The 111,889-nt window shown below is 38.8% G+C and overlaps 3 protein-coding genes across 7 annotated transcripts; all 3 read left to right on the forward strand.

Moving 5' to 3' along the window:
- Window positions 1-16,450: 16,450 nt before the first annotated feature.
- Window positions 16,451-65,767, forward strand: LOC129246334 (coiled-coil domain-containing protein 96-like). 2 transcript variants are annotated; one of them, XM_054885059.1, is made up of 4 exons: window positions 16,451-17,798; window positions 20,295-20,399; window positions 20,470-20,566; window positions 65,590-65,767. In XM_054885059.1, exons 1-4 carry the CDS (start codon window positions 16,575-16,577, stop codon window positions 65,664-65,666), a joined length of 1,503 nt encoding a protein of 500 aa, XP_054741034.1. In that variant the 5' UTR covers window positions 16,451-16,574; the 3' UTR covers window positions 65,667-65,767. The 2 variants fall into 2 exon arrangements, with proteins under 2 accessions (XP_054741034.1, XP_054741033.1); XM_054885058.1 differs by lacking the exon at window positions 65,590-65,767 and adding an exon at window positions 22,599-23,008.
- On the forward strand, window positions 48,405-50,779 carry LOC129246333 (dentin matrix acidic phosphoprotein 1). The gene has a single exon (XM_054885057.1). The coding sequence runs from the start codon at window positions 48,582-48,584 to the stop codon at window positions 50,589-50,591; it is 2,010 nt and encodes a 669-aa protein (XP_054741032.1). The 5' UTR covers window positions 48,405-48,581; the 3' UTR covers window positions 50,592-50,779.
- Window positions 65,768-65,887: 120 nt separating the features above from the next.
- LOC129246335 (clumping factor A) lies at window positions 65,888-99,621 on the forward strand. Of its 4 annotated transcripts, none has more exons than XM_054885060.1 (7): window positions 78,782-78,955; window positions 79,093-79,244; window positions 79,335-79,417; window positions 93,159-93,584; window positions 93,666-94,309; window positions 96,166-96,224; window positions 99,275-99,621. In XM_054885060.1, the coding sequence occupies exons 3-7, from the start codon at window positions 79,336-79,338 to the stop codon at window positions 99,384-99,386; spliced, it is 1,323 nt and encodes a 440-aa protein (XP_054741035.1). In that variant the 5' UTR covers window positions 78,782-78,955; window positions 79,093-79,244; window position 79,335; the 3' UTR covers window positions 99,387-99,621. The 4 variants fall into 4 exon arrangements, with proteins under 4 accessions (XP_054741038.1, XP_054741035.1, XP_054741037.1 ...); XM_054885061.1 differs by having other exon boundaries at window positions 78,900-78,959; XM_054885063.1 differs by lacking the exons at window positions 78,782-78,955; window positions 93,159-93,584; window positions 93,666-94,309; window positions 96,166-96,224; window positions 99,275-99,621 and adding exons at window positions 65,888-66,194; window positions 79,742-79,917; window positions 87,208-87,587.
- The last annotated feature ends 12,268 nt before the right edge of the window (window positions 99,622-111,889 follow it).

The raw sequence follows: 111,889 nt of genomic DNA on the forward strand, positions 1-111,889 counted from the left end.
AATTCGGGGACATCAGAATTCGTTTTAGAGGTATGGTTTCTTCGGCAAAGTTTCTTATTTTGATCCCTAGAATATGATTTTCACAGAGCAATGGGCGATTTATTTGCCTCCTCACAAATCGACCCGGCCTAATGTATATATATTTAAGAATACACATAGAAAATGTAATATCGTTCCGGTGAATATTTTCGAAGTTACACGCAAATTTGGAAAGCGCTTTTCAACCTTTAAGCGCATTTTTCTCAAAATGTTGTTTTCAACATTAATACAACGTTTTAAGCATTTTCGTTCCGCGAGAGAGAAAAAAGATATAACGTAGAGGAAAAGGAGAGAGAGAGCTATACCTTGTATATAACTTAGATGCACTTTAGGCTATTTTTCCTGAGTTTTTCCTTGTGGTTGCTAATTTCTAGTGAGAAATAACACTGCCTACTTTTTGGCGCTTGTTTGTTGGTGCAAACTTGTACGAAATATAGTTTTGGTGTCTAATTTTTGGCGTTATATTTCTTTGGTGCCTACTGTTTGGTTCGTTTTTTCGGTCCCAATTATTTTAGACTTTTTTTGGTGCCTATTTTTGGGCGCTTGTTTGTTGTTGGAAACTTTTAGGAAATATATTTTTGGTGCCTACTGTTTGGGTCGGTTTTTGGTCCCAATTTTTATGTTTTTTTTTGTGCCTACTTTTCGGCGCTTATCTCCGTTTATTGGCTAGTGCTTATGCGTACTATAAAGTGCTATCCATTCCGGCGTCGGATTTATTGGTATTGCCTTGCGGTAATTTGTGCCGTTGCTGCGGCCCTCGAATTGCTGTGTTTGTGTGGGTAATAAACGCTCGGAGTAGTGCGCGTTGTTGCCACGGTTTGTGTCCAGCGTTTACCTACACTTTTGCTTAGTGTGAAATGTCACCTTGACAACGAGCATAAAATTTAAATTGCTTGATTGATGACTTACGAAATATCGATCACTGCAGCCATCTAGGGAGAAAATAATAGAGTTCTTTACTCAAAAGACTTTTTCGAAGATTTTTGGAACAAGTCTATTCTGCTGCACTGAGCCTCTACTGAATATAAAAGCGAATTATGTATACATAATTGGGTATTTGGTCGAGTTCCTGCTGCTTCAACAAATGGGGGGACCTACAGTTTCAAGCCGATTCCAAACGGCAGATATTTTATATGAGGAACTTTTTCATGGCAGAAATACACTGGGAGGTTTGCCATTGCCTGCCTGAATTGCGTATCATAAAATTATGCCCCTTTTATGTAGAGAATAAACTTTTGAGCAATCTATATTAGTAAATCACATAAATTGATTCCTATACTTAATTTCCACGTGCGGAAATTTCAAGGCTTACTTTAATGTTATTATTTTTTCTTTGCAGTAGCATCTTAATATACAAAAGCAAACATCCGCCAACAACAACGACCAATAAATAATTCATTATTCGCAAAATGACTTTTTTCATTTTATCCAAATTTCAGGCATTCATCATTGCCTATGCAAATAAAGGTAAGTGCTTACTTAGAGTTGTTTAGTAGGTATTAAATTTGCGACCTACTCCCAGGCTTCTACGCCTGCCGCCAATGAAATATTATCCCTTTTAATTTTCTCACAAAATATGATGAATTATTGTCAAACAGTGTGAAATAATTTATTGGAAAATGCGAATTTATGTATTATCACTTGTGGCTTTGATACCTATGAATTTAACAGCATAATTATTGGGCTAAAGCCCCAGTGGGAATATTTAGCAAGCAATTGGAAAAATTCACATAACTCATTTCTAACTCAAAATTTAGTTTTAAGTTTAAGAATAGCTTGTTTTTTTATTTATTTTTTTTGTCGGTACGACTTGCAGTACAACCCTCAGACAATATTAAGTCCATTGCTCTGCACTTGGATTTCCTTTTACTTTCCTTTAAATCTACCCGACCTCTGAAGAAATCTGAAATCTTGTGGTGTCAAGGAGCCAAAGTGGTCGCTTCTTACCTCAAGCCTGAATCGAGCGAAGACTGGGCAGTCACGCAGAAAGTGGTCCCCCGTCTCATCTCCCTCTCCACATGCTGGGCAGAGTGCACTGTCTGAGATGCCTACCTTTTCCATGTGCTTCGCCCACAGAAAGTGGCCCATCATCAATAAAAAGGCACTGCAGGCAGCGTGTTGCTTAATGACAGGAAGATTTGCGACAGTTGGTCGGACATGACAGTTAGCATCAGTTTAGTCCATCTGCAGCTTTTCTTAGCATGCCAAGCTCGCTTGTGGGTTATAGGAACTCAAAAGCTTACCGTGGATTTGATGGCTGCATAAGGGAGTGGCAGAACGGGCTCCGGGGCCAACGATGTTGGTCTCAGAATCCATCCTAGCTTAGCAGTCAAAAGTCTCGTTACCAACGATACCCACGTGCGACATAATTCAGTCTGGATTTAGAGGGCTCCATTACCCTTGAAGTGGTTGGGGGGCTGTTTAAAGCTGTGAGTGTAGCTTGGCTGTCACTGCAGACACATACAGATCTGCTTCTCCATCCTTATTTCTGCAACAAATTTCATCGCTTCTTGAACAGCATACACCTCCACTTGAAACACAGATGCATGCATTCCAAGACCAACGTGCAGTTATGTCCAGCAGGATTCTACGTATACCCCAGAGCCGGAGCCGTGCTCGGTGCTGGAGTCATCCGTGAAAATGCGAAAACAGTATTTGACGGGCTCATTTCCAGAGTTTGACCACAATTGAGTCTCTGGCAGCACCACACTCTATCTCTTTGCAAGTACGACTCATGACGGCATGGGGAGAATCGTTCGCTCGAAGTCCATGCCTTCTCTGTTTTCCAATGCCGGATAGGGGCCGTACCAGTTCCCATTGTTTTTCAGCCTGCAGATGGCCTTCAACGCCTCTCCTTGAATGAAAGCGTCAAGTGGCGGTAGACCATTCGGAGCATCTAATGCCGGGTCTGAAGTAGTTGGAAAAGCTCCGGTGCAACAGGTGGCCACAGTACGTTGTAGTCTCAACAAAGTCCTTCTGACTCTCACAAGAGAGAGTCTACTCATGCAGACCACTGATGCATAGGTTGTAATAGGTCTTATCATAGCCGTGTAGATCCATACGATCTTGCTGGGAGAAAGGCCCCACGTGCTTTGGATGTGTTTGTTTGAACGTGTGACTTCCAAAAAAGTTTACTATCGAGGATTACTCCAAGATATTGTATTTGGTTCCTTTGGATAGCTAGATTTTGACTCCTTTTATCTTAGGCAGAACGAGTCCATCAAGCTTCTTCCTTCTGGGGAAGAGGACTATACCAGTTTTGGTGGGGTTTGCCGATAGCCCATTCGCACAGCACCAAATGTCAATCATATCCAAAGTTTTCTGCACTTTTCTAACTATGTTCATAAGCGAAGGGCACGTGCACAAACCTAAACCCGGATAATTGTTTTGCATAAAAAATAAATCGGCAGACGGCTCATGCCATTGCATTATTTTAAATATTGTTTTCTTAATCCTAAAGGATGGTTAAATTTCAAAGGCCGGTGTTGAATGTAAACCACACCTAAACGCCAAGCTTTTTTTGCATTTCATTTGACATTTTTCAATTTCAGGCTAATTCAAATTGAACTGTGGAAAGATACAAACGTCGTCAATGGTTAGAATGGTGGCAGGAAATGGCAACAGTGAATGGCCAATGGCCAAGAAAATCATCTTCAGTTATGAGGCACATTTTCACCTCAGTGGATTCGTCAGTAAGCAGAATTGCCGCATTTGGGCGAATGATAATCCAAGATTGAATGCCGAAAAACCAATGCACCCACAAAGAGTGACTGTTTGGTGCAGTTTATGGGACGGCGGCATCATTGAGCCGCATTTTTTCCAAAATGAGACCAGTCAGGCAGTTACTGTGAATAGTGTTCGCTATCGTGAGATGATAACGAACTTTTTGTGGCCCGAATTGGAAGATATGGATGTGGACGATATGTGATTTCAACAGGACGGTTTCACTTGTCACACAGCTAACGAATCTTTTGGGTGAAAAATTTGATGGCCGAATAATCTCACGTTGCGGCGATGTGAATTGGTCGCCAAGATCATGAGATTTGACACCGTTGAACTCCTTTCTTTGGGGTTATTACGTCGATAAGCCAGCAACAATTCAAGAGCTAAAGGATGAGATAATTCGGCACATTAACGGAACCTCAATTATGCCTCAGCGTCATCGAAAATTTAAACCATCGGATGGAGGCGCGCCGCCGAGGACGCGGCTGCCATTTGGCCGATATTTTGTTCCACACGTAATTGAGCCATACCAATATTATTACAATAAAGAAAAATGACAATAATTTCCTAAAAAAAATTGTATTTTATTCAAAATCAACACCGGCCCTTAAAACTTAACCAGCCTTTAGAATAAATAATTATTAAATTTGCATATTTTACTTTTACTTGCAGTAAATACTACTACATACTACTACTACTAAAATACAACCTTCGTCTTACTAAAAATAGTTATATAATATTTTTTGTGTATCCCTGCGGCTAAATATCTATTGAGGTGATGCATTTTGTACTTAAAAAGAATATGAAGTAAAAAATGTATTATCTCACTTACATTTCCTACAAACCACAATTTCAAACTGCCACTGCACTGGGACGCTCTCCAATCACCAGTTTTATTGCGTAGGTGTAAAATTATTGGCTTCCTGTAGTCAAACAAAAATTTTTTAAGAAGAGAATATCAACTGTTTGCTGTTAGAGCGAACCAATTTCTTAGTAATCCAAATATACGGATCAAACTCTGCCTGCCTGCACTAAAACCAGCCCCAACTTCTCGCTTCGGTATGCATACTTAGAACCCCCAAATTGTTTGCGAAGCGTGTAAATTAGGTTCATGGCAAGATAAATTTCTTTATTATGAATGATGGCCAATGCTTCGCGCAGAGCAAAGAGTAGGAATATTAAACGTTTGACTACATTCTTCTAGGATAAGTAATTAATTATTTTTATGTTCATAGCAGCGGAGCGCATCAAGGCCATAAGGAGCAGATAAAGTTTTGTGGTTTTGACGTGTGATTGGCTAAGTATTCGTTTTATTGCGCAGATTATTGCAGATGCATACACTTTTTATGAGTTGATTAATATTCAATATTTCAAAGGCAATTAAGATTACTTTGCACTGAGGCTGGCAAATGTTGATTTATGAAATCAAGTGAGATTTCTAGCGCGGAGGTTGTAGATATTTTGGCAGCTAATTTATGAAATATGAAAGTACTGTGAAATCATTTTTGAAGGGAGAGAATTTGGTGTTGTTTTTGTGGGAAAAATATAGGGAATTTTGTGGTCGCAGCAAGAATATATGTAGATACATTTTGCCTTATATCTATGTATGTATATGTACGAGTATATCATTCTGGCTATCGCGTGCAGCCATGCAATTATTATACTTGCACATAACTGCTGGCACTTCGCTCAAAACCAAAATGCCCTATTTTGTATAATAACATACAACAATTTTCTAAATAAATTGTAAACAAGAAAAACGTGCCATTTTATAGTAAAAATGATTTCATGCATAATTCAACAATCCCAAGCACACCAGCGCCACCGCTGCCAGAGTAGCGTCGTCGTCGTCGCCTATTGCATCCACATGGCTTTGTAGCCTTCAGCCGTCACGCTTCCACTTGAACGACTATAATCTGCTTTAGGCATTTGACTTGCGTTTGGGTGTTTGAAAATCAAACAAAATGACTTGTGGGTTTCATGGTTTCCAGCACAATTTAAGGTGCTCGAAGCAGTAGGAGGACACATGTGCGCTACAGATTATTGATTGGCAGCAGCAGATTTTTTCGGTATTTTGCCAACATCCTTTCGGATTTGTGGTGTTAGCCTATTTTGGGAGTGTAAGCACTTCGACAACGCTGATTAATGTTTTTGTGATGTACATATGTACATATAAATCAGTAACAAAATATTGTCTACTTATGCTTCTATGCTTATGTGTGTGTGTGTGTGTACGAGGGACGGCTGATAATACTACAACTGAAAGTAATCATCTCGTGACTAGTAAAATTAATTGAGTGGCTCATTGGCAGTATTAATATGAGCCACTTCTTTCATTTGGTGCATTAACAGTTAGTCTCGGGACAAGCAACAACACCGCGTCTAGTTATGTGGATCACCGAAATAGAAGGCGTCGAAATAAATTTCTGATACAATTTCATCAATTCATGTGGATTGTGCACGAGAGGTTAAGGCGTCCCGGTGGTTGAGAGCTCGAGAAATTAGGGTATTGTCAGGAATTTTTTTTTACAAAAATGTTTTTCGAATTTTTTAGGCTTTTTATTTAACTTTTTTTACATACAAAAATGAAAAAAAAAATTTTATAATTTAAAAAATGGCGCTGAAGTTGTCCCTCCCGAAAAATTGTACCTGGACGGTGTTGTCCATTCTGGCTTTTCTAATTATCTGAAATACAAAAACAAAAAAAACTATTAATCAGTATGACTACAGGTATATCTATATCCCGCTACTAGTATAGGGTGATCAATCATGAGGTGCTTTTTTCAATAGTTAAAAAAAAACAAAAATGTAAATTATGTTCAAAACCTTTATTTATCATTTGAAAGGACATTCTTTGACATTTACTTTTTAATATGATTTCATTCAAATGTTGGCCGCATCTACGCTTAAGGTGGTCCATTCTGAAAGTCCAATTTTCAATCACTCGTTCGAGCATTTCGACTGGTATGTCGTAATGTTGGCTTCTAGAGCTTCAATCGTAGCTGGTTTATCAGCATAGACCTTGGACTTCACGAATCCCCAAAGAAAAAAGTCCAAAGGTGTGATATCACAAGATCTTGGTGGCCAACTCACAGGTCCTAAACGTGAAATCAGCTGCTCTCCGAAATGACTTCTCAATAAAGTCATTGTTTCACGAGCTGTATGGCAACAGAACGCTGATTTTCATAATACAGTTGAACAATTTGTAGACGTTGTTGCGGTGTGAGTCTTTCCATGATGAAATGCCAAACGCTGTTCAACAAATCCACGATGACAGTTTGCCACAACTCGCGCGCGATTTGTACAAAAAACGCAAATGAAAAAAACTCCTCTTAATTGATCACCCTATATAAAAAACGAAAAAAAAAAAATTCGACAAAATGGCGCGGTTTTAAATTTGGCTCTTTAAAAATCGGTTTTATTTTAGTTTTTCAATTTAAATATGAAAATAATAATATGATTCTAGTACGGACGATAGCCATTGATGCTGTGAACAACATTTAAAAATTAGAATAGTTTTTTTTTGACAACACCAGGCTGAAAAAGTCGCTTCGAGAAAAACGAGTTGAAAAGTTTGAGGTACAGGAGCGCGCGGACCGCTCTCTACCTAGTTTATGGGCTGTAGAAGTTTTAATATTGGGAATTTCCGCATGAAAATTTCACCGTATATTCTTAAGATGCCATACTTTCGAAATACTGAAAAAACAAAAAAATCGATTTTTTGAAATTTCTAGACCACTCGGTCCCCTTAAGAAATAAAACGTATTCAGGTTATCAAAATATTAAAAAAACAAGAAAAAGTTGTATTAACCCATTTTTCTCGCCGATTACATATTTTTATAAAACTTAATATTAGTAAAAATGTTTAGCTAGTTGGATTGGCTGTTTAGTCTATCTCCAGCCAGAGTGCATGAGTGGTTTACACGTTTCACAGATGGTTGTGAGGGTCACCCAAAACCAGTAATCACCGAAAACTTCATCGAATATGTTCGCAAATTTAGCAAAAATGAACCGAAATCATCGTTAAAATTCATGAAATCGGAGTTAAATATCTCCAAAACATCGATTTATCGCATTTTAACTGATCATTGGGTTTACAAATAGTCTGTGCATGTTTCATTCCGCACCAGTTAACTGAGGACCAAAAATTTCTCAGAATTCAACATTCGAAAGACCTTATTAAAGAGGCGCGAAAAGACGAGAACTTCCTTTACAACATTTTTGATGAAACGTGGTGTTTCCAGGTTAGGTTATGGTGGTAGTCAGTCCGTATGACCAACTCACTTAGACCTTACAGGTCCGTTGTGATACCACTGTGCGACACGGAAACCTAAGCAATTTATTTGTCCTTTTCTTGTTTATTTGCGGCCATAGTGGCATAGCTGTTACGCATGTATCTTCATCTTCCCATGACCTATTGACCTCTTGTGTAATGTTGTTTTTTATTATTAATTTACTTGTGGCCAAAGGTAATCCAATGGTACTTCGGAACAGTTGAACAGTTCGAACTCACGGAACAGTTGAAGAGCAGTACCTTTTTTGGCTAGCTCATCAGCTCTACAGTTTTTCTCAATATCTCTGTGCCCCGGAACCCAAATAAGCAAGTGCCGACCCCCGTCCCCTGAAAGAGGTTGAGGTAAAATGGGGATTGCTCGCCTTAAGCGGAGTTGATCCCGAAACTCCTGGTGTTGATCGCTTGGATATCGGTTTTCCCAAGCCTCGTCCCCCGCTGCCTCTTGCAATACTCGTGCTGGTACCAGACCTATTGCTCAAGCCCCCTCTATCGCCTATTAACGGCTCGCAGCTGTAGAGGCAGTCGGGTTCACCTTCGTTGGTTTTTTGGGAGGACCGTCCTCCTTGTTAGATATACATTTCTTTGAATTCATCTCCATTTTGGTCCCGCGAGTGTCGGACAAGGGAAGTCCGAGTGCCCAGCTGTCCATGTGCACAGGTAAGGCTAGATAGAACCGGAGGTCGCCAGGTATCCGGAGCACTCCGTTTACGACTGGGCTATTATTGATGTGGGTCCCCAGCGTTTTTTCAAGAGGTTTGCTCTTCCGGTTGGCAGAACTTGGTCATTGTTTAAAAAGGCAGTCCGAACCATAGGAATGGAGTGAGATCACTCAATACTGGAATGATAAGGCCTGATTAATGATTCGACTAAGCCCCCGCACCACGGCAAGGTGCCTACCTCGCGAAGGGTGTTTCCAACATGAATTTGAAACTAAACGTCAAAGTGCCGAATAGAAGACCCCAGACGAGCCAATACACAAAAATTCGCCTTTGGAAAAGTCAGAAGTCAAGTCGACGGTCATTTGTTTTTACGATTCCAAGGGAATTGTCCGCTAGGAGTTCGTGCCAATCGGAAAATTGCATTTGGCCATGAAAGGAAAACGTTTTGCGCTTGTAGAGGCCATCCAAAAGACTTGTATCGACATCCTGAAGGGCTTTCCGGATTCCGGTCAATGACCTGAAACACTCTTTCAAAATGCTTTCAGATCGCGCAAAACAGTGGATCGAGGCCAGAGGAGACTATTTTGAATAAATAAACTCAAAGTTATCAGAACAAAGCTCATGTCGTTTCTATTTTAGCTCAGTCTTGTTTATTTTGAACTTCACTGTTTGTTTATCTTGAACTTGTATAACGGACTTAACTTGTAACAGAACTTATGGCAGGATTAAGTACGAGTATAACCATTATTTTCATTCATTCATCCAATGCCGCGAACTTATCAGCTGCCCCTTGTACCTATGTATAATACATAAAATGCTTTTTAACATTGCGCCATAAAAAATTATCCACTTTCACTAGACTTTTTTTATTTCGCTAGGCTTCATAGCTACTTCGATATACCTAAATCTAATCTCACGCCTACAGAACTGTGCCTAAATTGTTTAATTTTTTAAATGAGAATCCACTTTCTGTAATGACTTTCATGCGAGAGAAACGTGTGCTTAGTGTTTTTAAATTTTCAAAGCATGAATTACGGTAAGTAATGACTTTATACAATGGTTGCCTTTCATATTTTGCGCCTTTGCAACACTGGCTAGGATGAGCTGTAATTCGATATTTGTATAGAAAAATTTGGTATTTTTTTTGTCTAAACTTTCATATAACGTTTTCACTTACCAGCTTTATTTGTTTTCTTTTCAGTGAGTTGAAAATTCGTCTCACCCGAAAGATGGAATGGACTCGTGAAAATTTTCGTGCGTTGATTTGTTACGATTTTCGACGTGGATTATCGAGACAGGAATGCATTGATCGACTTAGTTCGACTTTTGGCACTACATTGAGCCACTAAGAAACACTGCCACAACGAGTTCCAACATGACCGTCGATCCTTAGAGAATTAATTTCGTGAATAACGTCCAAAAATGGTTGTGGTGCCAAAATAATCGATGCTGTGTGTCAATTGACAATTGAAGATCTTAATGTGACATATTGGGATAAAGGCATTCTTGGCCATTGGTGACCCACAGGCAGGGATTCAATATCACAATTGCCAAAAAAGGGTGTAAAGAAATATTGAAGAAATTCAGCCTCGGTGATACAAAGCACGTCTATGGCATTGTAACAAGGGGTGACTCTTGGAACTATGCATATGAGTCGGATGCCCCTAGGCGAGCTTTTTTTTTTGACGTGATAACGTCTTATAATTCGATTTAGCCGGCTGCACGCACGAAAAAATTTGTCGTTATCTTGCTCAATCGTCGTTACCTTGCTTGAACTGCAAGCGAGAGCGCGGAACGAACGACAAAGAGCACAATCGGCCCCCGCGTTCGGCAACGTTCGACATCTGGCTCTCTCCTACTTGAGTGAGCATATATATGTATGTATATGCGCATTTGTATATATATAAATTCACATATTGGTATTTGCATATGCCTTCTTCCTGTGTGCATGGTAATGAACCATTTCTCTGTTGAGAATAGGACGATGATAGAAAAAGTAGGAAATGAAAGGGAGTGTTTCGAGTGTAAAGTGTCTTGAAAAAGGCAAATCGATGATGTTGCCTCTTAATGTTATTGACTTATTAACGTCTGATGCACAATCGAAATTGAGCATATCTTTCATGTCTTTCATTTCAATTTGATAAATGTTTCGTCATTTTTCACGTTTGTGTAAATGTAACTTGACGTATTCCATTGTGATTCCATTTACCCCCTTCTCTATATCCATACAAAATATCTATCAAACAAATAAAATTAAAATTTTGTTTTGAAAATTGCAACGTTAAACTATCGTCAGTAAACCGACTTTACAGACAACCTCTTTTTTTCTTGTTCACTCCTCTTGGAAGCATAGAGCCTCGACAAGAGTCAGTTTTGCGTTGGTTTCGTTAACCAATTTTGATTTCTGACAGGGTAGGTGATTAGCCTGCCGCTATCAGTCCTAAGTAGTGAGAATGCCCACCTGTCGCTGCTTAGAAACAACACCCTTTTACTGCTTGGAGCGCCATCTGTGTTTCATATTTTTCTGCCAGAAGGATCGCACAGTTAGTTGAGGACTTCGCTAAATTTCGTGTGTCTGCGCTATTACTGCGATTACCCGCTTCCTCTTGCTGGCGCCACTGATGTGTAACTGTTTGTTTTTACTTGTTTTAGCAGCCACAATGCAAATAATGCGCACTATTTTGCGGGAGTAAGGATGGAAGGGATAAGTTTTTGGGGTTGAGGAATGAGATTTTTTGTTTTTTTAGAAACAGGGGAACCTACAACCTCTGGGATGGCAGGCTAGGGTACTTACGCTAGACTACCGAGGCCACCGCCGACGAGCTTAGTTCAATAAAAGGTGCTCATGGAAGAAGCACTTCCAAGCAAATGGTCGCCTGTTTTTTCGGAAAATCTGATCATATCGCAACTGCACCGCTAGAGAAACTTAAAATAGTCAATTCAAGCGAACCGACGAAAACGAACCATTCTGCACAAATACAATGTGAGCTCTCACGTTTGGGCTCACACAAGAGAGTTTTTGAACAGTCAAGAGATCGAATTAATGGGTCATCCATATTACATTCGGATTTGGCACCGAATGATTTCTAATATATTTTTATTCCGGAACATCAAAACCCACTGCCAGGTTAAAGTTTTTCAACGTCTGACGGAACTGCTGAAGCTTTTAAATGGCTCGATTTAAAGGTATTCACTTCAGAGTGGGAAAATTACTTTGAAAACTGATTCAACCGAAGGCCGAAGAGTACTGACTTCCAAGGAAAATATTTAAAAAAACAATGAAAAAATTTTGATTTTTATTTTAGTGGGCGCAAACTATAAAAGGTAACCCTCGTACTATAACCGTCATGCAAGTCAAGGTAAAAAAGTTCTTAGTGAAACATTAAAGCTTATCCGCTCAAGTAGATCTGGACGGTCAATGATCCATTAAAAATACTGAGAACAAACGAAAGCGAAAGGACTGCCCTTCTCTTTTCTAGAGATTCGAAATTAATGAGTTTTAGCCGAAAATTATAGAAGGGCACATGGGCCTCAAATCGTAAAGAACGTAAAACCAGCTTGATTAATATTTTTTGAATACGCTCTAAGGCATCAACATATTTTTGTTAATTTTTGGCCTTTTCATATTTGGTGGTTTTAAAATGGTTTTCGAATCATCCTTCTACTGGGAAATCTGGTTATTTTATTAATAATGTTAGAGCTTTAAAACGTTAATATCGTACATTTGGCACCTTTCCTTTATTGGATGAGCTCCTCCTACTATTTGTGGTGTGCGTCTTGATGTTGTTCATAAATGGTGGGGTCTACAGCTTTTAACAAGTCAGATGGTTTTCTATAAGAAGCTTTTTCAAGGCGAAAACACACTTCGGAGGTTGTCAAGGAGCGATCGCCAATAGAAAAAACTTTTTCTACCAATGAGTGTTGCGTGCCCGAGACTTTTGAATAGTAGCTACGTACCAACCCATTCGGCTACAGCGGCAGCCCTTTTAAGCTGACGAAAATTGTTGCAAGCTATCCTAGCCTATAATCGAGCAATAAAAGTATTCGACTTTGCAAAATGGAAAACTCACAAAACAATCGACAATTGAAGCACAAATCACACGCATGGGAAGAAACTAGAGAAATGCTGAAAACAACAAGAAAAACGTAAAGCTTCAAATTGAAACAAACCATAAAAATGTTCAACAAAAATTTATTCAAAATTTTCAAAACAACTCAAAATTACAGGACACGAAAGCAAAATGTCTCAATCGAGTGCTAACAAAAAAGCGAAAAGAAGATACAGTCGAAACCGGAACGAAAATAAGTCAACACAAACTGAGCGAGTGCGACCGGCAACTCCAACAGCAACAATAAATGGTTCGGTTATTCTGAAAATAACCGATTTTACGAAAGTCGAACATGATGGTCGGAGTAGTGTTGATGAGGCATCTATGAGCGATCAGTCATCCATTTGTTCGGCGAATTCTGCAATGCGGCGTCGTAGCAAACCGCTTGTGAGCGTTACAAACTGTGCGAGCCAAACCAGCAAAGAGCGGCGCAACTCTATTTTGGATGCTTCTGAAGCGGCTTCAGCTTCGGATGAGGCAGAAAATATAACTACTTCAAATATTGTATCGTACGACTACTTGGAGGGGCAGCCGTTGGTAACTTCGTTGGTTGAGATGCCACTCAGCGATAGCGAAAGCGATCAGCCACAGAGTTTAAAGGAGATCATAAGCAAAACGAGAAATTGACGAAATTTGTACAGGGTTATACACGTGAACATAATTTCATGTTTCTTTTTGAGAGACAGTTTTATTAATTTACTTTTTAGAATTCATCGATTAAGGTCAGTAAATCAAAGAAATATGAAAAACAATTCTTTGTGTTTTTTAATCGAAAGTAAATAAGAAACACAGCCGGGTTGTTGAAAAAGTTGTGTAATTATTTGACTTTTTAATATTTTTTCCAAATACATGGCAAGTGCCTCCTTATATCCCTTTCATCGCGAATATGTTCGCGCTAGATAGAGAGGAGCCTGTGCTGGATCTTGTAGCACGACAATGCTGCCGGATCCACTTTATACCGCAGATATTACGCTCTAGGACTTTTTCGTATTTCCGAGGACGAAATCGCTCTTAAAAGGAACTCATTCTTTTTGTCCGAGTCTAACAAAGCGTGCCAGTCGTTTCTTTCTTGTGCTAACCGGCGGCAGTTGGACAAACCAAGTGAAGCCAAGTTCCTGATATTTTCAACACAGAGGAGACCTTCCTCTGCTATCACCAACTGGTACCGCATCGAATACTTCCAGAGCCGTAGCATTTGTATCCATTCGGACGACATGACCCAACCAGCGTAGCCGCTGGATCTTTATTCGCTGCGCAATGTCTACGAGTATGCCGTCGAAAAGCTTACACAGCTCATTGTTCCGTCACCTACAATACTCGCCGTCACCAATGTGCAAAGGTTCAAAAATCTTCCGCAGAATCTTTATCAGAATTCTTTCTCAAGCCCTCCAAGCGACGCTTTATCGGATATTGTCATCGTCCACGCTTCTGCGCCATACGTTGGGACGGACATGATAAGAGCCTTGTAGAGTGTTAGTTTTGTTCCACGAGAGGGGACTGAACTATTCAATTGCCTACTTAGTCCAAAGTAGCACTTGTTGGCAAGGGCGATTTTGCGTTGGATTTCAAGGCTGGCATTGTTATCGGTGTTAATGCTGGTTCCTAAATAAACGAAGCCTTTTACATTATCGAAATCATAACTGTTAACAGTGATGTGAGTGCCGATACGCGAGTGCGCCGACTATTTGTTTGGACAGGAGGTACTTTGTTTTGTCCTCGTTCACCACCAGACCCATTCGCTTTGCCTCTCTATCCAGTTCGGAAAAGGCAGAACTAATAGCACGGCTGTTAAGGCTGATGATGTCAATATCATCGGCATACGCCAACAATTGTACGCTCTTATAAAATATTGTGCCTGAGCGATTAAGTTCTGCGACTCGTACGATCCTCTCCAACGTCAAGTTAAAGAAGTCACACGACAGAGAGTCACCCTGTCTGAAACTTCATTTGGTATCAAACGGCTCGGAGAGGTCCTTCCCAATTCTGACGGCGCTGCTGGTGTTGAGCAACGTCATCTTGCACAGCCGTATTAGTTTTGCGGGGATACCAAATTCAGACATCGCTGCATGCAGGAAACTCCTCTTCGTACAGTCGAGTGCAGCTTTGAAATCGACGAAAAGATGGTGTGTGTCGATTCTCCTTTCATGTGTCTTTTCCAAGATTTGGCGTATTGAGAATATTTGGTCGATGGTAGACTTTCCAGGTCTAAAGCCACACTGATAAGGTCCAATCAGTTGGTTGACGGTGGGCTTCAGCCTTTCACACAATACGCTCGCTAGAACCTTATAGGCGATATTTAGAGGACTAATCCCGCGGTAATTGGCACAGATTGCAGGATCCCCCTTCTTATGGATTGGGCAGAGCACACTTAAATTCCAATCGGTAGGCATGCTTTCATCCGACCATATTTTGCATAGGAGCTGATGCATGCACCTTACCAGCTCCTCGCCGCCATGTTTGAGTAGCTCAGCGGAACGACAGTTCCGTCGTCAACAATTGGGCTATCGGAATCTTCACATTCTCTGTGACATGCGCAGCTATCACTGTTTAATAGGTTTGAGAAGTGTTCCCTCCATAGAATTTTCAGGCGATGTTCCGGTTGGCCAGCATCTCAAGCTCCTCGCACTCACGTATTTCGGCTGCTCGTTTCTTCTTTCGGATAATACGTCTCTCTTCCTTTCTTAGCTCTCGGTAGCGGTCCCACATGGTTTGCGTTGCGCCCAATCTCGGCGTGGCTGTGTAGGCAGCATCTTCTCTTTCTGCGGCAGCTTGGCATTCCGCGTCGTACCAACTGCTTTTTCGGGCTTACGGGAATCCGATTTCTTCTTCGGCGGAGGTACGTAGAGAACGAGAAATGTTGCTCCATTGCTCGTGCATGCCGGAGTGGCGAATCTTCACTCTGTCTATTGTGATTGCCGCTTTTCGATGTCGAACATTCTTTGCGTAGGTCAGATTCTGGCGGTCGATAGTCAAATTTTCTTCATAACTTAAATTGATTGTGTGTGTTATTGACAGACAGAAACATATCGATGTTGAAAGGATATCCACGCCTGAGAGTTTCAGATATCTTGGCTCCACTGTAAGCGATGATTGCTCACTAGACCACGAAGCGAGGAACCGCATACAAGCCAGCTGTCTTGAGTGTTCGACCAGATATTGAACAAGGAATGTGTGCACCTTTCTTGTTTAATTGCTCATCTGGCACACTTAATAAGCTGCAGCTCAAAATAATAACTGAATGATAACCAATAAGGGTTCATATTCTAATGCCTGTATTCAGAAGACTCTTCGTTACTTTTTTTGAAGAAAGAAAAACCCATTTTGTTCCTCGCTCATATTCCGGTATACGGTTCTATTGCATCATGCATATAAAAGGCGGCATTGGCTATGAACTTTGTGAAGTATTTCATAAGAACTTATCAAGATACGTTGCGATTTTCTGATTAATAAATAAATGATAAATCAAATTTGGGACTAAATCTCTTCCTTATCTGCGCTGAAGCTGATCTTGGAAACTTGGTGATTGTTCTACTGGCAGAAAAATATTTTTATATTCAACTATTCCCAAGTAGTTTGCACAGTTTCTCAAATCAAAGTTTCGTTGACATATAATTTAGTTCTTCAAAGGCAGTCATTTGTTACAGTCTTGAGTTTTTGTATTTTTTCACATTTTTTTAAAGATTCTTTATTTTCTTACAATTTTGTATATTTTTTGTTTTTTGTGTATCATTTTGTAAACATTTCGGCCAGATGGAACCGGAAGAAGCCGCAGATGAGCCGGATGGCTTTGGCGAGTTGACGTCATCGAAGCTTTTGTCTGCTACTACAACTAAAACGGAAAAATCTTTAGATTCCGATATCCCTGTTGACGCAATAGGAACTAAAAAGGAAAAACATGTACATACTTCAAAGTATAGGTACTGTAGTGGATTGGAAGAGGATGATGAAATTTTGTTGGAGATTAAGGCATTTGAAGAGGAACAGTCGTCAGAATCAATCGTAGAAGAAGAAGTTGGCTTGGTACATCGCTTAAGGCTTAGCGCACTGGAACAACTTGCGGCAGTGCCAGATATAGAAAGTATCTCATCATCTTCCACATTTGTATATGAAGATTTCTACAAGCCTCGTGAAACCCAAAGTATCGATTCGAAATTAAAAGGGAAATTTGTGGATCCACTTACAGGCCTAGATATAGAAGAACAAGTTAGTTCAGATAAAACTGAAGATTTGGAATATGATTTTGTTGATATGGATGAATTTGCCGGAGAAGAAACGGAAGAACCCGCACTTACAGATATCACTGAAGATAGTGAACTATTAGAGCTCGAAAAATGGGATGCTGATAGGGAAAAAATCGAGGAGACAAAATTGGTGCAGCCAGATTATGAAATTATTGATTTCGGCTTCGACAAACAAACACCTTCAGCTTCAGAATTGGACTTCGAGCAGGCATTGCGGGAAGAAACACAGCGGCAAAATGAGGCAATCGTAAATTTATTTGTCGAAAACTTAATTGATTTAGTTGTTGACACAGTTCAATATAAGGATCCCCGAGAAATACTACGTAAGTCCATTGATAAACGAAAATTGATGGATGAGATTAATGAAAAGCTCGGCGAACTCGAATCGGAACAGATGGTGCGCGCGTGCCTCCATCAAGGTGTAGTTAAATATCATAAACGTAAAGGACTTTTTCGCGCAATTATGAGTGATACACCGAAAAGTATTGAATATTTCATGGGAAAATTTCAAGAGCAATTGCAGAAATACGATGAAGTGATGGGAAAAGAGGAAGAATTGATGATGTCAACCAAAGTAGAGAAAGAGCATTTAAAAGAGGTAGTGGCTGAGAAAGAGCGTACAGTTGAGGCAAAGGTTAAGGAATTTGAAGATCTTGTACGGAAAGTGCTCTTACCGTTTGAAGGCGCAGCGAAGAAGTCACAGAAGGCCGATAAAAATTTTAATTATTGCCAAGTAAGCTGAAAGTGAACAATTTTTTGCGATAAAAAAAGCTTTTAATGCACACAGAGGTAATAAGAAGAGACGAAGTCAAATGCGTAAAATATTTTTTATTTAATTTTTCAAACTTGGTACAAAATACAAAAGAAAAAAAAGAAAAACGTAATCAGTTTCCTTCAAAGTTGTAAAATTTGCAAAAGATTTTCTTGAAAAATTCCAGGTATGCAGTTTTATAGCCCATTAAATGTTGGGTGAGATATGTGCCTGTTTAAAGTGGCTTAAAATTTGCGTTGAATTTTCATTTTTTTTTTTTTTTTTGTTGACGGTGTAATACGTTTGCCTTCATAAAACTAAAGCTCGATTTTTTTAAATCATATAAAATATATAAAAAATTACAAAAATTAGACATTTTTATGAGGGTAATTTGTTGAAGTTTTTTGAATTTTGTACAAAGTTTGAAATGTTAAATTTTTTGTGGGGAATAAACTATATTTTTATGAAAAGAAAAAAAATGAGCGCGTGAAAATTAAGTGATTTTCATGAATTTTTTTTATAAGTAGGGATGATTATTTGAGGATCGGACAAACTATAATTTATTTAACATACAGGGTGAACGATAAAAAGTGTTACCTATTCAAAACACCATAACTTTTTTGTGTGAAATTAGTTTTTATTGATTTCAAAGACAAAATTGTTCAAAAATGATTACAATTTTAACATATATTTACTTTAACTCGATATGACAACCTTTTGCCTTGACTATAGCCTTTAAACGGTAAAGAAATGAGTTGCATGCTGCACGAATGTGATCTTGAGATATTTTGGCCCATTCTCGTATAATCGCTTTTTCAGCGCGTCCATACTAGCATTTTTTTTTAGTCCTCACTTTGCTCTCCAAAATGGACCAGATGGAATAGTCCATCGGATTTGCGTCTGGCGAATTCGAAAGCCATTGTGTGGACGGAATGAAGTGTGGAACATGGTTTTTTAACCATTCTTGGTTCACACGAGCTTTATGAGACGGTGCCGAGTCCTGTTGGAACGTCCACGACCGAAATGTTTGCATGCCCACGGCTCTAAAGCAGCTTCTAAAGCATTTTCCCGATAATAAGTCGCATTCACTTTGACACCAGGCTCCATAAAAGCGATTGGAGAGCATCCATCAGGGGTCACTGCGGCCCAAACCATTACTTGCGATGGGAAACTGCTTCGAGTGGCCGTACGTAGGGTCAAATTCTCGTATGAGCTTTCGGTCAAGTAAACACGATCATTTTGAGTGTTTATGAACTGCTCAATTGGGACATTTTTTTCATCAGAAAACACAATGTCAGGAAATTCGTCCGCCACGTTTGTGCAAGCGCAACAACTCCTTTGCTCTTTCGCACCGAACTTTTTTTTTGCTGTGGTGAAAGATCGTGTGCTTTTTGGAACTTGTAAGCCTTGACCTTGAGCTCATTTCTCAATATGCGTCGAATGCTGTCTTGCGATATTTTCAGTTCTTTGGCCATTTTTCTTCCACTTAGATGTGGATTTCGTTCAAGTCGAGACTTCACTTTCGGAACCATTTCTGGCGTTGTTGCGGTTTTTTTTGGTCTACCTCCATAGCGTTTTGCGATGCTACCAGTATCATTGTCCAACGTTTTATAGTGCGATACACAAACATTTTATTCACTTTGAGGTGACTGAGCTCACGAACCATGGCTGGTTGTGACTTTCCAGCCAAATGTAATGCAATCACACTATTACGTTTGAATTCCATTACAGAAAAAAAAAATTCAACAAAACTGAGACGCAAATGCTTTTGATGGCTTATAAACAATATATTGAACTGTCATTAGAACAATTTTGACGTTGATGTCATGAGCTGTTTTACAGATACAAGCAGTGTGAAGTTGGTAACACTTCATATCGTTCACCCAGTATATTCGACTATACTGACACAAAGTTTTATTAAAAAATATTAAAAATTACAATTGTTGCATAATTAATGCAATGACGTCATAAAAAACGGATGCACCCTGGTGGCCACGATACAACGGTGAAAAATCATCTGAAAGCAAAAAATTTTAAAAATTCTTAATCTATACATCAATGGCTATCGTCGTACGTGGCGGTTTTTTTTGGTTTTGTTTTTTTTTTTTTGAGAAAATGGTGGCGGTTTGAAAAATGAGTTTGTGTTTTTAAACACACTCGAGCTTGACTTGTTTACAGTAGCACAGAAAACAAACTATGTGACATATCACGCTGAAATTTGCCATGTAAGCTTATAACAGTCCTACCAAAAAACAACAAAATTTTTTTTGCCATATGTCATCCGCGGACCGTTTTATTGATAACGTCTCATTCATATTTGAGCAGAAGCTATGTCTTAAAATATAATAAGTTTTATAAATTACGTTGAAAAATCAATACCGATTTTTTGTATAGAAAGAGATGCACCCTAAAATACATACACAAATATGTTGTATAATTTTTTGTTTTTGTTTACTAGTGTGAAATTTATTCTTGCAGGACATAAATGCCCTTTTGAACCAGATTAACACGGCACGCATGGAAATATCCAATGTTCGATTTAAACTAATCAAAAAGCAACATTTATATGCTGAATTGAAAGAAGTAAAATATAAACTGAAAATATTATTTGGAGATATTTCTACAAATATTGCACCTTTAATATTTTTTATAGAAACTAAGCCAAATGCAAAAAATTGGCGACGGATTATGTTTGTCTCAGTTCGAAAATTTGCAAAATGAAGTCAAACAATTGGGCAAGAAAACTGATGGTAAGTTGGCAAATACGAGGGTGACTATTTATATTGTGAGTGTAACAAAAATGAAATAGTTTAAGGATGCGAAAATCCACGATGTAGCGCTAGTCATGATTTTGCTGACTTCTGTGGACTGACTTCAAAGTTTTGGGATGTAAAGATATGACCATTTTCTTAACCTTTGATAAATTATGTGGGGATGAAAGAGAAAAAATCCGTTACACTACTAAATGAGCGTGCGATATTTTACTTTTCGCACAGCGTACATGTTTTTGAAATAGGACCCTTGAATGAGGGATGCCACATTTTTGGCAAGCATTGATTTCATATATTCTACTTTTTGATTTGAGTCCCATGCGTAATAAATATCATAATCTTACGAAAACCCCCGAATAAATGTGGGAACTACAAATCGATCACTAACGCCAGCATTAGTTGAATAAAGCGGGTCTCAGATGATGCGATATGTTGCACAATTTCAATAGGTTTTACCAAAAGTCGGCAACACAAGTTGAATTAAGGGGCCCACAGACGATGCGATTTGTTGCACAACTTGAATAGAATGTGCTAAAAGTCGTAATGTATTAATGTTGGTTGTATCAAATGGCCGCACTAGTTGAATTAAGCGGCCCTCAGACGATGCGATTGGTTGTATAATTTGAGTAGATTGTACCAAAAGTCGTAAGTTGTATCAACTGGCAGCCGAACTGGCAGTTGAATAAAGTGGCCCTCAGACGATGCGATTTTTTTTACAATTTGAGTAGATTGTATATTACCAAAAGTCGTAATGTGTTAATCTAAGTTGTATCAAATGACAGCACTATTTGAATAAAGTTACCCTCTGACGATGCGATTTGTTGTACCACTTCAGTAGATTGTACCAAAAGTCGTAATGTATAAATCTAAGTTGTATCAAATAGCAACACTATTTGAATAAAGTGGCCCTCAGACGATGCGATTTGTTGTACAATTTGAGTAAATTTTACAAAAAGTCGTAACGTGTTAACCAAGTTGTATCTGTAGCACCACCCGTTGCATGAAATTAACAATTTCTTTATTATGGTCGTGTGAACGTCCGCAACGCATGAGCGCATGTTGTAAAATTTTATAACATTTTTTGTTTTCATTCTTCTGATACATGGACCACCTATGGAAGCACGTTTCAAGTAGCAGACTATGATAGCTGGATAGATTGCATTAAGAAATTTGGTAATGCGCCAAAAGCCTGAATCATTAAAAGTAAAAAATACAAAACGAGATCTATCAATAGGATGGCGGATTTTCTTAAAAATAAAATAGTAAAATTCGGAATGAACACATTTTTTAATATTCACATTCTTGCCATCGAGCGCTGCAACACTTTGCCGATATTTTAAAAAATTGTTCGGTGACTTCTTAGTAATTTCTGAGAAGTTTCTGGCCTCTAAAAGTAGATAACACTACGTACTTTTCGTATTTGTAGTAAGTTAGTTTTCCCAGTACCTGAATGCACTACGTGCAATGCTGCTGATTGCTTGTGGGCTGTCGAAAAGTTAAGGCGTAATGCTTATTGCCTTTCGGTTATCGCCTCTAAGACTCAATGGCTTCTTTTTGGAAGGCCACTTTTTTCAAAAGATGTTAAAATCTGTAGATAATTTTACAATCTATGGGCTCTGTTTTGTAGTCATCTTAAAAGTTTAACATTTAATAACTCATTTTTCTCTTTTAACCACATTTTCGGTAATTTACCATTTATCTTCCTTCTCTGCAACTCCGTTTATAATCAAAAGCTGAATATTTCTGTTGCTCATTTCGTCTGCACTCACCTGTATTGAAAATATAAACGTGTGAGAGGCTAACGACCAACATATCGCACGACCGGTCGCATAACCTGCTTACAACGTGTGGGCACTCTATAAGGTTGCATTATAAAATTTAAAAGTTTCATTGAAAATGTCAGCTACATAGAATCCTAGATTCACAATAAAAATAGTGTCTTTCTTAATATATGTAGTTTTACGCTTGCTATTAATATTTACTCACAGTTTATATTTGTTTTAAATATTAGAACGCAATACAGAACTTTCGAGAGCGCAAATTCGTCGTCAATTCGATGTGCATATCAGCACGCACTTGAAAGAACGCACACTAATGATGCGCAGTACGCTCTCAGTGCAGAAGCTTTACTATCAGACTTTGCTGGAAGACCTTGAAGAAACTCGACGTCAACTTAACAAAGAAAGGCTGCTGCGTGACCGAATGCGTAAAGAAACCAGGGAATGCTACTTCCAAGGCGGCTTACTATTAAAGCCCGCCCTAATGCTTGACTACGACAACACTGTCGAGGAGGTGAACCAAAAGTCTATTACTATTTATTTGCTGCACAATCAATATAAAAAGATAAACGCGAAAGTTGCGCAATATGAGAAATTGCTTCAATCTGGTTTCACAAATAAATTAAAGGTGAACGATTGAAAATTGTGCATATTTATTTTAAAGAAGATTTGAGTTGTATACAAGTTTAAAAATCGATCTGCCTTAATCCTCATAGGTGTAAGTATTCGTAATCTGTCTATGCTAGAAATGCAAACATTAGCGTGAACTAAGCTTGCTTATGCAGAGTATACACGCTCCAACCATTGTAACAACACGTTGTACAATGAGTTGGACGCTTGCTTAGTATACACGTTCCAACATGATATTCAATGCGTGGTTAACTGCACACTCTGGGAACTATGCAGGCTGCAAAGAATGTGTATGTTTAAGCATTACGGGTGCCATGAGTAGAACCTCCCCTTGGATCTTAAGATACAACAGGAAGCAATAAAAGCAATGTGTAGACTCCATAAATATGGTTTCTGGTACGAAAACGGAACTTCGAGATACAGAGATATGTTTGAGTTGCTATCTGCGCAGCATCTTGTCTTGTATTTGATGTCAGATTTCCATTGCGTGAGCAATGGAGCAATCCAGAATGCATTCAGGGAGGTTTGACGGATATTTTCTTTACTGATGGGGCAAAGAATGAAATAGGATCTGGAGCCGGATGGTACTTTAATGATAATAATAAGTATCACTATGCTATGGGAGAAATGGTAACTGTTTTCCAAACGGAAATTTTTGCCATCGTGAAAGTAGCCGAATGGATAATCAAGAGGAGATGGAGCGGGAAACAGATTGGAGTTTTCAGTGACAGTCAAGCTGCACTGAAGGCCCTAGAGAACGTGAAGCAAACATCAAAGATTATTCAAGAATGTAAGAAGAAGCTTAATTCTGTCGCAAGACAGAACAGGCTTTTACTTATATGGGTTCCAGGACACTCCGGTGTTCAAGGAAAGGAAACTGCCGATGAATTGGCCAACCATGGATCAGCGGTTCCCCCATAAGGGAGAACCAATAATCAGAATCAGTTCCGCAGGAATCATGAATTGGATCAGCGATTATGTAGGCAATCTACATAAAGATTCTGGTCTAGAACGCTGCTGATCTGCAAAGTGTTTCGTGACAAGTGCGAAACAGGTGTTTTACTCAAAAATTCATTACTCAAAAACAATTCATTTTAGCTACTGGGCATTCAGCTCAATTGAAGTTTGAGGTGTCCTCTTGATTTGGAAAAAATTAAAAAAAAAAAATACACTTTTTGAAATACACTTTTTGAAATATTGAAATATTTAACTACTTTTTTGCAATTGTTTCTACATGAAGTCGCTCGTGCAACTAATTACGATCATTTTGAACCCAGAATCATGAAAATCGGTTCTTTTACGACTAGTTTATGAGCATTTAAAAAAAAAATCTTATATAAATAAAAAAAATCGATTTTGAGCCGAAAAATAAAATTGCTGATAAATCTTGAAACAATTTTTTTTCGGGCGAACAAAAAAATAAGTGTGTTATTATTTTGACCAGAGAGCAACATATTTGAGTTAAATCGAAATCGAAGAACATGACCTGAATAGCCCGGTTGAATTGAAGACGGAAAACATCAACTATAATTTTTGTATGGAATTTTGATTTTGTTTGAATACTTCTACTTCATGACTTTTATATTATTTCGAAATTTTCATGATTATTTATGAAAAAATCTTAACTTATGGCAAAATTTACCAAAGCTAGTCACTGGCTACCATTCATTTTTATTTTATTTTAATACGAATATTTGATTTTAAAAAGACAATTTAGGAGTTCAATGATCACAAAAATTGATAGATGTGGGAGTCGATCAAATTACACAATATAATAACAAAAAAATATAAAATAATAAGCAAAATCGCCTATACTCCAAGTGGCATTTAGTATGAGGTACACCTAGTAAACAACAGATAACAAATTTATATTTAGACATCACGTCCCAAAAGGTAGCTAACGGAAATCTGGTTTTGTTTACTTTTCGAAACATTTGTTTCGCAGCGATCATAAAAATATGATATGTCAAGTCTGTGTACAAAAGTTATCCAAAGAATGAGTCTATTCATAAATCTAGAAAATCCCGTGTATTTGTGTTAATTCTTCTAAGCTATTTGGTTGTGTTCTTTGGTAAATTCACTCCTAAAAGTGAAAGGGTATATATGAGTAAGCAGTATCTCCCTTGTTGGAGAAGTGTCATGAAGTTTATTTTAAGCTTGAAATTAAAATTAAAGTAAATAAGCGGTGCTTAAAATGTTTTGTTTAAGGTGTTATAAATATTTTACGGCTTGGTACAAGGTTAAAAAACGGGTACTTTGCGTGTGCCAGTGCATCCAAAAATCACGTAGACGACTCGTATTACTACTTGACGACGAAGGGTAAAAAATATGGAAAAGTATAACACTCAATGAGAATGAGTCATCAGTGCCAAAGCAGTTACCATAACTCTCGGGCATTCTTGTATGGTTGAATACAGCGAAGTAGGTGCTTTTTCGGTTGTAGAGGTATTTTGGCTGCAAAAATTACAGAGCCACATACATATGTGATTAGTAGTCAAGTTTAGGTTTGACGAAACTAAAAAAACCCGATTATAAAAAAAATAAAAAATAGAGATCTTACACATTCCAGATTATTAAATTTATTTAAAATTTTTTGTGTACTAACTTTACAATTAAAATTGTCAGGAATACACTCGAAGGTTTGCCATTGCCTGCCGCGAGGTGACCTACCTACGTTTTCTCTGAATTACTGAATGTTCAGTCTCGCACCAACTCATCCGGCTACGGCGGCCGGCATAATAGGTGCATATTAAGGACGCTAAACGAGGTTAGTAAGAAAATAGCACTGACAGTAATCGGCAGCACTCCCTATGTAAATGCCCTAAATGCAAAAAACCGGCCTATGTGATTGTAATAGGAACTGAAGTAGACTGGCGTTGCCGGCCGTAATTTTTTGAACTGATACTCGTACAAAAAAAATAAAAAACTCTACTGTGATATATGATAGAAAAGCCTACCGCTCACTTCCTCGTTCAAAATTAGTGATATTTAAGACTATCCTTTTGAGGGTGTCAAGTCACAAATTTGAGGGCATAGTGTGACGTTGGAGAAGTGCGTAAGAGAGAGACTGAATTGGAGGAGGATTGTTGCTGAAGCTATGGCCCACCACAGACTGTGAAGCTAAGAGAGAGAGAGAGAGAGAGAGTGAGTGTGACCTTGTAAAGTTATTGTTATTACAATCATATTCAGCATCATTATAATAGGTCCGTTCATGAAGCAAATGATTTTTAACAATAACAAATAATTTGTAACAATTGTTACAAATTACCAGGTTTTGGAGTTTCTGTATCCAAAAAACTTGCAAAGTAGGGGAAAGTGTGAGATCAAAATGACATTTCATTTAAGACATTTCAAGGGTAAGTTGCAAGTTTTTACTGCATAATTTTTTACTTGGAAGAATTTGCAAGTGAGAAAAACAGCTGATCGTAAAGTAAAAATAAACACGAATTAAAATTTCGGAATTCAGTCAAAGTTCTAAATTTAAATAAAAAGACGATTAAAATGGAGAATATAGGTAAATATATTTGAGTTAAAATTTATAAAGTTTATTTGAAGTCATACATTAAATATGAATCGGACAATGATATAGAGGTATGCACGATACACAAACCGGAAGCATTGAAGGTATCTTTTGTGCTTCATGCTTTTACTTCTTGGACTTCTCTACTTCTACTTATATATGTATGTACATACATGATAAGACGGAAGCAAATAAAATATGAAGAACTCTATGATTGCTACAACAATAAATTTGCTAATGGAATGTTCTCCATCTGACAGCGATGATGAAATGGAACGAATTATTGTGGAAAAAATAAAATCTTCTCATGCTAAGCTCCATTATTTTGCATTTTTTTGCTTAATATTTTTTTAATTTAATACAAAAAAATGTTTACTTTTTGTGATTATCCTCGCCAACAATTTAATCAACTGTGTATAAAATATTCAAATTTTTACTAGTTTCGCGTTGACTCTTTTTTAATATTTCTCTCTTTGAGAGCGAATTCTCGGGAATTAAGTTACTTGCAAGTCATTGGATATTTTTTTACATTAACATAAGAAGATAATGATCGAGCTTTGTTATGAAGTATTTGTAATGTTCATTATTCTAGAAAGGGGCACATATTATTTCGACTATAAGGAAGTTGGCGCAGAAAAATTATGGTGACAGTTGATAGAAAAACTGTTTAGCTTAGAGAGGAATAAGTCAATATAGATAGAATATAAGATTGCGTTTAGCAGAAGCTGTCTTTAATTAATATTTATAAATAAGTTGAGGTTTCCTCCATTTGTGAAACAACATTAAGACGCACGCCCCAAATAGGAGGAGGAGCTCGGCCAAACACCCAAAAAGGGTGTACGCGTCATACATATAACGATATGAAGTGTTACCAACTTCACACTGCTTGTATCTGTAAAACAGCTCATGACACCAACATCAAGATGACAGTTCAATACATTGTTTATAAGCCATAAAAAGCATTTGCGTCTCAGTTTTGTTGAATTTTTTTTTCTGTAATGGAATTCAAACGTAATAGTGTTATTGCATTATATTTGGCTGGAAAATCACAACCAGCCATGGTTCGTGAGCTCAGTCACCTCAAAGTGAATAAAAAGTTTGTGTATCGCACTATTAAACGTTGCAATGATACTGGTAGCATTGCAAAACGCTATGGAGGTGGACCAAAAAAACCGCAACAACGCCAGAAATGGTTCGGAAAGTGAAGGCTCGACTTGAACGAAATCCACGTCGAAGTTGAAGAAAATTGGCCAAAGAACTGAAAATATCGGAAGACAGCATTCGACGCATATTGAAAAAGGAGCTCAAGGTCAAGGCTTACAAGTTCCAAAAAGCACACGATCTTTCACCTTAGTAAAAAAAAGTACGGTGCGAAAGAGCAAAGGAGTTGTTGCACTTGCACGAACGTGGCGAATTTCCTAACATTGTGTTTTCTGATGAAAAAAATTTCCCAATTGAGCAGTTCATAAACACTCAAAACGATCGTGTTTACTTAACCGAACGCTCATACGAGAATTTGAGCCTACGTATGGCCACTCGAAGCAATTTCCCATCGCAAGTAATGGTTTGGGCCGCAGTGACCGCTGATGGAGGCTCTCCAATCATTTTTATCGAGCCTGGTGTCAAAGTGAATGCGACTTATTATATTACTCGTCTTCCATCTGGTCCATTTTGGAGAGCAAGGTGAGGACTAAAAAATATGCCAGTATGGATGCGCTAAAAAAAGCGATTATACGAGAATGGGCCAAAATATCTCAAGATTACATTCGTGCAGCATGCAACTCATTTTTTGACCGTTTGAAGGCTATAGTCAAGGCAAAAGGTGGTCATATCGAGCTAAAGTAAATAAATGTTAAAATTGTAATCATATATGAACAATTTTGTCTTTGAAATCAATAAAAACTAATTTCACACAAAAAAGTTATGGTGTTTTGAATAGGTAACACTTCATATCGTTCACCCTGTATATAAATTAGTTGGGAGTGAGTTATGGTAATGAAGGTAGAAAGAAAATACACCTCCTGCTTAAAGTAAAAAGGATCTAAAACCATAATAATCGTGAATTCGTTGTTAATTGTAATATAATTGTCAGTTTTCTTATTAAAATATTAAAAAATTACACATAAATTTCTTTATATAATTTTCTTTCCATCTAGCGGTTCTTGAAATAGATATCAAAAATAAATTATACGAAATAATACGAAAAACTCCTCAAGTGAAAGTTTGTATTAAAACACAAAAAAAAAAAAATAAAACAAAAACATTCATATTACTTTGGCCAATATTAAGTTTCATAGTAAATTCGTATTTATTAAAGAAAACTTTTTCACAATTTGGGGGCTCAAAATTAACTTAGCGCTAGACCCGCTCCAAAATTTAAGGTATTTTCAGGACTTTTTTATACTAAAAAACGATACTTAGTTCTTTTAGGCTTTCTAGTTAACTTCTTTTACATCTTCTTCTTAATTGGCGCTATAACCGCTTACGCGATTTTGGCCGAGATTAACAAAGCGCGCCAGTCGTTTCTTTCTCGTGCTAACCGGCGCCAATTGGACACACCAAGTGAAGCCAAGTCCTTCTCCACCTGATCTTTCCAACGCAGAGGAGGCCTTCCTCTTCCTCTGCTACCACCAGCTGGTACCGCATCGAATACTTTCAAAGCCGGAGCGTTTGTATCCATTCGGACGACATGACCCAGCCAACGTAGCCGCTGGATCTTTATTCGATGCGCTGTGTCTATATCGTCGTAAAGCTCATACAGCTCATCGTTCCATCGTCTGCGATATTCGCCGTTGCCAACGTGCAAAGGTCCAAAAATCTTACGCAGAATCTTTCTCTCGAACACTCCAAGCGTCGCTTCATCGGATGTTGTCATCGTCCAAGCTTCTGCGCCATACGTCAGGACGGGCATGATGAGAGTCTTGTAGAGTGTTAGTTTTGTTCGTCGAGAGAGGACTTTACTGCTCAATTGCCTACTTAGTCCAAAGTAGCACTTGTTGGCAAGAGAGATTCTACGTTGGATTTCAAGGCTGACATTGTTATCGGTGTTAATGCTGGTTCCTAAATAAACGAAGTCCTTTACAACCTCGAATTTATAACTGTCTACAGTGACGTGGGTGCCGATACGCGAGTGCGCCGACTGTTTGTTTGAAGACAGGAGGTACTTCGTTTTGTCCTCGATCACCACCAGACCTATTCGCTTTGCCTCTTTATCCAGTTTGGAGAAGGCAGAACTAACAGCGCGGTTGTTAAGGCTGATGATGTCAATATCATCGGCATACGCCAGCAATTGTACGCTCTTATAAAAAATTGTGCCCGAGCGATTAAGTTCTGCGGCTCGTACGATGCTCTCCAACATCAGGTTAAAGAAGTCACACGACAGCGAGTCACCCTGTCTGAAACCTCGTTTGGTATCAAACGGCTCGGAAAGGTCCTTCCCAATTCTGACGGCGCTGCTGGTGTTGAGCAACGTCATCTTACATAGCCGTATTAGTTTTGCGGGGATACCAAATTCAGACATCGCGGCATACAGGTAACTCCTTTCCGTACTGTCGAATGCAGCTTTGAAGTCGACGAAAAGGTGGTGTGTGTCGATTCTTCTTTCATGGGTCTTTTCCAAGATTTGGCGTATTGTGAATAGTTGGTCGATGGTAGACTTTCCAGGTCTGAAGCCACACTGATAAGGTCCAATCAGTTGGTTGACGGTGGGCTTCAGCCTTTCACACAATACGCTCGCTAGAACCTTATAGGCGATATTTAGAAGACTAATCCCGCGGTAATTGGCACAGATTGCAGGATCACCCTTCTTATGGATTGGGCAGAGCACACTTAAATTCCAATCGGCAGGCATGCTTTCATCCGACCATATTCTGCATAGGAGCTGATGCATGCACCTTACCAGCTCCTCGCCGCCATGTTTGAATAGCTCAGCCGGCAGTCCGTCGGCGCCCGCGGCTTTGTTGTTCTTTAGCCGTGATATTGCTATTCTCACCTCGTCATGGTCGGGTAACGGAACGACAACTCCGTCGTCAACGATTGGGGTATCGGGATCTTCACATTCTCTATGACATGCGCAGCTGTCACCGTTTAACAGGTTCGAGAAGTGTTCCCTCCATAATTTAAGATTGCGCTGTACGTCAGTCACCAGATCGTCGTCTTTGTTCTTACAGGACAACGCCCCGGTCTTAAAACCTTCTGTAAGCCGCCGAACTTTCTGGTAAAATTTTCGGGCGTTGTTCCTATTGGCCAGCATCTCAAGCTCCTCGCACTCACGTATTTCGGCCTCTCGTTTCTTCTGTCGGATAATACGTCTCTCTTCCTTTTTTAGCTCTCTGTAGCGATCCCACATGGCTCGCGTTGCGCCCGATCGCAGCGTGGCTCTATAGGCGGCATCTTTTCTTTCGGCGGCAGCATGACATTCCTCGTCGTACCAATTGTTTTTTCGGGCTCGCCGGAATCCGATTTCTTCTTCGGCGGCGGTACGTAGGGAACGAGAAATGTTGCTCCATTGCTCGCGCATGCCGGTGTGTTGGGCAGTGCTCTCCGAGAGCAGGAGTGAGAGTCGAGTGGCGAATCTTCTGGCTGTCTGTTGTGATTGCAGCTTTTCGATGTCGAACATTCTTTGCGTAGGTAGATGTACGTTTTTTGCTGCACAGAGGCGTGTGCGCAGTTTGGCTGCAACAAGGTAATGATCCGAGTCGATATTGGGTCCTCGGATCGTACGTACATCTAATACACTAGAAGCGTGTCTTCCATCTATCACAACATGATCGATCTGGTTTCGCGTTTTTCGATCTGGAGACAGCCAGGTAGCTTGGTGAATCTTCTTATGCTGGAATCTGGTGCTACAGACTACCATGTTTCGGGCCCCGGCGAAGTCGATCAGCCTCTGTCCGTTACCGGATGTTTCGTTGTGCAGGCTGAATTTTCCGACTGTGGGACCAAAAATTCCCTCCTTGCCCACCCTGGCGTTGAAGTCGCCAAGCACGATTTTTATGTCGTGGCGGGGGCAGCGCTCATAGGCACGTTCCAAGAGCTCATAGAAAGAATCCTTGGTCGCATCGTCCTTCTCTTCCGTTGGGGCGTGGGCGCAAATTAGCGAGATGTTGAAAAATCGCGCTTTGATGCGGATTGTTGCGAGACGCTCGTCCACCGGAGTGAACGACAGTACTTGGCGACGAAGTCTCTCTCCCACAACAAATCCGACACCGAATTTGCGCTCCTTTACATGGCAGCTGTAGTAGACGTCGCAAGGTCCTATGTTTTTCTTACCTTGCCCCGTCCATCGCATCTCTTGGATGGCAGTGATGTCAGCCTTTACTCTCACGAGGACATCAACCAGCCGGGCAGAGGCACCTTCCCCATTAAGGGACCGGACATTCCAGGTGCATGCCCTCAAATCGTATTCCTTATTCTTCTTTTACATACAAAAATGAAAAAAAAAATTGTTTTAATTTTAATATAATAATTAAAAAAAATAGCGCTGAAGTTGACCCTCCCGAAAAATTGGAGCTGGACGGTCTTGTCCATTCTGGCTCTTCTACATACTTATCTGAAACATTAAAACCACTAAACTTATTAATCTGTATGGCTGTAGACTATGTTCCGCTACTAGAATAAAAAATAAGTTGCCAAAATGGCCCATTTTTGAATTTCACACTCAGAAAATCGGTTATTTTCGGTTTTTAAATAAAAATTTAGACGATTCGGTTAAATAGTTTTTTTTTTTTTGACAACACCAGGCCGAAAAAAGTCGTTTCGGGATAAATTTGTTTAAAATTTGAAGTTACAGGAGCGCGTGGGCCGCTCTCTACCTAGTTAATTGACTGTAGAAGCTATAATATTGGGAATTTCCACATAAAAAATTCACAATATATTTTTAAGATGCCATACTTTCGAAATATCGAAAAAACAATGATTCGATTTTTTGAAATTTTTAAACCACCGGGTCCACTTAAGAGCTGTGTTTTACTGAAATTCTTTCTTGGAATTATATATAGAATTTGAATCTGCTAGGAACGATGTCTTGAAAGAATGATAACATATTTTAAATTTTTAATTTTCTTTTTGCATACTTTCTAGAAATAATAGTTCGAACAAAGCAGAAATTAATACAAAAATGAGAGAAACTACAATATTTAAATCCATGTAGTTTTTAAGTAACCCCTTCATTTTTTTTGGTAGTGGAAAGTAGAGGCCGAAAAGCAATATTAAATTTTGTTTACCCAATCGTATCCAGTAAAAATATGTATATACAAACATAGAGCAGAACAGTACGAAACCTTTTTCTTAACGGGTATTCGCTTTTGGAGGTAAAGCAATGCCCAACTCTGTGCATAGTATTCACGTTCTTAGGTCAACTCTACTGCATATTGTATATATTTACATGTATATGGCTCTCTCGACTCTGAGCGCTGTACACCTTGACAATCAGTGAAATTTCCCCTTAGGCTGTTTTACTCGCACCAAGTGAGCTGTTGTGTTTCTCGCAATATGTTTGCCTCACTGGATGATTGTGTGCGAAGAAACGGAACAGATTTCATTTTCTTGTTTGCCCGTTGAGTTTTACTTTTTGTTACACATCTACATATGTATGTGTGTATGCACATTCCTAAATGAACAAATGCAGCGAAAAATATGTAGCTCAACTAGATTCCAGATGGCCAGAGGTTAAGTGTTTGAACTTTTGCGCTTCTATTGTATAGTTAGGTCAGGATGGGTTAAGTTAGATGGTTGCCACCAATGGTAATGGGATTCACTTGGAGCAGCGTGTATAGTTGAGTGTTTTATTTTTATTTATTTATTTATTGTTTTAATCTCACCGGTGCACTTTTATGCAGATTTATTTCTTCTAACTTTCATTTGGATATGGCCATTAAAATAGGTACGCTGCCTTTATTTATCGATTTCTTTTTACCGCTCGGAAAAATTTAAAGCCATTATTGAAATTTCGATTTTTTTACCAATGGCAACACTGCTTCGTTGTGATTTTAAAATACCCGTTACATTGAGATTAATAGATTCGATTATTTTCATAAAGTACCGTACCCCCTTACAAGAAAAAAAAGTTCGTCATACACCCCTGAGTCTAAAATATTTTTGCAGGGTAATTTCAAACTTTGGTAATCGGAAGGTGCAATGTCTGGGGAATACGGCGTGTGGGGCCGGATTTCCCAATTCAGTTCCCCTAAATATTTCTGGACCGATTTAGCAACGTGTGACCTAACGTTGTCATGCAGCAAAATCCTTTTGTCCTGTCGACTGTCCCATTCTGGCCACTTTGCTTTGAGAGCTCTATTCAAACGCATTAGCTGCAGTCGGTAACGATCGCCAGTGATGGTTTCAGATGGTTTAAGGAGTTCATAATAGACGACACCCTTCTGATCCCACCAGATGCACAACATAACCTTTGAAGCATTAATATTTTTTTCGCTATCGATTTACATGGTTCTCCTGGCACGCTCCAATATTTTCGACGCTTAGGGTTATCAAATGTATCCATTTTTCATCGCCAGTGATGATATAATGCAGAAAACCTTTCTTTCTGCCGTTCAAGAAGCATCTCACACGTCACCAAAAGTCTCTCGATATCCCTCTCCTTCAATTGATGTCGCACCCAGTTAGCTGCTTTCTCGACTATTCCCATCGCGTGCAAACGTTTACCGACGGTTGACCTGTCAAGATCCAACTCTTTAGACATTTAATCAAGGGTTCGACCTGCGTATTCATCCAATAATTGTTGTAGTTGAGTATCTTCGATTTTTTTCGGTGCCCCTTCGCGATCTTTATCAACCACGTCGAAATTGCCATTTTTGAAGCGTTGAAACCACTTTTTACAAGTTGTATTTGATGAAGCCTGATTACCGTAAATCTTCTTCTTCTTAATTGGCGCGATAACCACTTACGCGATTTTGGCCGAGTTTAACAAAGCGCGCCAGTCGTTTCTTTCTCGTGCTAACCGGCGCCAATTGGACACACCAAGTGAAGCCAAGTCCTTCTCCACCTGATCTTTCCAACGCAGAGGAGGCCTTCCTCTTCCTCTGCTACCACCAGCTGGTACCGCATCGAATACTTTCAAAGCCGGAGCGTTTGTATCCATTCGGACGACATGACCCAGCCAACGTAGCCGCTGGATCTTTATTCGCTGCGCTATGTCTATGTCGTCGTAAAGCTCATACAGCTCATCGTTACCGTAAATATTGATCAATATACGACACGTTTCAGCTGCACTTTTCTTTCTTTCTTCTGTTATTCGGGACGGACGTCAGATAAAAAATTATCTTTTCGCTTCAAACGAATGCCAACTACTGCGATCGAGTCCTCCCATATTCACTTTCAAATCACCTGTATATTACTAGAGCGAACACAAAAATAGTATCAGCAGCGACACATCTTTTAAGAGGGCGGAAACTTATTCCCATACCCAAATAAAAGTTTTAAACGCTTTATAGCTTCATTTCTACGACAACATAAACACATAGATATATATTTATATATGCACATAAGCACATTAAAACTCTAGTAAAATAAAAAACTAATTTATCCTAAAAGTAGGCGCCGTGGTTCTGCAGTGGTGAGCTATTAGAATAAGTTTTCATTTTATTGCTTCCTATGCAGTCTATATTTAGGCTATCGCAGTATTTTCACATGCCTCTGGTACATCTAAAACTTGCCTGCATACTTGATGGGTACTTATATACATAAGAGTATATCGCCAACCTACCCAGTAAACATAAGGCAAATAATTGCAGAACTAATCTCATTTTCAAGTCTCACTCTCTATAGTGAATGTGGAAATATGAGTAAAAATGTGGGTTGGTTTTCGAAAAACGGAATATTCCTTTACTCCAAGAGCGGGAACTGTTCATGAATGAATTACATCAGCAGCTGTCACTAAAATTCGAATTTGTGAATTTATTGGTAAAGGAATACGATTGCCTAATAATAGGAGTATATCTGTTCTTAATTCGTTTGTTCAGATTATCTGTGAATCAAACTCAACATTATAAAATTTGAATGTTCATAACTTCAATAACATTGAAATCAAATTGTTCTTAAAATTACTGAAGGCTTACTAGTTTCGTCAGTTAAATAAAGGGTTTTTCAATAAGAGCGGGTAGATGTGCAGAATGTCAATCGTGGCGTTTGCTGTGTGGCACGTAGCGCCGTCCTGCTGGAACCACATGTCGTCTAGGTCCATATGGTTCAATATGGGCCATAAGAAATTAGTTATCATCGTTGTGTAGCGCTCGCTGTTGACGGTGACCGCCTCACCAACGTCCTTTTCAAAAAAGTACGGACCAATGATGCCGTCGGCCCAAAATCCACACCAAACGGTAACTTTTTGAGGATGCATTATCACCTGGTGAACCTCGTGTGGATTGGTGTCGTCCCATATACGGCAATTTTGTTTGTTAATACAGCCATTCATCCAAAAATGCGCTTCGTCACTAAAGATGATTTTTCGCCCAAAACTGGGGTTCTCTTCCAAACGATTCGAAGCCCAGTCAGCGAACAAACGGCGTTATCTATGGTCATCAATTTTGAGCTCCTGGGTCAGTTGGATCTTGTACGGGGGTAGGCCCAAGTCCCGACGCAAAATTCGCCAAGTTGAAGTCTGTGAAAGGCCAAGTTCTTGTGCACGGCGAGGAATAGACTGCCTCGGGTTCTGCTGTACACTTTCACGGACCGCGGCAATGTTCTCGGCGGATCTTGTGTTCCTTGAACGTACGGGTGTTGGCTGATTGTTTACTGACCCGGTCGTCTCAAATTTGGCCACCAAACGTTGAAGAGTCGACTTTGAAGGGCCACCACGTCTACCGAAAAATGGGCGCAATGCGCGCAACGTTTGCGTTAAAGAACACTCATTTTGATAATAAAGTTTTATCATTTGAATGTGCTGTTCAATCGTGTAACTTGCCATGATGATTTGGCATAAACAACTAAATAATAAACAAAAGATTTGACAGATGTCACCGAAGCAAAATAGCTGCCACAGGGCGCCAAAATCGACCCGCGGCAATTGAAAAACCCTTTATAAAAGTCGAAGAGAGAGATATGCTGTGAATTCATTGTTGAAGAGAAATATATGGCAATTACTGCATTTCTTTAAAATTTCTTAACATATAAAGACAACTAAGTTCTCGCTGTTTTTTTGATGAAAATACAACCTTATTCGGAAAAAATGGTTACAGTTGAAAGTATTGCCCATCGCTGGCTACTACTTTTTCCCGTCTTTCTGGCAGGTATCATATACCGTCGCGATAAAACCGTTCATCTTTTGAGGTTACCCACGGATCAAGCCATTTTTTGATGTCTTCATATGAATAGAACTGCTGGTCAGCTAGACTATGCGCCATCGATCGGAACAGATGATAATCGGACGGCGCAATATCTAGAGAATACGGCGGGTGGGAAAGGATTTTCCATTTCAGTGTTTCCAGGTAGGATTGAACGGGTTTGGCAACGTGAGTCCGAACGCTGTCATGCTGTAGAATCACTTTTTCATGCTTCTCCGCATATTGCGGCCGCTTCTCGTGCAGTGCTCGGCTCAATCGCATCAATTGAAGTCGATACCGATCCCCAGTGATGGATTCGCTTGGTTTTAACAGTTCATAATAAATAACACCAATTTGGTCCCACCAAATACATAGCACCATCTTTGGAGCGTGAATATTCGGCCGAGGCGACGACGTAGAAGCAGGACTGCGTAGTCCCCATGACTTTCCTTTCCTTGAATTGCTGTAATGAATTCATTTTTCATCACCCGTCACGATGCGATGAGGAAAACCCTTCCTTTTTTGCCGCTGGAGCAGTTGTTCACAGGCGAAAAAACGACGTTCAACATCTCTTGGTTTTAATTCATAAGAAACTCAAGTCCCCTGTTTCTGAATTATTCCCAAAGCATGCAATTGCTTGGCAATGGATAGGCGGGTAACTCCTAATGCTGAAACAAGCTCTTCTTGTGATTGACACGGATCCTCATTGAGCAATGCCTCGAATTAAGCCTTTTTGGTTTTTGGCTTTCCTTCACGCGGACGGTCGTCAACATTAAAATCACCGTCTTTGAAGCGACGGAACCAATCTCGGCACGTTGTTTCACTTAAAGCAGCATCTCCATAATCTTTTTGTAACCCTCGATGCGCTTCAGCAGCCGTTTTTTCGAATGAAAGAGGAAAATCAACACTTCCCACGATTATTCGGCACAAAATCAGACATTTTCACAAAACCAAAAGTATATGATACCAAAACAAAATCACTAATGTGTCGAAGCAGCGGGAACTTAGTTACGCATCTATCGTTTTGTTTGGTAAGATTTCGTAGTAATTTTTTTTTGAAGACCTTCTGTGCTTTGGCGTGTAGCAGAAGAGAGATACCTGAAGTCTGAGATTTAAATTAATTAAAAAGGAAATGTCACATCAGTCACGTTGAAGAGAATATAGAAGGCATGGCTAACATCAGACCATTAACCGACTCTCATCGAATTTGAACGCTGATTTGCTGAGGTAACAGTGGAATGACAGCGGTCAGCAAAAACTGAGATTGTGGTGGTGATAAATGAAAAAATGAACGCCACCATTACTCATATTACACTCTACAAGGCTAGCTGAGCACTAGCTGAGCACCAGCTGATTGGATGAGCATAAGAAAACGTGTGAAATGAGTGGGCACAATTCGGCTCGCAAAATCCCTGTGAGCCAAAGTTACTCCCACTAGTTTGCTTCGGATGGCTAAACCCTGTAGTCTACCATCACTGGGACCAGTGATTGTAAAACGAATGTTTTCGAATAGGTAACACCAATCGTCTTGTAAGTGGAAAATCAGCAGAACGGGACTTACTTGACAAGTAAAGTTTAAGATATTAGTATGGTATCAAGCGACGCGTTTATATGACGAAGATAATCTGATATGAAATCGATAGTTTAATTGAAAAAAAGACGCGAAATCCCAAGAAACAACAAGTAACACAATACTGCCGTTCAAATAAAGCGACAGTGAAATTTTTGCGTTTCGCTAAGTGATAGGAAAAACTATATTCACCCCATTCAAACTAGTCTATATCTGCATAAAGAGCTACCTGTGCGAGCGCGAACCAAGGATCTATTCTCGGTCGCGATCTTTGGAACCTGAGCTACGACGGATGCAGGATACGTATAGAAATGCCAGAAAATACATACCTCGTTGGATACGGGAGCGATATAAAGGCGATGATATCAGCGCGAGATACTGAGGATGCCTGGAGGAAACTGAACGAAGTCATGATAATGATCCAATTTTGGCTTGAGGAATATGGCCTGGAACTAGTCAAAAGTAAGACCGAAGTCATCCTGATGAGACGAGCTCATATGTCACTCGGGGTAAGCATGCAACTAGGCGATAGGCGACTAATGACTCAATAAGCAGTGAAATACCTAGGCTTTCAACTAGATTGTAGGTTTACGTTCTGGACCCAGATAAGGCACGCGGCTACTAAAGCAGCGATGATCACAGGAATGCTAAGCAAACTAATGGTGAACATCGGTGGATCAACAGAGCGCAAAAGAAGACCGATAGTGGCTACCACAAATTCAACACTCTTGTACGATAGCGAGGTATGTGGAACTGCGCTAAACTGTGAAGTCAAGCGCAAGGCACTAAAAGCTGTACAACGAAAAGCGGCACTCAGAGTTGCTTCAGCCTACCGCACTGTTTCAAGCGCAGCAGTTTTTGTGATCAGCGGGGTGATACTTATTGAATTCATGGCCAAAGAACGAGTAGATGCGTGGAATTCTAGGAAAAAACACGCCACGACGAATGCCGCGGAACGGAGATGCCAACCCACGCAGCGGTGCCAAAGTAGATGGGACACTGAATCGAGTGGCAAATGGACGGCAAGGCGCATTCCCAGAATAGATAAATGGGTTCAAAGAAACTTCGGGGAAGTGGGCTATTTCATGACTCAGTTCCTTTTGGGCCACGGATACTTCCGGAAATACCCATACCGCATACGTAAGGTAAATGAGTCCAGGTGTATGTATATACTGCGAAGCACCGAGCGATGATGCCGAACACACGTTCTTTAATTGCAATAGATGGCTCGTGGAAAGAAGTGCTTTGAGGGAGTAGACTGGCGACATCACGCCAACCAATGTGATCGGAAAGATGCTTGAGCGCGAGGATAACTGGAATGTGGTTAAAACATGCCTTGAAGGCGTATAAGATATACCTCGACGCAGTACAACAAAGCGTAGCCTCGCAGACAGAGACATAAGAAGACGAGCCTGTAGCACGAAGTTGGCTAAAAGCGTGGCGGACTCAGACGTGGTGAATAGAATTGGTTCATTTTATGGACGTCGTTCTGGGCCCTCCCGAAGTAATGCAGAAAGTAGTTTCCGGAAGGGAGTCTTTGCAGAAGAGGAGGCGGGATTGTTTTGGTGGCCAAACCACACGACGCAGTAGACGACGGTTGCTGAAAGTACGAAGATTTTTGACCCACCAAACAAAAAAACAAAAAAAAAAAATCAAAACTAGTCAACTAAATATTTACGTACTTTTTGGTATTTTAACGCTAACACCCATTAACACGTCAACGAAAAATGCTTTGTAGCTAACTAAATTTTCGGAAATCGCTTGCCAGATTGCGCAGATTGTTTTCGAAGAACAGCATAACGCAATTGCAATAGGTGCGTGAGAGACCCAAGAGGAAAGTGCCGAAAGGTCGAAGATTCGTAAGCAAAATATAGAAGCTAGGTTAGTTTAATGTATAGAAAAAAATCAATAGAAGACTGAATGTAAAGAAAAAAGTTGTATGTAAATCTCATTCACTGAGAGCCACGCCGCCGGCATTGCGATATGCGCAACCTTCTGCATCCAGGCTCAACTTTGCTGAGCGGGTCTTCAATTACCAAGCAACCTTCCAAGTGCTCGCTGGGATGTACGAGTATGCGAAAGCTACTGTTAAGACCAATTCAGTTTCTGACAACTGACAATAGAAAAATCACAATACCAAAGGAAAGGTGAAATTCGCTGTCTACTGTGAATTTTTTTTTTGTTTGTGTTTTTTTTTTTGTTTTGTTTTTATAAACGAAAACAGTGTACGAAAACTTTCAACAAAACTGTGAATGGCAATGAATGAAGGTATCGATTTGCAAATAGCCTCCGATTGGAACGAAAAATGTGCATTGAAATGTCGATGCTGTCGGCTCACTTACAACAGTTAGCTATGGCTTGGCTGACATAAGCAAATCATGCCTTTTAAACTTTTGCACACTCAGGTGGTTTAAAATGCAATTTGAGAGAAGTTGCTGAATATATAAGTAATGTTAGACGCTTTGTTGGCAGATTGGTTTTTTAATCGAATTCAGCAGCTGGCATACCAGCGCTTATGCTTACCGCTATACCAGTTGCCAATATATGTACGAGTAACTACAGGTGGCGCAAAAGTAACCTTGCGATGTTTTTTGGCTGTAATTAAAAAAAAAAAATTAAAAACTTTGATTCTTCTTCTGGATTATTTTTATTTGCCGCCACAATTGATTGGCATTTGAGCCCTTTTTATGGCATTTTCCATCACTTTGGCCAAAACTTCCGGCGATAGGTCCTCACATTCTTGACGGATATTGTCTTTAAGAGCTACAAGAGTTTGAGGCTTGTTGACATAAACCCGCGACTTCAAAAAGCCCCACAAAAAGAAGTCTGGAGCGGTCAAATCAGGCGATTTTGCTGGCCAGTGCAAACCGCCAAAACGGGAGATTAGGCGCCCGGGAAATGCATCCTTCAGCATATCGGTTGTGGCACGTGCAGTGTGTGCCGTTGCACCGTCTTGTTGGAACCACATGTTTTCCAATCCCAATTCATCAAGTTGCGGCAAAAAGAACTCATTGATCATTGCTCTGTAGCGCTCACCATTCACAGTAACCGTTTGGCCCGCGACGTCTGCGAAGGTCCAATGACTCCTCCAGCGAAAACAGCACACCATACAGTGACTTTGAGCGGTTGTAATGGCTCTACGTGGGTTGCACGCGGATTTTCAGTGCCCCAGAAGCGTAAATTTTGCTTATTTACGTACCCGCTAAGATGGAAATGGGCCTCATCACTCATGATTATTTTTGATGAAAAATCTTCTTCCTCTTGGTGGTGTTTAAGGATGGCTTGAGCGTATGTTAGACGCGATTGGCGGTCAGCAGCTAACAGCTGATGCACCGTCTAGACTTTGTACGGAAACATCTTCAAATCTTGTACCAAAATTCGCTGTAAAGACCGTCGACTGATACCCATTTGCGTGGCACGTCGTCTAGTCGATGTCGACGGCGCTTCCATGACATCCTCGGCTACAGCAGCAATATTCTCTGCAGAACGGCTACTCCGGGGTCTGCCACGCCTGGCAGCATCTCGTGTTGTGCCAGTCTCTTCGAGGCGAGCGGCTAAACGTCGCAGTGTTTCACCAGTAGGCGTTGGACGGCGAGGAAATCTGCGAAGAAAATCACGTTGTGCCAAAGTCACCGACCGATTATTGGTCAAATAAATAGTCAGCAATATTCCGCGTTCTGGAGCAGTGTAGCGTAACATTGTTTATTAACGTGTATTTTTCATGTGTTTACTACACAAATGTCAAAACAGAACAGACATTAGGGGCCAATCACAAAACTTATAGCATTTTCTGATAGGAGGATTGCTTTAGCGCCACCTGTTATTAATGCTCTTCTTTTGCCTTATTCTAGCTAAAAACTGATTTTACTACATCTATTATGAACTAAAATGTCAAACCTGCTACTAAGTTATGGTTTGGTTTTAACTAAAATGTCTTTTAACTTACGATTACGATTACAGGTCCCAACATACAACTTCTCGACCACTTTCTGTGTGGTTTTATTTTTTATGCAATCTTCCCCTTTAGTCTTTTCGCATTATTATGTTCGATGAACTGTGTAATTCTAACACTTTCGAGAAAAACAAAAATTATATCCCTGCAAAAATTGTATAAACGTAGCCCGACTTTTATGTGAAGCACTGTACCAGCATATGCAAATACTCAGTAGAGCAGCCCCAACGAAATTGTGCCAGAGTCGAGATACAGCTACATACATATGCGCTAGGTACTATGTATTTGAAAATCAAGCAAATTATGTCCTCCGTAACCTCTTTATTGTTGTGTGAGTATTGGCTTGAGCAAGAACTGAATACGACTGGCGCACTTTCACACTTATTTCTTTACGCTTACTTTGTCAACTATGCACTGAATATCCTTCCATAATTTCCTTCCTATTGAGTTGTGCCATCTGCTGTATCTCAAATTTCAAATTCGATGCACAATATGCACTGATGATATATATATATATATTTCTATGATTTGTGCTTGTCTGCATATGTAGATGTGTATGGACATTTTCATCAGATTGGACCGATACTTCACTTGCCTTATTTATAGGACGTAAATCCAGTTGATAGTTCTTAATCTGATTTCAACATTAATTTAAATTAGAAAATGAAGTGAAACAAGCCAGCAACTACATACTTTCTACTCAAATATGAACGAGACGTTATCAATAAAACGGTCGGCGGATGACATATGGCAAAAATAAATTTTTTGTTTTTTGGTAGGATTGTTATAAGCTTACATGGCAAATTTCAGCGTGATATGTCACATAGTTTGTTTTCTGTGCTACTGTAAACAAGTCAAGCTCGAGTGTGTTCTTCGAATTCTCTTTTATGGCTTCAATTGTCTCAAAATGTTTTCCACGGAGCGGCAACTTGAGCTTGGGAAACAGGAAAAAGTCACATGGAGCCATATCAGGCGAATACGGTGCTTGCGGAACGATATTAACATTATTTTTGTTCAAATAATCGCGAACAAGACGTGATGTGTGAGCTGGTGCATTATCGTGATGCAAGAACCATGACTTGTTGTCCCACAATTCCTTCCTTTTAAGACGAATGTTCTCGCGCAAACGCTTTAAAACGTCTAAATAATATTCAGCGTTAACCGATCGGCCTTGCGGAGGGAACTCCGAGTGCACCACACCTTCGTAATCGAAAAAAACAGTCAGCATAACCTTAATTTTTGAGCGACTTTGGCGTGGTTTTTTGGGTTGATGTACGGCCCTCTTTGAACGATTTGTACTACTGGAAAACACGTGCACGCGATAGAGCAGAGTCCCCATAGGTTGTCTGCAACATTTTTAAGGCGTCTGAAGCCGAAATTTTGTTGGAATAACAAAATTTCAAACAAATTCTTTCTTCAACTTGAATTTCCATCGTTAGATTCGAAGAACACACTCGAGCTTGACTTGTTTACAGTAGCACAGAAAACAAACTATGTGACATATCACGCTGAAATTTGCCATGTAAGCTTATAACAGTCCTACCAAAAAACAAAAAATTTATTTTTGCCATATGTCATCCGCCGACCGTTTTATTGATAACGTCTCGTTCATATTTGAGTAGAAGATACATACATAATTATTTATTAGAATGGTAGTTATACACATTTTTATAGCTTACTGTCACTTCAAGTCCACTTTGGTGAAGTTTCGCTAGCGCTGGCAAAGGCTTTGTAAATTTTATTTTTTCAGTAATTTCAGTTCGCAAAGAATGAATCTTGTCGAGGCCTTATGCTCCCAAGAGGAGTGAACAAGGAAACAAAATTGATATGCAGAACTCATTGCGAAAAATGTATGCTCCGCAATTTAGGTGCTACATGTTGTCCAAGCTTCGGGCATCAGCTTTTGCAAGATTACAAGCAATTGATTTCGTTATTTTTTCGAATTTTTTTTTTTCATTTTTTACGTTTTATTTTGTCATATTTTGGTCTTTTCTTCTGAACATATTCCCCAAAGTGTAGATTTTCTGCAAAATATTACCCACATACTATATGCAAATCAGTTATGCTTTTTAAAAATCATTACATAAATTTCCCATTTGTAAATGGCTGTACAATGCAGGAATGTATGCGCTGTGTCATAAATCATTTAATTGCGTTTTACTATTTTACAGCTTTTAAATTTTCTTATCTGAAAAAATTTGCAATCAGTTCGTTTAGTGTTGTTGTATTCAGTTATTTCATACAGTTATTCGACAATCTATTGATCTCTTCACCCAGTTTTATAAGTTCTGTAATCGCTGTAAATAAATATTGACATCAGCTTTTTAGACGAGGGCTGCCTGTATTATTTCCGTTATGAATAAAAAAAAATCAAATTATTAAAATTGACTATAAAAATGGCGAACATTTGGCAGAGACGGTTCGTAAAACTCGAACATTTTTGGGTCATCGTGAAGCACCTTGTCAGACGGCAATACAGAAATTGGTGAAAAAATTCGAGCTGTTGGGACAAGTTAGTGATGTGGAGAATAAAACCCATGAACGTCACTGAAGAACAGCCGAAAATATTGCTGTTGTAACCGAAAGTGTTGAAGAAAACCCAGGTTTGTCCATTCCTCGTCGTTCTTTGGAATTAGGCATTCCGCAAACGTCGTTACACCGTATTTTCCATAAAGATTTGGCTCTTAAGGCTTATAAAGTCCAGTTAACACAAGAACTCAAGCCGGCCGATCATCAAAAACGTCGTGTCTTTGCTGATTGGGTCGTTGAAATGCATGAAAATGATCCGGAATTGGAATACCATCGAAAAATCATCTTGAGTGATGAGGCCCATCTCCACCTCGGTGGCATCGTCAATAAGCAAAATTGTCGGATCTGGGGCTCAGAAAATCGAAGAGTTATTGTTGAAAAGCTTCTCCATCCTCAACGTGTGACTGTTTGGTGCGGTTTATGGTCCGGCGGAGTCATTGGATTTTACTTTTTCGAAAATGAAGCTGGAGCAACAGTTACAGCGAATGGATTGCGCTTTCGGGAGATGATTAACGATTTTTTATGGTCGGAATTGGATGATATTGATCTGGACACCGTTTATTTTCAAGAAGACGGCGCTTCGTGCCACACAAGCAACGAAACCATTGATCTTTTACGGGAATAACACCTCTTATTGGAAAATCCTTTACAGTTAGCCTTCAAGCTAGCCAATTAGAAGAAAGTTGCGGGATTTTCCGGTAGGTATCGCTGGGTATCGCTGTAGCAGAGATGTCTTTAAAATACTCTTCCGCTGTCCGATTTAGCTCAAATTCAAAACACAGGAGGAGAAATATTTTTGCCCAAAATTTATTAAGCCGCAGAAAAGCATGCCCGAGTTTAGTAGTAAAGATATAAAAATATATTTATAAAAAATGGAACACAATGAAGATGTACCTTCGTATTATAAACGCCACTGCGTTAAGGGTACTGGATTAGGATAGGTTAAATTTTCATCTGTCCAGAACTATCCCGCTTAAGCCCACTCATATAACACCCCTTTTACTTTGGATCCACTCCATCGAAGCAGCATGTTTCTTGGGCTTCCTGTTAGATAAGATTAAAGACGACGAACTGATAAGCTGCAATAACAACTTCCGGCACTCCTTTATTCTTCACGAAAAACGCTTCAAATTCTAGTATCTATAGTCTGCCTAATGTTGGGCGTATTCGCATATCCATATTTGCATACTTATATCGAGTGCCGGAAAATTCCACCAGTATAAATCCATTAAAGAAAATTTCGTTGTAGAAAGCTTAGGCACTATTAAGCTGCTGAAGAAAAAATGTCTTCTTTGTCTAAAAATGTGTAAAAAGCGCCGATCATATACAAGCAGCAAAGCTTAGCACTTCTTTTTCCAGGGCGTCTTAACACAACTGCCAAGGAGTTCACGGTCGTTGACAAACTCTTTGCGATATACTGCAAAGAGCTTTAAACCTAACAAAGTGACGGTGCGTTAAGGTGGGCCTGGATATAAACATGTCCAAAGCAGCCATCATTCATTTCACAAGGAAAAGAGTTTTACCAGGAATGAAAGAGATCTGTATAGATGAGGTTGCTATTGGTTTTGGCCAGCGAAGTCTAGTATCTTGGCCTTGTCCTGGATGCCAAGTTTAGTTGGAAGAGGTACGCTAATGCAACCTTGTCCAAAGCAACAAAGGTTCTCATGATCTGTAAGCCTCTAGCAGGAACATCCTGGAGCTGTAGCCCAAGAATCCAAAGATGAATGTACATTGTGATAATAAGATCAATGGTGGCATATGCAGTGGTCACTTGGATATGCAGTGGTCACTTGGGCATCGAGAGTCACTCTCTCGACGGTACGGGCAGCGCTACCTAAGTTTCAGTGCTTAGCATGCGTGTGCGTCACGGGGCGTTGCGGACCTGCCCTACAGCTGCAATAGAAGTGATGCTTGAGCTGACACCGCTTCATGTAGTTATTCAGCAATCAGCCAAGCGTATTCTGTTGAATATTACCAGGGAATGCTTCGAGAGAAGAAAAGTGATGTAATCTAAAAACATGGAAGTGCTGAGGGTGCAGCTCTCATTTACCTAGCTACCCAGAGATGATATCACTAAAGTAATCAAATTCGAAAAGAACTTCAGAATTGAACTGAACAATAAGTTAAACTGGAATAGACTCGCACTAGAAAAGAAACTCCAGGAGTGTATCCTGCACTGGTACACAGATGGCTCGAAGACCCCAGAAGCCAAAACCAAGCGTTCTGTGCCGATGGGTAGTTTTCCATGTATCTTCCAAGCGGGGGTGTATGCCATCTGTCTATGTGCAGAGATAAACTAGACAGAAATTTCCGGAATGAGCGAGTAGCCATTTTGAGTGACAGTCAGGATGGCCTATCGTTCTGTGAGTTCAAACCCTCACTGATCTTTGAGTGTACCCATAAACTTAATCTACTAGGAACGTACAACTGCATGCGGTTAATTTAGACACAGAGGTATAACTGGGTATGAAATAGCGGACACATTGGCGAGAGAGGCCGCGGCCTCGCCTTAAATAGGGCCCGAGCCCCTTCTTGCTGTGAGTTAACACACCATCAAGGAGAAGCTTAGGAGAGAAGAGTAGCCGTTTGTTGGTACCAAACGATGGGGCTATGCCAGGCGAAATTCCTACTGGGAAGGTACAACCAAATGAGATTTAGGGCATTCTCATAGGTCACTGCAGACTGCGAAGTCATCTGCACATGATCGAGATTTGGTCTACGGCCTCTTGTCGTTTCTGCGATCCATCTCAGTAGACTCCAATGCGACTTGTGCTGAAATGCAGCGCTATAGTGCGGAGAAGGTTGAGACGTCTTGGTCAACTGCAGCAAGGAGAAAAGCACATACGCTCAATCCAAGCCAGCTCCATCCTGAGTTCAATAAGGGAACTGGGTATGGAGGAGATACTGGGATGAGGAGAGAGCAACGAAAGATCATGGGGTCGAAGCGCAAATCCCATAAAAAATCTAATCTAATCTAAGTCACAGGCAATCACTTGCGGGAGGTAGCTTTCCCTTTATATCGTTGAGCGTAGCGTCACTTTTCGTTTTAGGTATACAAAACTGCTTAAATATGAGGCGAAAAGTTCAATGAAACTAATTGAATGTGGACTAACCAATTTATGGTATTCAATTTTGACCTTATTCTTGATCTTATCAAATGATTTCAATATGTAATTGCTATGAGCAGCCCATCATCGAGTTCCTCTGTAAAATGTGTATGCATGTATGTGTGCGTGCATAGGGTCATGCACATACATAGACTTATTGCCTTACACTGACAGCGAGCAAATGTATCGTCCGTTAAACAGTTTATCTTCATTTCACCCACAACGCAAAGGCAAAACAAAAGAAGGCTCTTATCGCTACGCCCAATGTGCGAATTAAATCATCAAAAAGCTACTAAACGCTGTCATGAGGATGACAGGCTTGACGTAGCAGCAAGAACTGTGTAGAAAGCTTTTTATTGGCGGGACTGCAAAATTAAAGCACAACCACTGATTAAGTCACCATTACTGATTGCTGCACTATCTGACAACTGAGTGAGTAGCCTTAATGAGACCGACATGTGAATTGTGCATTCAGTGCGAAACCGCGCTTGCAACGAAACGGTCGGACTAAAGCCAAGCAGTAATACGACAACTAAACGCTGGTCGATATACGAAAGCAATTCAATTATTCTCTAAAGTTTGAGTCTTCAATAAAATTACTTATCAACGTAGACTGACGCTAATTGCCGAGATGCGGTTGCTTCCGTTGGCAGCGCTGCTGTTATTGTGTTTCACGCTAACTTCTGCAGTGCCACTGCCTGCGCAAGATGAGTCCTCATCGGGGGCAAGCGAGGAGAGTGCGGAGCAGAAGCATTTCAACTTGGAGTCTAACGCTGATTCAGTTGAAGAAATAGGCGCTGTTGACAGAGAGTCAGATGAAAGTCAATTTGGTGATAAACTATTAAAAAAACGGTCACCGGATGCAATTCCTGATGTAGACCTGTGTAACCACTACCAACATGGCAAAGATAGTTACGAAGTTAAAAGTGAAGATGCATATGAACGTTATTACCACATCGAGAAGCCACTAGACAGTGAAATTCGTAGAAAGCGGCAGCCTGTTGATGACAACAGTTCGTCACAGGAAAATTCTTCAGAAGAAAAAGGCAAACTAGGCGCTGCAGGAGCGAGCGAGGGAGAAGGTGCTAAAGGAGCCGACGCAGAGCGTAGAAAACGCAAAGTCGACGACAGTTCATCAGAGGAAGATTCTTCAGAGGAAAAAGGTAAATCAGGCGCTGCTGGAGCGAGCGAGGGAGAAGGTGCTAAGGGAGCAAATGGAGCGCGTAGAAAGCGCAAAGCTGATGACAGCTCATCTGAGGAGAATTCCTCGGAAGAGAAAAGCAAACTAGCCGCAGCAGGAGCGAGCGAGGGAGAAGGTGCTAAGGGAGCCGACGGAGCGCGTAGAAAACGAAAAGCCGACGACAGCTCCTCAGAGGAGAATTCCTCAGAAGAGAAAGGCAAGCCAGGCGCAGCTGGAGCGAGCGAAGGGGAAGGTGCAAAAGGAGCAGATGGAGCGCGTAGGAAACGAAAAGCCGACGACAGCTCCTCAGAGGAGAATTCCTCAGAAGAGAAAGGCAAGCCAGGCGCAGCTGGAGCGAGCGAAGGGGAAGGTGCAAAAGGAGCAGATGGAGCGCGTAGGAAACGAAAAGCCGACGACAGCTCCTCAGAGGAGAATTCCTCAGAAGAGAAAGGCCACAAGCCAGGCGCAGCTGGAGCGAGCGAGGGCGAAGGTGCTAAGGGAGCCGACGGAGCGCGTAGAAAACGCAAAGCCGACGACAGCTCCTCAGAGGAGAATTCCTCAGAAGAGAAAGGCAAGCCAGGCGCAGCTGGAGCGAGCGAAGGGGAAGGTGCAAAAGGAGCAGATGGAGCGCGTAGGAAACGAAAAGCCGACGACAGCTCCTCAGAGGAGAATTCCTCAGAAGAGAAAGGCAACAAGCCAGGCGCAGCTGGAGCGAGCGAGGGCGAAGGTGCAAAAGGAGCCGACGGAGCGCGTAGAAAACGCAAAGCCGACGACAGCTCCTCAGAGGAGAATTCCTCAGAAGAGAAAGGCAACAAGCCAGGCGCAGCTGGAGCGAGCGAGGGGGAAGGTGCAAAAGGAGCCGACGGAGCGCGTAGAAAACGCAAAGTCGACAAAAATACAGTTTCAGTAGAAACAGATAGTGTCGTCTATGGCTTAGACTCTGAGGAAAACAGGGAGTACAATGAAGTGAGTGGATTAAAAAAGGATTCATCTTTAGAGGATTACGTACAGGGTTGTGAGGTGATGGACGTGGACTCCGATGAAGCTAACGAGACGACCTACTTCGAAGATAGACGAAAACGTTCAGTGGAGAGCAAAGAAAGTGCCGAATTAGTTAAAAGTGCTGCAATTGATTCTGAACAAAGTAATAAAGATGACACAAGCGAAGCAAGCGATGAGAAACGAGAAGACGGAAGCGAGTCCTCTGAAGTATCAGATATAAATGCTTTAATTCTAGAAAGACGACGACGTGCGGTTATATCTAGTGAAGAGGCTGTGAAAGTAAGCGCTAAAAAAGGCGAGAATGATGCTGAGAAATCCGAAAGCTGCGGCTGCGGCAAATCCAAACGTGCCATCGAAAACTCAAACGAGTCGAAAAGTAACGAAGACAACAAGCAAAGTGACAAAAAGTCAGCCGGCTGTGGTTGCAGTGCAAAACCTAAAAACTCTGAAGAAGCATAAGGCAGAAACTATAAGCGAGACGTTAAGGCCCGACAAAATGTGTGAAAAACGAAAGAAACTATGAGCAGGCCACCATTTGGGGCCGAAACGATTTGCTGCGTTTTAAATTCAGTTGATTCTCTATGTCTTAAATTCTTTGTAGTTCTTTGTAGTTTTTTGTAAAATAATAAATTATGTGTCTTAACTAATTTGTTGTATAAAAGAAAAAAAAACAAAAAAAAAAAAGATTTAACAAAATATAAAAATTAAAAATAACAACACAGATAAGACGCATTTTGTTTATATTAACCCCTGCCTTGTGTTGGCAAAAATTATTTCGATGCGCGTCAAGACTTCTTATCAGCGTTGCCTGCGTTCGTCGACATTACTCTACGCGCCTCAGTAATCATTCTGGGGTTCGCCTAGCTACAAATATTCATACATACATACATACGTGTACATATTTACACCGTAGGGTTATCTTTGCTGGCTTGTGTTGGCTGTTCCTTTTCTTATTGGATTTTAGCAAAACCAAAGTTTCTGCTGTCGCTGATATGTCCAGCGCTCTGGCGCAAGCCCGTTTGTCACGTCAGCTGATAAGCGCTGAATATTTAACCCAAGTGCCAGCGTGTTGTGTATTTGAAGAGCACGGCTTTTGGCCAATAAATAAATAGTCATAAACAAAGTAACTAATTACTTGGTGGCACATGTGCGACAGGCTTTCTCAGCGCTCATTAGTAGGTGCCAAACGCTTGAATGTCTTGTGACTCAGAAGGGAGCATCTCCGGCATTTGCCTTAGTTGATTTGAGTCGTTTTGCGATATTGAGATTGTGAAGAATGGCTGATATATGATGAATGGCAAGTAGCAAGCGTGTACCTGATGCAAATAATTGATTTGTGGCGTTTCAGACTGTAATGGCATCAACATTTCGAGCGAATTTCGTGGGAAAATGTATTAGATTTTGAGGCGAATAATTTGAAATTTATTAAAAAACATGCGACTGAAAAAGTTACAGTTCGTTCGATGCTGGCCCAAAGAATCGTTTCGGTGCGAGCAGAGGAAGATCTGCTGGTGTCATCTGGGGTTAATAGAGGCTGCCCCCAAGGCGGTGTGCTGTCTCCATTGCTCTGGTGCATGGTAATCGATCCTCTACTCACCACCTTAAACGATTCGGGAGTCTACGCACAAGCATATGCGGACGAATGCTTATGCTTATGAACATCTGCTTATGAAAGTGCAGAAAACTCTGGATCGTATTGACACTTGGTGCTGTGCGAATGGGCTATCGGAAAATCCCGCCAAGACTGGTATTGTCCTCTTTACCAGAAGGAGGAAGCTTGATGGACTCGTTCTGCCAAAGCTAAAAGGAGTCACAATCGAGCTATCCAAGGAAATTAAATATCTTGGAGTAATCCTCGATAGTAAGATCCTATGGAAATCACACGTTGAATCAAAGGCATCCAAAGCACTGACAGCTTACTGGCAGTGCAAAGGTGTCTTTGGGAAAACGTGGGGTATTTCTCCTAGCAAGGTCCTATGGATCTACACGGCTATGATAAGACCCATTATCACCTATGCATCAGTGGTCTGGATGAGTAGACTCTCTCTAGTGGGAGTCAGGAGGACCTTATCGAGACTACAACGCACTGTGACCATCTGTTGCACCGGAGCTTTTCCGACTACTTCAGGCCCGGGACTAGATGCTCTGATTGGTTTACCACCACTTGATGCTTTCATCCAAGGAGAGGCCTTTAAGGCCATCTGCAGACTGAAACACAGTGGGAACTGGTACGGCCATTGTCCGGCATTGGAACACAGAGAAGGCATGGACATCGATTCAACGATTCTCTCCATGCCCCTTGACTCCATGCCATCAAGAGTCGTACTTAAAAAGAGATACAGTGTTGTGCTAGCAGAGGCTCAGTTGTGGGAAGACTCAGAAAATGAGCCCGGTAAACACTGTTTTTGCATTTTTACGGATGGCTCCAGGACCGAGCATGGCTCTGGCTCTGGGGTTTACGTGGAATCCAGCGGGACAAAACTGCACTTTGCTCTTGGAATGCATGCATCTGTGTTTCAAGCGGAGGTGTATGCAGTTCAAGAAGCGATGAACTTTGTTGTGGAAAAACGATGGAGAGGCAGATCTATATGTGTCTGCAGCGACAGCCAAGCTGCGCTTATGGCCTTAGACAGCCCTCCAACCACATCAGGGATAGTGAAGTCCTGTAAATCCAGGCTGAACTATGTCGGTAGACATAATAGCCTAATGCTAACATGGGTCTCGGGACACGTGGGTATCGTGGGTAACGAGACCTCTGACTGCTTAGCTAAGATAGGCTCTGAGGCTAACTTCTTTGGCCCAGAGCCCGTTTTGCCACTCCCCTTTGCGGCCATCACAGCCACGGTTAGCAAATGGGTAACTACCACCCACAAGCGAGCTTGGTAGGTGAGAAAAGCTGCAGATGGACAAAACTGATGTTACCTGTCATGGTCGATCGACTGTCGCAAACCCTTCTGTCATTAGGCAGAGGGGAGTGTAGACGGCTGGTTGGACTAATGACGGGCCACTTTCTGTGGGCAAAGCACATGGAAAGGTTGGGCATCTTAGACAGTGTACTCTGCCCAGTACTGAATATTTGCCCTTTGCGAAACAGCAAACAAATCGTTGTAAAATAAAAGAAAATATAAAAGCGCTATGAACTTATTTCCCGACCTAATAAATATTTTTATATATAGTTTCAATACCACTTTCGTGTCTAGAAATTTTATAAGAAGGTGTATACCAAGTCCACTTCATAATTTTTTAACAATCACATTTTATGCACTTTTTCAAGGGGATTTTCTGGCTCTGGGGTCTGCCATTCTGCTATTGGCTTAAGAGAAGCGGCATGACTCTGAATATTTGAAAAGTAACCGCTTTTTTTACATAATTTGCATGGCTTACTTAGTAATAGAAATGTAGGTGGGCTGGTTGGCTGTTGGGCATATTATTGCATGAACATTTTTTGATTTCAATATGAAATAAAATTATAAATAATTCCATTACAGTAGAAAGGCAACTAGAACCTGAGGCTATCGGCTTATAAGTAATTGAAATAAGACCGGTTACTTGCATCATTGCAAGACTTTCGTAATTTTTTATTTTTGTAAAGTTTGAATTTCCTCCAGCACAGCTTATTTTATTTCTTGGAAGTTCGAAAGCGCACTGATATTTGCTTGCGTGAACTCGTGAAGAGATAAAGATTTGCTTGGGTTACAATTTGAACTTATCAATATTAACACGTAATTGGGACGCGTGCAGAAATCAATAAATCTTTATTTCACAAAATCAAAAAAAATTAATTAATGCCGATAACAGCGGTGTAAAACAGTTCATTTTACTATCTGTACGAAAAATTATGCTATGCAGTGTACTAAAATAAAAATAAAATAAATGACCGCGTTCATTCACCGCAGGCTGTATAAAAATCTACGCAGCAATGTGCTTGGAATCTAACAAAAATAAGCAACTACGTGGGAAATATGCGCCAACAAGCACGCATACATACATACATGCACGCATACATGCACACATACATACATACATATGTATGCTATTTGAAACTGCCAGAAGCGGCAATTTTTACGGACGGCATTCGCAAGTAAACAAAGCATGGACCTATCCCAAAAGTCAAACTATTGGCCCTTGCGTGTTGTGTTTGGCGGAATTGGCTACGAGGAAGAAAAAGAATAACTCGAAGCTAGCGTAATAATGGAGCAGAGAAATTGAGTTTGAGGAGAGAGGTGAGAGAATGGTAATTTTTCAAGAATACAAAAGCGTTGATGGTGGATTGGGAAATTGCATTGCATAAAAAAGGGAGGAAAGAAAAAACAAAACAAAATTTAAAAAAGTTGTTGCGGAAGACGATGTTTTTACATTTAGTACAATACATACGCGTGTACTTGTATGTATGTAGGTGTGTAAGTGTATTTACGCCCGGGAACATTACTAGCGGCGCATTACGAAAAATTTCGTTCGGAATTTATTTTTTTTTCTCGCAAAAATATTTGTTGAGTACCAATTTTTGTTAAAATAAAGACACCACAGATAAAGACATTCCAATTTCAAGTAAAGGGGAGTGTCCAGGCAGAAGCCACAAAATTATAAATTGAAATGAAAAAGAAAATGAAATAATTAATTAAGTTGAACTGAATTAAAAAAAAAAAAGAAACGAATAAAGCTAGTGATTTAAGTACCATAAAATTAAATAAAAAATAAAATTTTTCGGAAAATCTGCACATGTCGCAACTGTTCCAATAGAGAAACTTAAAACAGTGAATTCTGGGTGGTTGACAACCATTTGCTTGTCAGAAATTTTTGGAGAAGACGAATCATACTCCACCAATACAATGCGAGCACTCACTTATCGGCTCACATAGGAGAGTTTTTAAGTACACAAAAGATCGAATTAGTGGGCTATCTACCTTAAAGCTCTGACTTGGCATGATTTCTGTTTGTTCCCGAACATAAAAAATAAAATGCGAGGTCAACGTTTTTCAACGCCTGAAGGAACTGTTAAAGCCTAAAAGTGCTTGTTTTGGAGGCATCCATTTCTGAGTGGCAAATGTGTTTTGAAAATTGGTTCAATCGAATGCAGAAGTGTACTGATTTTCAAGGAGAATATTTTGAAAAACGTGAAACTCATTTTCATTAAAATGAAAAAAAAACATGCTTCTACTTCTCGTTAGTTTTTTTCCAATTCAACCTACCTAAAAAAACAAAACAAAAATGTAAAAAACAGAAGCACTGAAAATGAATTTTAATTACTGTGCTTTCTTCATTGGGCGCACAATATAAAAGGCAACGCTCGTACTTTTATTTCGCTACAAAATCGCAATGCATTTTTCCGGGAGATTTACGACTATTTTCAGATATATTTTAAAACTTAAAACGCGCTTCGATTTCCTTATGTTTCATGTCTTTTGCAGTTTTTTTTATTGTATGTTTTAGTCACATCAGGATAATTCTGGCGTGCCTTATAACGTTGATGGTTGCTTCCAAAAGAAGTGCAATCCAACAATGTCTCAGACCGTCCCTTTAACTTTACTAATAAATGGGTTGTTTTTCTTTGCTGAGTGAGGGTGGCACGATACTAAAATTTTTTCAGCGTTGACATTTTCTTCCGATTGACTTATTTATCTGGTACGGTCTCAGAGCTCAATGAGATGATTTGATTGAAACTAAGAGAGCTACGTAATTAATTCCTCTCATCTTTACAACCTTTCTATTCCACGAATTCTATTCTATTTCTTCTCTTCTATTCTCTCAAACTATTTGCGAAAAGCAGTTTGAAGGCGACTTTCTTTGTGTTTTTCGTTGAGGTCGTGAGGCACCCAGGCTGTCAGGTTCCCAATTTTTCGGTGCATCCCATTGAATGAAGGTGGTTGAGAATCGTTTTATGATCACAGTTCTTTTTGACGTGATAACGTCTTATATTGTAATTCGATTTAGCCGGCTGCACGAGCGAAAAAATGTGTCGTTACCTTGCTCATTCGTCTTTACCTTGCTCATTTGTCGTTACCATGCTCATTCGTCGTTACCTTGCTTATTCGTCGTTACCTTGAATGAACTGCAAGCGAAAGCGCGGAACGAACGACAAAGCAAACGAACGGCAACGTTCGACATCTTGCTCTCTCCTACTTAAGTGAGCGTATATATGTATGTATATGCGCATATGTACATATATAAATACACGTATGTGTACTTGCATATGCCTTCTTATTGATTATTATTAATTTGATTTACTTGAAGAATTTAAAATAAAACCAAGTTTGTTAATAATACCTTTTGTTTTAATGTTATTATTATTAATTTTTTTATTATATATGAAGGAAAAAATGTATGTTAATATTTACCATATACCTTATAAGATATGTTGTAAACTAATATATGTATATAAACATGCATATACATATACAATTTCGCGCAATTTTCAAAAAGAACAAATCTATATGTAAAGATGCATACAAGTCATATGGACATATCAGATATACGAATCTATTCCGTACGCAAGCAAATGTAAGCTAATGCGCTTGAACTGCAAGCGAAAGCGCGGAACGAACGACAAAGAGCACAATCGGTCCTCGCGTTCGGCAACGTTCGACATCTGGCTCTGTCCTACTTGAGTGAGCATATATATGTATGTATACGTATGTATATGCGCATTTGTATATAAATTCACATACTTGTATTTGCATATGCCTTCTTCCTGTGTGCATGGTAATGAACCATTTCTCTGTTGAGAATAGGAAGATGATGGAACAGTAGGAAATGAAAGGGAGTGTTTCGAGTGTAAAGTGTCTTGAAAAAGGCAAATCGATGATGGTGCCTCTTAGTGCTGTTGACTTATTAACGTCTGATGCACAATCGAAATTGAAGATATCTTTCATGAATTTGATAAATGTTTCGTCATTTTTCACGTTTGTGTAAATGTAACTTCACCTATTCCATTGCAATTCCATTTACCTCCTCCTCTATATCCATACAAAATATCTATTAAACAAATAAAATTAAAATTTTGTTTTGAAAATTGCAACCCTTACATCAGTATTTTCTTATGACGTTGTCACGTTAAACTATCGTCAGTAAACCGACTTTACAGACAACCTTTTCTTTTCGCCAATTCACGACTGGTTTGTCGACCGTTCGCCTTCAAAAGTGAATTGAGATGCTCTTCATCTTCAGAAGGCCTTTCCTTGCGGGTCGTGCCATCGACATCAAAGTCACCGCTTTGGAACTTTGGAAACCATTTCCGTGTTGTAGATTTGCCTCTGACAACTTCTCCATACACGTTGCAAATGTCTCGGTCTTCTTCGGCAGCTTTTTGACCTCGATGAAAAGCAAAGAGAAGAGCAGGTGTCGAAAATGTTGATTTATGCCTCCTGGGTATTCCATTTCTAAGCCCCAAAGCTAATAAAAAATTAAATAACTCAAAAATAGAATTAACATAGTTTTGTAGAGCAGAAAGAGCTCTATCTAGTGAATGCTTACCCTTTGCCAAATAGCGAAGAAATCGTTGTAAAATAAAATATAAAAACGCTATGAACTTATTCCCCAACCCAGTAAATGTTTTTCCTGCTTTAATATTTGTGTAGAGACGTTTTTTAAGGCATTTAGGCGTCTCTTAAGGGGACAGATACCTGTAGACGGCCATATTTTCCCTGATTTTCATTAAAATTATTTAAAATGGAGAAGTCAATATATTTTTTTTCAAAATTAGCATACAGTTTATTTATACATTAAAATAATATAAAACATGTTTTTTTTTATTTTAATCATTTAAAATGGCGGATGTACGTTCAATTCTAGCGTCAGCGTCAGTGACCTGAATACAAAAAACCAAAATTTTTTTTGCTTACTAATGTCATAATTTCTATATGAATTCAAAAATATATATGTATAAAAAAATTCAAAAAAAAAGATAAATTTTGGCGCGAAGTTTCTAAAAATTTTTGCTTCGAAAAAATTATTTTTTCGAAAAATTTTCGAATGGTAAATTGACATAGAAAGTAATATCATAAAAAAGATGTGTGCAAAATTTCAGGGAGAGCGGACAATAACTTTCCGAGTTATCGTGTACGCCAGTTCGAAAAATATAGTTTTGAGAAAAACGCGTCTAAAGTTTGAATACAACGTAAAACTGTACCTCTCTCAGCGCTCGAACGCAAAGAATAGAGTCGTCACGGATGACGATCTATAATATAAGAAATACTTAAATTTATGTTCTAAAAATTTTCTGACATTTCTTAAATTATTATATTAACATTTTATGAAAAAAAAAAAATATTTTTTTTTCGAAATTTTACAGGGATCTGTCTCCTTAAGGAAATAATGAATTTTTTTTTTTAATTTTTGAAAGGCTTGAAATAAGCTTGAATTTGTTTACTCAATACGGTTAGCGGGTATGCCTATCTCTTTTTTGGTTTCAGTTTTCTGTTAAGTAGTTAAAATTTGACTTATTGGTGAGTCGTTGTATATATATTAAATACATCAAATTTACTCGCACTTGTTTTTCACCTTTTCAATGTGATTGTGAATGCATTGCAAAAACAACTTGAACTAGGTGCATATAAAAAGAAGTAGGCAAGCAGCCTCTCATAGGAAAGAGAACAAAAGTTACATTTTCTAGATATTTCATTACAGTTCATCAAAAGCTCGAGGAGAATTTAAAAAATCGAGATGCGAGTCGCCGTTAATGTCGCAGAGTGTTTGTCTGGTGTTTATATGCAGGAATCAGTCTACTTCTAATACACGCAGTACATGGCTAATGAAGGCGGCGAAAATGGCGCAAAGCTATTTGGTAACACGGACGCAAAACGTAACAAACACATGCACACACACACACACTCCCATTGGAACCGCTGAAGTAATACAACGACATTCTACATATGTAAATAAAATAGCCAACAGCCAACATCGAAAAAAAGAGCAAATAATTTTCTGATTTACTGACTGCTCGTCTATTTATCTATTGCGGCAACAGCTACCCGCGTGTATGTGTGTGTGTGTCTGTGTGTAGCATGTGGTGGAGCAGCTGCAAATTGGTGAAGTGAGTAATTTTCAGTTGGCGAATTGCAGTCGCGTGTGGCAGTAAAGTGGCAGTGAAGAACAACAACGGCAACAGCAACAAATCGAGTCGCATTTGTCAAATAAATTTGTGGAAGAATGTAATTTTTTTCTATTTTAAAAATCAAAATAATATGAGTACATGGGCACATGGAGTGGCTCCTGTTGCAAAAATAAATTTTTCATACAAATTACCGTTAAGCAATCATAGCAACTTTAGTACTAAAGCATTGTGCAACACAAGTGATTGAAAAAAATGTGTTATATAACCGAGTACGTTGCAACTCACTTCCAAAGAATCTGTGAACATCAAAGTGCTGGCATATAAATCAAAGGAAATGCAAATAATTAGTCGCGCATAAAAGCCGGTTGCACGTGAAAATCACTCAAAATTCATTTTCTCATATGAGGAGTGCTGCTCTTATTCTTTTTGTTACTTTTTTAATTTTGCTCATTTGCTTATGCAAAAATCGTGCTCAGTCATATTCATGCCAGCAGCATTGCTGTACACTTGACTGTGCAACGTCATTTGCATGGTTGCATGTTCTGGTGCGATTTGTTGCCATGTTGCAACATTATTACTTACGAGAAAACAAACACAGTTACACTCATCTATTTGGCGTTTTGTTGGTGCTTAGTAATTTTAAAAGTGTTTAGAAATTTGTGGCGTTTAGCGGCAAGAGTGCGAGCACTGCAAATGAGGGCAAATAAATATAAGCACACATACACACGCGTCTGTATGTATTTAAGTATATACCTATTCATTTGGGTATGGAGAGCCACTTTTCGCAATTGTAAAACGTAAAAAAAAATGTTTATTGTTTTGTTTTTGTAATACTGCGTGGAATAAATATAGCCGAGGAGCTGATTGACAAATTCAGATAATGTATTTGTTTCTTACTAAATTTTAGTAACTTTTTATGAAAATATTAGAGACCGACTGAACTTCGGCTTCGATCACAAAGGTTCAGTTCGTTGCCGGCTCAGATTCGGACAAAAAGACGTGAAAATTGGCCGAGCATTTTTTTATATTTTTTGCTCAAAATTATATCAACTTTTGGAATCAGTGCCTATACTAATGGTTCTAACCTAAAAGAACAAGTAGGCGGAGGCTTTCACTCTGAGGAATGAGTGCCAACATTTCATTCCGGCGATCGGGTCTGTAGTGTATTTCAAGCTGAAATTCTGGCTATCAGGGAAGGCCTTTTAGCTCTAAAGAAAAGTGTTCTCACCACAAGAGAAATAAATATAAATTCAGTTAGCCAATCGGCCCTGAAAGCATTACAATCACCTAATATTAATTGGAAGACAGTAAAAGAATGTATCGAAGTTTTGACAGAAGTGTCACAGTGCTTCGTAATAAACCTGATCTGGGTGCAGGGTCGCTGCGACATAGCAGGCAACTGCAAAGCAGATGAACTAGCGAGATTGGGTATCACGTTACCCATCCAACCAGACAAAGTGAACATACACCTATGCTTTTAGCAACTTGTAAGATGCTTATATACTGTGGGCAAAAAGTAAGGTGAATTTGGTTGTAAAATGAAAAATCTTTATTTATTCTTGTAAATCAATTTCATCCCCTTCAAAACAATCCCCTCTCGATGAAATACACTTATGCCAACGATTTTTCCAATCCCCGAAACATGTCAAATAGTCCTTTTCCGGTATAGCTATCAGAACCTTCTTCGATTCAGCTTTTATCTCGTCAATCGACTCGAAACGCGTTCCCCGGAGTGGTCTCTTGAGTTTTGGGAATAGCCAGAAGTCACACGGAGCCAAATCGGGCGAATACGGTGGTTGCGGAACGATATGCGTGGAATTTTTGGTGAAATGGTCACGAAGAACGAGTGCAGTGTGAGACGGTGCATTATCGTGATGCAAAAACCAAGAGTTGTTGGCCCATAATTCTGGTCTTTTTAGACGAATTACTTCACGTATACGACGCATAACGCTCAAATAATATTCCTTATTAACAGTTTGGCCAGGTGGAAGGAATTCATAGTGCACCACACCACGAAAAGCGAAAAAAACTGTCAGCATGACCTTTATTTTTGAACGACTTTGACGTGCTCTTTTCGGTCTGGCCTCGCTTTTAGCACGATATTCGCTTGATTGGTCGGTTGTTTCAGGGTCGTAAGCATAAATCCAAGTCTCATCTCCCGTAATGATGCATTTGAGCTTGTCCTGATAGTCTGAAAGCATTGTTTCACGCACATCAACGCGACGACTTTTTTCCAAGAAATTGAGAGTTTTCGGTACCAAACGAGATTTGACTTTTCGTATGCCCAAATGATCTTTCAAAATGGTTTTCACAGATCTTTCTGATATTCCGATCATATCAGTAAGGTCTTTAACAGTCAACCGACGATTTTTGAGCACTAACTCCTTCACTTTATTGACGTGTTGGTCATCTGTTGACCTCGATGGTCGTCCGGAGCGCTCCAAGTCATCAACACGTTCTCGACCCTCTCTGAAGTCTTTGTACCACTTATAAACATTTTTCTGCGACATGGTCGAATCACCAAATGCCTTCTGCAACATGCTAAACGTTTCCGCAGCCGAAATTTCATTCGGCAAACAAAATTTGATGGCACTTCTCTGCTCAATCAAATCAGACATTGTAAAAATCGAAAAATGCACTCTTGGTCGTTTGGTAAACACAAGCGTAAATATATTGCTGATAATGACATTCACATGAAAGTTGGCCCAGATGTTATTAAAAGTGCTGCCAACTCATGAAAAAAATAACTAGAGCGAAATTTTAACCCCGCGAAGTTTGACAAATATATTCACCTTACTTTTTGCCCACAGAACATACTATCCGAGCTGCCAACAGACTATGGACTCAGTCCCTGACCTGTGCAACAAGTAGAATGACGTGTCCAGAATGGAACATGGGCGGCACAAACCGACTGATGAAACTGAACAGGAAGAACATGAGAAATTTTCTTGGGGTTCTAACAGGGCACTGTCTGATTGACAGGCATGCCAGTAGATTGATTGGGAGCACCCTACAACGATATATTGCAGACGCTGTAACGACATTGAAGAAGAAGAGGCTATAGAAAACTTTCTATGCGGTTGCATGGCTGTGAATAGAAGAAGGTTCCACATTTTAGGAAAAAGTTCCTTGAATAACTTGGCAGAAGTAGCCAATTTAGAAATAACCAGCCTTTTTAGATTTATTAAAGCCACAGGTTGGTTTAATGAGATCAATGTAGAGTGAGAAGAGGGGACAGGTCTGGTGGTATCACAACGGTGTGTCAATTGACAACCACTATACCTACATATATCAACTTTTAGGTTTTTTAATATTTGTATAATACTAATATCAAATTAAATTTTTACTAATTGCTTTGAAATAACGTCTACTCCTTCAGTGAGTGTGGCTAGTGCGCAATTATTCAGTGTACATATCAGTTCTAAACCGGTAGAAGGTAATTACCACCGCTGCAGAGGTGAAAATTCCGATCACTATGATTTGGTTTTGGTGATTTTTTTGTGTTTTTTTTTTTATTAAAGTATCAAATAGTTCCTTTATACAATTTTGTTTCGCTGTTTTTTGTTATGATTTAACCCGTTAAAATGTTCGGTTCAGTTGCGACTGAACTCGGTCGAAGTTCGGTGTGACCTTAAATATCGATTTTCGTTTGTTCTGTGGAAAATATAGTTCATTCGCCTACAAAAATCATATAAATCCAACTAGAAAATAAAAAACAAAAAAAAAAAAAAATTACATAAGAAACTGCACACTTCTTAATCATATTCCCTAGAAAAATTTCAGGTATGCACTTTTATAGCTCATTGAATTTAGATTCAATAAAGTACAAATTTCAAATGGATTGGGCAGGTAGGTGGAATGGTTGAAGTACCCATCTGGCACTCCCCAAGTGGTGGTAAAGCGCCATTTTCATACCATTATGAGACCTCAAACAGGCAGATACCTACAGCCAGCCACAGCAGTTGATAGAGGATTGATTGACGAAGGATTGATTGATGGGATTCAGGTTGGTGCACTGCCCAAGTCAGTGACCTTAATCTTCTGGCTGCCAAACCCGGACATTTGCAAAGAAACTATTTAACAGTCTCTTTCTCTGTAGAGTCCCTACAGCTTCTGCAATGGAGGATTTCGTCCAAGCTTCTCCGCATGAACTGCGATTACTCAGTGACCGGTGAACACCGCTGTGAGTTTGGAAATTAAATGGCGGGGGATTTGCAATTGAGGCAGCACACGATAAGATAGAACTCTGCCTGTCTTGCGCTTTTTTAAGAAAGAAATTGTGCAGTTTCTCTTTAACAACGGCCAAGGGCACACCGATTTCTGAGATGTGCACAACTGAAGCCGATTCTGTCGACTCCTTCCTGTCCAAGCTCATCGGCAATTTCATTTTCCTCTATGTACCTCTGCCTTGGAACCCAAATAAGAGAAATGTATCCTGCACGTTCAAGGCGTTTGATCTCCTTATTACAGAAGTTGATCAGAAGAGAGATGCAACATGGCGACGACAGGGCCTTGATCGCAGCTTGACTATCGGAAAAGATGGCTTGAGTGGATTTTTAGGTGAAGTAGAAAGTGCGGCCGTCGTAGTCGAATGGATTGGCGCGTGAATACCAATCGGAATTCAGAGAAAACGTAGGTTAGAATGTCGGTGAAATACCAAAATGAATAAAAAGTTTTTCCTAATAGCGGCCGCCCCTCGTCAGGCAACGGCAAACCTCCGAGTGTATTTCTGCCATGGAAAAGCTCCTCATAAAAAATAACTGCCGTTCAGAATTGGCTTGAAACTGTAGGCCCCTCCATTTGTAGAACAACATCAAGACGCACGCCGCAAATAGAAAAAGGAGCTCGGTCAAACACCCAGGCACCCTGTACTGATGCACATATTTATGTATATATAAAAAGTGCTGACACGTTTCCGTTTGATGTCTTCATCGTATAGCAAAAGAAAAGAAAGCTCTTTGTCAGTTCCAGATTTGATGAGCCCAAAATCTGTGTTACATCCTTCCAAAATAAAGGCAAGAAAGGAGATGATGCGATACATTACTCAATACTAATACAACTAAGGTAGTTAGTCGAAGCAAGCAGCCAAAAAATACAGTATCGAATGCAATAGAAAATCAGTGGTTCCAACGAGGACGTCGCAGATAAGTTGATTTTGCACCAGGATAACACACCATCTGACTAGGCGATCACTGTAAAACACTTTTTGGCTAAGAAGAAAACAAATAGCATAGCTCCTGACATGGGTCCAACAGACATTTTCTCTTTCCAAAACTCAAACTATCACTACGAGGCATACGTTTGCAATCCATAGACGACATGAAAGGAATTCCCTGAAGTCGATCTGGAAAATGCATTTGAAAAATATTTAGATGATTGAATTATTTCGGGCGAATTGTAAAGAGTTTTCCAATAAGAGATGTTATTTTGATATTCAAAGAAAAATTCTATTTTTTAATATAAATGATCGGATGTTTATTTCATTATAAAGAGGAAGGTATGGCATTAATAGTGGAGAATAACAACAGGCAAATTACCACCACGACCACGCTGACGGGACAATATCCTTTTCATGAAATTTTCCATAACCGAATTGCAAAGTGGCTGCCCTATGTCCTCGACAGCCTCCCGAATTCCATCTTTGAGGTCTTCATGGGCTGTTGGCGTAGACCTTTTCTTTCACGTGGACCCAAAGAAAAAAGTCACCAGGTGTTAAATAACAAGATCTCGGTGGCCAATTGTGATCACCTCTTCGAGAGATAACACGGTCCGGAAATTTTTCCCGCAAAAGATCAATGGTTTCGTTGCTTGTGTGGCACGTAGCGCCGTCTTGTTGAAAATAAACGTTGTCCAGATCAATACCATCCAATTCCGGCCATAAAAAATCGTTAATCATCTCTCGATAGCGCAATCCTATTCAAAATAACACCTGTTGTTGGAAATCCCTTTACTTTTAAGCCGTTAAAATAAAATTGAAAGGGCAGTGAATATTTTTGGTTTCACTGACCAATTTCCGTCTCTTTTTTGACAAAATATCTGCGCGTCACTGATAGCTCACACAATGGCAAAACAATTCCATGTGTATTGTAACCCAAAATGCGTGCGTGAAGCGTTAGGCGTGTGAGCGAATTTTCAGTACATGCACTCAAATTCCACATAATCTCCGCTCTCTGTTTTATTTTTGGATAGAGTAGCTGCTTCTGTGGATTCTATCGTCAACAGAGAATGCTGCTCACATATGGTAAAATCACACACACACATACACAAGTGGATATACACTTACCTATTATCCATTCTGTGCTCTTTCGATTTTATTATCTATCTGTGATATACTAGTACATATGTAAATACATATTTATTGCATTTCTTGATCGATGCTCGCACCTTCTTTCATTTATTTTTCAACAGAAATGCCGGCAAGATATAAAATAAGTAATAAAAGGGAAAGCAAAGTAATGAATCGACAATTTTCTGATAAGAAATAAGAAGCAAACAAATTTATGTATGCATTTACGTGCACTCAAGTAAACAGTTTAAAATATAAATATAAAAGCGAAACAATAAAGTGAGCGTGCGAAATAAGTGTCAGCAAACAAATTCTAATATAACATAAAAAATAATAAAGAAGAAATCAATCAAAGAGGTGAAGAATCAAGTGTTAAATAAAGACAAAGCAAAACAGATTCATATCATCATAAATAAATAAACACACGCATAAATTGTGAGCTTCAAAGTGTAAGCACATTTGCATATTTAATCGAGTAGTAAATATAAATAAAAGAACAGCAGCAACAATAACAATGCCGGAAGCGAAGTCAACCTACCCTTTCGTATATACACCGGAACCACCGAAGAAGGCTGCAATCATAAAAGTGTCTTGTGGCATCGGTGATACGGATGGATTTCCTGCCTTTGATGTCGACTCGGATGCTTATGCGGCCAAAGAAGATCCCAAATGGGGATTTCTAATCACGGGCGGCGCTGAATTTCACATGCCATTGACGGTATTTCAGGTGAGTTCGTTGTACGATACAGTGCATTAGAGTACGTAAATTTATTTATGTATGCACATAAATAAAGCGGGCTGGGTATTTATCTGTGTTTGAAAGGAAAGTGAGAGCGGATACGCGTTAGCATTTATCAGTGCTCGTTTTATGCGCACACATACATACACATGTACTCGTACGTAAATTTCGTGCAAATACGTAAGTGATATATTCGCGTATATATATAAATAAAATTGCAATCGTATTAGGGTGGGTATTAAATATGTTTGCAGATTGCGTTGAGTAAGACCTGAGAAATGAAAGGTGAAAACCATTTTGAAGCTAACGATTGCTTGAAGAGTTAAGAAATATTTATTAACTTCAGAAATTTAGTATGCGTGCCCGTTGGGTGTGATTCAAATGTTATGGATCTTGAAATAAAACATTTTATTTTGGATTATCTATCATATTAACTGTATATTTTTCCTAAAATAATTATACGCTTATTTTCCTTCAAAAAAGCGGATAGCCTGTGACATCAAAATATAATATTTGCGTTCAGATTCCTATCGTTTTAAATATTCTTGAAAATAAAAATAATACTCTATAACACTAGAAAAAAGGCGTTATTGTCATACTCGATATAAGTACCCATACTAGGTAGGGTGGCTGTCGCCCTGGTGTTGCAATCTGACAACTGATAGCTGTATCTCAAAGTTTGATATTTTTTGGCTTTTACGTACTCAGAACGAAATACCAGCGGTATTTGTGTTGTTTACAGTAACTTAAAAGATTCATCTCGGTCCAAAAATGGAATTAAATCGTGAACATTTTCGTGCGATTATTTTTTACAACTTTCGACGTGGATTAACTCAGCAACATTGCATGGATGAACTTAATTCATTTTTTGGCGATAAAGCTCCATCAAGGACCAGTGTTTATCGATGGTATGGTGAATTCAATCGTGGTCGTAGTTCACTCCAAGACGAATTTCGTCGTCCAAAATCAGTTGTTGTTCCGAAAACCATTGATTTTGTGCGCGAACTGATATTGCAAGATGGTCATGTGACCTATCGTGAGATTGAGAGACAATCTTAGGCATTAGTGGGCCAGCATACATTCAATATTTCATAAACATTTGACTGTCAAAAAAATTTGTTCGCGTTGTATCCCACACAATTTGTCAATCGCTCAAAAAAAGGCTCGTGTCGATTGGTCGAAGGAAGTGCTCAAAAAATACGATCGCGGGGCTTCGAAACACGTCTATGACATCGAGACAGGCGGTGAATCATGGATTTACGCGTATGAGCCCGAAAGTAAACAGCAGTCGACTGTATGGGTGTTTCAAGATGAGCCAAATCCAACAAAAGTTGTTCGGGCACGAAGCACTTCCAAGCAAATGGTCGCCTGTTTTTTCTGAAAAACTGGACATGTCGCAGCCGTACCACTCGAACAACGCAGAACAGTAAATTCTGAGTGGTACATAACCATTTGTTTGCCAGTTGTCTTCCAAGAAATTAGGAAAACCAATCGCCAAAGACGGATCACTCTTCACCAGGACAATGCGAGCTCTCACACATTGGCTCAAACAACTGTATTTTTGAGCACCCAAAACGTCGAATTAATGGGTCATCCGCCGTATAGTCCTGACTTGGCACCGAATGACTTCTTTTTATTCCCGTACGTAAAAAACAAACTGAGAGGCCAACGTTTTTCGACACCTGAAGAAGCGGCTGCGGCATTCAGAATGCATGTTTTGGAGGTACCTCATTCAGAGGGGCAAAAGTGCTTCGACAATTGGTTCAAACGCATGCAAAAGTGTATAGATCTTCATGGAGAATATTTTGAAAAACAAAAAAGTGATTTTCGATGATTAAAATTTGTTTTTGTTCTCTAATCCCGAAATATAAAAGGCACCCCTCGTACCCATACTAAAGTGTATGCGAAAAATTGTCCGCCAACGTTTCTATATGGTGGGCCATGTAAAATTTGTTTTTTGAATCGGCTATAAAAAAAAACTAATCAATATTTTTTCAAACTTTTTTTATTTTGAAGATTGAACATTGTCATTTATAAATGAAGAATAATATCGTTCAAATGACGGCCACGAGTGGCTTTACAGTAGGCCATTCGATCAACCCAATCATGAATGGCAACTTCGATTTCGTGTTTTAAAGCATCAATCGTCTCTGGATGGTTCGCATAGCATTTGTCCTTAACGGCTCCCCACAAAAAATAGTCCAACGGGCTTAAATCACAGCTCCGAGGCGGCCAATTTATATCGGAATTCAAAAACGGTGGCCAAAAGTTCGAGAGTAACTTTGGCAGTGTGACAAGTTGCACCGTCCTGTTGAAACCAAATGTCGTCCATGTCATCCCCTTCAATTTTTGGAAACAACTCGTGGAGCATGTCACGGTAACGCTGGCCATTTACTGTAACCTCGGCTCCTCGCTCATTTTCGAAAAAAAAATGGCCCGATGATACCGCCAGACCCAAAACCGCACCAAACAGTGACTTGTTGTGTATGCATTTGCTTCTCTATAGTAACGTGTGGATTTTCTGAGCCCCAAATCCGACAATTTTGCTTATTGACGTAGCCAATAAAAAATGTAAAATCAGAAAAGAAGAAGAAGACTCACCACTTTGGAATTCAATATTTCCCAATTTTGTTCAAGTGTATAGCGTCCCCTTTCGTAAATGTCAAACCTTTAAGTAAATTATGAACACATTTGACATTTCATTTATGTTACCATTCTCAAAAAAATAGGTGGTTCAAAAAGCAAACGCTATATGGCCAACCCTGTACAAAAAATACGCAAGGAACGCGCCGATTTTTGGTGCTATCCGAGAATTTAGTACCAGAATTACTGTTGTTGCAGTTGACTTGTCAATCCCAAGGACAACCTTTTTAAACCTTACGTATTCTTTTCTTTTTCTAAGTCAGCTCTGTGCTCTTTTAAGGCTGTAATGTGCTTGTAAAATCATAAATTAAATATTATAAATAAATAATTTAAAATTTTCGATAGACATTTTTCCCACCTTCATCCTTAGACTAGGTAATTTTTAAAGTATTAGGGCATCTTTTAAGCAAAAAAAAAGAAATACAAATGCTTACGAAAATTGAATTCACACAACGAAATATAGAACATAAAATGCCAGAAATAAACCTGTTGCAGAACAACACAGTAACATAAATAATAAATAGCAGCAAAGATTAGCCAGCCTGCTCCCAATTCGCTCACGTCAGATGCATAGGAAACACTTTATAAATACGTATATGAACATACGCTGGTATATATTAATAATTTTGCCAACACGCATAATATACTCCCAGTATAAATGCTAACAATGGAATACCCTGTAGTCACACCCACTAGTTCTGAACTAGTCTGATACTATCTGACTTTGCAGCTGAAGTAGCGCGCTTGCTTTTACTCTCAATACTTCCAACTGGTATTTTTAACATGGCGATGATCCATGAAATGTCGGATGTTAGAGTCTGCGTTAATACCAGGTAATTAACTAGTTTTTTAATGGGCGTAAAAGTAGATTATTGGTTGTATCAATATTTATATTCGTCCAACTTTCAATTCCTGCATCTTTAGAGCTTAAAAATTCTTATTTATAGGTGTCTTGTATATGCCTCTAATTCGTTATTAATAGGGCAGATGCTGTTCAGAAAAAAATAAAAAGAAATAATACAGAATAAATAACAATAAAACAAAAAAAAAAATAAATAAATAAAAAAATAAAAATTTTTAAAATAAAATAAAAAATAATAATAAAAAAAAAAATAAAAAAAAAATTAAAAATTAAAAAAAATAAAAAAAAATAAAAAAAAAAAAATAAAATATAAATAAATTCGAATAAATTTTTTTTGGCCAAACCTGTACCGAAGAGATACCTAAAACGACTTAATTATAGTAGCTACTCTATACACTAAAACAAGTTTTATTAAATTTTATATTCAAAATCACAGAAAGATGTGTTGGTGGGGTTATCTGCAAAGTTATTTAATTTAAAATTATTTCTAATAAAAAACTATTTGAAAACAAAATGATTTGAATGAGTCGCTGGAGGACTTCGGTAGGTATCTCGTGAATAAGAAATGTTGGCTTCCAATGTTTCAATCGAAGCTGGTTTATTCACAAAGCATTTAAACTTTACATACCCCCACAAATAAAAGTCCACAGGTGTGTGTGGTGACCAATCCACAGGTCCGGGGCGAAAGCTAACATGCTCATTGAATCGATGACGCAATAAATCCACTGTTTCGCGTGATGTATGGAAATTAGCGCCGTCTTTTTGCAACCAAATGTTATGGAGATCACGGGTTTCATTTCCGATATCAAAAAGTCGTTTATCATGACGGAATAGCGTCCGCCATTCACTCTTACAATTGCGTCAGCCTTGTTATTGAATAAATTTGTACTCTTCAGCACAAATGCGGCAATTTTGCTCATTGACGTAGCCACTAAGTAAAAAATAGGTTTCATTGCTGAACACCATAAGTTGGCCTGAGCGCGCGATGAACACTTTTCGCAGAGCGTCAATTTTCGTAATGCAACTGTACGATTCGTAAACCTGGTTGAGGCGTAAGTCTTTCCATAATGAAATGTCAAGAAATACTGAAAAAATATTTATTTAGTTTGACAGTAGCCACGCGTGATTTGTCAAAACGTGCTATTGAAAAAAAATATCTCCAGTCTGATAACCCTTTATATGGTGAAAGATATATATTTAGCGTCTATTCAATAAAAGCTTATAGTTGGGAAGTGAAATGTCTTTCGAAGTCACCTTTCCTCCGAAGTTACCTTTCCAAAGAAGTATCGCCGAGGCGTCAGCTTCCATAATACCACGAGCTGGTGTTGCAGTACTGTTTTTGAGAAAAAGGATAGAGTATTCTAAAAGCGACCGCCGTAGCCGAATGGGTTGGTTAGTAGCTACCATTCGGAGCACGTAGGTTTGAATCTCCGTGAAACACCAAAATGAAGAAAAAGTTTTTTTTCTAAAAACGGTCGCCCTTCGGCAGGCATTAGCAAACCTACGAGTGTATTTCTCCCATGAAAAAAGCTCCTCATTAAAAATTATCAAGACTCGTGTCACAAATATAAGGAGGAGCTCGGCTAAACACCCAAAAAGGGTGTAAGCGCCAGTTATATATATGTATACCATATGAACAGAAAGTACCGGAAATGTTTAATTGAAATGAACCGGTACATATTTTTTTCTCTTGGTAGGACTGTAAGACACACATCTGTCACTTTTTAGCGCCAATGGATCATTAGTGTCTGCCTGGCCGGACGGAAATGTTGGCAAACAATTCTTGGATTTTGCATGATGATAACGCGCTATCGCACCGAGCCCAAATTGTGCTGGATTATTTGACCAAACACCTAGAAAATATCACTGTGCAAGGACCGTATTCCCCTGATATGGCCCCGTGCGGCTTCTTTTTGTTTCCCAACTTGAAGTTACCACTTTGTGTAAGGAGATTTCAGTCGATAGAGGAGATCAAAGAGAATGCGACGAAGGAGCTGAAGGCCATCCCTTCGTCGGCCTACCAGGGGTGCATGGAGGACTGGGTTAATCGTTGGCACATCAAACGGGTCATATTTTAAAGGAGTTAAAAAAAACATGCCTGAAATTTAACTCTGTTTTGTTTTATTTAAATATTTCCAGTACTTTCTGGTCATAGGGTATATGAATAATCTAAAAATTATGTCATTTATTTAGGAATTATCTCATTTGCCTGACAAGTAGCTTCGCAACCTGTACTTCAATTGACTGGAACTGAAGTTGCCATGCAGACCTCCATTTATTCGAATCGTTGGAAAGAAACTCTCCAATATAACATTATATATCATTTATTTATTTATCTTTCCGACATATCGAAATGAATTGCAGGCAATACTTGTCCTGAACATATAAATTTATGGAGACAAATCTGTCACGGTCTTGTTGCTGATCATAATACGGATAACAAGCGTTTCAAACAAAATCACGAGTTTGCCTGTTAAGCTCATCCATCCCGGCAATTACTGCCATTTGCTAACAAAAATCCTGTGCAAACAGTTTTTTATATTTTGATAATTTGAAAACTTTGTAATAAACACGTCAAACCAATCATTGACAATGCCGATAAATTCAGCCATTTCCAATGGAATGTACAAATTCAGCCCCAACATGTAGCATCTATGAATGGCACTTGCTGTAGTGTGGGAAAGCAACTGCACTACCAACTTTACTTTCTGACGCCCTGCATGGTGCACCGTTGAATGCAACTTCGTGAGCTTAAGTACAATGCAACCTTCGGACACTGAAGTGTAGGTAAGCAGCTGATTTCAATAGATGAGGAACATCTGTCAAACGACAACTTTTTCATTTGTTGCTGGATGGGCGAACCATGTTTGTTCTAAATAGTCTTCCTTATAGAATTTAACACTGAAATTTTTAGTAAAATTCAGATATCACATGACACATTTAGTCCCGTCTATAGAATGCTCTGCATGTGTTTTTGCATAAGTTTTTGTTCAGCAAAAATGGAAACATTTCTTTATATACAGCTTCAACATTTGCAGCTTTGACCTGAGTATTAGCTCCACTTACAATTTCTAAAGCAGCTCTTAATGAGTGACCTATTGCTTCCAGTTTTTCAAAGCATTTTGGCGCATAGACGTAATTTACATTAAGAAATATAGTTCGGCGCTTAAGAAATATTTTTCCCTTTTGTCAAGAAAAGGCTACGCTAATATCTGTATCGAGAAGCTAACTTGCAGATGGCAGTTTCGTCGGATTGTTTAAATATTTACTGTAATATAGTTAACTAAGAAATATGCGAGAAATTTTAAGAATAGAATTATGCCAAATGGGTCTATTCAAAACTCGGAATTATGCCTTTAAATTGAAAGTGAAAGCCCATTATTTTGTCTATGAAAATGAAAAGCATACTTTTATCGCACAGTATGTGGAAATACAAGTTTGCTCCAGCAAGTGAGACGTATTCTCTTCGTCTTGAATTAACGTGCCGATATATTACTATGTACGAGGTGTGTTCAAAAAGTATCGCGAATTTTTAATTTTCACAGGTTACGTATATTCGAATTTCAATTTTTTTGTGGCGATATGTTGATACCCATGTCTCTCATTCATGCCGACGAGTTTGGCCATCCATTTCATGGATCAAAGAACCTGTATCAAATTTTGTGTAAAAACGAAATTAAGTGCGCGGACGCATTCCGGTTTATCGGTGGTACAAAATGTTCTCAGAAGGCCGAGAAGATGTGAACGACAAAAAGCGTGCCGGACGGCCGCGCACTTCAACAACAGACGAAAAAATTGATGAAGTGAAGAAAATGGTTTTGACCAGTCGTCGAATCATCATTAGAGAAGTTGCTGAGGACCTAGACATATCGATTGGCTCGTGCCATTCGATTAGTTACAATGATTTGGGCATGAGACGGGTCGCCGCAAAATTCGTACCAAAACTGCTCAATTTCGACTAAAAGCAGCATCGCATGAACATTGCTAATGAGATGTTGGATTCTGTCCGCGACGACCCAGATTTGCTCCCGAGGGTCATAACTGGTGACGAATTGTGGGTTTATGGTTATGATGTGGAAACCAAAGCTCAATGATCTCAATGGAAGCTGCCGCACGAAGCAAAACCGAAAAAAAGCGCACCAAGTTCGGTCGAATGTGAAAGTTTTGCTTTCCTTTTTCTTCGATTGCAGGGGCGTTGTGCATCATGAGTTCTTGCCATAGGGTATAACGGTCAATAAGGAATATTACCTGCAAGTTATGCGCAATTTGTGCGAAGCAATCCACCAGAAACGTCCGGATTTGTGGAAGAACAAAAATTGGCTCTTGCATCACGATAACGCCCCTGCTCACACATCGTTGCTTGTGCGCGACTTTTTGACTAAAAACAACACACTAATGATGCCACAGCCACCGTATTCCCTAGATCTGGCCCCCTATGACTTTTTCTTGTTCCCGAAACTGAAGAGGCCCATGAAAGGACGGCATCGAAGGGAGGAGGTGAACAAGATAAAAAAAATGATTTTTTGAAGTGCTCCGAAGATTGGAAAAAACGTTGGCACAAGTGCGTGATATCTCATGGGGATTACTTTGAAGGAGACAAAATAGATATTAATGAATAAATAAATAATTTTTGAAAAAAAACACAAAATTCGAGATATTTTTTTAACAGGCCTCAAATATGTATGTATTATATATTAACCATGTTTTCATATCATTAAAATAAAAATACATGCTTTGCACTTTCTACCTTGCCATAGTTATTTCGCAATTGGTACAATTCTGCACACTATCGGACTAGTACGACTTCTTCCATCGAATAGGTACATGAACTAGATTGTTCGTTCAGTAATTTGGCTTTGCACTGCGGGGCACATGTACGAGTATCCAAATATATTTGCAGATAAGCATACATACATATATTTGATTTCAAAATTGGTATTTTTGTAAGTATGTTAATATGTTAGCCAACCACTTGCCACAAGTCGTTCATTATGAGTTGAAATGAGATTAGCGAGCATAGAATTGTTGAGACAAAGTTAAATAAAAGTACGTACATATAAACTGCAAACATTTGCACAGAGGCTCATAATTAGTCAAAGTCTTGTAATATTTAAAGTAAAAATGTATTGTACATACACAAAGCAAGTTGAAAATTTCACACCAGCGGAGGAAATTCTAGGAAAATGGTACAAAATTTATATGTGGGAATTGTATTAAACAATTACTCCGCAAAGGCGTTTGCTTGTTAGACCTAAGATATTTTTGGGAATTGAATAGCTTTGATGACAGTAATAAAATATTCCTGTCAAGAACTTTAAGTGTAATTGTTTAATAAAATTATTTTTTAATTACCATAAAGTGACACGAATAATAATTGGCACTTACATCCTTTTTGGGTGGGAAGGAGGAGTCCTTCTCTACTCTTCTTTGTGGCGTGCGTCTTGATGTTGCTCCATAAATGGAGGGACATTCAGTTTAAGTCGACTCCGAACGGCAAATATTTTTTATGAGCATATTTTCATGGCAGAAATACACTCAGAGGTTTGTCACTGCCTGCCGAGGGGCAACCGCTATTAGAAAAAAAAACATTTTCTATCGTTTTGCCGTTTCACGCTCAAATTGCGTATAGAAAAAAAAAAGAAAATACATTTTTTTTTGTTGTACTTACTTATAGTTTACCAACAATTTGAAATATTAAAAGAAAATCTGCAGGCTTTGAAATCATTTCAATAAATTTTGAAAAATGCTGGTTTACAAATTTTGATTTTTTTTGTCCTCCGCATTCCGCTTTCCAATTCCTGTGAATCGCTCACTGGCAACGAAAATCGAGTTAATTATTTGTTTTTTTTTTGACAAGTTTTCGAGATACAGTCGAACTTCCATAGCTCGAACTTCTACAACTCGAATTCTCCAAAACTCAAACCAAATCTAGTGGCAGTAGCGTTTCAGAAGCAATATTCACTCAGTTCAATAACTCGAACTTCTCTAACTCGAAATTTTTCATAACTCGAATAAGAATTTGGCACATACTTTTCTAAGCCGAATTATTTAGGGGAAATTCCAAATTATGTAATCATTGAATGCTTCTTCGTACGAAACTTTTGTTGAGGAAGTACTTATGCATTTGTAAAGCGAACGCCTTTATTCTTTTTGACGTTTCTTCTTTACTTGCGGTGAAAGTAATGACGTGTCTGAAGGGGGCTGTGAGAAAAGGAAAATTACAATTTAGCCGAATATGGGTAGTTCAGAAAAGCTTAAAATTGATTTAAAGAAATAACAAACCTCGATGATTTCGTGGGCTTAAGAGGCAACCTGTTGATTATAATGCAAATTCCAACGTATGGATGACCGGGTAACCTTTTGAATAATGGATTTTGAAACTGGATAAACACTTTCAATATCAAAGCGAAAGGTGGAAATGTTCGTCGATAATTGTCTGACATACCCAAAAGCCATAGGAGATCAACTAAAACTCATTAAATTGGTGTTCTTTCCATCGAAGATGATCACTAAAATGAAACTACTTGACTGAGGTGTGATTCAAAATATGAACTGTCACTATCGGAGCAGAACCGTAAAAGAAGCTCTGAGGCATATAGGGGGAAGCAAGAGACAAGATGTTACACATATTGATGGTATCAATAATATATAAAAAGCTTGGAGTATTGGTATTAGTAGACAAACAACCGTCAACTACTTCAAAAAAGCTGCGCTTGTGTGACTTCCAAAGAAGTTTACTATCGAGGATTACTCCAAGATATTTAATTTCTTTGGATAGTTGGATTGTAACTCCTTTTGGCTTAGGCAGAACGTGTCCATTAAGCTTCCTCCTTTTGGTAAACCAGTTTCGGTGAGGTTTGCCGATAGCCTATTAGTACAGCACCAAGTGTCAATCATATCCAGAGTTTTCTACACTTTTCTACAGATGTTCATAAGCGAAGGGTTCGTTAACAAATAACCAACATCGTTCGCATGTGTTTGTGTGTAGACTCCAGCATCACTTAAAGTAGTGAGTAGCGGATCGATCAGAATGCACCAGAGGAATGGATATAGCACACCACCTTGGGGGCAGCCCCAGATGAACCTCATCCGTTTGCACCGTGGCGATTCTTTGGGCTAGCATTGAACGAATCCAATTCACCAGCACCGGGTCTACACCATGTCTGCTGGCAGAGCTGCACATACTGCCGAAAGTAGCATTATCAAAAGCTCCCTCTATATCTAAAAAATGCCCATAGCGTAGTCTCTCCTGTCGATGGCCTGCGCTACCCTAGTAACCAGGTTTTGCAGTGCCCACTCGCAGGATTTTTCGCTTTGATAGCCATGCTGAAATAGAGAAAGTGGGTCAACCTTCAGCGATTTCTGACGCATATGCAACTCCACTAGCTATTCGAGACTTTTCAGCATGAAAGAGGTCATGCTGATGGGTCTGGAGCTTTTGGGGCTGTGGCAGTCACCTCTCCCAACCTTAGGAAGGAAGGCGACGACCCTCACCATCCTCCAAGAGCGTGGTATATAAGCCAGTGCCAGGCATGCAGTGAAGATTTTCTTCAGGGCTGCAGTCACGGACTCTATGCCTTCCTTCAGCATGGCAGGATAACTGACATCTGGACCGTGGGACTTGTAGTCGACGGCATCATTCCCCCCAGATCTGGCAACGTACCAGTCACGCCGAGAAGGTGTAGCAGCTCTGACAACAGCCTCTTTCGTTAAGGGCTGTTGCCGGCCAATGCTTGTTTGATTACCTGTAAATTGAGAGTGAATCAGCCAGCTGAGCCATCAGATTTCCTAAGTGTCCCCAGTTTTGCGGTTGGACCCCTTTTCAAGATCTTAACCAATTTCGCTGTGTCACTTAGAGATTCAATACCTCCACAAATTCCCTAAAGGAGGCCCTTTTCGATTCCTGAATTAGCTTCTTGTAGTTCCTCTGAACGTTACGGTATCGCTCCCAGTTCTCAGCAAGATTAGTCTTGAGGGCCCGGTTTAAAAGTTTTCTCGACTCACGCCACAATGCTTGGACCTCTCGATTCCACCACGGAACGGGAGTCCGATCAAGGAGAGGTCAGGGCAGGATAGGCTGATTCAAAACATTTAACTAAGGCAACGCTGAGTTTTTCAACTGCCACCTCAATACCCTGTTCTTTCCGAAGTCTTGGTGTTCGTCACGTCAAAGCCCCGCAACGCCCCCACAAACTTCTGCCCGTCTGTTTTTCTGGGATTTCTAGAGGGCAATGACGTTTGTGCCTCCTTCCCACACTGAAACTCAATATACACATACCTGTAGTGCGAGCACGACTCTTCGGCACGGACTGGGGACAGATGCGTATTCAGCTTAAAACTAAAGACAGTCATTTCCGACTATTATTGTAACTGACTCTAGTAGGCTTGTCTAATAATCACTAAGCTTAACGGTGAAACTTACGCAATTCCCGTTTATTTGAAAATTTTGTCATTAAATTTGTCTGAACCCAATGATTTCAGTAATTTCTACAATTTTCTTGAAAATATTCGGTACAAATTAGACTCTTCCTTATCATGGATTATCAACTCATATGCCGTTTTAAGCCATGAAACAAATGGAATATAACTTTCTTCTGACCAAAGAGTTGTGAACAGATTTTCTATTTGAGCTTTTTAATCGGAATTTTAATGTAATTGAAGCTGTCCGATTAAGTTTTGCCAACGTCGATTGGTTGTTGAAAAGTTGCTTAGATTTTTCACAATACTGTAGAGTGTACATATGTATGTATGTATGTGGGCGTGTGCTATATTTTAAATAAAATCTTTATCTTTCTCTTGCATTGCTTGCCAAAAATATTATCCGTCAAAATAAATAGAATCCATTACGGCCAAATTACTGAATGCCTGTTTGAGCGGATGTGCAGATTTGAAGCGCACGCCAGCCGTCAACTGCCATCTATCCATAGGGGCGGAGTGGGCATGGCTGGGTGGAAAGCACAAGTATGTAGGTTGTCATTACTTATTGAATATGGACTCGTGCTCGTATTTCCTTTTTTCTGCAAATGTACGTCAAAGCAACGCACAAGCGGCGCATAACGCCAGAATAATTGAAGAAGGCGAAAAACAACAGAACAAATGGCTAAAACAATTGTATTTCTTCATTTTAAATTTGCTTAGTAAACATCTTTTAGCTAGAATTTGTGCATTCGAAAATTGTGTGTGCTCATTGCTGTGGCGAGCGCTTTGCCGAAAGCATTTCTTGGTTGCGCATTGCCGGGAGCTGGTGGGTAAATTTAAAATGTATTCTTTTTTTTTGTGTTTTTTACTTGCATAATGAAAAATTAAATTTTAATAAGAAATGGAAATATTAAGTTTCATATGAAAGTAGTTATGTGCCTTAGCTCAACACCATTCTTGCAGGTGACGCCCGACGGTTTAGCGGACAAAGGAGGCATTCGCTTGGGAGACATCCTACTGGAAATCAACGAAGAGGACGCCACTGAATTATCGCTTACGCAAGCGCACGAGAAAATTGAAGCCTCTGGCAAGAAAATCCATTTCCTGGTAAAGAAGTGAGTAGTTTCAATTATAGTTGCAAAACAATTTCCACTCCAAATATTCACATTTCCTGTACTTATGCAAACCAAACATTTCTTTGGCAGCATGGAGGAGGACCCAGACTTTGAGTTGGGCGAGGAGAAGTCGATTGTGTTGCGTGTGCCAAAGATGGCTCCACCGCCGAAGGGTAAGTGTGGAAATCTAGTTTTATTTTCGTATTTTTGCTTTTGTTGTTGTCGTAGTAGCAGCTGAGTGTGGCATCCACAGTGTTTCCTTTTTTATGTTAGTATGTCATGCATTTTTCGTGCTAACCACCATTTCAACATTTTTGCTTGTGGCCTGCGTGCTTGTTATTTCAACTGAATTTGCATGAATGCATGGAATATTTAATCCGAGTTCCGATAGTTTGGCTTTACCTTTGCACCCAATTTTTCGTTATTTACATTTTGCCTTCTGCTTTATTCTCACGCAGTTTTCTTGGTTTATCTATTTTTGTTTTTACTTTCTGTAGAGTTCACCCCAACCCCATTGCTAGGCACCCGTTTTTGGCATCCCATCATGTGGCACGATCCACCCGAGCCACCAAAACCGAAGAAAAAGAAAACCAAAACCGAAATCGATGAAGAGGGCAATGAAGTTGTTATTGAGTTGAGCGAGGACGAGTCCTCCGACGAGGAAGAGGAAAAGGTGATTTGCTTAATGCACTTCAGCATTCTGATGTGATATTTCTTCCTTTCATGCTTTCCTCCTTCGTCCCACTAATTGACACTTTGATGGACGCACATTCATGCATAATTGACGAATAGGATTTGTGGCGTGCGTCGTAACTGATTTTTGTAGTTTGCCTTTGAAAATCTCGAAACGTTTGGCTAAGGGACACATGTACGAGGTCTCAATGAAAGGGGCGGTGAAGAATTAGTTTAATAAATTAATGCTTTTAATTTCGTAAAGTAGGATAGTTTTTTAAACTGGGGGCAAATATTAATTACCTTTAATTGCATACAAATATATGCACAGTTCATCATAATTAGGCTCATTTTACTATTTCTGATAATTTATAATCGACAGCGAAATAGTGCCGAAAATATTGAGTTGTTCGGAAAGTAATTTCGTTGTTTTTTGTGGTGAATATGAAAGACGATCTTCAACCCAGGCCTTTCAGGTGGTTATAAACAGTTGAATTCGATCAATTTAACCTCTCACCAATCTCGGTTTGCATCAACTAATGCCCTTATGGTAGTAGTCCGGTATAACGACCGAAATTTCGACGTTTTTTCATGAATTTTTTTTTGAAAGAAAATAAAATGCGATCGTTTTAAAGTTTTTACATGTTTTTATTGGTGTTTTGAAGCATATAAAAAAATTTTTTTAAAGTTAATTTTATATTTATTTGTTTAAAATTTTTGACGTCAAAGTGGAGTCCTTAAAAAAAGATGAGTTGGTTCGAGGAAACACGCAGCCTTCCAAAGTCATCTGAAATAAAAATTTCAAAAAGATTATTATTCTGTAGACTTTATTTTGGTCTCGAACCTAAAATATTTATAAAAATAAAAAAACAAAAACAAAATGGCGGACTTGTGAAAAAAGTTCTCAAAATCTAATTTTTTTCTTCATAAATTTTTTAAATTAAATAGTTAATTATTAAAAAATTGAATGTTTTAAAGGTCCGGGATCTAGATATGTGTGTCTAGAATAACGGGTTAAATTTTTAGCCAAATCGGTTGAATAGTTTTGAGTCAGTGACTCCCCAAAATTTCGAAAACATGGTTTTGAGAAAAACGCGTTTAAAGTTCGGTCACAGCAGCTGCTGCTGGCGCGTCACACGCTTTCATATACACTACGGCGCGCTCTTTTATCTTAGCTATAATTTTTTCAAAATAATTAAAATTTCTGTCTGAAATTTTTATAGTATATTTTTAAGATGTTTTTCTTCCGAAAAATGTAAAAAAAAAAAGAAATCGATTTTTTGAACCCATCACACCCGGGCTACTACCTTATCGCGTCTTTATCAGCTTCAACCGGCCTTCCAGAAGGTGGTGCATCTTCGACATCAAAATTGCCGGATCGAAATTTTGCAAACCCGTTCTGGCACTGGCGTATTGTCAACACATCTTCTCCATTCACATCGGTTAATTTCTTCCTGGCTTGAACAGCTTTTCTATAGTAAAAAAAGTAAAATATGACGAAAATGCTGCTTATTGCTCTCCATATTTAAAAAGGCACCGACCAAAAATTACTGCGTAAAATCAATTGAACTTATTCACACACAAGCCTTGCTATATCAGCTGTGAAAACATATAATGACAATGCGTCTTAAGTGTGAAATTAGCTGTAAAAAATACAATTAAATTCTCTGTCGAGAAAAAACGAAATTACTTTCCGAACAACCCAATATTATGTGATTTCTATGAGCAATACTGTTCACATGTTTTAGTCTCACATTCTGCTATTTATGCTATATAATTTGCTATGGTTCCGCGAGGGAGCAAAAGGCCACTGAGTTTTCGCTCATAGTAAAATAGTGCTTTATTTATTTTTTTATTAAACCAATGGATATAATAGATTTTTATAGGCTAAGTGGACATATTTTATGGTTAATAGGCAATAAAAAAACAAAGTACAATTAAATTATTTATAACAAATATTCAGAGATTTTAATAGGTGATCTTTTGAAAATGAAAAATCTATCTCAACAAATTTAGAGATTTTATTAAACTCAATTAAGGTTCTAGAAATAGTAGCACTCTGAGCATAAGGGATTTTGAAAGATAAACATAGGGAAACTCCGAACTGCACAGAGCTCTGGCCGGAATATTAAAGAAAATCCTCTCAAGAAGCATTGGACAGCCAACAGCTCCACGTACTAAGTCCAAAATGAAAGATAAAGATAGGATTATTCTCCTGCTTTGCAATAATTTTAAATTGATCAATAAGCAACGCGCTTCATATGTAGGGATAGGATCCGAAAGCGTAAGTTGCGCAACGCGCAATGTAAGAATACTTTTTGGATTCGTTCAATTCTAGCAGCATGACACGAATAATGTGGATACCAAATGAAATGCATACTCCAGTTTGGAACGGACAAACGGTTTCGGTTAAAGCATCCAGACTTCCTCCCAAAATGTTTAGCTTATTGCAACAGTATTTTCTCTTTCTCCGGTGACAAGGTATAATCGATGAAAATGGTTTCCGACGTATAGATCTGTTGCCTCAATAATAGCAGAGTAGCATATTGTAAAGCTTTGATTAATTATTTTTTATATATTTTTTTTATTATATATAATATTTTTATATATATATATATATATATACAATTGGCGCTTACACTCTCCTTGGGTGTTTGGCCGAGTTCCTTCTCCTATTTGTAGTGTGCGTCTTGATGTTGTTCCACAAATGGAGTGACCTACAGTTTCAAGCCGACTCCGAACGGCAGAATTTTTTTTATTTTTATAAGAAGCTTTTTCATGGTAGAAATACCGTCCAAGTTTTGCCATTGCCTGCCGAGGGGCGACCGCTATTAGAAAAAAAATGTTCTTCATTTTAGTGTTTTTTTTATTATTTTATAAAAATATATCATAGTTCTTATTTCAACAAAAACCATCTAACTTAAAGTCTCAAGCTTTGCACAAAATTCAAAAATTTTCAAATTTTTCGTTTTAATTTCAAAGTTATTCATGTTGTTATATAAAGAGTGATCAATTTAGAGGTATAGGACTTTAAATAGAAATAGAACAACGAAATTTTGAATTAATTGGTGAATTTGTATTATTTTTGTGTAGAACCATTCGTGACATTTATTTCTGAAAGATAATCTCTTTCAAATGTTGGCCATAACTGCGCCGGAATTCGGCCATCCGTAAACACAAATTGTGAATGACTCGCTGGAGAACTTCGGTTGGTTTCTCTTAAGTGATGTTGGCTTGCAATGCCTCAATCGAAGCTGGCTAATCCACAAGCATTTAAACCTCAAATACCTTCACGAATAAAAGTCTCAAAGTGTGATATCACACGATCTTGGTGACCAATCCACTGGTCCGTGACGCGAGATAAATTGCTCAGCGAAAGTAGCGCCGTCTTGTTGTAACCAAATGTTGTGGAGATCACGGACTTCAATTCTCGGCATCAAAAAGTCATTTATCGAAGCGCCATAGCGTTTGCCATTCTTTGTTACATTTGCATCAGCCTCGTCTTTGTAGAAATATGGGCCGATAATTCCTCCAGTCCATGGGTTGCACCAAGCGCTTGTTTTCCATGGGTGTAATGGTTGTTCTTGAATGGCTTTAGGTTGTTCTTCAGCTGAAATGCGGCAATTTTGCTCATTGACGTAGCCATTAGGTTTCACCACTGAACGCCATCAGTTGGCATGAGCGCGCGATGAACACTTTTTGCAGAGCGTCGATTTCTGTAATACAACTGTACGATTCGTTAACTTTGTTGACGCGTAACTCTTTCCATGATCAAATGCCAATAAATACGGAAAAAATTTGTATTTACTTTGACAGTAGTCACGTGTGGTCTGTCAAAAACCCCTATTGGAAAAAGTACCTTCAATCTGATCATCTTTTACCATCATCACCGCCACCAAAAAAAAAAAAAAAATAATTAAATTAACGTCCTCAAACGTGCACTTGTTAAACCTGAAATAAAATGGTTGCATAATAGCGTTAGTTTTTAGAATTTTTTTTATTGACAGTGCCATTTTCTTCCGTAAAAAAATTCTGTATGGAAGAAAAGGCGTTATGTCTCAGCGGAAAAAATTTTCAAAATTCAATGGCATTTTATAGTCACTTGAATCTTGCACTTTGTTATATCAAAATTTAATGGCTATAAAACTGCATAAGCAGAAAAGTTCTAAAAATTCAGGTTAAAAACTGAGAGTGTTCATGGAAAAGTTGAAAAATTTAATGGCTATAAAACTGCATACCCAAAAAATTATAAAGATTCAGGTCATAACTGGCTTTTGGTCTGTGGGCAAACAAGCAGCCAAAATGGCCATTCCTCATAACACAAACTGTCACAGTTGCAAACAACCGGAGAAAAAAGAAACAATCTTCCATTTCCTCTTCCAATGCCCTACCCTATGGAAGAAAAGAATGTCAACCCTGGGCAAACTGCTGTTCGAGAGTCTTGAACAGCTGTCTGGCTTAGATGTCAACAACCTGATAAGGTTTGTGAACCGCACAGACTGGATGCATTCATGCCGTAAATAACTGTTAAACAAGTTGGTAACGAGTATGAGGCAACAAAATTGTGCGGACGCGCTAGTTAGATTCTGGAAGAATCACCACTTAAACCAACCAACCAGGTTAAAAGTTGAAAATTTTAATTAAATTATGGGAAATTTTGTACTAAGTTCAAAACTTTGCGTAATATGGTTTTTTTTGTAGTGCGAAATATGTTTTTATAAAAAAATATTGGTGTGTTTACAATTACGCAGCGGGGCGTATTTGAGAAGAAGTCGTAGGGTACGAATTAATTGTGGTTAGGTTAATTTCGAACATATCAAATTACCTGTAAAGCTCATACTTTTACAATAGTGTGAAAAATTCCAAGCCAGGTCCAGGCTACTAAAAGCTGGTGCAAAATGAATTAACCTATCGGACGATTTTGCAAACGGGGTCGTGCGTCACTCATTTTTGACACTTGTGAATGAATGAATAGATAGCTGCAGTAAAAAAATAGACAAACAATGAAGTGAGTGAAGGTCAAAGTAGAGAGTTTTCAGCATTCAAAACCATTTTTTTTATTTATATTAGTAAAAAAGTTATGCGCGGTCAACGTTAACAAAAAGTACATTAAGTCGCACGCCACTATTAAGAAGAGGAGCTCGGCCTAACACCTAACAGAAATGTACGCGCCGATTACTTATTTATTTGTAAAAAAGTTACTCAAAAATGAAATTATTACTGAAGGTTAATTTTGCGCCAATTGCTTCTATTGGGTATGGGAATAAGTTTCCGTCCCTTCTTAGCCAAAGTTACGAATTATTTAAGCAATTAAATGCTTCAAGATAATATTTGAAGTATGTGCCTCCGGAAGCTATAACTTTACTCCAACTTTCAGGCAGCATACGGATTCCTCTGAAGAAAAATTCGAGTTCTTTTGACTTGGTCCATTCATTGAGCAAGTTTGCAATGCTCTCGTAAGAAGTGAACCGCTCTCCAATAAGGGCTGACTGCATTGATCGGAACGCATAGTAATCCGAAGGTGCAATGTCTGGGGAATACGGCGGGTGGGCCCAGATTTCCTAAATCAGTCTCTCTACATATTTCTGGACCGATTCAGCAATGTGTGGCACTGCATTGTCATGTATCAAAATCAATTTGTCATGTCTACCGTCTGATTCAGGCCGCTTTTCTTTGAGAACTCGATTCAAATGCATTAGCTGCAGTCGGTAACGATCAGTGATGGTTTCAGATGGTTTAAGGAGTTCTTTTATGGACTGAGACTTATGTCTAGAAATATAAATGTTTGGAATACTTTTGTTGAATCCTTAAGCTCCTAAAGGAGTATGGAATAATAAATAAAAACATAAAAAGAGTTGGCACCATTCTGAACCAAGAAACTTATTCCCATACCAAATACCATTAGCCATGATAAATTGGCAGAGATTTAGCTTGTAATTTTTTTCTATTTTTTTAATGAATAATTTTTTTTTTCTATGAAACATTTTTTAAATATTTTCTTGTGTTTATAGATTTTTTTTTTAATTTTTACAAAATACACAGTCCTGCGAAATCTCGTTTTTTTACAGTTTCTAAAACGGCTATGGGTGTTTCCTGAAGGTTTTTTTATGCTGAAAACGAAATGACCTTGATAATGCTCCAGCACGTCAGGATTTTTGGCAATTTGAGGTTAAATAGTCAAAAAATGCAGATTTTGGCCATTTAAAAAATTTTTTTTGAGCAAGGTAAAGTTTTTTTTAATTTGTGACAACGGCATCGCAAAGTACTGCTCTTCAGCTTTAAAATCCTTTTTTAAAAATATTTTTTCGATTAATATAAAAAAAGTTATACTATTTTGAATTCGCCCTTTACAGGGGCGTTAGAGAGTTAGAAAGGTTGAATTTGCATATCTAAAAGTCTCCAATTCAAAATATTAATTAATATTAAATATTTTTAAAAAAAGACCTTAGAGCTAAAGAGTAGTGCTTTGCGATGCCGTTGTGGAAAATTAAAAAAAAATTTTAAAAATGGCTCAAGAAAAATTTTTTTAAATGGCCAAAATCTGCATTTTTTGACTATTTAACCTCAAATTGCCTAAAATCCTGACGTGCTGGAGCATTATCAAGGTCATATTCGTTTTCAGCATAAAAAAACCTTTAGGAAACACCCATAGCCGTTTTAGAAACTGTACCTCGCAGGACTGTGATATTAAAGTCTCGTAGATATTAGGTTGTGGTAGCATATTTCAAAAATTTCCTAAAAATAGCCCCGCGTCCGTCTCAGTCATACGTTTTTTCATGCGAAATATATTAAAGTGTTCGAAGCAAATTATTTTACTCTTTTTTTATTGTCCCGCAATGAAGACAAACTCTTATAGAAATTTAAAATTTTAAATTCTAACTCCATACGCCATGACCTCTGACACCAATAGAAGTACTAAATGCAAAACAAAAGTTTTCGTATTATTTGTTTGCGTACTTTCATTGTATTTTTGGCAAAAGCATACTTCAGGTCAGATCGATAAAACCCCCAAACTGTTGAGATGCCATTAAAACTGCAAAGTGTCTTGACACCAATCCACATAAACACATCCATCACCTACTAACTTACATACATACATTCCTTTAACGAGTACCACGCAAATAACTGTAAAATAAAAATTCTCTGTTCACATTCCGCGCTGCTGCCAATCTGCTGCCGCCTCATCAAATGCTTTTTTGCCCACACCGAAACACCCCGTTTAACGTCTAATGCTGCTTTGCGCCGTCACATTCTTCAACCCTTTGCTGTTACGCTTTACGTGCAAGAGCAGGAATTGCCACACCATCGTATCGTACGCAATATTCGCCGCTTCTTCGCCGAGGTGGGCGACAATCACGAGTTGAAGGAACGCACAATTGAGGACATGCTGTTGGCGTTGCCCACCGCTTCGCGTTCAACAAAGTCAATGACGCAGTCGCGAGTGGAGACTAGAGGTCGGCGTAACGTCAATGCATCGCATGCTAAACGACGTGGAGGTCGCAAGTCGGCAAAGGTTTCCGATGATGAGGATGAGGACGAAGACGAATATGATGATGATGATTAATTTGGCAAAGGGAGACAAGATTGCATAATGGAATTTATTCGCTTTGTATACCATAATAAATAATGATTATAAATTAAAATAAATGTTTGGTGACAACCAGTAACAAAGCGAGGATAATAAATATTTGTGCCTTTAAAGTGCATAGGAATTGAATGTGCGCCAATTACTAGAAGCCCGTAAAGCTTGCACATTTTTCAATGGGTTTTCGTGAGTAGGAGATACGCTTTTTTATTGCGGTGTTTTAGCTTTAAGTTTGCATGCACCTAAGCAAAAGCATTGCTAAAATTAATAGTAAAAAAAATTAAAAAAAAAAATTTTAGTTATGAAGTTCCAATTTTTTTTAATATTCATTAAACGTATCGGCGAATTTGTATTTAAGTGAGTATTGATTAATTATAACGAGTATTGATTCTCGAAGTTAAAAAGAAAATGTACCAATACCAAGGCACATTAAACCGGCAGCGCCGGCTGCGTTGCAATGTTGATCTTTTTGTATTGATTTAGTATCTAAATTGTAAAATTTTGTTTGGTGTTTAAATTCATATAAATATTTTGTGAATTGTTTAATTTATTCTAAAGTGTCAATCTTTGTTTATAGATTTTGCCACCTTAGGGCCTAGAAGCAAAAAAAATTGCATAGCTCTTGTTGTTTTTGCACTACTGCTACTACCTCTTCAATGCGCCTTGGTTTAACCCGGTATTCTCTTGAAGAGTTTTATACTATCGACAAAGTAATATCAAGATTTGAACAAAATATAAATTTCAACAATAAATTTATAAAGAAAGAGGAAAAAAATAAAAATTTGTTTTGTGGATTGGTTGGTTTGTTTAAAGGGGGAGCCTGGTTTATGAGGTCTAAAAATTGCATATCTTTGCGATTTTTTTTAAGGAAAAAATTAATTTAGCACTGCGAAGTTTTTTCTATCTTTTAATGAACATTTAAAAAGTATAAAAAATTTGTGTACTGGTTAAAATAAGTTGAAAAAAATGTTTAACATAGAAATTAGTACAGCTCGTAATTATTATCTAAAGCAAAAAATTCAAATGTATTTCTAATTATCATGATTTTTTATTCTAATTAGATGAACTAAGAAAACTGAGAGAAATTCCAAAATTTCAACTTTTTGGAGATTTTAAAGAAGAAAATGCCTTTCTATAAAAAAAATTCACTTGAACTTGGTATAAAAATCTTGAAATTTTTTTTTATCTATTTTGTTAGTTCAATCGCTTAAAAGTTAGAATCGCTTAAAACGAAAAAAAATTGATTTTTTTGACCTTATAAACCAGGCTCCCCCTTAAGTGATTATTCTTTTAGAATTCAACTAGCGCTTCCGCACCATTTTGTTGCCACATCCTCGTTACCAACTTGTTCAATGTTTATTTACAGCATGACTATATCCAATCTGTGCGGTTCAGGAACCTTAACAGGTTGTTGACATTCAAGCCAGACAGTTGTTCAAGACTCTCGACCAGTGGTTTTGCCCACGGTTAACATTCTGTCCTTCCATAGGGCAGGACATTCACAGAGGAAATGGAAGATTGTTTCCTTTTTCTCCGGTTGCTTGCAACTGTGACAGTTTGTGTTGTGAGGGATGCCCACATTGGCCGCTTGTGCTCCGAGAGACTAAAAGTCAGTTATGATATTAGTCTCTAGGCGTCCCGTCGTGCCACAACGGGCCACAATGGGCAATAACGTTCTGCTAATTTTGCATTTCGTGTAGTCTCTCCATCTAAAGTCCGCAATTCTGAGGTATTTTAGAGAAATTGTATTTTTGACTGCACCTAATGGCGTGAACGCGATTCTGCAGGAGCGTTATTCATGGCAGATCCTCTTCTTGCCAGTTCATCTGCTTTTTCATTACTTTCAATGCTCCGATGTCCCGGTACCCAGATTAAGGTAACCTTATGGTTTTCGCTCAAAGTGGTAAGGCTAGTCCTGCTTTGTTACATCAGGTTAGAGGTTGTTGTCGCCGAACCCATTGCCTGGATTGCCGCTTGGCTATACGAAGGAATAGCGATATTGTCCTTAAAAGAGGGATCTGCGATTAGTAGCCTACAAGCTTCAGAAATTGCCAGTACTTCCGCATGAAGGACACTGCAAGCATTAGGGTGACGCACAGATTTCTCAATTTTAAGTCTGTGAGAATATATACCAGCTCCAACACCACAATCCATTTTACTGCCATTTGTATAGACTGTAGTCTGGATGTTGTTTAGTGAGAATCCCTTATTCCATTCTTTCCTAGATGGAAAGAGAGTGACCAAATTTCTACTGAATGTTACCGTCGGAAGGATGCAGTCAGTCCTCTTTGAGATATTGGGGTTTGTCGCAGTAATGGCCATCAGTTTTTTCCTTCCAGCGACCCGCTTCATTTAACCTAAATGCACCTATTGTTGCCGTCTTCTTAATGTGTAGGTCTATTGGAATAACTTGTGTCAGTTCGTTCACGACCTCCCTAGGACATGGTCTGATTGCACCGATTGTTATTGCACAGGTTGATCTTTGTATTCTGTCGAGTAATTTGATGTTGTACTCTCTCCCTAGAGCTTTCCCCCAAATCACCGAGCCATACGATAAAATTGGTGGTATAACCGCCTTATACAACCATAATGTATACTCGGGTTGAAGACCCCATCTTCTTTGCACTGGTTGAAAGTAAGAGGGTTTGCCCGTTAATATTTGGTAGAGTTAAATGTGGTACCTTATATCTGGTTGGAAATAGCATGAATTCTGTTTTACGCGCGTTTAAACTTAGGCCACAGCCTGTAGTCCAAGAGTTGAGCTCGCCTAGCACCCTTTGAGTGATCCCACTGATCGTTTTGGGACACAGTCTTGATGCCATTAACACCACATCATCAGCGTACGCGACCACTTTTACTCCACCTCCATAAAGTGTTATTGGTTGGGGAAAAAGAAATGTCGTATTTGTGATCGAAATTTGACGTTTTATTTAACGTACTTAGAATTATCCGATTCAAGTCAAATATGCCCCGTTTTGTTCGCAAACTTGTTGCTATTTAGAAGGCAACTTCATTATCCCCCTTTATAAAACCCGCCCTCCTTATTTGCAAAAATCTCAGACAACCAGTTTTCGCAAGCCTCTTTTGAGGCCAACTTGGTATCACCAAGGACGTTTTGCATGGACCGGAAGAGATGATAGTCACTTGGTGCCAGGTCCGAACTATATGGTGAGTGCAATAGGACATCCCATCCGAGCTCCCGTAGCTTCTGGCAGGTCATCAAAGATGTGTGAGGACGAGCATTGTCCTGGTGGAACACAACACCATTCCTATTGACCAATTATGGCCGCTTCTGGTCAATCGCCTGCTTCAAACGCTCAAGTTGCTCTCAGTAGAGGACCGAGTTAAGGGTCTGGTCATAGTTGAGTACCTCATAGTGGATAGTTCCCTTCCAATCTCACCAAACACACAGCAAAACCTTCCTGGCGGTCAATCCGGGCTTGGCGATGGTTTGGGCCGGCTCGCCGCTTCTCGACCACGATCTTTTTCGCTTGGCGTTATCGTACGTGATCCACTTTTCATCGCCAGTCACCATCCGCTTCAAAAATGGGTCAAGTTCGTTCCGTTTGGGCAGAGAATCGCAAGCGTTGATTCGGTCCAAGAGAATTTTTTGCGTCAAAACGTGTGGCACCCAAACATCCAGCTTTTTTTGGAATCCAATCTTTTGCAAATGGTTCCAAACGGTTTTGTGGTCTACACCTAGTTCCTGACTAATCGAGCGTATCCTCACATGCCGGTCTCTTTGGATAATTTCAACGATTTTATCAGTCTCTACGACGATTGGCCTACCAGTACGGGGTGCATCTTCGACATCTACTACACCAGAACGAAATCGATCGAACCAAAGTTGTGTTGTGCGAATCATTACAGTATCAGGCCCATAAACTTCACAAATTTTTGCCGCCGCCTTCGTTGCATTTTTACCTCTAAGGTAGTAAAAACGTAAAATATGACGAATTTATTGCTTGGTGGACTCCATCTTTGACGCGCTATAACTTAAGACAGACAGCCAGTGCTTTAGATGTAAGTGGAGCAATTATTTATAATTGTTTCTCTTTAAATAAATAAATAAATAAATAAATAAAAAACTTAAGACTGAAACGTACGATCACAATACTGTCAAAGAAGACACTTGTAGTACAGATTGTCGTCTTCAAATCGCCGTTTAGTGTGACCCGATGCAATAAGTACAACGCAAGATATGTTTAAATGTCGCGCTCAATTGACAAAATACGACATTACTTTTTCCCCAACCCAATATATAGGGTTATTCAATAGGTGCGCTTCAACTTTTTTCCGATAGGGAGGGCGAACGACGCAATCTTTTTTATTTTTCGCTTGTCATTTGTAAACTTCATTAGTATACATTTCATCATGGAACGCTACACACTTGAGCAACGATTGTAAATCGTGCAAATTTTTTATGAAAATAATCGTTCTGTTGCTGCTACTTTAAGAGCATTACGGCCATTTTACGGCCCATTTAACAAGCCGTCCCGTTTTGGGGTTATGTGAAGTCATTGGTCTACAGTAACAAGCCGGCGACGATTTGTGAGCTCAGAGCCAATATTGAACGCAAAATTGCTGGAATTTCGGCCGATTTATGCAAAAGAGTGGTCGAAAATTGGGTTCAACGATTGGACTTCGTAAAACGTGCACGCGGTGGTCACGCAAAAGAAATCGAATTTCATACTTAAATGTATATGTTCAAATTCGATAATAAAAAAAAAAATTAGTTAAAAAAGTCAAACCTTTTGTGTTTTATTCAAAAAAGTTCAAAAGTTGAAGCGCTCTTACTGAAAAACCCTATATAAATTGGTACCTTATATCTGCTCATAAATAGCATAGGTTCTGTTTTACGCGCGTTTTAACTTAGCCACAGCCTGTAGCCCAAGAGTTAAGCTCGCTTAGCACCCTTTGAATGATCCCACTGATCGTATTGGGACACAGTCCTGATGCCATTGGCACCACATCATCAGCGTACGCGACCACTTTTACCCCACCTCCATAAAGTTTTATGAAGATTTTACTGATAGCAAATAAACAGAGAAGTGGAGATAATACTCCCCCCTGTGAGCATTACTAAAGACTTTTATGATATTTCAAAACCTGAAATTAAAATAAAATTTTTAAATTTTAATATACAAACTTTTGTTAAGAATCAATGGTTAGAGTTTATAGTAAGTATAAACTTAAGTCTTGTTTTTACATGTATTTCATTTCTTTTTTTTTACTATATCAGTGGTACAGGGTAATACCAAAAAAATCGTGTAAAACAAGAATTAGGTGAAAACAATATTAAAAAATTAATTTTAAATTTTTTCTAAATATTTACTTACTAAATGCTAATTGCCTATAATTTTGCTTTGAATTCACTTATTTCACCATTGCATTATTTAACTCCTTTGGTAAGTTTGTGAAAGGCCTCTCAATGTTCACTCCATAACTTCTCTCCGTATTTTCATTTACAGCGTTAAACTTTTAATATTTTTTTGTTTTCGTGCCTGTGTACCTTCTAAGCTTCAATTTGTATTCAAAATAATCTATGCTTAAATTGTAAAATATCTGAACTGTTTTTCCATCTATCTATTTGCCATGCCATTCTTAATTTCCTCTCAACATAATCATTTCGTAAAACTTTGTGCGATTGTAAATAGTGAAATCAGCTGCTTCCATCGAGGCTCGTCTGCGTGAAATGCAACGAAAATTGTCGGAAATTGCAGAAATACCAAAAATACTTTCCTCTACACTCGCCACCGTTTCGCAAACATTTGAAAAATTAAAGCCCGCAGATTTGCAGCAACAACAATGTCAACAACATCGCAAGCACTCCTACGATGAGGATGCACTGGATTACGAATTAAGTGGCGCCGCCACCCAGCAGCGTCTCAAGTTGAAAGCAAAAGGAAAAGTTATGGCTAAAACCGCCACCACGTTAAGGGGGATGAAAATGAGCTTAGCAAAGGACACAACGCCGGAATCGGATTATGCATCCGAAGGCAATTATGAATCAAATGAGGCAGACACGGATGATGACTATGGCGACAGCGAGGTTGATGGCGAGAGCAGAAATATTAAAAAAGGTAACGACACTTGCAAGGCTAATGCCGAGGAGTCGGAGTAGTATGAGGATTTTGATAAAAACGTGTGCAAATATATTTTAGCTTTAATAGGAATCGGTATGGCCGACGAGGGCAAGACAGAGGGTGGCTCATATTCATATGTAACCCGATTGAGGCCGTCGAAGTCAAGTCAAGGACAGCAGCAGCAGCAGCAGCAGCAACAACGTCGACATCAATATCCACATCTTTGTGACAATGTCAAGGCCAGCGCTGGTGCAGGTGTAGTTGACGTTGTTGGAATGCCCATAACGCAGGACGAAGAAAGTGAAGAAGGAAGTGAAGATTATGACGATGTTGACGAGGACTCCGATGAAGATATTCTAACAGCCAGGCTTGTTGCGGCCGATAGCGACAGTGACGATGAAACTGGCGCAGATGCAGTTGACGACAATTACGAAGCTGAACATGATGGCCACGGGGATGAGGATGATGACGATGACAATGATTTTTTGACCGCCACTTACACATGGAATTTGAGCAAAATACCGAAGCTGCAGTTGAATGATGAAAAGCAATCCTTCGACGATGAAAGCAATTCAGTCAAGAATCTGATTGACATAGTTGAAACGGATGACACGGATGAGGATAAGCCAAATAAGAAAGCGCGTTGGTGCCATGCTGACAATGATTTGCAGCATGAAAAACATACACAGTGGTCTGAGGAAGAGGGCGAAAAGGAAAAGAAGGTAAGTAGGTACCTATGTATGTATTAGTAAGTAAGTGGGGACATAAGTATGTCGAACCTTCACAATATAAATAACAGTGTTTTGAAATTAACTCGGTATATACCAGAAATTTTTTGTATTGTATTTTGTTGATAAGATTTAGGATGTAGCAGGGGCTCCCTTGTGAGATAATAGGGAGGCCTGTCTATCGCGACTGGCCTGCCATTAGGTCAATAGTATCAGGCGCTCCCTTGTAAGATAACAGGCCTCCCATCTATCTCGACTGACCTGCCATTAGTTCAATAGTTGGTTTCTTCATTGGCCACCGCCTAATGGGAAAACAAGAATAGCAAATGGCGGTTCGCTCTAAAGACTTCTGTCGCTGTTGCGGAAACGAAGCTGAAGTAGAGAGTCTTGAACACTTTCTCTGCCACTATCGTGCTCTTGCCGTGACGTGACACTAATCGTCTAAACAAATTCCTACTTCTTTGGATGTCTGGTAGACTTAGAATCCGCAGCCATTCACAATATTTCGTCTATCTATTAGAGCGCCTAAGTGGGTCAGCCGCATTGGAAATTACTGGGGAATACTTGTGTCCAAAGAAATAATATTACAATGGGCCTTCACGGTCAAAAAGTGAAAGCACAACCAGCGCCTGGAAAGGTTATGCACGAAAATGGAGTTAATTTTCAAATACACTGTTACACTTTCCCGGAAAATGCGTAAAACTAGCATATGGTAAGCCTGGGTCTCCTAGAGTACAAGTTTCTTTTGGAAGAGAAAATTTTTTTTGGGTTAGCTTTTTTATAAATTTTCACAAAAGAATCTGTTTTAAAATATTTTTATTGAAATTGTATCCAATGAAAAAATTAATTTATGAAAATAAGAGAGAGAGATATTCGTTGAACTGAAAGGAGTCTTGGTTTGGTCGGCAATTGGCAAAACACTTTCCGTAAAGACCTACGTCGCATTTTATAAAGGGTGATCAGCTTGGAGGTACTTTTTCCAATCGGATTTTTTGTCACACCACGCCTTAGGCCAACTTATGGTATTCAGCGATGATACTCATTTTGGCTTAATGGCTACGTCAATAAGCAAAATTGCTATATTTTAGCTGAAGAGCAACCCGAAGCCCGAAGCCATTCAAGAATAGCCATCATATCCATTGAAAACATCTGTTTGGTGCGGCCTACTTCCTGGAGAAATCATCGGCCCATATTTCTTTAAGGACGAGGCTGACACCAATGTAACAGTGAATGGCGAACGCTATCGTGTCATGATAAACGACTTTGTGATACCAGAAATTGAAGCCCGTGATCTCCACAACATTTGGTTTCAACAAGTCGGCGCTGTTTGTCATGCAGCCCGCCGTAAACAATGGATTTACTGCGTCGTCATTTCGCGGAGCAATTTTTCTCTCGTCTCGGACCAATGGATTGGCCACCAAGATTGTGTGACATCACACCTTTGGACTTTTATTTGTGGAGGTGTTTAAAGTCTAAATGCTTTGTGAATAAACCAGCTTCGATTGAGGCATTGGAAGCCAACATTACTAAGGAAGTTGTTAACCGATCAACAGAAATGAGAGAGCAAATTAAAAACAATGATATATGGCATTTTTTGGGTCCTACTATATTATTCATTAAAATTAAAAGCTTCTTGAGAGAGAAAAATTTTGAATTATATTTTTTTCTTATTAAAATAAACACATCTTGAAAAATTTAAGGAAATTTCAGAAATCGAAGGTTTTAATTTTTAATGACTATTTTCTAATTATTAAACTATTTTCATAAAAAAAAGTTATTCACATGATAAAAATAAAGTTTTGGATAGCTTGCCGCTTAAACTCATAATTTTATTGCTTATATATTTACAGTTCACTGAGAAGCTGGAGCGCTCTTGGCCCTGGGCTGATCGGGAGAGAATCATTTACAAGTACGTAAAGTTATCTATTTGTATATACCTGAAATATATTGCACTTATCTATATGTAAGTACGGTAATATATTTGGCCGAAACTACCACGGATTATCCTATAAAAAATGTTTAACACGGAAAAAGAATTGTCCAACAACTATGAGACGAAAATAAATTTTGCACAACGAGATCCTAATTAAATCCTCTAAGAACTACATACAAGATTAGGTCCAAAATAAACAAGACTGAGCTAAAATAGAAACGATAGCCGCTTTGTTCTGATAACTTTGAGTTTCTTTATTCAAAATAGCCCCCTCTAGCCTCGATACACTGTTTTGCGCGATCTAAAAGCTTTTCGAAAGAGTGTTTCAGGTCATTGACCGGAATACCCTTCCGAATGGCATTACAAGCCTTTTGGATGGCCTCTACGGACGCAAAACGTTTTCCTTTATTGGCCAAATGCAATTACCCGAATAGGTAGAAGTCACAGGCAGCTATATCAGGCAAATACGGTGAGTAATTGAGGGTTAAAATGCGATTTCTGGCAAAAATCAAGCGCCAGCTTCTTCCTTCGCGGTATTCAGGGCGAATTCGACGAATGCGATGCAACGAACACTTCATAACGCCAAGATAGAAAACTGCATTGACGGGTTGGCGCATTGGTACGAACTCCTTGTGGACAATTCCCTTGGAATCGTAAAAACAAATGAACATCGACTTGATTTTTGAGTGCTCCAAACGCGATGATTTGAGTTGTGGCTCGTCTGGCCTCTCGTTTCTTCAAGGCTCGACAGAAGAAACGAGAGCCCGAAATACGTGAGTGCAAGGAGCTTGAGATGCTGCCCAATAGGAACAACGCCCGAAAATTGACGGCCCGAGAAAGTTTGGCGGCTTACACAAGGTTTCAAGACCGGGGCGTTTTCCAATAGGAACAAAGACGGCTTGTCACCGACATCCAGAGCATTCTTAAATTATGGAGGTAACACTTCTCGAACCTACTGACAGCTGCGCATGTAACAGAGAATGTGATGATCCCGATACCCCAATCGTCAACAATGGAATTGACGTTCCGCTATCCGACTATCACGCGGTGAGAATTGCGATAACGTGGCTAAAGAACAACAATGCCGCGTGCGCCGACGGACTGCCGGCTGAGCTATTCAAGCATGGCGGCGAGGAGCTGGTAAGGTGCATGCATCAGCTTCTATACAAAATATGGTCGGATGAAAGCATGCCTGCCGATTGGAATTTAAGTGTGCTCTGTCCAATCCATAAGAAGGGCGATCCTGCAATTTGTGCCAATTACCGCGGGATTAGTCTTCTAAATATCGCCTATAAGGTTCTAGCGAGCGTATTGTGTGAAAGGCTGAAGCCCACCGTCAACCAACTGATTGGACCTTATCAGTGTGGCTTCAGACCTGGAAAGTCTATCATCGACCAAATATTCTCAATACGCCAAACCTTGGAAAAGACCCATGAAAGGAGAATCGACACACACCACCTTTTCGTCGATTTCAAAGCTGCATTCGACAGTACGGAAAGGAGTTACCTGTATGCCGCGATGTCTGAATTTGGTATACCCGCAAAACTAATACGGCTATGTAAGATGACGTTGCTCAACACCAGCAGCGCCGTCAGAATTGCGAAGGGCTTCTCCGAGCCGTTTGATACCAAACGAGGTTTCAAACAGGGTGACTCGCTGTCGTGTGACTTCTTTAACCTGATGTTGGAGAGCATCATACGAGCCGCAGAACTTAATCGCTCAGGGACAATATTTTATAAGAGCGTACAATTGCTGGCGTATGCCGATGATATCGACATCACCGGCCTTAACAACCGCACTGTTAGTTCTGCCTTCTCCAAACTGGATAAAGAGGCAAAGCGAATGGGTCTGGTGGTGAACGAGGACAAAACGAAGTACCGTGTGAAGAAGTGTGTCCAATTGGCGCGGTTAGCGCTTTGTTATACTCGGAGAAAATCGCGTAAGCGGTTATCGCGCCAATTAAGAAGAAGAAGGCTCGTCTGGAGTCATTCGGCACTTTGCTGCTTAGTTTCTGGTTCATGTTGGAAACACCTCGTTTCATCACCAGTTGCAATGTTGTAAAGGAAGCTCTCGTCTTTTTTCGCCACTTTGATGAGGTCTTTCGAATGTTGAATTCTGAGCAATTTTCGGTCCTCAGTTAACTGGTGCGGAATGAAACGTGCACGGACCTTTCGTAAGCCCAAATGAATCAGTTAAAATGCAATAAATCGATGTTGGGAGATCTTCAACTCCGATTCCATGAATTTCAACGATTACTTCGGTACAATTTTGATAAATGTACGAACAATTTCGATGGAGTTTCTGGTGTTTACTGATTTTGGGCGGCCCGTATGTTCATTGTCATTTATGCCCTCACAACCATCTCTGAAACGTGTAAACCACTCTAGCTCGAGATAGACAATCAACGGGATACACTTTTTTCATCAATTCAAATGTTTCGGTAAATGTTTTACCGTTTTTAAAACAAAATTTGATATTAGGTCTTTGTTCGAAATTCATTTTAGTACTCATGACACGAACGTACTTACACTTTAGACTCGATAACTTCGGTTCCATGTCACACCGAATGTCACCAAGCTTTCACTGGATGTCAGCTAGGGGTGTATCTTCCAACGCACTAACCCATTTTTATGACGCCAGTCTTGTTTATTTTGGACTTCACCTTGTAGATATATTTATTAAAAAGTATTACGATTTACCTTAAGCATTGCTCTATAAGCGTAATGGATACAATAATTTAATACTACCTTGCATCTGTCTTATCTATATTTTTTGGCTTGAAAATATGTCACTAAGAATATATTTTTCCCTTAATGTTTCCTGGGTAATTTGATTTAGTTCAGTATTTACAAAACTACTTCAGGCCGTAAAACTTAAACATCTTATTCAAGCAGTCGAGCCCCCCTAATGCATGTTCCAGTTTAATAGTGCTATTGTTTATATAACTTAGCTTCTAATGAAGCCGCTTTGAAACATATAAATTAGTACAAACGACAGTTAACCGCATTCTTGCAATCACTTCGCAGGCAATCAACTTGTCACCTGGTACGTCGACGTCCATTGGGTTTGGTAGAGCAGCGCATCAAATTGCTGGCTAAACAGAATCTGGGCGACAGCTTGGAAAGACAGCTACACTAAAAGTGAAATATTGGCCTCATTTAATTGCGGCAGGAAGTTTGTTGCCATTGTGGGTGTACGAGCTAAGCTGCAAAAGTATTGAAAACTAGTAGTCGGCGGCAGGTTGACCAGCTAAAAATATAAATAAAATGCTATAGGAACTGCCATGTATTTTAAAATTTAAATTTATTGAAGAGTTTGTTATCACATCGTTATTTAGCTATATTAGCGCATATAAATTTCCTTTGAAATAAAATTTTGTGTATACTTTTTTTCAGATTTTTAAACTGGTGAGGTAAGTATTCACTATTAATAGGTGGGTAGTATTACTATCTATTCTATGCTATGTTCTGTCAATTATCAAATACCAATTTTTACTTATTAACTGTTATTTATTATCTATTACCTGTTATCGATTACTTGTTATCGATTATTTGTTGTCACGCTGCAATTATTGCCTTTTTAACGTATGGATGCCAAGTTTGGTGGGAAGCTCTTCGGAAGTGCTATAATATCACTAAACTGGGTAGGGTGCAAAGGACTGCATGTATTGGCATCACCGGATCACGTAGAAATTGCCCCTGTGCCGCCCTGAATGTCGTTTTGCACTTACTTCCCTTCAACTTTTTCGTTATTTCCATCGCAGCTTAAAGTGCAATCAGGTTAAAGTAGGTTGGCCTATGGAAACAATCTCTCAAGAGACATGGTAGCATTTTCGGGCAGTTAACACCATATTTCTCCGGACTTCGAGCAGATCTCTCTATCCGCAAACTAGAGTTTGAGGGTCATGCTAACGCAATCTTTCCAGATAGGAAGGATTGGATCGAGGGAAAAATCTGCATCAAAGCTTGCACCTCTGTCTTCACTGACGCTTCCAAAATGGAATCGGGAGTCGGAGTAGGGGTTTTCTCTAAATCAGCCAATTTATCTACCTCCTTTGAACTGCCGAATACTGCTAGTATTTTTCATGCAGAAGTCTTTGCGATCCTGCAGGCATGCAAAATGCTTAAAGAACGCGGGACCGACATTTCTTCCGATAGTCAAGGGACGATCAAGGCTCTGAAGATGCCATGGTGCAGAACGAAATTAGTAAATTCCTGTGAGGAGGAAATCAAATCTGTTGGGTGTGCAGGTAACATTTCTCTGATCAGGGTTCCAAGACATAAGAGGATAGAGGGAAATGAAATGATTGCTGATGAGCTGGCTAGAAAGGGGACTGAATTGGCCTCAGAGGCCTCCTACCCGGTCATCGGCATCCACCTAACAGTTGTTAAAGAGGAACTGCACAAATTATTTCTCAGGCGCACAAAAGCTGAAGCTCCATTTTTTCATGTGCTATTTCGAAAACCCTTTGGCCCCACTACAACACACGAAGGACTCAGAAACTCCTTTGAACTCCTCGCCATTCAATTTCCAATCTCGGAGCTGTATTCACCCGTTACTGGACGATCGGCACACACGCGGAAAAGCTAGGGTTCCCATTTAACCTCCATTGCAGAAGGTGTGGGGACCTTTCAAATAAGGAGATTATTGATCACTTTCTCTGTAAATGCCCGGGTTTGGCAGTTAGACGCTTAAGACCACTCGGTGCTCCTTTCTTCGACAGCCTGGGGCAGTGCGCCAACCTAAATCGCATCGATCTTCTCCACGACATGAATAGCTCTGGCTGGTTGTAGATATCTGCCTGTCGGAGGTCTCGTAATGGTATCAGAACGCCGCTTTAGTGCTACTTGAGGAGTTCCAGACTGGCATTTCAACCATTTCACCTACCTATCGACTTAATTATTGCCTACATGGTTCTGATTTATGCATTTCGGATTCTTTATACCTAATGGGTTATTCAATAGGTGCGCTTCAACTTTTTTCCGATAGGGAGGGCGAACGACGCAATATTTTTTATTTTTCGCTTGTCATTTGTAAACTTCATTAGTATACATTTCATCATGGAACGCTACACACTTGAGCAACGATTGCAAATCGTGCAAATTTTTTATGAAAATAATCGTTCTGTTGCTGCTACTTTAAGAGCATTACGGCCATTTTACGGTCCATTTAACAAGCCGTCCCCGTTTTGGGGTTATGTGAAGTCATTGGTCTACAGTAACAAGCCGGCGACGATTTGTGAGCTCAGAGCCAATATTGAACGCGAAATTGCTGGAATTTCGGCCGATTTATGCAAAAGAGTGGTCGAAAATTGGGTTCAACGATTGGACTTCGTAAAACGTGCACGCGGTGGTCATGCAAAAGAAATCGAATTTCATACTTAAATGTATATGTTCAAACTCGATAATAAAAAAAAATTAGTTAAAAAAGTCAAACCGTTTGTGTTTTATTCAAAAAAGTTCAAAAGTTGAAGCGCTCTTACTGAAAAACCCTATATAATCGCATGCAACTGTTGGTATCTAAACCTGTTAGCTATAGAATTCAAGAAGAAAAACCAAAAAATTTAAAACCAATCCATGTGCACCACACTTTCATTTGCATGCTTTTAGGCGCCTACATAAGAGAGCGCATATCTTTAACCCTTTCTGCTCACCAGCGGCGTATTATCACTACTTTCATATTCTACTGATTTATTTCGAAATTGGAAAATAATTCTGCTACGGCCGCTTCTACCTTTTTACTATACATTTTGCTGCTTTCATCACTCATGGCATCCGCATCTGGTTCCATGTGAAAATCGCAAGTGTACCAGAAATTCATGAAACTTTCTTGGGCACGGCGGCAGACACAAAATTCCTGATAGTACATATATTTACAATTATTTTACTTAAATTTTTTGTATGATTTGTAGGTTTTCGAGAAAGTGATGTACGCACTTAAAAAACTGAAAATTAGAAGTGCGCAGAGTAAAGTCAAGATTTTGACTACATTTTTGAAGGAAATGAAAATAAAATAATAGAGATGTGCATACAATAGAAAATAGAAGAAAAATAGAATAGAAAAATAGATTTTATTGACTTTGACGTTGTCGACTTTATTTGTCATTAACTTTTGAAATATTTCATAAATAAAAAGGTGAGAGAAACGTACGTTGTTTTGAAGAATGTAAATAAAGACACAACTATTTGGTTATCAAAATGTTCCAAAACAAAAGAAAAAAAATGGTAAGGCACTTCTTTTAATTCTGGGCTAAATACAAGTGAAACCTGTTATGCAATCTGATAACATTAAGAAAAAAAAATTACATAACAGCAACAGTTAAGGGTACTTCAATCAACCGCCAGAGTCAAAAAACGTATCTAATAATCCGCTGACTCCGCGTGCAATACACACTTTGCGTACGAAACTGCCTTAGTAGGCAATAAACAACCTCTGAGAGTACTTTTGCTTCTCTTACAAATATTTGCCGTCCGGATGGATGTGGCTTGATACATTTGTAGGACAAAATAAACACGCCCAAAAGGGGACGCTCGGCAAAAACTTCACGACATCCTCGACATTTATAATAAAAAAATCAATACGAATATTCAAATTGAGACCGGTAAAGTTAGAATTTGGATTCGGAAATTCTTTGTGTTTTATCTTCGGAAATTTATTTATTTTATCACTGTAAAATCTACCAAGTAAAATAAAATGGAGTAAGCGAGGTCTGATAAAATTGTAAAGCAACTCGGAATTGCTTCAGCTATTTTGCACTTTAATTTTTTCGTGAAACTGCAATAAAATTGCCTTGAACACGGACTTTGAATATAAAAAATTTAAATTCAAAATCTATTAAAATTTTTGAAAATTTTTAACATATTTGCTTTGAAAAGACGTATTCCACTCATTTCACAAAAAGATAGACATTTGAGAAAAAGAGAAAAATAAGCGCGTTTTTGCGTATAAAGTTGACCGAGTTTTCGAATACCAAATGCTGCCGGATTTATCCTAACGATCTCTAGTAACACACGCAAATGCAAATTTTAATTAAAAAACTCGTTTATACCTTGGCGGAAGTTTTTGACGCACTGAATCTGAATCTGGATACAGAGTATAGCCATGACGTCAGGTTTTAAAAATTATGCGGGCTTAAAACTATAAAAATTACTATCTTTGGTTATCTCGGTTTAATGTCGTCAAAGCATCTTCGAAAGTCTGGACTAAAATTTCTGAACTTTTGTTTGATTCCAACTGTCACATAGAGATATGGTCGAGCAAGTCTGATACATTGAACGAATTTTGTATTTCTGCGCAGATATAATTTAATTTTTTTCATGTATAGTACATTTTTCATTCAAGATTATGATGTTTCAACAGCCCATTAAAAAATAGTAGGTTTACTCCCTGTTCAACCTAAACAACACTTGTGGTCATCTTGAAACACAAAAGCAAGATAATAGCAGGTGTGGCAGCAGTTACGACTGCTTGGTTGTATCTCTTAAAAATTGTTTTTGTAATTCACAACTTTCTTTCCTATGTTCACGTGCACCCGCCTCCATAAAAGAAGTTCTTATAAGTGAGCATAAACCAGCAAGCCAGCAATAATTTGTGAAAATGAATGCTTACCTACAACTTTCACAAACAACAAAATGAGGGTGCGAGTATAGGCTATTTAGACACTATTAATGGATACACTTCTAATGCTAGCAACATTGTTGCGCAACATGACTCCTAGTTACATTCTACATTACATTCTGTTCTCAATCGCATTAATTTTCCTTGAGAGAACCCAACTGCAGTGAAACTGCGTAAATTCGTTATTTACTGAATGACCAGGCGAACATGAAGGCGAGCCAGAGTGAGAGATGTTTTCGTGTTTGTTTTCTCGCACATTTTAACACAAACACCTCTCTAAGAAAAGAAATGATGGGAGGTATGTTCCATTTACCAAAAGGTTGAAGAGTAGCATTCTGTGGTCTTAACGGATAGGCTCAACGTTGTGATGCTAAAAATTGTGGAGAAAAAAACAGAAATTTCAGGGTGATTTACTTTTTTTTTTGATATTTGCTGCCTAACTTTTAGCACAAAAGCCTATATAAAATGTTTCATGGAGTTAGATAATCTTACTGATACTTAGCGAATAGGAGATGCGCAGTAAAAGAGAGGTCATACAGAGCAAAATTGCGGGATTGGAATTGGAATAATTCAGGAACACAGCCTCATGAAAAATAATTCAATGAATTTAGATTGCTGCCATTTTACGTTGGTTTTCCACCGTTTCGGATGCTTATAAGTTGGTAGTCCGCACCTAGTCCGTGACCTTATTTTATTTTTTTCTTTAGTTTTAGTGTTCGAAGCTTGCATTCCGTAGGCTCGCAACAGGAAAGCAACACAATTTGATGAATTTTTTTTCTAGTTTCCTTGTTTCATTCATTTAATTCAGTACAATAGCGATCGGGAATGACTGCGAAAAGCTTCATTAAAATGACAAGAGAGTTTAAGTTTAAGTTTAAGTTTTGCCTGCCTACCAATAGGAGCGCAGTTATCCAGAAGTTGTTATTTTATTGCATTAAGCTCGTCATTTTCAATACTCTGCTCCCAAAATGATTGCAATAGGAAACTCCGCTATTTTGTTGTTCTCAAAGCTAATTTTTTGCTATGGGCAATCGTATGTGAACATATGCACAGGTGCAAGTGGTTGCTAAGTGGACAGGGGCGCCTGGTGTTATAGGGAAGTAATCTTTCTTGTTGCTTTGGGGTAATAATACAGTAATTTTTTAACCCTTTAAGTACTGTATTTGGAAAGAAGTAAGACGAACTTCCAGCATTTTGGTCTGTTTTTAGCGGCACCCTCAGCCGAGTAGTTTGTGCGTGGCTTCTATTCGTCGGATGCAGATCCAAAGTCCATTGTGAAAATGAAATATAATATAAAACTATAAAATAAGTTTGTATTAATAGTAGGCGAGCCTTCGCATGCAATGGCGGAGGTCAAATGAATGGCTGGGACAAGCAACCTTAAATCCACTGTTAAGCACAGCGGAGATCCTGTTATGATTTGAGACTGTATAGCAGCTCAGGGACTCTGAAAGCTAGTTTTTATATCATAGATGGTACGATGGATAAGCACCTTTATTTATCCATTATCAGGGCTGAAGGAATTCTTCTTCTTTTATTTAGGACATATCTGTCCGAATTCAAGGAACGAGTTTTTATCTCAACACGATAATGCGCACAATCATACAGCTTATGATGCTAAATGCGAATACTTTGCAACACACAGCATTTGCAAACTTCTCACCAAAGCCCTGACATAAACCCTATAGACTTAAAAATCTTTGGACTTATCTTGAGCGTAAGGTACAGGAACACATCAAGAAGTGACCTTGAGGCTGTTTTGCTAGAGGAGTGGGAAAATACCTCTCAAATTTTGAAGTAAGATTTACTTAATGCCCTATATGTGAGGCACTGTATGCCGTTTTGTGTACCTAAATGTGTACGTATGCCCATTTTAAAGTTTTTCTCATTTTTTATAAATGAAATATTGAAAGAAAACCCGCAAATATTTATTTTTTTATATTTATGTATACGAGAGGACTTCACAAAAAATTTTCCGAAAAAAAATCTTGGCTAAGCGCCAGCTCCCATTAAAACCGTTTCTTAAAACCATCTGTCGTTCGTAGTCGGCATAAAATTTATATCAAATCGCCCACGGCGCAATTTGAGCAGACACCCGGTCAATAAAGGCCATATATATCATATATGTATAAATACATACATATGTATACATATACATATACACATTTTCTACAGTAAATCTTGCAGACAAATCACTCTGATGAGGACTTCGTTTCGGTTTCAGTTATTCCTTGTACGTTCATAAAGAGAGAACGAAGTATTTTATACATTGACTGTTAAATGGGAACAACTTGAAAATGAAACGCGCCTTTTATAGGTGTAGTAATGCAAAGATTTAGGAAAGCAAACACGCAAATCTCGTCTGCTCGTTCTTGCTTTATGTTTGCCTGATAGATCATAACTAACAGCGTGTCAACTTTTTATTATTATGCGGGGCTCATTCAGCACATTTATTGTGCTCCTCATTAGTTCAGAGTTTATCACTGAACCCAACTTCCTCAATAAATTTAACTTCAATAAATTTAGCACTTACTTTATTTATTGACGAATTTTATTGACTTTATTTCCTCCTCTAGTAAAATATTGTAAATTTACCCAAATGTTTGTACGACTTATGCATAAGTTGTTTAATGAAATTTAGTTTGGTGGTTTCAGCTTCCTCCCAACAGAACCTGCAACTTCCATTGTGGTATATTCCCAGGTTAGTAGGATCATAATTCCATCTACTATACAATGCACTGCTAGAATTTCTGTGGTGCTGCTAAAATTATTCTTATTTAATTCCATGCAATCCTTAAAAGGTTTAGGTTAAAACTACCTGTCATTGCTTTTGCTTGCAATAAACCAGTTAGATTGTCCCAGTATGATTGTTTTTCTTCCCTCCACTTCCTACTTGTTTCCATAGTTCAATGATAAACGACGACATACTATATTTGCCGCCGTCAGTGCTGAATGCATATACACTGTTGCTAGAACATTAGCGTAACAACAATGTTGCGGAGAGCCCATTACTCGTTGAGCACAGCACTAAGTTCGCGATTTACGTGAAATTACTTTACAAATCCATACAAATTGCATTGCCGTGAAATATGCGTGAAATTTCGTTTAAAAATACTTTTCTTATCAAAAATTTGCAAATTGCTAAATTGCTTCTGAGGCGATGCTCATGAATTTGAACCTTCGACACATTTGACAATAAATGTTGCTAGCAACATTTCACGGCAAGCCAAATGAACACGTTGCTGGCGAAGTGAAGTTAGCTGACGGTTGTCAAGTTAGTACTAGTCTATAAGGCTGGCAGCATTTACATGAGCCTGTTGAAATTTGGGTGTAAATTTTTTTGTTTTGTTTTTTTTTTTTAATTAAGTTGCGCTCATTTTTTAACTAGTAGGTTGCTCAGAGTTGATTTGTTCAAGTAGAAAGTTCTCAACGTTTTTTCACTTTATTTCGAGTATGAAATTAGTATTATTAGGATTCTTCTTATTCAAATGTTTTAAAACTGTTTTTAACTAATCTTTGATCCTTAGACAATGGAGTGAGTGCGCACTTGTTCCAATGCTACGTATACCATGTGATACGGCTCACTAAAGAACTGCAGCGGAAAAAAACTCATTTTTAGCATTTTTACTATTTCATAGTGGCTGTATAATCGAAGTAATGCTGCGTCGCTATCGCTTTTTGCTGTACCTGGTTGGTCAAATTTGTAAATAGGGTCTCTCTTATTTGGCAACATTTTCTATGAAATATTGAATACACAAAAATAGAATTTTGTAGAAAAAAATGTCTAGTTCTTATTCGGCCATACTGAAGGGAGCCTATAATTGGCGGCTTCTAATGAATATAAGCACTTTCTCAGGCGTTTGGTTCATATCACCAATGCATTTAGAGGTAACCCACTTAAGTGAGTGCGTCTTCGTCTTGCGAGTGCTGCACATTCGCAGAGGATGCGGCTCTGGCGCTTAATCGCTCGGCGCGCAAAAACGACAAGCGCTTGTTTCGGCTCGTCTTAGTTGCCTGAAATTGTTATGAAGAATTTCTATATACATAATTCTTATTTCTAGTGCCGCTACTTACCAAATAAATCGTCACACGCTTTAAAAAAAGTAAACGCCAGCATTTTTTTTTTTTAATTTTTACACATTTATTGCCTTTAATAGTTGCAATCCACACAACAGAAAGCAAACCATTTGAAATAAAGTTTGTAATAAATAATAATTTTCTTGTAAAAATATGCTTATAAAGTACGAAAATTCAGCAATTGTATGTGATTAAGAAAAAAAGAATATGTATATATGTAAGTATGCACATACCACATTTCATGTCTTAAAATAAAATTTATAACTTCTTACATGTCGATTCAGCTTTCTGTACAAACAAATCAAATGAAAAATTATTTTATTACTTCTCTTAGAAATTTGCCCTATTCAAATTATTTTTAGTATACTTTAAAAATCTTGGCTTTGTAAATGCATTGTCGTACAGTAAAATAAATTATTTACTAAAGGAAATATTCAAAATAAGTTTCAATTCATAAGTGCCACTCCTCTAATTAATTTTTTTTTTGTTTTAATTTGCATACACACAACACTTGACAGACGTACATTTTCAAATGAATATTTTATTAGATTTATAATATATATTTTATTTTTTCTGTATTCTTACTATTTAAAACTTAAGTGTTCTAGCTGCTTTTAATTTTCTTCTTTGTTAGTTTATTTTATGGCCCTTTTGCCCAACTTAACTCGGTTCTTCGTAGAAGGCTTTCAATTTCTTTCGTTCATTACATTCTTTTAAATTTAGTTTTTTGGAATTTTGCAACAATACGTATTTCCATAACTTTTTGCGGCCAATGTTGCCAAATTGTTGTTGGTCCATATTTAAGCATTCGATGGTTATTGAGTGCGAACACTTAATTAGTCCGTCGATGGCCGAGTATTTGAGTTGGTGAGGTGGTGTGTGGCTGAGTGCTGGCGGCGTGTGTTAGTACAGCTACAAAATAAGTACAGCTACTAATTTCATTACAAAAGCTACATAGAAATATAACAATTTATTTTCTAAATTAATTTCTTTGACTAATGAAGCAACAATGGATTGTTAACTCAATATGAGTATTTAGCAAAATGAGTAGTCCAACTTAAAATAAGAAATATTTTTAAAAATAAATGCACTATTCATAAAGTGTCACAAAAAAAAAACAACAATAATAATAATAATTATTCAGGAACAAGTAACGGTTATGCAGCAATTTATACAGGACTACCGGGAATGTTGCCCTCGACATTCAAGGACATTATTACTTAGGTCATTTCTGATTAGTTTCAATTTATAAGATGATGCGTAAAACTAAACGGTCTTCGAGATATTCGCTTTTGCCAATTGCTTCTGGGGAGATGCTGATAAATTTGACTCTTCTTCATATTTGAAAATCAATGTTGCTAGCAACATTTCACAGCAAGCCAAATGCATGTTGCTGGCGAAGTGAAGTTAGCTGACGGCTGTCAAGTTGGTATTAGCCTTTAAGGCTGGCAGCATTCATATGAGTCTGTTGAAATTTGGATGCCATGGTTGTTTTTCTGTTCTTTTGTTTTTTAAATTAAGTTGCGCTTATTTTTTAATTAGTAGGTTGCTCAGAGTTTGCAAAAAATAGCGAAATTTATTTGGTGAATAATGGCCTGGTTAGCTTGAGTGTTTTAGGAGTTACCAATCTCTCGGTGCTTCTTGCCTCGCCTTTTTAAAATTCCGATTTTCAATATTTATTTCACTCACTATTAAACGGGATTTTTGTCTCAATTCAGGCCTAGTATAGCTTCTTTATAAAATAGTGCGAAAAAAATCGCCAATTGGAAAAAATTATGTTCGCTAAGAAAATATTCACACACATCTAAAGTTTACTAAAGCAAATATATGGATATAAGAAAACGCAGAATTCGTTGAAACTGATTAATTGTGCTTAATAGCATAGCTTTCTACTGATCTCAAATAATAAGAAAGGTGGCGCAAAATTAATCATCCAAATTTGTTTTTTTGATAAATGAAAAAAAATTATTTATTTTTTTTTACCTCTGCGCACTCCACTGCTTGTCTGTTTGTAAATGGTGGTTAAATTTCAAGGGCCGATGTTGAATGTGAACCTCACCTAAACGTTAACGACACCGTTGGACCTCTTTCTTTGGGGTTATTTGAAAGAAAAGGTGTACGTTGATAAGCCAGCAACAATTCAAGAGCTAAAGGATGAGATAATTCGGCACATTAACGGCATAGCACCTCAATTATGCCTCAGCGTCATCGAAAATTTGGACCATCGGATGGAAGTGTGCCGCCAAAGCCGCGGCGGCCATTTGGCCAATATTTTATTTCACACGTAATTGAGTCATACCAATATTATCATAATAAAGAGAAATGACAATAACTTCCTAGAAAATTTGTATTTTATTCAAAATTAATACCGGCCTTGAAACTTAACCACCCATTGATAGGGTGATTATTTTTTCGCCACCTTCTATATATTATACAAAATATGAATTAATATAATGCCGAAATTAACAAGAAACCTATCTACATAGGTTGTTCTGCTTCTAAGAGCTTCAGAACTCAAACAAAATTTACAGAAAACGCAACAGTAGCTGTTTTAAATGTTCGAGGCAGTAAAAGGCCCACTGTGAATTCGTTTTAAGCAGAGGGTTCTATTTCTTGCCACAAATTCCTGGTCATAAAAATGCAAAAAAACGTATAATTTATAATTAGGTACGTAATACTAATATTATGCTAGAAAACGAATGGACTTGAACTAAAAAGCAATAAAAGTTTATGCCTAAAAATTTTAGTAAAGGGTTTTCCAATTTCGATGCATGCATGTTTTTTATTTTTTGTTATTCTATTCAGTCACTGATACTAAATAATCATGGTGAGTTACACGATTGAGCAGCATGTAAAAAAGAAAAAATTGAGATTACATCGTGCGACAAAATTCAACTTTTTTTGTTATCCAGCAAACATTTCCTATGGTGACAGTAATCGGCAGCAGTGCCGAGTTAACTACAGAAAGAGGAAGAAAAAAGAGGCTTTCTACCTCAGAGCACCACGCTTATGGGGGGAACTACAAAAAAGGAAAGGGGAAAGATAGAAAATTTGTAAAAAAATCTACTTTTTGGTGCTCTAAAAGTGTTGTTTCGAAAAAGTTCTGCGCGCTATCATCAGCGTTTAGGGGTTACATACAGTTAGAATTTTCAAAAACTCGATTTATTTTATTTTATTTTCTTAATGTATATAAATTTAAGAATACTCACAGAAAATTTAACATCACTTCGGTGAATATTTTCGAAGTTACACGCAAATTTGAAAAGGCGTTTCAAAGTGCTATAAAGTACAAGGCCGGAGCGGCAGGGCTTACCTATTGCAAATGTTCCCTTCTAATGTATTTAGATGCGTAAAGCAACAGTGTGTTAGTGTTTTTTTTTATACCTGATAGGTAAATTTTTATTTTTCTCTCCCCAAATTGGAAAATATTTAAGAGTGGTAGTCAGTATAGGCAGCTAAGCCAATCAGTAAACTTGTGAGTTCGTTCATATTTTTTTCTGTAATTTTTTCGGGAAAATGAAGTCTGATTAAATCTCTTAACATACGTAATCGAAAACAAACAAGCGCAAAAATGTTTTTAATTCAAAAACAGCTGAAACCAGAGGATGTAGCTGAGGCTATACTTCCGATTTATATTGATCTCAGCAGCGAGAATTTATTAGAAAGATGTGTAGCTGGTTTTAACCAAAGCAACAACGAGAGCTACAATCAACTGATTTGGAAAATCTCTCCCAAAATTGTTCCGGCCGGTTCCAAAACTGTGGAAATCGCTGTATACATAGGTTAGGTTAGATTATGGTGGTGGGTAGCCGGTCCGCATGACCAACTCACTTAGACCTTACAGGTCCGTTGTGATACCCCTGTGCGACATGGGAAACTTGTTTATTTATTTTCATGAAACCAATTTGAGCCTCTTATGAAGAGCAGGATTGGTCTAATCCCCGCCT

This window comes from Anastrepha obliqua, chromosome 4 (assembly GCF_027943255.1).
Source record: "Anastrepha obliqua isolate idAnaObli1 chromosome 4, idAnaObli1_1.0, whole genome shotgun sequence".
Classification (NCBI taxonomy): Eukaryota; Metazoa; Arthropoda; class Insecta; order Diptera; family Tephritidae; genus Anastrepha; species Anastrepha obliqua.

What these genes read in the sequence shown, in the direction of transcription:
- LOC129246334 (XM_054885058.1), top strand. Translation starts at nt 16,575, where the DNA reads ATGGAACCGGAAGAAGCCGCAGATGAGCCGGATGGCTTTGGCGAGTTG. An exon ending in AAAATTTTAATTATTGCCAA is followed by an intron (nt 17,799 to 20,294) that starts GTAAGCTGAAAG and finishes TTATTCTTGCAG; the next exon opens with GACATAAATGCCCTTTTGAA. An exon ending in ATTGGGCAAGAAAACTGATG is followed by an intron (nt 20,567 to 22,598) that starts GTAAGTTGGCAA and finishes TTTAAATATTAG; the next exon opens with AACGCAATACAGAACTTTCG.
- LOC129246333 (XM_054885057.1), top strand. Translation starts at nt 48,582, where the DNA reads ATGCGGTTGCTTCCGTTGGCAGCGCTGCTGTTATTGTGTTTCACGCTA.
- LOC129246335 (XM_054885060.1), top strand. Translation starts at nt 79,336, where the DNA reads ATGGAGGAGGACCCAGACTTTGAGTTGGGCGAGGAGAAGTCGATTGTG. An exon ending in GATGGCTCCACCGCCGAAGG is followed by an intron (nt 79,418 to 93,158) that starts GTAAGTGTGGAA and finishes GATTGTAAATAG; the next exon opens with TGAAATCAGCTGCTTCCATC. An exon ending in CGGGAGAGAATCATTTACAA is followed by an intron (nt 96,225 to 99,274) that starts GTACGTAAAGTT and finishes ATCACTTCGCAG; the next exon opens with GCAATCAACTTGTCACCTGG.